Here is a 144,179-nt window from a genome sequence, read left to right as displayed (position 1 = left end):
CTTCAAACAGGTTGTTGTGCTTGTGGGGCTTAATTGATTCCCCCCTGTGTTCTTTTTGTGGAGAAGTTGAGGAAGACTATTTTCATTTATTTTGGGACTGTAGATATGTATTTGTATTTTGGACATCAGTCAATGAATGGTTTTCTTTCATTACAGGTGATACTTTGACGTTAAGTGCAGTCACATGTATTTTGGGGGATGTATACAGTGCTAGACCATTACATAATACTATGTTATTATTGACACGTTATTATATATTTAAATGTAAAATTGTTGGGACAAAACCAGACATTGGTGGTTTTAGATCATATATCAAATTAATTTACCATACAGAGAAGAAAGTCGCAATTATAGAAAACAGACAGGGAAGTCACAATAAAAAATGGGGAGAATTCATTAATTATTTTGAAGCATAAGTCTGTATTTGTGTAGTAACCTGTAATGTATTTGTGTATTGTATCTTTGTTTTGTTAAGCATATCAATAAAAAAAAAAAAAAAAAAAAAACTTCGCTTTTCTCTGCATGCTCTTGAGAACACTTTGTAAGACTTCGGATGTAATTTGATCTGGCACACTGTCTTTGTCGGGTTGAGATTCCCGATCTGCTACAGCAACAGTGCTGGGTAATTGCTGCATAACGGAGATTGGAATCGGTTCGTTTTTCTTCTCCCGCAACAACAAGTACTTGCGTAGAACCTGTTGGTACAGTTTGACTTTTTCATCTTCAGGCAACTCTTCCATTTGCGTTATGTCGTTCATGTCTCTATCCAGCGAAGTCAATGATTTCACCACAGGTCTCGTCATTTGAGCATTCTGGCATCTTCTTCACGGATTCCATCTATTTAAGACCTAGTAGGGGAGGCAGTATGCTCGAAATTAAGGGAGCAATCAAGGCGGCCAGGAAACCTCCTTTCTGAACCAGAATTTTTTCTTTTTCTTGACTGGAGTTTTCTTATTGGACAGTGTTCGGAGATGTTTCACGTACAACGCCAATTTTCTTTTCTGACTAGGTGATAGCTGGACGTTCCCTTTCAACACATTGAGCGAGCATTCGCACAGACACTGTATCAAGTCACTAGAGGCTCCATCAATTATCCCCTTTTGTTGTTTCGAGTTGGCCTTGTGCAATACAGAGAGAAAATCAGCGTTCTTTCGCATGCGGGATGACATGGTGAAATGACTGACGATGAAAGACTGTCTTTTTTTTATACCTTTCTCATGTACACTATCGTACTTGAGATGAAAGTATGTTCGTTCGAATGCGTATTTCCTCAGGGGTGTCTGGCATCAGATCCACAAGGAGGTAACCGTGAGGTTCTTGGGTGGCATCGGTGAATGCCTCCTGAAGAAACTTAGTGTTTCCGGGGTACATTTGCTTTGCCAGAACGTTGACTTGTGATGCGTCCCTTGGATTTTTAAACAGGAAAATGTAGTGCGTGTTGAGACTGATGATTCTCGATTGTCTGCCCTGATGAAAGAGTAATAAAAATGTTGCATGCTGGAATGTTAAAAAGTGTTTCAAAATGTCCGTAAAATGTAGCGATAATAAAGTTCTTGGGAAAACCAAGTCCCGGAACCAAGTGAAGACGGATTTCTCTGAATGATCGTCATAGGCTGTTTTCGTTATCTTTCGTTTCAGTCCTGCACTTGAATCCATTTTACTGAAAAAATCCAGCAGCTTTTGTTTTGCCTTGATATCGGATATCATCGATTTACCAACACCATACTCGGTAGATAGATTGCTTGCGGTTTCGCCACGTTCTAGTCGATTTATAATTGACAACTTTGCGTCCAAATCAAGCACACAGCGTTTGCATTTCACTGGGGGTAGCCACGCCAACGCTAGATAAAAGACGCTGATAAAGTAAACAGGTGAAAGGTCGCTTCGTATTCGCTGTGTATAGATCGGCTAGCGGCTCGATGTTACCAGATTGCTCTGGGATTTTCGAATGGTAAACTGCTACAAGATGTCCCGATTTTATTGGATTCAGCAAAGTTTTTAACACCTAGAACGATTGACATAATAAATTGTTGTAAAAATCCAGGTTGGCTACTGTGATCATCGGACGTAAACACTTCGACGCTGTGAACCATCAAACGGCCCGCCGACTGTGGTCATTGGTTGCCGTTGTCTGCTGATAAACCATCAAAGAGGCACACCAAAGGGTTGTCGTTTCGCCTCTCTTTTTCACTGCACTATTAAACTGGCGTCGCTTCTGTGGCAAGACATCCCAGAAGTTATTTTCTTTCTTTTTTATTCCGAAGTAGATGTGACTTCTCATACTGGACATTAAAATTAAAAATCGGAAAAAACATGGGATTGGCTCATGGCCGCGTTTCTTTGACGGCAGTGGAACCACGTACAATTTTCCCGGGAAACGTATCCGAACTGCGGTGACTTACAACTTGGTAAAGTCATAGAGGGTCTATGGTAAAGTTAAGGATCTGACTGTAAACAGTGGAGAAGACATTTGATGAAGTTTGTGTTTTTAGGACATTTTTTATTTACAGTGGAACACTGGTGTGGCGTAATAGGCTTGTCTGAATTTAGGAAATTATTGGATACTGTAATTCGTTTCATTGTTTGCGCAGACACTGTAAACAATGAACGTACACGTGAAAGACGTCGGATTACATGTTGATAACAGCTTTATTGAAAGTGTTGCACCAGGAAATCACACAAGGCGACTGTAGTATTTATTGTTCACAGTTGACTTTTGTATTATACGGAACACAGCCAGACCTGCATACAAACTTTGGGGGACACACAGTAGGTTCGCATAACCGAACATTTCGGATAATCGACGTTCTGATAATCGACGTTCTACTGTATATATATATATATATAATTATCGAATTCATATTATTTCTTTTTTCTTTTTATCACAGATGAGCGATTCTGATTAGAAAAAAAGTGTGTATTGACTTTTCGATGTTACTCGTTTTTTCTTGTTTTTATTATAATCGAATACTTATCCGCATTTGAAAATGTATACTTTATATACTCAAAATGTCATTTTTTATTCTTATATTACTCAGTTTTTAATCCATTCTTTTTGATTATTTACTCAAACAAAAAAAACAAAAAAACAAAAACAAAACAAAAACAAAATGTATACTTTCTATATACTCAATTTCAATTACTCAGTTTTAATCCATTCTTTTTGATTATTTACTCATTATTAGATTTCCCCTTCTTTGTGTAATAAACTCTGTTAGTTTTCAAAATGACGTGTATTTATTAGAGTGTGTGTGTGTGCGTGTGTGTGTGTGTGTGTGTGTGTGTGTGTGTAAGCGCCCTCTACGACACATTCTGGAAAATCTTTCGTCCACGCCTGTCCAATTAAAAAAAAAATGATGGTAATTTATGCAAATGTATTCACGATGACCTCGACACGACCTCGTATTTACATCTATTTTATGTATGCAAATGTATTCACAATATCCCATTGTGACGTCATCCTCATGTAAATTAACCTCTTTACGGCCATGGACGCTCATTTATGCTAATTTTTGCACGAATTCCCATTGTGACGTCATTATTTATGCTCATCTATGCACGGCCTCCCATTGTGACGTCATCCATCCCCGTATGACGTCATCGCATCCCAATATGAACAGCGCCCTCATGGTCGTACCTATAGTACGACTTTAACTACTTCCTTCTCTCATATTCATTATATAATCGTGACCCTTCTCTTATATTTATTATATAATCGTGGTTCTTCGCCTATATATATATACAATCGTGGTTCATACATAAGAAATTATTTTTGACGAGGAAGGGACAGAGTTGCTGTCTGGGATAGCTCCTGCACTAAAGTGACATATTTCAAATGTTCGGTATTTATTAGTCGACCTTGCCACAGTTCCTCCACACTGTGGGAGACTATTGTAAATTTAATCGTTTTCACAGTTTAATTCACGAGGAAATACATCGAGCAATCACGTTAATTGTATCAGCGGTTTGTAGTCTTCACACCCCTTCGGTCCCTCTGTTTCTCGCGGTTATTTGTTTGAGTAATGTTGTGTGTTCGTACAAGACACATTGATGGTTGTTTATCACGTCACTTACATATAGTATTGATCGTTGCATAATGTTCATTTTTAGGTATATTATATTAGGTATTTTAACGATTGTTTGAGGTGCTACACTAGTTGGTTAGTTGGTTGGAAAGGGGCTTTGAAAAAAAAATCAAATGAAAAATTATATCACCAGCCCCTGCTGAAAAAATGCCCCATCTCGTGGCAGACGATTCAACAAACGCTTCAGAGACAACGTCAAAAGATCGATGTCGGATACAAAACTTATTTGCTTTAGTTTCTTGGGGGAGGGGTGACCTCAAAAAGTGTCCATCCTACAAAAACGATTTTATTTTTTAATGAAGTTAAAACAATCTTGGAGTATATGTTATATACTACCTACCTTTGTAAATTAAATGTACTTAAAAGAAAGGTACAAATAAAGCTTGTTTTTGTTTGTTATTGGTGCATTTGTAAAGTCTTTTTACACCCACCCAACAACCAACTGCTATGCCATACTATTGTCCGATTATAAATTTGTATTTAATGGTGAATGTAGTCTGACGCCATGATCAATATTTATTAATTTAGTTTTAGTGGGGTGGGGGTGGGACTAAAGGAATTAAGTTTTTTTTATCCTACATTGAACTTTTGGTGCAAGTAAGTCGTCCTATATCGATAGCGCCATCAACGGCTTATAACTAATATTTTGTACAGCGTGGCGGCGCTTTACCTCTCTGAGCGCTTATTTCAAAATGGCGGAATAGAAATACTTATCAAGGTATGTCTTCTTCGAACGTGATAACGTTTAGAATGTTCGTACTTTACTCTAATACGTCAGATACACCATGCCATTGTATCAACTATAACCCTTGAATGATACTATTTTAGTCCTGCATACCTGTGGTTGAAGTAGAAACTTAGACTTCTTTTGGTGGTTTCAGTTACACCACGGTTACGAGTTAATTTTTTATGGCCGAAGCGATTCGCATGTGGCGTGTTTATTGTTAGCGACTGTACGGGCCAGGAAAATGATATACGAATGATTACTATCATAGTCTTACGTACTGTAACATAATCATGTCGTACAAAACTCAGAATGCAAAAAGATATAACAATCTGTACTGTGTCGCCCCGGGTGTATTACAACACTAGTCGTATGCGAGGGGATGCGTTTCTCATGGTTTAAAGGAAGTGCGCGAAAGACACAAATATTGCTGCCACCCCTACATAAAATAGTTAGGTCGTGCCAAATGGTTACAAGTATGAGAGTATACACATTTACCCAATATTATGTGTTTTCTACAACTTCGGAAAACATTAACCATTACTTACTGACAATAGAAATAAAATAAATGAAAAACAAATAAGGTAGAAGCCTACTCATAATTTTTGACAACATTGGCCATAAATCGCATGACAATGTTCATTAGTTTGTTATGTATAATCATGAAGCTAATGTCTCATGGTACAATGAAATAGCATTATTTTGTGTGTTACAGTTATGCTTTTAGAGAAACGTGTCCTAATATTTCTTGAAAATTGCTATTTTTAGAACAATTCCATAGAACACAATATTAATTAAAGAAAAATTGCATTTTTTGACACTTTTTAAAACCCAGATTTTTTAAATAATTGAGAACAACAAAAGTACTCCATCATTAACAATATATGATTTTTCCAGCCTGTGTCACCAGGCTAGATTTTGAGATATTGCATAATATCTCTGCCATAAGAACCTATGGTAACAATGTTATAATAGTGTCCAAATGTCAACTTTCCACTAAAATACAACGATCAATTTCTTGAAAAAAAGGCTGGTGTCCCCCAACTTTTTTTAGGTCAATATCCTTACATTGCCTTGGAGTACAATTTATTGCAAAATGAATAAATTCTGGGTTTTTTAATTTATGAGTAGGCTTCTACCTTAAGAATCTACAGAACCTTTAATAAAGATATAGAAATAGAAAACTACCTACCATAAAATCTGTATTAGAAGCCGCTTCCTTAATAGAAGTCGTACCCATTCTTTTTGAATAATTTAGAATAAAAAATTCATCATTTATCATATGTGTACATGCTCTAATAGAAGCCGCATCCCCTCTGTTGCATTGTACCATTTTAATAGAAGCCACGGCTTCTAATACAGATTTTACAGTACTAGAAATTAAAAATAAAGAACTCACTAAAAATTGAAACTGGACGCCACAATGGAGTGCCTTCAGAACAAAGAATATGTAATTACTGTACCATCAATGAAATCAAAGATAAGCAACACTTTGTTATGTCGTGCCCCATTTATAGCCACCTGAGAAACCAACTATTCACAAAAGCTGAACAGCATAAAAACACTTTCAAGAATTTGAATCTGAAAGAAAAGTTCAATTTCTTATGAAGTTGCCAAAAATGGCAATACATGTACCTCTTGCTCAATACCTAAAATTTTCATTTGACTTGAGGCAACACCATCATAACTCTATTACATAATTGGGTCACTATTAATAATGTACAAATGTAATTCATCAAAATATTTTTCTTATCATTTTAGTAAATATGTAAATAAATAAGTATTTTGGTCCAGGAAAGTTAATTAGACCCAGTACATGAAGGGTGTGTGAATAGTCATTTTGTTGATCATTTTGGCTATATGCATGCTATGTGTGAATAATTTTGTTTTTATTCATCCGAGTGGTGGTAGGTTTATTTTGTCTGTCGTTATGCTGATTACGAAATAGTAGTCTACAGTAAGTCATGATACAAGGAAACATTCTCTGAAAAGACATACTAGTATTCTGGTGGTGAATAGAATAGAATAGAATAGAATAGAATAGAATAGAATAGAATAGAATAGAATAGAATAGTAGAATAGAATAGAATAGAATATATTGACAAGTGGGCATTAACAATGTACACTGATGTAATGTTCGTGTATATGTGATGCAGCGTTGAGTACATAGAATAATAAATAAATTAACTGTCATCAGTTTTGTATTCATATCTTAGGTAGCAGAACTTTGTTTATTGTTTTCATTTTGTTGATAAGATTTTTGTTCACTGTACTCAAACAGCCACAGTCACACTCAATAAGCAGAACCATGATATCAGGCCATCAGCTTAAACATAGAAATCTACATTCCAGTTCTCTTTAGGTATTCTCAAAATTCATACTCTTATTATTGTGATTGTTTTCATTATAAACCAACATTGTTATTGGAATCATGATTTTTTTCTCACATTGCTGAACAAAATTCCCCAGAAATGTGCAGTGTATATGAAACAGCATTATTGATAAATCTGTAAACTGAATTGTATACTTGCGCATATCATGCATGAGATAAAAAATAAAAAACATTCTAGCAGCTCTAAATACCATGACGACCAAGACAAATTGAAAGGCGCCTTTAGATCTATCTACCTCATCATGAAATGCCAGGATTGTAATGCCAGAAAAAGTGTAAAGTTGTGCCAAGGCGACCTGATGCTATGCGCAAGTTGTAATGTAAAAGTCAACATCAACCGAAAGTGAAAGTGAAAGTGACAAGATGGCGACATCCAAGTTCATTGGTTTCATTGGCTGACCAACTACATGCCATGCTGCAACCCATCAGTGCACAACTACTGAAGATCGGAAATGACTTAATGGAGGTGAAAAAAAAGCAAGCGGACTTGGTCAGCTCATTTGATTTTTTTCATGAGAAATATGAAGCTCTGTCCGCTCGTCTGGATCAGGTGTTTCAATGTAACAAAGAACTCAAACAAGTAAACAAAGACTTGAGTCAACGAGTGATAGCGCTGGAAAGAGAAGTTACAGATCTTAATCAGTATCAACGGAGAATTAACCTGGAAATTAGTGGCGTGCCTGTGAGTGAAAATGAAGATACAACAGCCATCGTATTGTCAGTATTTAAGAAAGTCAATCCAGGGATACAGGCAAGTGATATCGACATTGCCCATCGTCTTCCCACAAGAGAAAACAACAGTGAAAATGAACACACCAAACCACGACCAATTATCGTTAAGTTTACCACACGAAGTTCTAGAAATTCCATTTATGGAAATAGAAAGAACTTGAAAGACATTACAGCGAGGAATTTTGGATTTAACAGCACCGGGAGAATCTTTATTAATGAAAATTTAGTATTAGCAACACGTCAACTTTTGTTTACGGTAAATATTGCAAGAAAGAGAGCTGGGTATAGATTTTTATGGACAAATAATGGAAAGATTTACATTAAGAAGAATGTTAATTCAAGAGGTATGCTTATCTCAGGTGAACATGATATACCCCGCATTGTTTAATACATCTAAATTGTGGTAGTGAAATAGCAATGTGAATTAATTTCTATTTTCATGACAGTCTTAGACTCATCTTCATTACATAAATTTCAATGTAATAGTTACTCTGTACAAGACTTCAATACACAATATCCAAACTCTCCACCAGGTGCATTGTCCATTTTACACATGAATATTCGATCATTAAACAAAAATATTGACCAACTAAAATTATTATGTGAAAATACACTATAATCTCCAAAATTCCATGTCATCGCTTTATCAGAAACCTGGCAAATCAATGATTCATCTTATTTTAATATCCAAAATTATATTTTTATCAAGAAATGTCGTACTGGTGCACTTGGGGGAGGAGTGGCAGCATATATCCACAATTCAATTGATTACCGTGTATTGAACATTATTCCCCACTCTGAAACCTTGTGGCTAGAATTACACTTGAACTCTGGATATTTTAACATAGGCATTATATATAGGAAACCAGGAACAAATGTGGTTGACTTCAGTACTGGCCTAGAAAACCACCTTATGAATATAAATGTTACTAAATCAAAGTGTATCTTAATTGGTGATTTTAATATTGATTATAATAATCAATCAGCTACAGTAAATCAGAATTACATCAGTTCTATGGCCAGTATCAATTACAAACAACTAATCAATAAACCCACACGTTCAACAAATAGCTCATCGACAATAATTGACCACATATATTCAAACTTCTATGATTATTTTGTGCACTGTGGCACTATTCTGACAGATATAACAGACCATTTTCCCATTTTTGCATTCATTGAAAATCTTGACAAAATGTACCAAAAGCAGAGTGTATATTATACTCAAGACTTTTCCCGGTATAATATTGAAAATTTTCATCTGAAATTAAACAGTGTCAACTGGTCTGATGTCCTAAACAGCTTGGATGTAAATAATGCGAATAATACTTTTTCGTCTATTTTTAGCACTATTTGTGACAAAGTGGCCCCCTTAGTCAAGATGAAAAAAAAGATCAAAACTATCCAAGAAGCCATGGATAACGAGGGGCATTACAAAATCAATCAGACATAAAAATAAACTATACGAGAAAGTGATTAAGAATAATTACAATCCAAATCGCCTGTCTGCTTACAAAACCTACAGAAATATTTTAACAACTATTATTAGAAAATCAAAAAAAAAGTATTACTCCAATTTAATTAATCTAAATAAAAACAACCCGACTAAACTCTGGAAAACGATAAATGATTTAACAGGAAGGGCCAAAGGAAATGGTGGTAGACTGCCTAAACTACTTACCATAGACAACCCGCTTTCTCAAACCATGAATATTCATGACCCAATAAAAATAACTAACTATTTTAATAGATTTTTTGCTAATATTGGGGAGGAACTTGCTATGAATATTAAAACATCTGACGATCCTTTGGACTACTTCACAACTACCAATTTGAATTCCTTCTTTCTCCAACCAGTTACCATCCATGAAATAGAATCTGATCTAAAATTATTAGACCCGCGTAAATCTTGTGGCCATGACTATAATTATTCCCGTCTTCTAAGAGATGCTGCCCCATTCATTAAAATAACTCTTTGTCACATTATAAATCAATCCTTTATGTCTGGTGTGTTCCCTGACCAACTAAAAATAGCCAAAATTACTCCTATTTTTAAAAAAGGTTCACCCTATTTGCCTGGTAATTACAGACCCATCTCAATCTTACCCGTTATCAGTAAAATTATTGAAAAAACTCTGCACAAACAATTATCTTCCTTTCTTAACAAATTTAATATTATCAATAAGCACCAATATGGATTTGGCAGAAAATACAGTACCAAGCTTGCGTTAATAGATCTTTTCTATGAATTAATTAATAAAATTGATGATGGTAATATCGTGATGGGGGTATTCCTGGATTTTACTAAGGCCTTCGACACGATAAATCACAACATTCTTCTTTCCAAATTAAGTTTCTATGGTATTCGTGGAAAACCTTTAAAGTGGCTTGAAAACTATCTATTGAATCAAAAACAGTTTGTTCAAGCTGATGACCATACCTCCTCCACTCTCCCAATTAATTATGGTGTGCCACAAGGTTCCATCCTTGGACCGTTACTTTTTCTAATTTATATAAACGATATTCCTGCATCATCAACTTACTTCCAAATTAAATTATTTGCTGATGACTAAAATCTTTTTCATTCATTTTCCAGTAACAGTATACTTAGCGCTGAAGTTGATTTACATTTAGATATGGTGAACACATGGTGCAACACTAATAAACTTACAATTAATACCAATTAATGTTTTCCACCTCTAAGAAACAGCTGGTAAACAAACAAAACATACATTTAAACAATGCAGTTCTCCAGGAAGTCGATACTACTACTTATCTTCGTGTGGTGATAGATAAACATCTTACATGGAAGCCGCATATTAATAGAGTTTTAGCAAAGATAATTCCTTTAATTGGTATAATTGCTAAGCTCAGACATACACTTCCCAAATACGTCTTTATCCTTCTGTATAATTCTCTACTTCTTCCTCATATCTCCTATGGTTTAGAAGTGTGGGGTAGTACATATCGCACATTTCTAGACTCTATAAATAAACAACAAAAAAAGCTTGTTCGTATCATACTATTTAAAGACTACTGTGCACGGAGTAAACCTCTTTTTCAGTCACTGCGTATTCTCAATATAAATTTTAAAAAAGAAGTGAAAGACTATTTAATCCACTGTAATCATCCATAGTTATATTCCAATATGTATATATAGAGGCATACAAACATGTATCTGTGTGTAAGCAAACCATTGTAAATAAGTTTTTTTTCTGTCTACTTGATTGCCCTTTTTAATAAATAGCTATTTAAAAATACATTTTGATGGGAAACAGACTAGACTAGCTCTGCATGAGCTAATTTCTGTTTCCCAGCCATAGATTAGTATTATTATTATTTATCAATATTTATTAGTTATTAGTTATAGTTGTATTGTTATTCTTTTATGTAATCTATGGCAAATAAACATTATTATTAAATATAGAGAAAATACACAGTACTGAAATAAAAATGCAATTTATTTTCATTTTATGCATTGAAACAAAAAAATGCTCATTATAAACTACATTACAATTTACATTAAAATGAAACTAAAATGAAAGCAACAAAATACCAAAGTGTGATGTTACCAAAAACGGCGACATTTCACTCTAGGGTTAGCACAAAAAACTGTGATAAATTTGAAATATTTGCTTGATGTGTTCAAATAACTTGCAAATAAATTTAGTTAAAATGTGTAAATCTATAGTTAAACATTTTTGTTGAATTATGCAATTTATCAAAAAAACTCCATCAAATATGGTAAATCATGAACTACTAAAACTGGATATTTGCAACAGTAGTGTTCGACTGAGTGTTCAATTCATGGTGCATAACATAGTAGAATAGTTCCATCACTTATTTAAAATAATTTCTACTTGAAACTTGTCTATGTTTTAGGAACTTTGTCTACGAGTATGATTAATATATAATTGCTCTGTATTCCTCACATGTTTGACATCATCTTGCATTCAAGACTGTCTGAACAACTGTATATTCTCCTTGGCTCAAAGTGATACAACCACTATACAGGTAGTCACTCATCTACATTGACGTCACACTTGTTTAGAATCACAGGAGATTACTATACAAGTAATAACAATAATACAAGTGACTGGTTAATTTAGTCATCAGCCTCAAATTAATGAATTGTGAATGTTTTTGATTGATTCCGAGTCTAACCATTGTTTATTTGTTTTCAAGGTTGCAGCATGTCAATAGTAACACTGCAGATAGGTCAGTGTGGCAATCAAATAGGTGGGGAACTCTTCTCTACTATCTTAGAAGACGCCTTCGGGAAAGCCAGCACTGTATCCAAGGCTGACAATGAGGCGTACATTGATGAGGTTCTAGAACGTTTTTTCCATCGACCGGATTCAGGGAAAAGAAATGAGGTCATTCCACGTGCCCGAGCTGTTATGGTTGATATGGAACCTAAAGCAATAGCACAGTCTATGCTGGATGCTAAAAAGAGTGGTAGGTGGGTCTATCCTAAAGGCCAACAGTTCTGTCAAAAACGTGGTTCTGGCAACAACTGGGCCCATGGATACTGCAAACATGGTCCGCAAGCTCAGGAAGCAGTCATGGACATGGTTCAACGTGAAGCTGAGAAATGTGATCGAATGTCTGGATTCTTAGTGTTCATGAGTCTTGCTGGTGGTACAGGTTCTGGTGTTGGAGCATACATCACAGAGTGTCTACGAGATCACTTCCCACACTCATTTATCACAAATCAGGTTGTCGCACCCTACAACACAGGGGAAGTGATTGTACAAAATTACAATGCATTACTGACACTGTCACACTTGTACCAATCCTCTGATGCTCTTCTCATCCTGGAAAATGACCAGGTGCATAAAATATGTATGCAACTTCTAGGAATCAAGAACATCTCTTTCCGAGATATCAACAAAGTCATTGCTCATAAATTGGCCAGTGTGTTGCAGCCAGTAAAGCCTATAGGCTCTAATTTTCCAAGTTATATGCATAGCAACCATATCAGTGACATGTTGACATCAATAGTACCACACCCAGAGTATAAATTATTAACCATGAAGAATATACCACAGATGTCAGAAAGATCGATAGCTTACAGTACGTTTACGTGGTCTGGCTTGTTAAAACATCTTAGACAGATGCTGATTGCGAATGCTGCCATGGAAGAAGGTATTTAATTTAATTTCTGACACACAAAAAAAATTGATTAAAATTGGTATAATGCATACTGTTCTGCCTGAATGCTATTGACATGTAGTGTTGGGATATAAGCTACAGGATTTTAATCAGTATAACACTAATTACCATCATAATACTACTGTAAAAACTAAAAAAAAAAAATTAATGTTGAAATTTTGAACTAGTAAAAAATAAAGATCAGTTATTACATAAACATTAAATGCCCTACGTAGTAAAACACAATTTTTATTCATTTGTGGAAAGCCTTTGATACCATCAACCACTTTATCTTGTTGCAAAAACTATGGTTTTTGAGGTTTAATCCTATTTCCAGTTACGTAAGCATTATGTAAATGGAGTCTGTCAGATAGCCAACATATTTTATGCAGGGTCTCACAGGACTGTAATTTACATTAAGGATATATGTAATTCATGTAATATTCAGACTTATCACCATAGACACTAATTTATATTTTTCATACGTCAAATCTCAACTTAAAGTCACTGATTGGTGTAATACAAATAAGCTGACCATCAACACTGAAAAAACAAATTACATGATTTTTAAAATGACCAAGTCCTGTTAACATTGAAAGGTAACACACAATTAACAATAAACAGATTTAATATGTATCACATTCTATTTATTATAGTTCCCTAATATTGAAAGAGCATATTGGAAAAATTACACACAAAATAGGTTTACAGTTAAGTTACTTATTTCCAAAACATATTTTAAATGCTTTATAATTCCTCAATTTTGTTCCATTTAACTTACCATATTGGAATACGTTTAAATCTCTTATTGGCCCTCTGCTTAAATTACAGAAAGTTCTCCCTAATCGGATTTTAAAAAGCCTGTATCTACACATTTCTCCTTTTCCAGAAACTGTGCATTATAGACATTTATAAACTTTGTAAAATGTGTTTACATTCGATCTTAAAGTGCCTGTGAAATGCCTTCTATTTTCTGGTCCAAAATCATTTATTGGAACATCAATATTATTTTCTATGTTATATATTTCTATGTTATTAAGTACAAAAAAGTGAAAAAAATGGGTTTCAAAATCAATCTATGCCAATTTTATTTTTAATGTATTTTAAAACGAGGCTTCTCATTAGCTTATCATTTGCATACACAAATACCCCTGGTGACGTATGCAGGGAGAACATGCTGGTTAACGTCCATTGCCACTCATGTACCTGTTCCTTGAGGAAGAGTGGACCATAAAAAACATGTATTATCAAGTTTATCGTGTAGGGTTGAGTTAAATACGAAATATATCCCTTCTGGCATAACTGGTCGTCGCAATCACAGTCTCTTGTATTTTGGTCGATGATTCGGTTAAAGTGCCAACACGATCTCTATTCTTAGGTCGATGTTGTCGAAATCGAGTTTGATGTCTGGCCTGTCTTTTAGTTATTTGTCAGGTTACTGAGTATGTTCATACACATCAATTGTTTAAGTAAAAACAAAAGATTCAAAATAAAAATAAAAAGAGATACTGTTTGAACATTCTAAACATTGAACTATAGTGATCAATGAAATAAAAAATTGATATAATGAGTCAATGATTCATAATCACAGTTGTCATGTTGAAATGGATGAACGCATTGGGTCAGGACGAGGAAAAGTGAATGGTGGTGTTTGATTGGATAACAAAAATGATTGAGAGTGAGACACAGCAAAAAATCAGAGTTTGATTCAAGTTATGATTGTCAAAATTAAGACATTACATGAAAAAACACATAATATCAACATATTGACAGCCCACTTATTACGCAAATCAAATTGCAGAACAATTCAGAAACTTTCAGACAGCAAAGTTAAAAACAATAGTCAATGTGTGAGTGCTAAGTAATTTACTTAAACATCATGAACTTGTAATAACAATTATTGTTTTTTTCTATTCAGGTATTGATTGGCAGGTCAAGGTAAAATCTGGCACATCACACAGCTCAGCAATTCAACATAATAAGTCTATAGCCAATTTACTGTTACTACGAGGTAAAGATGTCAACACGGCAAATATAGACAGCTTTCAAGAATCATGTCTCTATGCTCCTTGGGTACCATCAGATGCTGTATGCTCAGTCTGGGCCACCCCAAGGCCCTTCAACCTGTATGAAAAATCTGCAACTCTGCTTAGCAATAGTCAGTCACCAATCGCAGCACTCAACACGGTGGTTGGTAAAGCATGGAACATGTTTGCATCACGGGCATACGTCCACCAGTATATTAGATATGGATTGGCTGAAGAAGATTTTGTTGACAGCTTTGCTGGGTTAGAACAAGTCATCAAGAGTTACTCAGAACTTTGATAATGTTTGATTACAACCACATACATCACTGGTAGCATAGTGGTTATCGCATCAGACTCATGATCGGTAGACCCAAGTTCAAATCCTACTTCAGGCTGAACACCAAAAGCGTCGACCCCTACCTTGGGTGAGTGTGCCACAGACTCAATGGGGAGGCCAATTCCACTGGCCGAGATTCATTCACTAACGAATGTGACTTTGGGGGGAACCTTGGTTAAGTTCCGCAGGTGCTTGTGTTCGACCGAGCCTGGTTGACGCCTGGATAGCGCATTAAATTGCCATTTGATAGAAAGATGGCCACACAGCCCTGTCATTTGTAGTCCCAAAACATGAATATGACTTCTGTGGCAAAAATGCACTATATGTCAGCACTTGCAACTTGCACATACAAAAAAAAGTTAGAAGAGACAACAGTGACATTCAATGTCCAGAACTGTCATCTGGCACAAAAACAAACAAAAAACAATCAATAATTTATTGAATGCTTTAGTGCACAAACAGCATACAAATAAAATTCAGTATACACATCTCACGCCAATAACCTTACATAATATTATTTCTCTTTATAATGCACTGCATTTGTCTATTGACTGATAAAAGCAACCAATGTATTTTGTATTCCCAGTCTCATTAATCAGTAGATCTTACATTGATGTATGAGGTGATCGGAACCAAAACATGTGAGCTGCACTGGCGACTCATGTTTAAATCAATGCTGAGATAGAGTTGAAACATCCATACAACGCCATTCAATCATTGATATTAATCTCAATTTCACAAACTGTATAAAGTTTCAATTTCAAACTACAATTTACTATGTGACATAATAATTATTTAGTTATAATGAAATGAATTAAAACTTGGCACATGCATACTGTGTGCTTGAATCTCGTATCAGTTTTCATCTACATGTTAATTTACGTACATACATATTTGTTTATATTTAATAACTGAAACTAATTCAAACTCGGTTCATTTTACTCATGCAATTTCTTCTCTGATGTTCTCTAGTTTCAATTGATCTGTATTGATTTGTTAGTTATATAAGAAAATAATAATTAACTGTTTTCAAAATGGTTTGTCTGTATATTAAATGTTTGCTCACTCAAATGGGTTGAAACTAAAATATTATAAGTGTATGTATACTGTGCAATATCTGATAAATGTCTTATAAATAGGAGTTCAGTCTAATGGATTATCCCTTGTCTGCCATGTAGTCTGTCTCTGGTTGGAATCGTCACCCAGCCATATACAACCCTGTCGTGTTGTCCTAAACAGTGATGGTTGGAATTGTCACCCAGCCTTACAACCCTGTCATGTAGTCCCAAACAGTGATGGCTGAAGTCAACGCCCAGCCATATACAACCCTGTCATGTAGTCCTAAACAGTGATGGTTGGAGTCGTCACCCAGCCATACAACCCTGTCATGTAGTCCTAAACAGTGATGGTTGGAGTCGTAACCCAGCCATACAACCCTGTCATGTAGTCCTAAACAGTGATGGTTGGAGTCATCACCCAGCCATATACAACCCTGTCATGTAGTCCAAAACAGTGATGGTTGGAGTCGTCACCCAGCCATAAAACCCTGTCATGTAGTCCTAAACAGTGATGGTTGGAGTTGTCACCCAGCCATACAACCCTGTCGTGTAGTCCTAAACAGTGATGGTTGGAGTCGTAACCCAGCCATACAACCCTGTCATGTAGTCCTAAACAGTGATGATTGAAGTCGTCACCCAGCCATATACAATCCTGTCATGTAGTCTAAAACAGTGATGGTTGGAGTCGTCACCCAGCCATATACAATCCTGTCATGTAGTCTAAAACAGTGATGGTTGGAGTCGTCACCCAGCCATATACAACCCTGTCATGTAGTCCAAAATAGTGATGGTTGGAGTCGTCACCCAGCCATAAAACCCTGTCATGTAGTCCCAAACAGTGATGGTTAGAGTGGTCACCCAGCCATACAACCCTGTCATGTAGTCCAAAACAGTGATGGTTGGAGTCGTCACCCAGCCATAAAACCCTGTCATGTAGTCCCAAACAGTGATGGTTAGAGTCATCACCCAGCCATACAACCCTGTCATGTAGTCCTAAACAGTGATGGTTGGAGTCGTCAACCAGCCATATACGACGCTTTCATGTAGTCCTAAACAGTGATGATTGGAGTCGTCACCCAGCCATATACAACGCTTTCATGTAGTCTTAAACAGTGATGATTGGAGTCGTCACCCAGCCATATACGACCCTGTCATGTAGTCGTAAACAGTGATGGTTGGAGTCGTCACCCAGCAATATACAACCCTGTCATGTAGTCCTAAACAGTGATGGTTGGAGTCGTCACCCAGCCATATACAACACTGTCATGTAGTCCTAAACAGTGATGATTGGAGTCGTCACCAAGCCATATACGACCCTGTCATGTAGTCATAAACAGTGATGGTTGGAGTCGTCACCCAGCCATATACAACGCTTTCATGTAGTCCTAAACAGTGATGGTTGGAGTCGTCACCCAGCCATATACAACCCTGTCATGTAGTCCAAAACAGTGATGGTTGGAGTCGTCACCCAGCCATATACAACCCTGTCATGTAGTCCAAAACAGTGATGGTTGGAGTCGTCACCCAGCTGTACAACCCTGTCATGTAGTCCAAAACAGTGATGGTTGGAGTCGTCACCCAGCCATAAAACCCTGTCATGTAGTCCAAAACAGTGATGGTTGGAGTCGTCACCCAGCCATACAACCCTGTCATGTAGTCCTAAACAATGATGATTGGAGTAGTCGCCCAGCCATAAAACCCTGTCATGTAGTCCTAAACAGTGATGGTTGGAGTCGTCACCCAGCCATATACAACCCTGTCATGTAGTCCAAAACAGTGATGGATGGAGTCATCACCCAGCCATATACAATCCTGTCATGTAGTCTAAAACAGTGATGGTTGGAGTCGTCACCCAGCCATATACAACCCTGTCATGTAGTCCAAAACAGTCATGGTTGGAGTCGTCACCCAGCCATATACAACCCTGTCATGTAGTCCCAAACAGTGATGGTTAGAGTCGTCACCCAGCCATACAACCCTGTCATGTAGTCCTAAACAGTGATGGTTGGAGTCGTCAACCAGCCATATATGACACTTTCATGTAGTCCTAAACAGTGATGATTGGAGTCGTCACCCAGCCATATACAACGCTTTCATGTAGTCCTAAACAGTGATGATTGGAGTCGTCACCCAGCCATATACAACACTGTCATGTAGTCCTAAACAGTGATGATTGGAGTCGTCACCCAGCCATATACGACCCTGTCATGTAGTCATAAACAGTGATGGTTGGAGTCGTCACCCAGCCATATACAACGCTTTCATGTAGTCCTAAACAGTGATGGTTGGAGTCGTCACCCAGCCATATACAACCCTGTCATGTAGTCCAAAACAGTGATGGTTGGAGTCGTCACCCAGCTGTACAACCCTGTCATGTAGTCCAAAACAGTGATGGTTGGAGTCGTCACCCAGCCATAAAACCCTGTCATGTAGTCCAAAACAGTGATGGTTGGAGTCGTCACCCAGCCATACAACCCTGTCATGTAGTCCTAAACAATGATGATTGGAGTAGTCGCCCAGCCATAAAACCCTGTCATGTAGTCCTAAACAGTGATGGTTGGAGTCGTCACCCAGCCATATACAACCCTGTCATGTAGTCCAAAACAGTGATGGATGGAGTCATCACCCAGCCATATACAACCCTGTCATGTAGTCCAAAACAGTGATGGTTGGAGTCGTCACCCAGCCATAAAACCCTGTCATGTAGTTCTAAACAGTGATGGTTGGAGTCGTCACTCAGCCATAAAACCCTGTCATGTAGTCCAGAACAGTGTCGCATACGACTTGTTTACCACTTCCGTGTGACTGACAATGTTTTAGAACCGTACTGTGTCTGGGTGGAATTTTTAGAAACTGGTTGAATAGGTAATGGAACATTCTAGAAATCTGTAGTAAGTTCCAGACTCATTATGTATGCTGACGTAATGGTCTATTTATAGACAGTGTGGGTATATATAGGGGAGTTGTTCAGCACTGAGATCAGATCGGAGATCTCGTTGAATTGTGTTGGAGCTTAAGTATCTAGTTATTGGTATTTTGGAGTTTTATCGCGTTATTGTACTTGATGTTCGCAGAGTATAATAATACCAGTACCAGTTGAAACCTCATCTGTTGGCTCCGTGTTCGTATGTTATCATCGCCGCCAGGGAGGTCTTTATGTTACTGTTGTCATTTTGGTATTTGAACCATCACACCTGTGCTATACCAATTACGGTAATATTACGTTGTGTGTGACATCTGGGGGCTCGTCCGGGAACAGTGAAGACATAGAAGACAACATGGCCAGCAGGATAAAAGATATGTCGAAACAAGAGTTGATGGAATGGGCGGATGAACTGGGAATGACTGGAGAAGACAAAAGGAAATTTATTTTGGAGCAACTGAGTTCTCAGTGGCCTGACAGACAAGCGGCGAGGGAAGAGAGAAAGGCAAAAATGGAAGCAGAACAGCGAGAAAAGGAAAGGGAAGCAGAGGTGAGGAAAATGGAGATTGAGGAAAGAAAGGAAAAGTTACGATTGGAAGCGGAAGAAAAGAAAAGACAATTTGAGTTGAGGAAATTAGAGCTGCAAGCAGCTATGTCGGCGTTCCAACAGGCTGATTTTGGCGGTCAATGAAATGTGGTCAGTGATGCACAGTCACCAAAGTTGCCTGCATTTGTTGATGGTAAGGACGAGCTTGATAGTTATTTATTGCGGTTTGAGAGGTTTGCAACGAATGCGAGTTGGCATAGAGATGGATGGGCCACAAAATTGAGTGCGCTGTTGACTGGTAGAGCACTGGAAGTATATTCCAGGATGCCCGACACTGATGCAGTTGACTATGATCGTGTGAAGGTGGCGCTGTTGACAAGATACGATTTCACAGAGGATGGGTACAGGAAGCAATTTCGTGAAATTAAACCTGAAAGTTCCGAGAGTCCTGACCAGTTAATTGTGCGGCTTAGGAATTATTTTGCTAAATGGATTGAGTTGTCAGGCACTGCAGCAACATATGATGGTGTTACCGACTTGATGGTGAAGGAGCAGTTTATTGGTGCCTGTACAAAAGATCTTGCAGTTTATCTTAAAGAAAGAGCACCCAAAGATTAAGATGAGTTGGCAGTGATAGCAAAGCAGTACTTAGTGGCACATGATCGACAGTTATCCACGAAGAACCAGGTGAGGCGTAATGATAATGAGACTGCCATTAGTAATACTGATGTGGGACAGGGCAGTAGTATCCGGTGTTTTGTATGTCAGGGTGTTGGTCATCGAGCAGCACAATGTCCATCCCGCGTTACTGATGTCGACCCTGGAGAAAGCCAAGTTTGCAAATGACCAAGTGATGAGATGGGCGATGACTCTGCAAGGATATAATTATCGTGTTGAGGATATTCCTGGACGGGACAATGTGGTAGCGGACTACCTGAGTAGATTGATGGACTGAGGAACTTTTGAACAGTATAGTAGAATGTTATTCGTTTATGACTGTATTTCATATTTTATTATATTCTACTGTATGTGATTTTCGAATTTATGTACTCAGTTCGATTTGATATATTGTATTGTTGTTTTATTTGAAATTGTTATCGTATTCGTATTATTGACGTCGTTGCTAGTCATGTAATATTATATGTTATAATATTCTTGAGAGGGGAGGCATGTCGCATACGACTTGTTTACCACTTCCGTGTGACTGAGAATGTTCTAGAACCGTACTGTGTCTGGGTGGAATTTTTATAAACTGGTTGAATAGGTAATGGAACATTCTAGAAATTTGTAGTAAGTTCCAGACTCATTATGTATGCTGACGTAATGGTCCATTTATAGACAGTGTGGGTATATATAGGGGAGTTGTTCAGCACTGAGATCAGATCGGAGATCTCGTTGAATTGTGTTGGAGTTTAAGTATCTAGTTATTGGAGGTTTGGAGTTTTCCTGCGTTATTGTACTTGATGTTTGCAGAGTATAATAATACCAGTACCAGTTGAAACCTCATCTGTTGGCTCCGTGTTCGTATGTTATCATCGCCGCCAGGGAAGTCTTTATGTTACTGTTGCCATTTTGGTATTTGAACCATCACACCTGTACTATACCAATTACGGTAATATTACGTTGCGTGTGACAAACAGTGATGGTTGGAGTTGTCACCCAGCCATAAAACCCTGTCATGTAGTCCTAAACAGTGATGGTTGGAGTCGTCATCCAGCCATACAACCCTGTCATGTAGTCCAAAACAGTGATGGTTGGAGTCGTCACCCTGCCATATACTACCCTGTCATGTAGTCCAAAACAGTGATGGTTGGAGTCGTCACTCAGCCATAAAACCCTGTCATGTAGTCCTAAACAGTGATGATTGGAGTCGTCACTCAGCCATAAAACCCTGTCATGTAGTCCTAAACAGTGAAGGTTGGAGTCGTCATCCAGCCATACAACCCTGTCATGTAGTCCAAAACAGTGATGGTTGGAGTCGTCACCCTGCCATATACAACCCTGTCATGTAGTCCAAAACAGTGATGGTTGGAGTCGACACCCAGCCATAAAACCCTGTCATGTAGTCCTAAACAATAATGGTTGGAGTCGTCACCCAGCCATATACGACCCTGTCATGTAGTCCAAAACAGTGATGGTTGGAGTCGTCACTCAGCCATAAAACCCTGTCATGTAGTCCTAAACAGTGATGGATGGAGTCGTCACCCAGCCATACAATCCTGTCATGTAGTCCCAAACAGTGATGGTTGGAGTCGTCACCCAGCCATATACAATCCTGTCATGTAGTCCTAAACAGTGATGTTTGGAGTCGTCACCCAGCCATACAATCCTGTCATGTAGTCCTAAACAGTGATGGTTGGAGTCGTCACCCAGCCATAAAACCCTGTCATGTAGTCCTAAACAGTGATGGTTGGAGTCGTCACCCAGCCATACAACCCTGTCATGTAGTCCAAAACAGTGATGGTTGGAGTCATCACCCAGCCATATACAACCCTGTCATGTAGTCCTAAACAGTGATGGTTGGAGTCGTCACCCAGCCATATACAACCCTGTCATGTAGTCCAAAACAGTGATGGTTGGAGTCGTCACCCAGCCATATACAACCCTGTCATGTAGTCCAAAACAGTGATGGTTGGAGTCGTCACCCAGCCATAAAACCCTGTCATGTAGTCCTAAACAGTGATGGTTGGAGTCGTCACCCAGCCATACAACCCTGTCATGTAGTCCTAAACAGTGATGGTTGGAGTCGTCACCCAGCCATAAAACCCTGTCATGTAGTCCAAAACAGTGATGGTTGGAGTCGTCACCCAGCCTTAAAACACTGTCATGTAGTCCTAAACAGTGATTGTTGGAGTCGTCACCCAGCCATACAACCCTGTCATGCAGTCCTAAACAGTGATGGTTGGAGTCGTCACCCAGTCATATACAACCCTGTCATGTAGTCCAAAACAGTGATGTTTGGAGTCGTCACCCAGCCATAAAACCCTGTCATGTAGTCCAAAACAGTGATGGTTGGAGTCGTCACCCAGCCATAAAACCCTGTCATGTAGTCCTAAACAGTGATTGTTGGAGTTGTCACTCAGCCATAAAACCCTGTCATGTATTCCTAAACAGTGATGGTTGGAGTCGTCACCCAGCCATATACAACCTTGTCATGTAGTCCTAAACAGTGATGGTTGGAGTCGTCACCCAGCCATAAAACCCTGTCATGTAGTCCTAAACAGGAATGGTTGAAGTCGTCACCCAGCCATATACGACCCTGTCATGTAGTCCAAAACAGTGATGGTTGGAGTCGTCACCCAGCCATAAAACCCTGTCATGTAGTCCTAAACAGTGATGGTTGGAGTCGTCACCCAGCCATACAACCCTGTCATGTAGTCCTAAACAGTGATGGTTGGAGTCGTCACCCAGCCATAAAACCCTGTCATGTAGTCCAAAACAGTGATGGTTGGAGTCGTCACCCAGCCTTAAAACCCTGTCATGTAGTCCTAAACAGTGATTGTTGGAGTCGTCACCCAGCCATACAACCCTGTCATGCAGTCCTAAACAGTGACGGTTGGAGTCGTCACCCAGTCATATACAACCCTGTCATGTAGTTCAAAACAGTGATGTTTGGAGTCGTCACCCAGCCATAAAACCCTGTCATGTAGTCCAAAACAGTGATGGTTGGAGTCGTCACCCAGCCATAAAACCCTGTCATGTAGTCCTAAACAGTGATTGTTGGAGTTGTCACTCAGCCATAAAACCCTGTCATGTAGTCCTAAACAGGAATGGTTGAAGTCGTCACCCAGCCATATACGACCCTGTCATGTAGTCCTAAACAGTGATGGTTGGAGTCGTCACCCAGCCATACAATCCTGTCATGTAGTCCAAAACAGTGATGGTTGGAGTCGTCACCCAGCCATAAAACCCTGTCATGTAGTCCTAAACAGTGATGGTTGGAGTCGTCACCCAGCCATACAACCCTGTCATGTAGTCCTAAACAGTGATGGTTGGAGTCGTCACCCAGCCATAAAACCCTGTCATGTAGTCCAAAACAGTGATGGTTGGAGTCGTCACCCAGCCTTAAAACCCTGTCATGTAGTCCTAAACAGTGATTGTTGGAGTCGTCACCCAGCCATACAACCCTGTCATGCAGTCCTAAACAGTGATGGTTGGAGTCGTCACCCAGTCATATACAACCCTGTCATGTAGTCCAAAACAGTGATGTTTGGAGTCGTCACCCAGCCATAAAACCCTGTCATGTAGTCCAAAACAGTGATGGTTGGAGTCGTCACCCAGCCATAAAACCCTGTCATGTAGTCCTAAACAGTGATTGTTGGATTTGTCACTCAGCCATAAAACCCTGTCATGTAGTCCAAAACAGTGATGGTTGGAGTCGTCACCCAGCCATAAAACCCTGTCATGTAGTCCAAAACAGTGATGGTTGGAGTCGTCACCCAGCCATAAAACCCTGTCATGTAGTCCAAAACAGTGATGGTTGGAGTCGTCACCCAGCCATAAAACCCTGTCATGTAGTCCAAAACAGTGATGGTTGGAGTCGTCACCCAGCCATAAAACCCTGTCATGCAGTCCTAAACAGTGATGGTTGGAGTCGTCACCCAGTCATATACAACCCTGTCATGTAGTCCAAAACAGTGATGTTTGGAGTAGTCACCCAGCCATATACGACCCTGTCATGTAGTCCTAAACAGTGATGATTGGAGTCGTCACTCAGCCATAAAACCCTGTCATGTAGTCCTAAACAGTGATGGTTGGAGTCATCATCCAGCCATACAACCCTGTCATGTAGTCCAAAACAGTGATGGTTGGAGTCGTCATCCTGCCATATACAACCCTGTCATGTAGTCCAAAGCAGTGATGGTTGGAGTCGTCACCCAGCCACAAAACCCTGTCATGTAGTCCTAAACAGTGATGGTTGGAGTCGTCACCCAGCCATAAAACCTTGTCATGTATTCACAAACAGTGATGGTTGGAGTCGTCACCCAGCCATATACAATCCTGTCATGTAGTCCTAAACAGTGATGTTTGGAGTCGTCACCCAGCCATACAATCCTGTCATGTAGTCCTAAACTGTGATGGTTGGAGTCGTCACCCAGCCATAAAACCCTGTCATGTAGTCCTAAACAGTGATGGTTGGAGTCGTCACCCAGCCATACAACCCTGTCATGTAGTCCAAAACAGTGATGGTTGGAGTCGTCACCCAGCCATATACAACCCTGTCATGTAGTCCTAAACAGTGATGGTTGGAGTCGTCACCCAGCCATATACAACCCTGTCATGTAGTCTTAAACAGTGATGGTTGGAGTCGTCACTCAGCCATATACAACCCTGTCATGTAGTCCTAAACAGTGATGGTTGGAGTCGTCACCCAGCCATATACAACCCTGTCATGTAGTCCTAAACAGTGATGGTTGGAGTCGTCACCCAGCCATATACAACCTTGTCATGTAGTCCTAAACAGTGATGGTTGGAGTCGTCACCCAGCCATAAAACCCTGTCATGTAGTCCTAAACAGTAATGGTTGGAGTCGTCACCCAGCCATATACGACCCTGTCATGTAGTCCTAAACAGTGATGGTTGGAGTCGTCACCCAGCCATACAATCCTGTCATGTAGTCCAAAACAGTGATGGTTGGAGTCGTCACCCAGCCATAAAACCCTGTCATGTCGTCCTAAACAGTGATGGTTGGAGTCGTCACCCAGCCATACAACCCTGTCATGTAGTCCTAAACAGTGATTGTTGGAGTCGTCACCCAGCCATACAACCCTGTCGTGCAGTCCTAAACAGTGATGGTTGGAGTCGTCACCCAGTCATATACAACCCTGTCATGTAGTCCAAAACAGTGATGTTTGGAGTCGTCACCCAGCCATAAAATCCTGTCATGTAGTCCAAAACAGTGATGGTTGGAGTCGTCACCCAGCCATAAAACCCTGTCATGCAGTCCTAAACAGTGATGGTTGGAGTCGTCACCCAGCCATGTACGACCCTGTCATGTAGTCCAAAACAGTGATGGTTGGAGTCGTCACCCAGCCATAAAACCCTGTCATGTAGTCCAAAACAGTGATGGTTGGAGTCGTCACCCAGCCATACAACCCTGTCATGTAGTCCTAAACAATGATGATTGGAGTAGTCGCCCAGCCATAAAACCCTGTCATGTAGTCCTAAACAGTGATGGTTGGAGTCGTCACCCAGCCATATACGACCCTGTCATGTAGTCCAAAACAGTGATGGTTGGAGTCGTCACCCAGCCATAAAACCCTGTCATGCAGTCCTAAACAGTGATGGTTGGAGTCGTCACCCAGCCATATACAACGCTTTCATGTAGTCCTAAACAGTGATGGTTGGAGTCGTCACCCAGCCATATACAACCCTGTCATGTAGTCCAAAACAGTGATGGTTGGAGTCGTCACCCAGCTGTACAACCCTGTCATGTAGTCCAAAACAGTGATGGTTGGAGTCGTCACCCAGCTATAAAACCCTGTCATGTAGTCCAAAACAGTGATGGTTGGAGTCGTCACCCAGCCATACAACCCTGTCATGTAGTCCTAAACAATGATGATTGGAGTAGTCGCCCAGCCATAAAACCCTGTCATGTAGTCCTAAACAGTGATGGTTGGAGTCGTCACCCAGCCATATACAACCCTGTCATGTAGTCCAAAACAGTGATGGATGGAGTCATCACCCAGCCATATACAACCCTGTCATGTAGTCCAAAACAGTGATGGTTGGAGTCGTCACCCAGCCATAAAACCCTGTCATGTAGTTCTAAACAGTGATGGTTGGAGTCGTCACTCAGCCATAAAACCCTGTCATGTAGTCCAGAACAGTGTCGCATACGACTTGTTTACCACTTCCGTGTGACTGACAATGTTTTAGAACCGTACTGTGTCTGGGTGGAATTTTTAGAAACTGGTTGAATAGGTAATGGAACATTCTAGAAATCTGTAGTAAGTTCCAGACTCATTATGTATGCTGACGTAATGGTCTATTTATAGACAGTGTGGGTATATATAGGGGAGTTGTTCAGCACTGAGATCAGATCGGAGATCTCGTTGAATTGTGTTGGAGCTTAAGTATCTAGTTATTGGTATTTTGGAGTTTTATCGCGTTATTGTACTTGATGTTCGCAGAGTATAATAATACCAGTACCAGTTGAAACCTCATCTGTTGGCTCCGTGTTCGTATGTTATCATCGCCGCCAGGGAGGTCTTTATGTTACTGTTGTCATTTTGGTATTTGAACCATCACACCTGTGCTATACCAATTACGGTAATATTACGTTGTGTGTGACATCTGGGGGCTCGTCCGGGAACAGTGAAGACATAGAAGACAACATGGCCAGCAGGATAAAAGATATGTCGAAACAAGAGTTGATGGAATGGGCGGATGAACTGGGAATGACTGGAGAAGACAAAAGGAAATTTATTTTGGAGCAACTGAGTTCTCAGTGGCCTGACAGACAAGCGGCGAGGGAAGAGAGAAAGGCAAAAATGGAAGCAGAACAGCGAGAAAAGGAAAGGGAAGCAGAGGTGAGGAAAATGGAGATTGAGGAAAGAAAGGAAAAGTTACGATTGGAAGCGGAAGAAAAGAAAAGACAATTTGAGTTGAGGAAATTAGAGCTGCAAGCAGCTATGCCGGCGTTCCAACAGGCTGATTTTGGCGGTCAATGAAATGTGGTCAGTGATGCACAGTCACCAAAGTTGCCTGCATTTGTTGATGGTAAGGACGAGCTTGATAGTTATTTATTGCGGTTTGAGAGGTTTGCAACGAATGCGAGTTGGCATAGAGATGGATGGGCCACAAAATTGAGTGCGCTGTTGACTGGTAGAGCACTGGAAGTATATTCCAGGATGCCCGACACTGATGCAGTTGACTATGATCGTGTGAAGGTGGCGCTGTTGACAAGATACGATTTCACAGAGGATGGGTACAGGAAGCAATTTCGTGAAATTAAACCTGAAAGTTCCGAGAGTCCTGACCAGTTAATTGTGCGGCTTAGGAATTATTTTGCTAAATGGATTGAGTTGTCAGGCACTGCAGCAACATATGATGGTGTTACCGACTTGATGGTGAAGGAGCAGTTTATTGGTGCCTGTACAAAAGATCTTGCAGTTTATCTTAAAGAAAGAGCACCCAAAGATTAAGATGAGTTGGCAGTGATAGCAAAGCAGTACTTAGTGGCACATGATCGACAGTTATCCACGAAGAACCAGGTGAGGCGTAATGATAATGAGACTGCCATTAGTAATACTGATGTGGGACAGGGCAGTAGTATCCGGTGTTTTGTATGTCAGGGTGTTGGTCATCGAGCAGCACAATGTCCATCCCGCATTACTGATGTCGACCCTGGAGAAAGCCAAGTTTGCAAATGACCAAGTGATGAGATGGGCGATGACTCTGCAAGGATATAATTATCGTGTTGAGGATATTCCTGGACGGGACAATGTGGTAGCGGACTACCTGAGTAGATTGATGGACTGAGGAACTTTTGAACAGTATAGTAGAATGTTATTCGTTTATGACTGTATTTCATATTTTATTATATTCTACTGTATGTGATTTTCGAATTTATGTACTCAGTTCGATTTGATATATTGTATTGTTGTTTTATTTGAAATTGTTATCGTATTCGTATTATTGACGTCGTTGCTAGTCATGTAATATTATATGTTATAATATTCTTGAGAGGGGAGGCATGTCGCATACGACTTGTTTACCACTTCCGTGTGACTGAGAATGTTCTAGAACCGTACTGTGTCTGGGTGGAATTTTTATAAACTGGTTGAATAGGTAATGGAACATTCTAGAAATTTGTAGTAAGTTCCAGACTCATTATGTATGCTGACGTAATGGTCCATTTATAGACAGTGTGGGTATATATAGGGGAGTTGTTCAGCACTGAGATCAGATCGGAGATCTCGTTGAATTGTGTTGGAGTTTAAGTATCTAGTTATTGGAGGTTTGGAGTTTTCCTGCGTTATTGTACTTGATGTTTGCAGAGTATAATAATACCAGTACCAGTTGAAACCTCATCTGTTGGCTCCGTGTTCGTATGTTATCATCGCCGCCAGGGAAGTCTTTATGTTACTGTTGCCATTTTGGTATTTGAACCATCACACCTGTACTATACCAATTACGGTAATATTACGTTGCGTGTGACAAACAGTGATGGTTGGAGTTGTCACCCAGCCATAAAACCCTGTCATGTAGTCCTAAACAGTGATGGTTGGAGTCGTCATCCAGCCATACAACCCTGTCATGTAGTCCAAAACAGTGATGGTTGGAGTCGTCACCCTGCCATATACTACCCTGTCATGTAGTCCAAAACAGTGATGGTTGGAGTCGTCACTCAGCCATAAAACCCTGTCATGTAGTCCTAAACAGTGATGATTGGAGTCGTCACTCAGCCATAAAACCCTGTCATGTAGTCCTAAACAGTGAAGGTTGGAGTCGTCATCCAGCCATACAACCCTGTCATGTAGTCCAAAACAGTGATGGTTGGAGTCGTCACCCTGCCATATACAACCCTGTCATGTAGTCCAAAACAGTGATGGTTGGAGTCGACACCCAGCCATAAAACCCTGTCATGTAGTCCTAAACAATAATGGTTGGAGTCGTCACCCAGCCATATACGACCCTGTCATGTAGTCCAAAACAGTGATGGTTGGAGTCGTCACTCAGCCATAAAACCCTGTCATGTAGTCCTAAACAGTGATGGATGGAGTCGTCACCCAGCCATACAATCCTGTCATGTAGTCCCAAACAGTGATGGTTGGAGTCGTCACCCAGCCATATACAATCCTGTCATGTAGTCCTAAACAGTGATGTTTGGAGTCGTCACCCAGCCATACAATCCTGTCATGTAGTCCTAAACAGTGATGGTTGGAGTCGTCACCCAGCCATAAAACCCTGTCATGTAGTCCTAAACAGTGATGGTTGGAGTCGTCACCCAGCCATACAACCCTGTCATGTAGTCCAAAACAGTGATGGTTGGAGTCATCACCCAGCCATATACAACCCTGTCATGTAGTCCTAAACAGTGATGGTTGGAGTCGTCACCCAGCCATATACAACCCTGTCATGTAGTCCAAAACAGTGATGGTTGGAGTCGTCACCCAGCCATATACAACCCTGTCATGTAGTCCAAAACAGTGATGGTTGGAGTCGTCACCCAGCCATAAAACCCTGTCATGTAGTCCTAAACAGTGATGGTTGGAGTCGTCACCCAGCCATACAACCCTGTCATGTAGTCCTAAACAGTGATGGTTGGAGTCGTCACCCAGCCATAAAACCCTGTCATGTAGTCCAAAACAGTGATGGTTGGAGTCGTCACCCAGCCTTAAAACACTGTCATGTAGTCCTAAACAGTGATTGTTGGAGTCGTCACCCAGCCATACAACCCTGTCATGCAGTCCTAAACAGTGATGGTTGGAGTCGTCACCCAGTCATATACAACCCTGTCATGTAGTCCAAAACAGTGATGTTTGGAGTCGTCACCCAGCCATAAAACCCTGTCATGTAGTCCAAAACAGTGATGGTTGGAGTCGTCACCCAGCCATAAAACCCTGTCATGTAGTCCTAAACAGTGATTGTTGGAGTTGTCACTCAGCCATAAAACCCTGTCATGTATTCCTAAACAGTGATGGTTGGAGTCGTCACCCAGCCATATACAACCTTGTCATGTAGTCCTAAACAGTGATGGTTGGAGTCGTCACCCAGCCATAAAACCCTGTCATGTAGTCCTAAACAGGAATGGTTGAAGTCGTCACCCAGCCATATACGACCCTGTCATGTAGTCCAAAACAGTGATGGTTGGAGTCGTCACCCAGCCATAAAACCCTGTCATGTAGTCCTAAACAGTGATGGTTGGAGTCGTCACCCAGCCATACAACCCTGTCATGTAGTCCTAAACAGTGATGGTTGGAGTCGTCACCCAGCCATAAAACCCTGTCATGTAGTCCAAAACAGTGATGGTTGGAGTCGTCACCCAGCCTTAAAACCCTGTCATGTAGTCCTAAACAGTGATTGTTGGAGTCGTCACCCAGCCATACAACCCTGTCATGCAGTCCTAAACAGTGACGGTTGGAGTCGTCACCCAGTCATATACAACCCTGTCATGTAGTTCAAAACAGTGATGTTTGGAGTCGTCACCCAGCCATAAAACCCTGTCATGTAGTCCAAAACAGTGATGGTTGGAGTCGTCACCCAGCCATAAAACCCTGTCATGTAGTCCTAAACAGTGATTGTTGGAGTTGTCACTCAGCCATAAAACCCTGTCATGTAGTCCTAAACAGGAATGGTTGAAGTCGTCACCCAGCCATATACGACCCTGTCATGTAGTCCTAAACAGTGATGGTTGGAGTCGTCACCCAGCCATACAATCCTGTCATGTAGTCCAAAACAGTGATGGTTGGAGTCGTCACCCAGCCATAAAACCCTGTCATGTAGTCCTAAACAGTGATGGTTGGAGTCGTCACCCAGCCATACAACCCTGTCATGTAGTCCTAAACAGTGATGGTTGGAGTCGTCACCCAGCCATAAAACCCTGTCATGTAGTCCAAAACAGTGATGGTTGGAGTCGTCACCCAGCCTTAAAACCCTGTCATGTAGTCCTAAACAGTGATTGTTGGAGTCGTCACCCAGCCATACAACCCTGTCATGCAGTCCTAAACAGTGATGGTTGGAGTCGTCACCCAGTCATATACAACCCTGTCATGTAGTCCAAAACAGTGATGTTTGGAGTCGTCACCCAGCCATAAAACCCTGTCATGTAGTCCAAAACAGTGATGGTTGGAGTCGTCACCCAGCCATAAAACCCTGTCATGTAGTCCTAAACAGTGATTGTTGGATTTGTCACTCAGCCATAAAACCCTGTCATGTAGTCCAAAACAGTGATGGTTGGAGTCGTCACCCAGCCATAAAACCCTGTCATGTAGTCCAAAACAGTGATGGTTGGAGTCGTCACCCAGCCATAAAACCCTGTCATGTAGTCCAAAACAGTGATGGTTGGAGTCGTCACCCAGCCATAAAACCCTGTCATGTAGTCCAAAACAGTGATGGTTGGAGTCGTCACCCAGCCATAAAACCCTGTCATGCAGTCCTAAACAGTGATGGTTGGAGTCGTCACCCAGTCATATACAACCCTGTCATGTAGTCCAAAACAGTGATGTTTGGAGTAGTCACCCAGCCATATACGACCCTGTCATGTAGTCCTAAACAGTGATGATTGGAGTCGTCACTCAGCCATAAAACCCTGTCATGTAGTCCTAAACAGTGATGGTTGGAGTCATCATCCAGCCATACAACCCTGTCATGTAGTCCAAAACAGTGATGGTTGGAGTCGTCATCCTGCCATATACAACCCTGTCATGTAGTCCAAAGCAGTGATGGTTGGAGTCGTCACCCAGCCACAAAACCCTGTCATGTAGTCCTAAACAGTGATGGTTGGAGTCGTCACCCAGCCATAAAACCTTGTCATGTATTCACAAACAGTGATGGTTGGAGTCGTCACCCAGCCATATACAATCCTGTCATGTAGTCCTAAACAGTGATGTTTGGAGTCGTCACCCAGCCATACAATCCTGTCATGTAGTCCTAAACTGTGATGGTTGGAGTCGTCACCCAGCCATAAAACCCTGTCATGTAGTCCTAAACAGTGATGGTTGGAGTCGTCACCCAGCCATACAACCCTGTCATGTAGTCCAAAACAGTGATGGTTGGAGTCGTCACCCAGCCATATACAACCCTGTCATGTAGTCCTAAACAGTGATGGTTGGAGTCGTCACCCAGCCATATGCAACCCTGTCATGTAGTCTTAAACAGTGATGGTTGGAGTCGTCACTCAGCCATATACAACCCTGTCATGTAGTCCTAAACAGTGATGGTTGGAGTCGTCACCCAGCCATATACAACCCTGTCATGTAGTCCTAAACAGTGATGGTTGGAGTCGTCACCCAGCCATATACAACCTTGTCATGTAGTCCTAAACAGTGATGGTTGGAGTCGTCACCCAGCCATAAAACCCTGTCATGTAGTCCTAAACAGTAATGGTTGGAGTCGTCACCCAGCCATATACGACCCTGTCATGTAGTCCTAAACAGTGATGGTTGGAGTCGTCACCCAGCCATACAATCCTGTCATGTAGTCCAAAACAGTGATGGTTGGAGTCGTCACCCAGCCATAAAACCCTGTCATGTCGTCCTAAACAGTGATGGTTGGAGTCGTCACCCAGCCATACAACCCTGTCATGTAGTCCTAAACAGTGATTGTTGGAGTCGTCACCCAGCCATACAACCCTTTCGTGCAGTCCTAAACAGTGATGGTTGGAGTCGTCACCCAGTCATATACAACCCTGTCATGTAGTCCAAAACAGTGATGTTTGGAGTCGTCACCCAGCCATAAAATCCTGTCATGTAGTCCAAAACAGTGATGGTTGGAGTCGTCACCCAGCCATAAAACCCTGTCATGCAGTCCTAAACAGTGATGGTTGGAGTCGTCACCCAGCCATATACGACCCTGTCATGTAGTCCAAAACAGTGATGGTTGGAGTCGTCACCCAGCCATAAAACCCTGTCATGTAGTCCTAAACAGTGATGGTTGGAGTCGTCACCCAGCCATACAACCCTGTCATGTAGTCCTAAACAGTGATGGTTGGAGTCGTCACCCAGCCATAAAACCCTGTCATGTAGTCCAAAACAGTGATGGTTGGAGTCGTCACCCAGCCTTAAAACCCTGTCATGTAGTCCTAAACAGTGATTGTTGGAGTCGTCACCCAGCCATACAACCCTGTCATGCAGTCCTAAACAGTGACGGTTGGAGTCGTCACCCAGTCATATACAACCCTGTCATGTAGTTCAAAACAGTGATGTTTGGAGTCGTCACCCAGCCATAAAACCCTGTCATGTAGTCCAAAACAGTGATGGTTGGAGTCGTCACCCAGCCATAAAACCCTGTCATGTAGTCCTAAACAGTGATTGTTGGAGTTGTCACTCAGCCATAAAACCCTGTCATGTAGTCCTAAACAGGAATGGTTGAAGTCGTCACCCAGCCATATACGACCCTGTCATGTAGTCCTAAACAGTGATGGTTGGAGTCGTCACCCAGCCATACAATCCTGTCATGTAGTCCAAAACAGTGATGGTTGGAGTCGTCACCCAGCCATAAAACCCTGTCATGTAGTCCTAAACAGTGATGGTTGGAGTCGTCACCCAGCCATACAACCCTGTCATGTAGTCCTAAACAGTGATGGTTGGAGTCGTCACCCAGCCATAAAACCCTGTCATGTAGTCCAAAACAGTGATGGTTGGAGTCGTCACCCAGCCTTAAAACCCTGTCATGTAGTCCTAAACAGTGATTGTTGGAGTCGTCACCCAGCCATACAACCCTGTCATGCAGTCCTAAACAGTGATGGTTGGAGTCGTCACCCAGTCATATACAACCCTGTCATGTAGTCCAAAACAGTGATGTTTGGAGTCGTCACCCAGCCATAAAACCCTGTCATGTAGTCCAAAACAGTGATGGTTGGAGTCGTCACCCAGCCATAAAACCCTGTCATGTAGTCCTAAACAGTGATTGTTGGATTTGTCACTCAGCCATAAAACCCTGTCATGTAGTCCAAAACAGTGATGGTTGGAGTCGTCACCCAGCCATAAAACCCTGTCATGTAGTCAAAACAGTGATGGTTGGAGTCGTCACCCAGCCATAAAACCCTGTCATGTAGTCCAAAACAGTGATGGTTGGAGTCGTCACCCAGCCATAAAACCCTGTCATGTAGTCCAAAACAGTGATGGTTGGAGTCGTCACCCAGCCATAAAACCCTGTCATGCAGTCCTAAACAGTGATGGTTGGAGTCGTCACCCAGTCATATACAACCCTGTCATGTAGTCCAAAACAGTGATGTTTGGAGTAGTCACCCAGCCATATACGACCCTGTCATGTAGTCCTAAACAGTGATGATTGGAGTCGTCACTCAGCCATAAAACCCTGTCATGTAGTCCTAAACAGTGATGGTTGGAGTCATCATCCAGCCATACAACCCTGTCATGTAGTCCAAAACAGTGATGGTTGGAGTCGTCATCCTGCCATATACAACCCTGTCATGTAGTCCAAAGCAGTGATGGTTGGAGTCGTCACCCAGCCACAAAACCCTGTCATGTAGTCCTAAACAGTGATGGTTGGAGTCGTCACCCAGCCATAAAACCTTGTCATGTATTCACAAACAGTGATGGTTGGAGTCGTCACCCAGCCATATACAATCCTGTCATGTAGTCCTAAACAGTGATGTTTGGAGTCGTCACCCAGCCATACAATCCTGTCATGTAGTCCTAAACTGTGATGGTTGGAGTCGTCACCCAGCCATAAAACCCTGTCATGTAGTCCTAAACAGTGATGGTTGGAGTCGTCACCCAGCCATACAACCCTGTCATGTAGTCCAAAACAGTGATGGTTGGAGTCGTCACCCAGCCATATACAACCCTGTCATGTAGTCCTAAACAGTGATGGTTGGAGTCGTCACCCAGCCATATACAACCCTGTCATGTAGTCTTAAACAGTGATGGTTGGAGTCGTCACTCAGCCATATACAACCCTGTCATGTAGTCCTAAACAGTGATGGTTGGAGTCGTCACCCAGCCATATACAACCCTGTCATGTAGTCCTAAACAGTGATGGTTGGAGTCGTCACCCAGCCATATACAACCTTGTCATGTAGTCCTAAACAGTGATGGTTGGAGTCGTCACCCAGCCATAAAACCCTGTCATGTAGTCCTAAACAGTAATGGTTGGAGTCGTCACCCAGCCATATACGACCCTGTCATGTAGTCCTAAACAGTGATGGTTGGAGTCGTCACCCAGCCATACAATCCTGTCATGTAGTCCAAAACAGTGATGGTTGGAGTCGTCACCCAGCCATAAAACCCTGTCATGTCGTCCTAAACAGTGATGGTTGGAGTCGTCACCCAGCCATACAACCCTGTCATGTAGTCCTAAACAGTGATTGTTGGAGTCGTCACCCAGCCATACAACCCTGTCGTGCAGTCCTAAACAGTGATGGTTGGAGTCGTCACCCAGTCATATACAACCCTGTCATGTAGTCCAAAACAGTGATGTTTGGAGTCGTCACCCAGCCATAAAATCCTGTCATGTAGTCCAAAACAGTGATGGTTGGAGTCGTCACCCAGCCGTAAAACCCTGTCATGTAGTCCTAAACAGTGATTGTTGGAGTCGTCACTCAGCCATAAAACCCTGTCATGCAGTCCTAAACAGTGATGGTTGGAGTCGTCTCCCAGTCATATACAACCCTGTCATGTAGTCCAAAACAGTGATGTTTGGAGTAGTCACGCAGCCATATACGACCCTGTCATGTAGTCCTAAACAGTGATGGTTGGAGTCGTCACCCAGCCATAAAACCCTGTCATGCAGTCCTAAACAGTGATGGTTGGAGTCGTCACCCAGTCATATACAACCCTGTCATGTAGTCCAAAACAGTGATGGTTGGAGTCGTCACCCAGCCATAAAACCCTGTCATGTAGTCCTAAACAGTGATGGTTGGAGTCGTCACCCAGCCATAAAACCCTGTCATGTAGTCCTAAACAGTGATGGTTGGAGTCGTCACCCAGCCATAAAACCCTGTCATGTAGTCCAAAACAGTGGTGTTTGGAGTCGTCACCCAGCCAAAAAACCCTGTCATGTAGTCCAAAACAGTGATGGTTGGAGTTGTCACCCAGCCATAAAACCCTGCCATGTAGTCCTAAACAGTGATGGTTGGAGTCGTCACCCAGCCATAAAACCCTGTCATGTAGTCCTAAACAGTGATGGTTGGAGTCGTCACCCAGCCATATACGACCCTGTCATGTAGTCCTAAACAGTGATGGTTGGAGTCATCATCCAGCCATACAACCCTGTCATGTAGTCCAAAACAGTGATGGTTGGAGTCGTCATCCTGCCATATACAACCCTGTCATGTAGTCCAAAGCAGTGATGGTTGGAGTCGTCACCCAGCCACAAAACCCTGTCATGTAGTCCTAAACAGTGATGGTTGGAGTCGTCACCCAGCCATAAAACCTTGTCATGTATTCACAAACAGTGATGGTTGGAGTCGTCACCCAGCCATATACAATCCTGTCATGTAGTCCTAAACAGTGATGTTTGGAGTCGTCACCCAGCCATACAATCCTGTCATGTAGTCCTAAACTGTGATGGTTGGAGTCGTCACCCAGCCATAAAACCCTGTCATGTAGTCCTAAACAGTGATGGTTGGAGTCGTCACCCAGCCATACAACCCTGTCATGTAGTCCAAAACAGTGATGGTTGGAGTCGTCACCCAGCCATATACAACCCTGTCATGTAGTCCTAAACAGTGATGGTTGGAGTCGTCACCCAGCCATATACAACCCTGTCATGTAGTCTTAAACAGTGATGGTTGGAGTCGTCACTCAGCCATATACAACCCTGTCATGTAGTCCTAAACAGTGATGGTTGGAGTCGTCACCCAGCCATATACAACCCTGTCATGTATTCCTAAACAGTGATGGTTGGAGTCGTCACCCAGCCATATACAACCTTGTCATGTAGTCCTAAACAGTGATGGTTGGAGTCGTCAGCCAGCCATAAAACCCTGTCATGTAGTCCTAAACAGTAATGGTTGGAGTCGTCACCCAGCCATATACGACCCTGTCATGTAGTCCTAAACAGTGATGGTTGGAGTCGTCACCCAGCCATACAATCCTGTCATGTAGTCCAAAACAGTGATGGTTGGAGTCGTCACCCAGCCATAAAACCCTGTCATGTCGTCCTAAACAGTGATGGTTGGAGTCGTCACCCAGCCATACAACCCTGTCATGTAGTCCTAAACAGTGATTGTTGGAGTCGTCACCCAGCCATACAACCCTGTCGTGCAGTCCTAAACAGTGATGGTTGGAGTCGTCACCCAGTCATATACAACCCTGTCATGTAGTCCTAAACAGTGATGGTTGGAGTCGTCACCCAGTCATATACAACCCTGTCATGTAGTCCAAAACAGTGATGTTTGGAGTCGTCACCCAGCCATAAAATCCTGTCATGTAGTCCAAAACAGTGATGGTTGGAGTCGTCACCCAGCCATACAACCCTGTCATGTAGTCCTAAACAGTGATGGTTGGAGTCGTCACCCAGCCATATACAACCCTGTCATGTAGTCTTAAACAGTGATGGTTGGAGTCGTCACTCAGCCATATACAACCCTGTCATGTAGTCCTAAACAGTGATGGTTGGAGTCGTCACCCAGCCATATACAACCCTGTCATGTATTCCTAAACAGTGATGGTTGGAGTCGTCACCCAGCCATATACAACCTTGTCATGTAGTCCTAAACAGTGATGGTTGGAGTCGTCAGCCAGCCATAAAACCCTGTCATGTAGTCCTAAACAGTAATGGTTGGAGTCGTCACCCAGCCATATACGACCCTGTCATGTAGTCCTAAACAGTGATGGTTGGAGTCGTCACCCAGCCATACAATCCTGTCATGTAGTCCAAAACAGTGATGGTTGGAGTCGTCACCCAGCCATAAAACCCTGTCATGTCGTCCTAAACAGTGATGGTTGGAGTCGTCACCCAGCCATACAACCCTGTCATGTAGTCCTAAACAGTGATTGTTGGAGTCGTCACCCAGCCATACAACCCTGTCGTGCAGTCCTAAACAGTGATGGTTGGAGTCGTCACCCAGTCATATACAACCCTGTCATGTAGTCCAAAACAGTGATGTTTGGAGTCGTCACCCAGCCATAAAATCCTGTCATGTAGTCCAAAACAGTGATGGTTGGAGTCGTCACCCAGCCATAAAACCCTGTCATGTAGTCCTAAACAGTGATTGTTGGAGTCGTCACTCAGCCATAAAACCCTGTCATGCAGTCCTAAACAGTGATGGTTGGAGTCGTCACCCAGTCATATACAACCCTGTCATGTAGTCCAAAACAGTGATGTTTGGAGTAGTCACCCAGCCATATACGACCCTGTCATGTAGTCCTAAACAGTGATGGTTGGAGTCGTCACCCAGCCATAAAACCCTGTCATGCAGTCCTAAACAGTGATGGTTGGAGTCGTCACCCAGTCATATACAACCCTGTCATGTAGTCCAAAACAGTGATGGTTGGAGTCGTCACCCAGCCATAAAACCCTGTCATGTAGTCCTAAACAGTGATGGTTGGAGTCGTCACCCAGCCATAAAACCCTGTCATGTAGTCCTAAACAGTGATGGTTGGAGTCGTCACCCAGCCATAAAACCCTGTCATGTAGTCCAAAACAGTGATGTTTGGAGTCGTCACCCAGCCAAAAAACCCTGTCATGTAGTCCAAAACAGTGATGGTTGGAGTTGTCACCCAGCCATAAAACCCTGCCATGTAGTCCTAAACAGTGATGGTTGGAGTCGTCACCCAGCCATAAAACCCTGTCATGTAGTCCTAAACAGTGATGGTTGGAGTCGTCACCCAGCCATATACGACCCTGTCTTGTAGTCCTAAACAGTGATGGTTGGAGTCGTCACCCAGCCATATAACCCTGTCATGTATTCCAAAACAGTGATGGTTGGAGTCGTCACCCAGCCATACAGTATATGTGGATACAGTAAGGTAAAAATAGTGTAAAATAAAACAAAATAAAAATAACTACAAAAATAGTAAAAAATAGTGTAAAATAAAGCAACTAAAGATAACTACAAATTTAAAAGTTCTAATAACTACAACAAATCAGAAAGTAATAAAAATACAGTAAATAAAGTAAAGGTAAAGGTTCTCCCTACCCAGGGGTTTACACAGGCAGTGCTTTGTATATGGTATTTTTAAGATATAGAGACAATGTTATTTTCCATATTTTTTAAGAATATTATGTCTTTGTTCTTTTCACTTGACGTAATTTTGCAGTTTTTTTTTCAGGAGAATTTTTCTTTCATTTTCAAAATATGAGCAGCTCATAAGAAAATGTTTTTCATCCTCAATAACGCCTTGATCACATTTTTTATAGACTCTTTCTGCTGCTGGTAGTTTTGGTTTTCTCCTTCTCCCCAGTTCAATTTCCAAAATGTGATCACTAAGTCTAAATTTTGATAACATTCTACGTAAGCTAAAGTTATTTATTTCATTTAGATAATTTTCAAGTTCATAGTTTATTTTAAATTGTTTATATGTCCTAAGTTTATTGCCTTCATTTTTGTCTCTACTACTAGTGGACGAGTTTAGCTGCTCCTTCCAAGACTGTTTGTATTGGTCTCTTAATTTCACTTTCATGATGTTAAGTTTGATAACTGGCTAATATTATCTTCATTGTGTTGTTCTTTTGCTTCCTTCAGTTCCTCGTGACCAATAATATTTTCAATATGTTTTATCCACTTTGATTTAATTGCTTTGTTTTCATTTAATGCACATTTCAGAATATTATTGTCAGCAAACATGCTAAGTCTATACTAATATTTAATTTTTGCTAGAGTTATTTTTATTCTAATTAGAAATCTTTCTAACTCTGCTCTTACACCAATAAAGCGGTAAAACTGACTACCCACTTGCTCTAACATATTGTTGTCATTAGATATCTCGTCAGCCCAAATTCCAGCACCATACATTATGATTGGTGTTATTAACTGGTCAAACAGTTTCAAGCATAATGAAGTTGATATCATGTTATGATTCAGTATTGAATGTCAGACACTAAATAAACTCCTTCATTGCTTTATTCTTTATCATTGATTGTGCTAATTTAAACTTCCCATTAGGTGTAATCATTATACCCAAGTAGCAAAATTCTGTTACTGCTGTTATGTTTTTGTCATCTAGCGTGAATTTAAGATTTTTTATCATTCTGTTACCAGTGTTGAAAGCCATTACTTTTGTTTTATTTATGTTTACAACAAGATTCCATTGGTTACAGTAATTTGATAATTTGTTCAAACAATTTTGTAACCCATCTTGAGTTTCTGGCAACAATGGTATATGCCTCCATTTTACGCCACGACTCGAAACAGTCTTTTTTGCTTGACGTGTTCATTTGCCTTCAATAACGTTTCAGTGGCTGTCACTGTCGTATTTTGAATCTTCAAATTGTCGTATTTTGACAGTCGCAGTCACTGATGCTATCGCCGCGGTAAGTAGTCTCTCACCTCTTGGTTATAATTGTCGTTCAAGTAATTCACGTCCCAAATTTTGAATCCCGGCGCCTCTAATAAATAAGCTATATTACCACTGGGCTGAATCAATAATATATCGCCCAAAAAATGGATGATTGGGCGAAAATCGTTTCTTTATTTTTGACCCCGACATTTTTCGCTCGGAAAGCCATTCACGCAAAATGTTGGTTCCCAGGGCGCCTCTAATAAGTAACCTATCTACGGTAAGTGCTGGGCTGAATCATTCATATTGCCAAATAAACATGGGCGAACATTCGTCGTGATATTTATTGCATTACTTGCATTACATTGCGTTTTTATCGTGCCATACATTGCGTTTTTAGAGTCCCTCAATTTTGTTTCAAAGACTGCAGTCGCACAGAGATAACCAGAACGTATAAAATTTCGTCGTGAAATTCACGTGCAGTAAGTTACTTTTTCGGATTCCCTAAAATTTGTTTTGACCTTTGTCACCTAATCCCACAGAGTGAATAACAGCATTCAGTTCGCTGGTATTTTCGCTCGGAAACACAAGGGCCTTGATTTCCAAGAACGCAGGTCGTTTGGATCGAACGATTTCTTTTGTTTCAAGTTCCTTGTATGCCTAGAAACATGGCAACGCTGTTATTTTGTGAATATATAGAACATGCCCTATTCAAATGAAGAATGTTGATATGCCAATCGAACAATTCCGTACTGGAACGTCTCCAGTATAAAAAGTCCTGTACTCTCCGTGTCTTTAATGTAATCACAGTGTTAAAAAAATAGGAATTTCTTTTGTCCAGGTTGTATAATAATGGATTTTATAATTAATATATCATGGGTATTTTTGTAAAGTGTACCTTTATGAATTACCGGTAAAATAAGCACAGCATTAAAATGCTACCGTAGTACACATACAGAGTAAAAAAAATATCGTGAGTGATTTTGGATTACCGGTAGTTAAAATGTTGCCATCATGATGTTACATTCTATTTAATTGGTTATGGGAATTATCAAGCCATTTCATGATGTTACATTCTATTTAATTGGTTGTGGGAATTATCAAGCCATTTTATAAAATAGTGAACAAGTATTTTCGTAACAAACACTAACCGTAAAATACACCCATCTTTGTCACTGATGGAATATTTGATATTGAAATTTCTTAATTTTATTTTGTTGTATTGCAACACATGTGTTCGTAGTAAGTAAGTTTTCTTTATTGAAAACATCACAGCTTCCATGCACACATGGATTCAACTCATTGTTGTGAATTTTTTACAGCTATATCAAAGACATACCGGCCAAGGAGTATGTAAAGTCGCGATTTGACACCCCGTCAACACTTTCAGTCAACCTTTGTTTCTCGGTAATTGACGGACAGTAAGTGTTATGTTGTCTCCTCAGCTCCAGTCCTTTTACGGCCAATTAAATACAAGATGCAACAAAACATTAGTTCTTTTAACGTATATGCATTCATACTACCTTATACTAAAATATGAAGTTATACTTATTCTCATTAAGGTGTATAATTTATGCATATAATTACACGTCCCATATACTTAAATTTCGATTATACACGGTATTCCCAGATTAACACCGGTTGTTAATGGCACATACAACATTAAATTCTCAACTCCGATGAAAAGATAAAAGTTCTGCACTCACCGCGAAAGCCAATCATCGCGAAAGCCAATCATTGCGAAGCTGCTAGTGAATAAATAAAATAATAAATTTATTGATAGAAAAGTGGGTAATACACAAGCATGGGATGGGTACTAGAATGGTCCTTGCACATTTCAGATTGTGTTTGAAGCCCTTGACATATGGTAGAATAACTGACATATACAAAATACAACAGTTAATGGTAATTACAAGATATTTAGGACAAAAAGTACTAGCAAATAGCCGAATATGACAAAGGTTTACCGGAATGAAACGCTTAATTTGTGAATGTCCTTGTTAGAAACACTGTGATCTCGTTACAAGTGGATTGGTGACCATTACCAAGATAGTTCAATAATAATAATATTTATTAGAAACACTGTGATCTCGTTACAAGTGGATTGGTGACCATTACCAAGATAGTTCAATAATGATAATATTTATTAGAAACACTGTGATCTCGTTACAAGTGGATTGGTGACCATTACCAAGATAGTTCAATAATAATAATATTTATTAGAAACACTGTGATCTCGTTACAAGTGGATTGGTGACCATTACCAAGATAGTTCAATAATAATAATATTTATTAGAAACACTGTGATCTCGTTACAAGTGGATTGGTGACCATTACCAAGATAGTTCAATAATAATAATATTTATTAGAAACACTGTGATCTCGTTACAAGTGGATTGGTGACCATTACCAAGATAGTTCAATAATAATAATATTTATTAGAAACACTGTGATCTCGTTACAAGTGGATTGGTGACCATTACCAAGATAGTTCAATAATGATAATATTTATTAGAAACACTGTGATCTCGTTACAAGTGGATTGGTGACCATTACCAAGATAGTTCAAATAATAATAATATTTATTAGAAACACTGTGATCTCGTTACAAGTGGATTGGTGACCATTACCAAGATAGTTCAATAATAATAATATTTATTAGAAACACTGTGATCTCGTTACAAGTGGATTGGTGACCATTACCAAGATAGTTCAATAATAATAATATTTATTAGAAACACTGTGATCTCGTTACAAGTGGATTGGTGACCATTACCAAGATAGTTCAATAATAATAATAATATTTATTAGAAACACTGTGATCTCGTTACAAGTGGATTGGTGACCATTACCAAGATAGTTCAATAATAATAATATTTATTAGAAACACTGTGATCTCGTTACAAGTGGATTGGTGACCATTACCAAGATAGTTCAATAATAATAATATTTATTAGAAACACTGTGATCTCGTTACAAGTGGATTGGTGACCATTACCAAGATAGTTCAATAATAATAATATTTATTAGAAACACTGTGATCTCGTTACAAGTGGATTGGTGACCATTACCAAGATAGTTCAATAATAATAATATTTATTAGAAACACTGTGATCTCGTTACAAGTGGATTGGTGACCATTACCAAGATAGTTCAATAATAATAATATTTATTAGAAACACTGTGATCTCGTTACAAGTGGATTGGTGACCATTACCAAGATAGTTCAATAATAATAATATTTATTAGAAACACTGTGATCTCGTTACAAGTGGATTGGTGACCATTACCAAGATAGTTCAATAATAATAATATTTATTAGAAACACTGTGATCTCGTTACAAGTGGATTGGTGACCATTACCAAGATAGTTCAATAATAATAATATTTATTAGAAACACTGTGATCTCGTTACAAGTGGATTGGTGACCATTACCAAGATAGTTCAAATAATAATAATATTTATTAGAAACACTGTGATCTCGTTACAAGTGGATTGGTGACCATTACCAAGATAGTTCAATAATAATAATATTTATTAGAAACACTGTGATCTCGTTACAAGTGGATTGGTGACCATTACCAAGATAGTTCAAATAATAATAATATTTATTAGAAACACTGTGATCTCGTTACAAGTGGATTGGTGACCATTACCAAGATAGTTCAATAATAATAATATTTATTAGAAACACTGTGATCTCGTTACAAGTGGATTGGTGACCATTACCAAGATAGTTCAATAATAATAATATTTATTAGAAACACTGTGATCTCGTTACAAGTGGATTGGTGACCATTACCAAGATAGTTCAATAATAATAATATTTATTAGACGCATAACATAGAAAAGGATAAAAGGGGTCTTAGAAAAAGAAATTTGAAAACTACATTCTAAAAAGAAAAAAGAAAACAAAAACCTATTCTAAAAATATAAAACAAATCAAAAACAAATATGAATAAACAATAAAGACAATTTGCAACAAATATGCGACAAAACACCGACATGTGCAGGGAATTGGACACTTTTTTATAATATAGGGCGAAACAAAACACGTTTACATGTGTTCATATTTCGTGTAGCAAGTACAAGCACATAGATCTCCAGTAACAAGATATTACGACATTTTAAATTATGTAAGTGCTGCAGTAAAAGATTTCGATGTAACCCTTGGGTTATCGTATAAAAACGCCCCTGCCTTCCCGATACAACCTTGAATTCTCAATGTCACCAGGGGCGGATCTAGGGTTCTGGAATAGGGGGGGCGATAAGTTGGCGCGAAGCCCTTGTGAGGGCTCTGGGGGTACTCCCCCAAAGCAAATTTAAATTCTAGATGCGCTCAGATGCGATTTCCAAGCACTTGGGAGCATAATTTCTTAATATAATCACCCATTTTTTAGGGTAACAATATCCACATCTGAAAAGTTCTGAAAAGGAACCTACATTCATTATAAGAACTCCTCAACCAAATAAAATACTGCCAGGTCAGTGTAGTTAAATTATCATCCCGAAGGTGAACAACTTTTGCTATTGCATAAAGACGGCAAGTTGTCTATAATAAAGTGCCTGGCAATTGGTGGACGACAAGGGCTACTTAGTTAAATGTTTTCTCCCATTATTAATATTGACTCCACACCGTACATGATATTCCAACTTGAATAAGATAATCTATGATAGATGCAATGCAGGGTATTATTAATTCCGATAATAATCAGAAATTAAACATCATTCGTTTTATAATCCCAGTTACATACCACAGTTGTTTTACCATTCGATATACCGGTCATGGTATTCCCGAATCTCAGCGCTGAATTGGTTCGTTCAACAGTGGCACTAGTTGCAGCAGTACTCGATGAGGAAGGAACAGCATCTTCAGTTTGGTCAAATTATGATTCTCCGTCAGAAAGGTCCGACGAAGAGGGTTGGTCGTTATCTTCATCGGGGGGGGGGGTGACTTCGTTATCTTCATCAAGGGGGTTGACTTTGGCTGAAAATAGCGGGCTTGTGAAATCACACCTTTTATTCGGATCGTTTGGTAAACTTTTTCCACGTAATATAATCGCTTGAGACATGACAGGGGAAATTACGAATATATCAAAACTTTATAAATCGATTGGAATAATCACAAAGTGAAAGGCATGCCGCTGGCATTTCAAAATTTAAATGAAGTTTCATTGGTTTCTTTTGTTTCAGCTTCCTGGCATCACTTTCATCTGATTTCAAAATCTTGTTTTGATATTTGAATAGTCTTTAAATAGTGTGTACTCATCATGAAAACATCAAGGAATATTTCAGAGGACGAGGCACTTGCAGAAGAAATACGAAAGTAGCCGTACGTTTACAAAAAACCTGAAGAAGGTTACCAAGAAAATATCTTGTCAGAAATGCATGGAGAGCAGGCGGGCCTATATCAAACAGGATCAAAATTAAAGCTTTCGTTACTGTATGGCTAACGTTTCTGGGCCTACAAGGAGAACAACCCCCTTCTACTGGTTTACGGTACATCTGTTTACTAAGAAGAAAGTGCCGTCTTGAAAACTGTCTACCAGTTGTCAATTTTGCAGCGCAGCAGCTCAAATTTCACTACTTCAAGTTTATGCATAAATTAACACCCAGACTGGTTGTCTGTACGATTGTTGTAACACTGTTCAACCAAAAACAATGCCCCGACGGCGTTTTGAAGATAAACAAAACAAAATTTCAAAACAAAAGGTCAAAGCGTCTAGGAGCTATTTTTGTTTTTAAAATTCTGTGATGTGCACTAAAAAGAAGCTGAGATAATTGCTAATTTGCGTAACAATTCACTCAGTAAGAAGTTTGCTAATGCCCATAAGTAAAATGGATGTAACAGTTCCAAATTTAAATGTATTATCGTTTTGTAAAAAGTTAAATATAGTGCATAACATGGAGATCCCGTCATTTCTTTTTTTCACCATGTATGTATGTACAGCCTTGTTAAATCTTGCTAACCATTCAAAAGAGAGAATGTTTGCACCTGTCATCTATATTTTAAAATCGTCTTTTGAGTATGTTCCACTATTCACAATTCCACAAAATTTTAACAGTCTATAGCCAAGACTGTTTGGATAATAAAAAGCAAAAAACAAAATTCACTCCCACGTGCCCACAAATCTGCATCTCTACCTTAAAATTATAAATTCGAACATGAAAAGTGAAAACAAACCTTTCTTTCGTAGAAAAATATCGAAGAGCGTGAGCTGCTGTGGTTTGCGTTTGTTGGTGAGTCACGTGTTAGGTTGGCATGGCAGCCACGCACGGTCGGGCGTGATGATCGGATTGCGACGCTGCGAATTTCTGGACTTTTTTCTCCCAAGCAAGTTAGTTACGAGCACTTTGTGTAATTGTAACATTACCGCCTTGGAGTTAATTTTGGCGTTTCACTAAATTGAAAATTGCTGATTTTTTTGTTGGTTGTTAAAAATAGGGGGGTCGCGGCCCCCGGCACCCCTCTAAATGAATGAATGAATGAATGAATGAATGAATGAACTTTACTGTTCCCGTGTAAAAAAGAGTAGGTTACATAGGGTGATTGCAACAATAAAGAGTTTTTGTTAACAATACAATATTTTGAAAATAACTAGAATGAATGTACTTAAAATTCACAAATAAATAAATATGTATAACAAATAAATACACAAATAAATTATTAAAGAAATCTAATCTCTAATTTTGGTCGCAGCTAAAATAAAGTTTGATATCTCTTGTTGAACCAATTTATCTTGATGTGAAAGTAAATATGTGAAACAAGTAATGTTATTGTCAGCCGGGACTTTAATTTTATGTAACAGTTGAGATCTCTGCTGTTCATATTTTTGACAATCTAAAAGGAAATGGATCTCATCTTCAATGCAGTTATTACAAAATTGACAAAGTCTGCTATTTATTGGTACTTTAGGGATAGAATGTCTGCCTTTTTCAATAGCTAAACTATGATCGCTAACCCTGAATTTAGTGAACATTTTTCTATTTTCACTATTCAAATTAAGTAAATAAGGCTCCAAATTATACTTTGTTTTAAATTTTGAATATGATCTGAGTTTAGAATTTTCATTTGATACAGCAGTTCTCAACTTGTTCACATACCTGCTTTGTAAATTTGATTGTAAAATTTTACAAATTGTTGCTGTTTGTGTTTTGAGGATTTTTCTTTTCAGAAGAAAATCTAATGATGCTTCCTGTAATATGGTTTTAAGATTAATGAACCAACTATTTGATATAGATGACTTTTTCTGTTCATAGAATGCTTGTTTAGTTCTATGATATGCAGCCAATATTTTATTATTTGTTTTTTGATGTCAATTAAAAGAGGATATTGCCCCAATTATGCTCTTGCTGCTAGATTACATGAGGTCCTGTTAATCTGCAAGATTTACTTACAAAACTTCAAATGAATTTTTCTATCGTGTTTTCTTCCTATTTGTTGATGTTGATGAAACTTCGTCCCCATCTCTGCTATATTGGCTGTTGCCTCATTGAAATTACCATTTGAACTGAAAATAATCCCTAAATAAATATACTGTTTATTACATTTAATGCATTGGTTGCCAATAGTAATAAAGTATCTTTTTTGCAATGGTGATTTATTGAAAATAACAATTTCAGTTTTAGATATGTTTATTTTAAGTTGCCAATTTGAGCAATGTTGTTCAAGTTCATTCAAAGCTTGTTGAAGTCCATCTGATGTAGTGGAAATGAGAGCCATGTCATGTGATGACTACAGTACGTGTACCAGCGCCGCTGCGTCGAGCACGATGTGTGCAAGTATGTATAATATACGTGTGTTCGCAATGAGGAACTCGTAGTAGAAAAATAACCAGCGTCTTCAGACATGGCAAGTATGTTTTCCGCGTGACCCACGAGCCCTTGTCAGGGTCACAGTTTGTTTGCAATAAAACTACAAGGAGGGAACAAGACATGATGTTTACACATATTTACTCTATGCGACTCGCACGACCCAATTACATCTTTAGGTCTCAATCACTTCTGTGCTTAGGACAAAGAGTGTGTAATTTCGAAATATAACTCCAAGAGGGAAATTATATATATAAAACATGTTTTTAACATCGATACAGACATTTATTTATTGACACAAAAATAACTTTAGAAAGTACACTTTAAGGTCATTTTAAACTACAAGACAATAAAAAAATGAACACAAAGAATTAAAAAGTTACATTCGCAAATTACGAGATTCACTAGCAATCTGTGTACTGACAAGTTACTGAAATTATTGGTGAGTTTGGTCATATCTTCAACTAGAGCCTTCCCTTGTTGTTCGTACTTTGGACATGACATTTAGATGGAACACATCTTAATTTTCCCTGTATTACATAGATACATAGGTCACACGATCTCTTTTCAACTGGAATTTTTGGTTTCGTGTGCCGGCCGTGATGAAAGTAGGTTTTGCATATTTATATTGGTATATTGTATGGAAAATCTCGCGAGGACTTGGGCTTAGTTTCAGGCCTAACAGTCTGGGGAATCAGCTCTCAGTTTACAACGTTTTGTGACGCGAGTCAGTGAAAATTTTGAAAATGTTGTTGCAGTGAAAATGTCTCTGTAGTTCTACGACAGAGAGTATCAGCTACTTTCTCGAAATTCTGTCTTCATAAATTCCATAAACTCAAAAGTCGGAAATAATATAATTACAGCGAAAATTTACAACAGGCAATGCTTTCAAATTACCAACTGAGGCCAAGCTTTATCTGGGTAGCTTTATTTGGTGATTGGAAAGTATCGAATGAGTCACCAATGGTATGTCGCTCCCAGGTCAAAACTCGTACACGTGATTTCCATTCGAAGAGCGCATTGAATTATGATAAAATCAATGTTTATCAATACAAATGTCGCACATGCGCGGTGCGACGACCATCGTTCTTTAATGTCAAAGGCGTTGTCCATGCAAGATATACTAGTAACCACAGGATAGAAGGATTGTGATATAACCCACAACCCACACTGGAAATAGGTAGCGCCCTCTGCCGACGGTGCTGTGCTGTAAATGAATGAACAGAAGGCCGTCAATATTGTTTAGTTTGTTCTGTAATTGTCCGTCAATACAAAAAAAAAACAACAATGTTTTAGAGAGATTTACTATTATTATAAAATATGAACAACTACATAAATTGAAACAGTGATCAATTTGAAAAAACAAAACAAAAAAAAACAGTGCGTTTACTAATTTAGGTATTTTCGACGTTTTCAACCTTGAAAATTTGAAACGCTACTTAGTGTTCAATATTTGATAAGAGCTCATGTTTGGAAACTTGAAACGCTAGCCACTAGTAAGTATTCAACTTTTGGACTCAGAAAAACAAATCCAGGTAAGTGTTTCACATTGAAAATTCGAAAACGCTAGGTAAGTGTTCAACACTGAACGTGTGAAACGCTGGAAACGCGCTTAGTAAATGTTCAAAATTTGAAGTGAGCGCATTTTCCCTCACAGAGACAATTTAAATAATCAAATTGTGAAAACTGTGAAAGCAAACAAATAAACGATTTACTCTAGAAATATTCATAAAAAAGATGGTTATATAATGGCCATGTTTGTTTGTTTGTTTGTTATGTAAAAAAAGAATGGTTTTATACATCTGATGGTAATTTTATTTGCGCATTTATGAATTACTGAACATCCTGACAATTTTGCCGTAATAACAATCATCCCACAAACGTCTTTACTCACTACCCTCATCATTATTCAAAAAAAATGAGATTCGGCTTTCGTAATCGAAGAAAATCATACTCTATCATTTTTATCACACATAGAGCGCTCATTTTAAGGTATGCCCCTAATTGCGTGTATCTGTGCTTTGAAATTAGTGTTGTGTAATTAGTGTGTTAAAGGGTCTCATATACCTCAAGAGTAGGAAACGGGGACTCCTACAAAGTGACGTCATCCTAATAAGGAACCCTGATTTCCTTATTTGGAGAATTAATTGTAGTGCACATGCGCGCTGTGTATATAAATAAAAAGTGTCATGGCGGCCAACCTGTATTAGTGCTCTATCTAAGTACGGCTAAAATTCACGAAATGGCTGTGCAAAAGCCGATTGAATGGGTGTCGTCCGTCATTTCACGCTTCGATGAACAGGTACGTAATGCTATACTATGGTTATCATTTCCCCAATGGCCTGCGATTGTCTGCAATTGCTAGTTCTTTCGGGACGATCGCCGACGATTCGTCCCCTATCACGAGCTTTTCGCGCTTCACAGTTCACAGTTGCAAATTTTCACCGATTTTATTGCGTCGATACAGACGCTCCCATGACTTGTCAGTGCTTGATTCGTGACCACAACCCTCTCTAGAAATTTGTAAAAATTTAACATGGTGACTCTACCGAATATTATGTCGCCAAACAGGGTCCGTGTTTACGAGCTCTCAACTTCCGGTTTAGGCTTGGGAGTGCGTTCAATATGGAGGCCTGTGGCGAGGCTATCGCCTATCGGACCATGATTTATTCAATCCAATTGTCAGAAATCGACATAGACTCGTTCGGTATTGTTGATTTCACTACAATGTGTTCTCATCGACATGTCTGGTCTAAATTAACGATAGTTTACTATATTTTTTCTGAACTGTCACTGACTGTCATGTGCAGCTTTACTACTTATTTTGTTTTGTTAATAATATTGAAAATAAATAAAAAAAAATTGAATGAATGAAAGTAGTTTTGACAGAAGGGTGTAAAAGACAACAAATGTGGAATTGTTTCTTCCAATAATTTTTAAAGTAAATGTTTCAGGAAAAATTATTAATATTAGCTTATTAATGAAAAATGTATCACTGAAAAATATAAATAAATAAATCTTAAACAATAGTGATGCATTGATAGAAAGTGACAGTATATTTTTATATGGTAACTATGCTTTATTTGTTTTTACAACGCAATAGAAATGATATAACAAATTATTAAAAATGTATGGACAACTTGTCATTTCTTGTTACCATGACTACCATAAAAATCTAATCATGACTGGATGGTTGTATATATTGTAGAGAAAATTTAGGAAAAATGATATAGTATCAAGATAGCACAAGTGAGTGCATACATGTGTTTATTTCATTCAAATGTTGTGTGAGTTTTTTTGTAGTGTGTCATTGGTTTTAATTGCTCTCACTCTAATTAATAAATGTAATAAATTGACTTTTTGCAAATTTTAATAAGAATCTCAAAATGAATTAGTAAAAATTACATTATGATGTATATGGGGAATCTTTGCTATTTATTTTTTTCTTTCCCAATTATGACATTATGACACTAAAAACTAAAAATGGCTGTGATGTGATGATCTGGTTTAACAGGTCTCATCTATACAGAGAATGGCTGTGTTGTGATGATCTGGTACAACAGGTCTTATCTATACAGAGAATGGCTGTGTTGTGATGATCTGGTACAACAGGTCTTATCTATACAGACAATGGCTGTGTTGTGATGATCTGGTACAACAGATCTTATCTATACAGAGAATGGCTGTGTTGTGATGATCTGGTACAAGAGATCTTATCTATACAGAGAATGGCTGTGTTGTGATGATCTGGTACAACAGGTCTTATCTATACAGAGAATGGATGTGTTGTGATGATCTTGTACAACAGGTCTTATCTATACAGAGAATGGCTGTGTTGTGATGATCTTGTACAACAGGTCTTATCTATACAGAGAATGGCTGTGTTGTGATGATCTGGTACAACAGGTCTTATCTACAGAGAATGGCTGTGTTGTGATGATCTGGTACAAGAGATCTTATCTATACAGAGAATGGCTGTGTTGTGATGATCTGGTACAACAGGTCTCATCTATACAGAGAATGGTTGTGTTGTGATGATCTGGTACAACATGTCTTATCTACAGAGAATGGCTGTGTTGTGATGATCTGGTACAACATGTCTTATCTATACAGAGAATGGCTGTGTTGTGATGATCTGGTACAACATGTCTTATCTACAGAGAATGGCTGTTGTGATGATCTGGTACAACAGGTCTTATCTATACAGAGAATGGCTGTGTTGTGATGATCTGGTACGACAGGTCTTATCTATACAGAGAATGGCTGTGTTGTGATGATCTGGTACAACAGGTCTTATCTGCAGAGAATGGCTGTGTTGTGATGATCTGGTACAACAGGTCTTATCTATACAGAGAATGGCTGTGTTGTGATGATCTGGTACAACAGGTCTTATCTATACAGACAATGGCTGTGTTGTGATGATCTGGTACAACAGATCTTATCTATACAGAGAATGGCTGTGTTGTGATGATCTGGTACAAGAGATCTTATCTATACAGAGAATGGCTGTGTTGTGATGATCTGGTACAACAGGTCTTATCTATACAGAGAATGGATGTGTTGTGATGATCTTGTACAACAGGTCTTATCTATACAGAGAATGGCTGTGTTGTGATGATCTTGTACAACAGGTCTTATCTATACAGAGAATGGCTGTGTTGTGATGATCTGGTACAACAGGTCTTATCTACAGAGAATGGCTGTGTTGTGATGATCTGGTACAAGAGATCTTATCTATACAGAGAATGGCTGTGTTGTGATGATCTGGTACGACAGGTCTTATCTATACAGAGAATGGCTGTGTTGTGATGATCTGGTACAACAGGTCTTATCTGCAGAGAATGGCTGTGTTGTGATGATCTGGTACAACAGGTCTTATCTATACAGAGAATGGCTGTGTTGTGATGATCTGGTACAACATGTCTTATCTATACAGACAATGGCTGTGTTGTGATGATCTTATATGTACAGAGAATATGCCATTTGCTCTGTTACAAATGTAGTAGTATATATGCATACATGAATTGTAGGATTCTCCCCAGAAAAAATGCATAGCGCTGTAACTAATTTGCATATTCATTTGCATAATAATTTGCATATCATTTACATACCTTTCATTCATTCATTAAAAGAACTCATTTACATCACCAAATCAAACCACAGTTTATTTTATTTTTTTTTCAAAATTTTTATCCAAACTTGACACTAAAGGGCCAAATTAACAAAGAAATTATAAAATATAACAAAATGTGCAAAATATTTGGGGGTAGGTTTGAATGTTTTCAAATGTTTTTCAGATTAACAATTCTCACTTGTTTTTCAGCTGCCAATTCGGAGTGGTATCCACTCCACTCATACACAGCTAAATCTGGAGCAGAACAAGGCATGTCTTATCAATGTTAGTAAATCCAAATTTTCATTGGTTATCAATGGACTGACAAACATACTGAAGAACCTTTCAACTATGGTAAGTAAAGCGCCCTCTCTCATCCGTGACTACCGGTATATCCACTTGCGATAGTAACTCGTTTGTGTAAACCAAAAAATTTCGAAGACATCAGTATTGATCAAAGTTTGTCTTCATGTTAACCACTGATATCTCAAGAACCGTATGTTGGTTTTTAATGAAACTTTGTGCATAGATGCTCTGGGCTAATGCACGGAATTGCTTAGGTTTTGGTTGAAATCCGCTCATATTAATTATTTAATTTGAATGATGATTAGCTAATTTTTAGCTGTTCCATGACTTTTCCACTGATATCTAAAGAGCCACTCATTGGATTTTGATGAGACTCGGTACAAATTTGATAAGTTTTAGGGGAAAATATATACATATTAATTACCTAATTTGCATAATGATTTGTCAATTTTTAGCTTTTTTCCTTATATCTCAAGTACTAATCAACACAGTTCAATGAAACTTAGTACATAGATGTCATAGGTCAATGCACAGACCTGATTAATTAATATTCATGCATATTAATTACCTAATTTGTATAATTAATACATTTTTAGGTTTTGATATTTCAAGTACTAATCATTGCTGGTACATAGATACTCTAGGACAATGCACAGACCTGATTAGTTTTGGGTTAAAATCTGTGCATATTAATTACCTAATTTGCATAATAATTCATTGGTTCTAATCACATTTCAATGAAACTTCATACATGCCGGTCACTTGTAGCTTAGTGGTTGTCGCATCAGACTCATGATCCGCAGGTACTTGTGTTTGACCAAGCCTGGTTGATGCCAGGATAGCGTATTCAACTTTGATAGGAAAATGGCCGCACAGCCCTATCATGTAGTCCCAAACATGCAAAAATGCACTATGTGTCAGCACCAGCACTTGCAATTTGCACATACAAAAAAACAAGTCAGGAGAGACAACAGTGACATTCAATGTCCGACACTGTCGCCTGGCACAAAAAAAAAAGAAACTTCATAGATGGTCTGTGACATACACTTGGTATATACAATGTGACTATCTAATTAGTTTTTGGTTTATATAGCTATACATCCATAATAATTACCTAATTACGCCCTCAAACAATATACACACCTCTTTCAGATTTGTTCATTTCATGATGATATCTTCAATTCTCTGATTTTGGTGAATATTTTTGTCATTTTTGAGTTCTTGTTTAAAACTGTAAACCTGATTGCTTTGATATTATATATAGCTACAACTGTACTACTGGTAGACTTCTCTCAGATTTGTTCATTTCATGATGATATCTTCAATTCTCTAATTTTGATGAATATTTTTGTAATTTTGGTAAAAAGTGATATTTTTGTCAATATTTACGACTTCTTGTTAAAAACCACAAGGCCAATTGCTTTAATATTACATATATAGGTACTGCATGTAGACCTCTCTCAGATTTGTTCATTTTGTGATGATTTCTTCAATTCTTTAATTGAAATGTGCATTGCTAACAGCGGTGCTATCTCAGCCGAGAGGCTGCTTGTTTTCATTCAATAAGTCCAACAAGTTTCATTGTTTATAGGAGACATCTATAAACCACCATTCTGAATGTAAAATACTTTATACCAGAAATATGGATGTTATTGTTAATAACCAAGGGTTGAATATTGTATTTAAGGTAGCAAGACTATTATTTGTGTTAAAAATTACGATTTTCACATTTATTTATTGATTGATGAAATGCACTATAAACTTTCATATGATAAAGTCAACATAACATAGAATGTCATGTAAGTTGGTTAAAATGCATATTTTCTGAAGGGAAGCAAGGCAGCCTCAGTAGTGTTTTCCAAAATCAACAACACAGGTTTAATTTGTGTGCCTATAAGTTTCAAAGATTAACTCAAGACAAAGCAATGTTAAGATGTGTTATCAGTAGCTATCTGACACACAATGAGTGTTTCCAAACATTTGAGTGGTTTGTCTCCGCCCCTGTTTATTTCACAGATTAGTCATTTGCATATGAATGTGTCAGACACAAGGTCACACAGCCACTGACAAAAATCATTGATTTTGGTGTTTTCATCTGCCGATTTTATCAAATTATAGCTACCCCATTTCTTTATTTTTTGGTTTCCAATAGCCTTATACATTTGAATGCCCCTACAACATGTTAAAACAGACCTTGATGTAAAAACAAATCGCTTGTGCCGATAAACAAGCTTGAAAATCTTTGCTGTGACTTCATCAACGATTTCTAGGAGTTTATGTTTTTCAAAATACAAGGTCTTTAACAAAAAATAACGTATACTTATTGTCGTCGCATTAACACCAAATTTTCACAGCTCTAAGGTTACAATGAGAGGAACTTGAGTGTGTCCAGACAAACTATTTCATGGATTATTTACCAATGTGTTGTGGTTTGAGTTGGGGGCAATGCGACTAAAACAGAAATTAAAATTCAGGACACTACTTTTCAAAACGCGTTGCTTGAATAAAACTGACCAGACACATTCAATTTACCAGACTATTGAACAACTAGGAAAAGTGAAAACAAAACTTCTTATCACCAGCATAAATGCGTAATTATTTTTTTTACAAAAAAAGTAATTTTTCACTTTTGATTTAGTAGCACAGCGTAGAATGCAGATACGGACATGGCAAACATGCCTTTGTAAAGCTTGAAGTCTGGCGATTCTAAAAATATATACTTTCCTGGGTCTATTTGTAGTCATTTGGTCACAATTAGAAGATGAAAACAAGCATGCAAATAATAGTCCCGCTACCTTAAGAAACATTTTTATATACAATTATTTTAATGACTATTACAAGGCAGATGGTTTCATCATTTATTTCAAATAAAAATAATATTTGTTTTCCTAATGAAGATTTTGTCTAATGAGTGGGTGAAGCATACTCAATTTACCAATATAACTAATTCATACTCCCACACATCAGTAAAAATGTGATTTACTGGGTGTTTATGTTGTCATGGTGATGGCCTCATTTGATAACTCATCTGACCTACTGCATATTGGGGTTTTATCTTAACAGAAAGTTCCTGGCACTGATACAGAAAAGAATTTACGTCATTCACAATTGATTATCTTAGAAACTCTAGAGAAATGTTTGACTGGGGTGAGTAAAATACAATTTTGTATTATATGTGTGCACTTAACTTGTTTTAATGGTCAAACAAATTTTTTTTTTCTTGAGTTGAAATCTAATATTTATTTATTCTGTCAATTTGAATGTACTGAAAACGTAATTTTATTTACAAAGTTGTTATGGTAGTATTATTTTGTATTTTTAGTGTAGCACATCATTACTTACGTGTATGAATATACTCTCAGAATCTGGCTTCTTTAGAAAACGATATTATTTATAGCATTCTAAGATCAGCAAAGCATTTATTTTTATTAGTGGGAATTAGTCTATTGGAGAAAATGATAAAATTTTAAATCATGTGACTAATTTAATTTTAATTTTGTAGCAACCGAAAGATACTTCCAGACTGGATGAGACTATTTTAGTAAAGTTGTTGCTTCCTGAGATCTGTCAGTTCCTCAATTTACCCAATGATTACATGCTGGTGTTGCAATTGAAACCAACCGCATCAAGAGTTCTTTTTTCATTGAGTCAGAACAACTTTAATGCCATTTTCAATCGAATATCAGCCAGGTAAATACAATTTGTATATTAAAACAGTCATTATGGTTATCATATTTGTATTTATGATGCATTGAGTTTCAGTGATAATAATATGATGCAGTGGGTTTGAGTGATAATAATATGATGCAGTGGGTTTCAGTGATATAAATATGATGCAGTGAGTTTCAGTGATATTAATATGATGCAGTGAGTTTCAGTGATATTAATATGATGCAGTGAGTTTCAGTGATATTAATATGATGCAGTGAGTTTCAGTGATATTAATATGATGCAGTGAGTATCAGTGATATTAATATGATGCAGTGAGTTTCAGTGATATTAATATGATGCAGTGAGTTTCAGTGATATTAATATGATGTAGTGAGTTTCAGTGATATTAATATGATGCAGTGAGTATCAGTGATATTAATATGATGCAGTGGGATTCAGTGATATTAATATGATGCAGTGAGTTTCAGTGATATTAATATGATGCAGTGAGTATCAGTGATATTAATATGATGCAGTGAGTTTCAGTGATATTAATATGATGCAGTGAGTATCAGTGATATTAATATGATGCAGCGAGTTTCAGTGATATAAATATGATGCAGTGGGATTCAGTGATATTAATATGATGCAGTGAGTTTCAGTGATATTAATATGATGCAGTGAGTATCAGTGATATTAATATGATGCAGTGAGTTTCAGTGATATTAATATGATGTAGTGAGTTTCAGTGATATTAATATGATGCAGTGAGTATCAGTGATATTAATATGATGCAGTGGGATTCAGTGATATTAATATGATGCAGTGAGTTTCAGTGATATTAATATGATGCAGTGAGTATCAGTGATATTAATATGATGCAGTGAGTTTCAGTGATATTAATATGATGCAGTGAGTATCAGTGATATTAATATGATGCAGCGAGTTTCAGTGATATTAATATGATGCAGTGAGTTTCCATGATATTAATATGATGCAGTGAGTATCAGTGATATTAAATATGATGCAGTGGGATTCAGTGATATCAATATGATGCAGTGAGTTTCCATGATATTAATATGATGCAGTGAGTATCAGTGATATTAATATGATGCAGTGGGATTCAGTGATATTAATATGATGCAGTGAGTTTCAGTGATATCAATATGATGCAGTGAGTTTCCATGATATTAATATGATGCAGTGAGTATCAGTGATATTAATATGATGCAGTGGGATTCAGTGATATTAATATGATGCAGTGAGTTTCAGTGATATTAATATGATGCAGTGAGTATCAGTGATATTAATATGATGCAGTGGGTTTCAGTGATATTAATATGATGCAGTGAGTATCAGTGATATCAATATGATGCAGTGGGATTCAGTGATATCAATATGATGCAGTGAGTTTCCATGATATTAATATGATGCAGTGAGTATCAGTGATATTAATATGATGCAGTGGGATTCAGTGATATTAATATGATGCAGTGAGTTTCAGTGATATCAATATGATGCAGTGAGTTTCAGTGATATCAATATGATGCAGTGAGTATCAGTGATATTAATATGATGCAGTGGGATTCAGTGATATTAATATGATGCAGTGAGTTTCAGTGATATTAATATGATGCAGTGAGTATCAGTGATATTAATATGATGCAGTGAGTATCAGTGATATTAATATGATGCAGTGAGTATCAGTGATATCAATATGATGCAGTGAGTTTCCATGATATTAATATGATGCAGTGAGTATCAGTGATATTAATATGATGCAGTGAGTATCAGTGATATTAATATGATGCAGTGAGTATCAGTGATATTAATATGATGCAGTGAGTATCAGTGATATTAATATGATGCAGTGGGATTCAGTGATAATACCGGGTAGTATGATGCAGTGAGTTTGTGATAATAATATGTGCAATTTCATTTACTAGATTAGATGCTTTAGCCACATATCCAGAAGACTACTATGACGTGAGTGATATAGAATTAATTCAACATATTAATGTGGATTGCATTCGACTTACAAGAATACTTAATGGTAAGAAATAAATCAAGATTTCAAGACAGCATGTTGTTAAAATTATTGTTTATCATCTATAAATTTGTTTTGACTTAGATACTTCAATCCCAACAAGACACAATCATAGTCAGATTTTGAGTGAAAGATTTGCATGAAATAGCCAATCATTGAACTCTACATGTGTTAAACTAATTATTATATGATCACAAGCATACAATTTTATTTTAAATTTGAACACCCATGTCAAATATAGAGGGACTTTTGATATGCAAATGAGTGACTTTAATTTCCAACATTTGAATGCAAAGTTGAGATTGATAGGGAGATAGCAATTCTTTAGATCAGTGTATTTTGGCGCTAGATGTAACTCTTTGAATCCCATTTTCTTTGCAAAACTTATATAGTAGAAACATTTAACATATTCCACACAGATATTTCAATAATGAACCTTTGTCAGCTTTGGAGATTCTTTGGTACTGATAATGTTACTGTTGCAAATTATGTGTAGTTGCCATTCTAACATTAAGGCCATCCACATTTGGTGTATTATTTTGTTCCTCTAGAAACGGTTGTGAAATTGAGAACGTTGAAAGTGCAGAAAACCATGTACACTGCCCTTGCTGAAAGTCTGGAAAAGTCAATCTGGAATTGGATGGGGAATTATCCGGAAGAGTTTACGGAACTGCATGAGAAACCAGTAACAAAACATGAGCTATCTGACTGTGCTGAAAAAATGTTTGATTTAGTGGATATGTTAGCAGAACAACATTCGTCAAAACGGAAGGTTGCCGTGTGGCCATTACAGATAATGTTATTGTTGTTATGTCCTGACCTCCTCAAAGAAATTGCAGCCACATCTGATCCACAAGCACCAGTGTCACCACGAACTCAGCGAATGCAGAAAAAGAAACAGTTTCTGGACAATGTGAAGAAAGCGTTATCACCTCACGGTAGCGGCATGTCTCGACAGTGTGAAAGTGCTGCAATTACGTCTGTACGACTATGTAAGGCAGCTACTTACACCAGTAAACGAGAAAACTCCATGCTGTGTCTACTTGTTAAATCTATTCTGGGTGAGCTTCAGGTAAGTCTGCATGTGAGTGGAGTTTACTTTGTGCCATAATTATCATTCTTATTTTCAGACTACATGTACTGTAAAAGGGTTAATTATTCACTGTGTTTAAATTTTGCTTATTTCGCTGACTGGAAAATGAGCCAAATTAAAACCCAGTGAATATGTAAAATTTAGCATAGAACACATTATCTAAATAATAAAACCGTGAATTTAAAACCCACTGAATATGCCTGAAATGTTAATTTAGTGTAATTTAAACCCAGTAAAAATTAGTAATTTTACAGTATTTGATATAAATTGTTAAAATTGTACTAATCCGACTTAGTGCCCATGCTTGGCTGAAAGCCCACCCCCACTTTATTGAAATTTTTTATTTTCTGGGTCACATTCGGCTAAGCACCCATCCCCTTCAAAATGACACAAATTCTGCTTGATTTTTCCGAATACCAGTAATCTAATTTATATGATATCGACCACCATAAACAGATTGTACTATGACATTGATAGTTTACTTTTGCATAGCGTTACCAGAATGCCCTCGGGAATTCCATGTGATGTGCGTTGGTATAACAGCATTCTGATTGGTTAATAACAGACTTGACCTTTCAGGTCAAAGGATGTTGTTGCAGGTCAAATCGTGCAAGAAAACATCATGGTGGAAAATGCTTTGCATCGAGAGTTTGCATATGATCCAACATATTCAACAATGATGAAGAGTTTGATTATGACTGTGTTCCAACAGATTAATAATAAATTTAACCTTGTAAATTCTGGTAGTACATAGTTAATATTGTATTAAAATGTAAATATTTGTTGTGACCTTTTCTGTTTCTTCATTCTAAAAGTGTTCTTGGTGAGGCAACTAATTTCACAATTATATTTTTCCCCAAAAGACATAATATTCCCTTCATTCTGTCACCTGGTGAACGAAAATTGTCATTTTCAATTTTTTTTCGAGTTGGGTGCTCGGATAAGTGTCCAGCCCCTAAAACATAGCTGAGTACCCTGGGCGCTAAATCGTATGAGTGTGGTATGTATAGCGTTTGATTTTGTGTTAACCAGACCTGCTTTGAAAGAATGCATGTTCATCCCTTGGGGTTTCAAATTAGTTGTATGCTTAGATAAATTGTGCAGTGGAACTCTACTGTGAATTATGCAATGTATATTATAAATTGCATAATAATTTGTACATTCAGATCAAGAGAATGATAACTTAGATCAAATGATAATTCCTAATATCAATTAAAATATTAGTCATTAATCATATCCAATATGTAAATACTATTGTCTCTTTAGTATGTATACAGTAGTTTGGAAATTTGTACCCATTCATGCTAGTCACTATTGTAACCACAAAGTGGTCTAATTATATATACATCAGATGAAACTGGAATGTTCCAAAAATGACACCAAAACTACATGTATATACAGTACATATCTACACTATGGGGCAGTATGTTTTGCATTGCATCATGGGTTTAATAGTCACCAACTGTTCAAAATTATTTTTTATCACTTCAGAAAATGGATATCTTTGTAATGTGAGATCCTCCTTATTGTGCTATGTTTTGTATGAATATATAAACCCTTTTTCATCTAAAATGAAAAAAAAAATAATTTTTAGCTGATTGATTTACAAATATGTGGGCGGTGTACTCAATAAAAGCACCCAGACGTAATGGTGTCAGCTTGCATCATAGTGTCTAAACATGCATTGCAAAGCTGCCCATGTATTGCTATGTCTGTACAAATTATGTCTGCTGTTCTGTTTATTATCTTATCTGTTGATAGGGAGAGGGTATTTAATTTTACATTTTTTTTATCTTTAACCTTTTCACCACCAGACTTTCTCACCCAAATTTTTCTGCACTTTTTTTTATAATTCTTCAATATTTCTTGGAAATGAACCCTAATTTTGGAGCGAACAGACAAAATTTGCGTCAGTTTTAGTTTTTACTCAAAAAATATTTTTGTCTCAATCTTCTGCAGGAAAGTGCAAACTATAAACTGGACCATTTTGTGAATTTGTGATGAAAAGGTTAAAAGATTTCAAACCAAAATTACAAATAAGCTAAATAAATTATAATTATTATTATTATTTATTTTAATCTGCATTTGGTTGTCTTTGAGGAAAATTCTTTGAGTTTGTTCTGTGGTACATACATGTACATGCAAAAATTATTTGTGTGAATCTGTCTGATGGTTCATATAGGAGGTAAATACTGTGGTAGGAATCCATTTCTTGATATGTTTCTGATCTTAGCAATCCCACACACTGTATGGCAAATTGACAAATTGAATATGAATCAAGTCCAAAAGTAGAATCTTCTGTTTACTTGCAGGCTCTTCTTTTTACCCCATCAAGACCATTTTCAAGAGGAAACAACTTAACTGCTGATGTGGATCTCATGACGGACTGTGCAGTAGCTTTATTTCGTTTTAATCCAAACAACACGCTTCATTTTAGTACTTGTTTATCTCTGAATTCACCGGCACAGTTTCATTTGGTGCTTGTCCATGCTTTCCATCAGATTATAACAAAGGTTAGTGGATTCAACTTGACTGTTGAAGCAGCCACAATTAAAGTGCCTGTGCAATGCCCACCCTAACGTTTCCCATTTTAGATCTGTGTCCCACTGAAAAGGGTAGTTATTGATTTTTTTTGCTGAAAATGATTACTCGTATCCAAGTAAATTTGGAATATTTCTCGTGTTGTAGCCACGCCCACCTATCGTGAAACGGTCGACTGTTTCCGGATTTCCGACTCTCGCCGAAAATGCGCCACCAAATGACAAAATGTGAGAGGAAGTCATACCCCTTAGCCATAATAACACTGGTCGTTCAGTATACTTTTAAACGATATACATTTTTCGGTCGGCGTTTTTTCTTTTTGTTTTGCCTATTTTATTTTTTTTTGAGAGAGAGAGTTTTTAGATGTTGTGTTGTGGGCAGTTGCAGTGAAACGTATAGTCGTAGTATAAGTATTCACACGTTTCTAATCGATCCGAAGGTGCGACATCACTTAACCTTAGATTCATTTTTTTGGAAAAAACTGTCCTCGTCCATAAAAATAAAACGACTAGGTTTAAAGAGAAACGCCGACAACGTAAACCTGGCGCAACGTTTTTGAAAGAAATAGATTCCGGACCAGCCCATGATCACCGAGGCGGATTTCAGAAGAGAGAGAGACGTCCGGCAAGTGTTTCAAATCAGTTGACTTTTTTTGCGATCCTGGTTATCGTTTTATAGAGACCATTTAGTCCCTGTTAAGTAAAAGGTAGCAATAATTTTGACAGTGACACGAAAACGAAGCGTCGGACAAACAGGAAATTACACAGCCCTTACACACTGCTAACTGTTTTCATTTTCAAAGGCTAAAAGTTTCTGGTTTGGTGATTGGTGTTGAATGTTGAATTCACACCTCTGTTCTTTTTTACCTCCGTGCTTGCAGCTTGATCTGCGTAATAATTTATGAAATAAGAATCCGGGCTTGGTCAATGTATTTCACCAAATAAAGTTTTAATACGATGTTATAATTATGATAATCACGCCATGGATCACGCTAACTCGAATCCACTCTGAATTTATCTGTATGTGTGTCGATCTCGATTATTTTTGTTATCCAATTAAACGCCACTTTTAACGCAATTGCCCTCGTCATGACCCGAAGCGTTCACCTATTTCAACAAAATTTCAATTTATTTCCACGCGGCTGTCATTTATTTAGTAACTGTGATTTGTTGTTTTTTTAATTATTTTATAGTGATCACTATAGTCTAATGTTTAGAATGTCAAAATATGTTCTCTTTTATTTTAATTTTGAAAGTTTTACTCAGACGATTGATGAAATAAAACAGTGTAGTGACGTGCCTAGTAACCTGCTAAATAACGAGATAATTCCGACGTCAAATTCTATTTTGTCCAGCAACAGTGTACAAACGTGCGCCGGTGTCGGTGACGATCACGGTGACCAGCTACACCAGAACGGACATATTTCGCATCTAACTCAACCTCATGCAACAACAATTGATACTATGTGTTCATTATGGTCCATTCTTCCTCGACGAACAAGTACATAAGTGACAATATAGTCAAAGACGAGAAAACTGCAGAAGAAATTTGCCTTATTTACACGTATCGGCAATGCAAGCTGCCATGCGACTTCCCCTTCTGACGTCACAAGGGGAATTTATGTATGCAAATGAGAAGCTAATGAGGAGCTTCGTTTTAAAATACACAAAAATAAATTTAAAGTTGTCATAGACTGAGTTTAAAACACATTTTTTCACTTAAAAATAATAATTCATGCTTAGAAACATAAAAATTAATAATATTTATGTACCAATTGATAATTTTAGGCGTGAAAATAGCAGCCATTTCACAGGCACTTTAAAGTACATGTATATTATTTATAATTTCATAATTTAATTACTGTTCTGAATCTTCCTAATGAAATCCTCTCTGTTTCTTTTTGCAGTCAACATTACCGTGGTGGCCAAAAATCAACTTAATATACGATAGAATTTCTTCCGACCTTAGGAATTTATTTTCTGACACGATTAATAGAGTGAGCCAATCAAGTAGTCAGATGCCTTTAAGGCAGTCACAGTCATTGAAAGATAAAGTTGGTCTGAAATTTAAAGACAAGACACCGGAAGACACGCCCAGCTACCGTTATCTTCTGTTGTATATTGTCAAGCTTGTACATGCTGATCCGATGCTTATGTTATATGTGAGTTTAAAAGTACATGTTTGACAAAGATGTAATTTGCATCATCAGAATTGTGTCTTGAAGTGTTCAATTTGATTTGGGATAAGGTTTTAAACTGATAAAAAAAACTTGGTGGTAGTGGCAATAGAACAAGACAATAATTTGTAGACTGAATAGTTTTGAAGACATGGGGAAAAAAATCGCAAGACTTTTGGCAAATATGACAGTCATTGTTACCTATTGCTTTAAAATCCACTCGCAAAACTCTCAAATTTCACTTGTTCTGCTGTTTTCTCTATTTCAATATTTTCTAACCACACTGCGAGCTTTTCATGTACAAGGCTGTTTTTGGAAGTACTGTTGGGAATTATTTAAATTTTGTCTTTCTTCTATATATTGATAAGTGATTTTGTTTTCTCTGCAGTCTAATTGACTTCCCTCGCAGCCATCTTTGTTGGATTGTAGAAAAGTTTTGAGTTTGCACAACGAAGGTCACAAACCTAGTTTGCATATTTAGTCATTGATAGTGGTGATTACGTATTATGGCGCTTGTTTTAAGCCTGCCTAACAAGGGGATTAAAATTAAGGCCAGTTCTTCCCAGGTATTACTTAAGTGAGATTGGCTAAATACTTGGGTTCTTGTTTATACACAAAATTTAGTCAAACCCAAAATGTAGGTAAGCCTAACGCCTGCCTTATTTTCTAATGTGGAACCTTCATGTGAACTAATTTATTTTTTGTTGACTGCCATGTACGAAGCACACAATAGGAGTCTTTGCATTCAGTGTGCGTGTCTGTCCCTGTCCGTTCCACTGATATCTCAAGAAGCTTATGTTGGCTTTTGATTAAACTCTGGTTTTCAGTTGATTGAAATCATAGGACATAGGACAATGTCATAGGACAATGCACAGACCTGATAGATTTTAGGTTACTGTGAAATATTTTATTTTAGCTGCAATTCATTTTTGCTGAAAAGACTTTTTGGGTGCTTTTTTATAATCACTGATTTTTGATGAGTTGAATGTGAAATATAAAAAAAAAAGTATATTCGCTGGATTTTATTTTTACTGAACCATCCTTCCAGTGAAAATATATTCCAAGTGAAAATAAAGTAGTCTACAGTAATACAAAATGTATATGTGCATATTAATTACCTAATTTGCATAATTAGCCAATTTTCACACTGATATCTTAAGTACATGTACTTATTATTTCCTTTCATACTTTGTACATAAATGCTCTATGACATTGCGCAGACCTTATTAGTGTTACATAAAAATATGTGAATATAAATTACCTGATTTGCATAATAATCAGTCAGTTTTCAGCTTTTTCGTCAATATCTCAAGTACTTATTTTAATGAATTTTGGTTTGAATTAATTTTAATGTTTCTTCAATACTCTACCCAGGAGTTCTTTCTATGTTTTCCGTTGAGATTTAAATCCTGTGATTATTATTTCCTAATTCAATCTGGCAAATGACCTGTGCCTTTAAAGGTCTAATGTAAGGTATTGCGTATTGTCCAATCACTGCACAGAATTTGAATACTGCGTGTTGTATTAATCCCAGTGGGATTGTTTATTTCCATTGAAATGCAAACCATAAATGAGTCTGTAATGAGGAAATCATCAATCTCTGTTTTTGAACAAATTTATAATTACTCGTATAATATTTCATCATTCTTTTATGTTGTGTTTAGAATCCTGGTCGTGCTGGGCATGAAATTCAAAAGAACACACTGGAGCTAATCACAGGGTTGGTGAATTTAGCGTGTCAGTACAGTATAATGCCGGGTGTGGCACAAGAAGCAATGGTGGCATTGTTATGTCTTCACCAAGCTGATAATGTAGAGTTGTGGAATCCAGAAGCACCCATTGCTACATTCTGGGATGTCAGGTAAACAACAACAAATGGGAGTAGTTTTTTCAATGTAATGCTGGACCTCATTGATGGCTAATAAAGTTGTAGTAAAATACAAATTCATGGATTTGATTCTAGCTATGTGCATATAAACAGCACCTAGACAACTGGTAGTACTCATGTAAACAAAACCTAGACAGAAGTATCTGGCAAATACTTATAATATAAATTTTTGTGCAATTTTATGATTTCAGGGTTTAGCCATCGGGACTAAACTTCATCAAAGTCAATGTGATTTTCTTGAAACCATTTTCACAACTGCACAATTAACGATAGTTACTGCATAATTGAAGCATGGACAATATTTTACATCGTTTGTTCGTTGCAGTTCCCAAGTATTATTCTCCATCTCAGAAAAACTAATACACCATCAGATAGTAAATAGTACAGAAATGCTAAAGTGGTTGAAGGAGATACTCTCGCATCGGAACCGGTTTCTGAAAAAATACAAAGACCATCACACCATAGGCAGTAACATACCTATAGCAAGGCAGGCTCAGAACAAACTGGAAGTAAGTACTGTTGTCTTTGTACCAATCATAAAATCATTAAATCATCTCAGACACATTTTCTCAAAATTCAATTATTGTACTTTACTAGTTATTTTGGAGAATTTCAAGCAGGTGCTTAAATTATTTTTCTAATTTGAGAAAAGATTTTATATATTTTAGTTGAATCCAGTGTTTCTATACAATTGTTTCAGACCCTTTAATTTTGACCCTTTAATTGGAGTGACTGGCGTCAAAGGTAGATACTTTGCCACACCCTGTGTTTCAATACCTCGTGCTATCGTTTCTCATCCTACAGGTGGTGTTTTTTAATTATCTTTGGAGTTATGATATGGAAGCAGTTTTGACCGCTATGTCATGTTTTGGTTTGTTATGCGAGGAAGCGGAGATTCGATGTGGCGTGGACGATTTATCAACTTACCAAGTTGTTCCCAATTATACTATCTATAAAGAGATTGCCGCAGCCAGTAATATGGTGACTACGGGGAGACGAGCACTGCAGAATAAAATCTGGGCATTATTGCGTAGGATAGAACATTCCACTTCTGGCAATGTATTGGTGAGGAATTCATAGTTTATTTGTTTTCTTAGGGAGTTGTGTTTTATGACATCATCATAATAGTAGGGTGTTGTGTTTCATTACATAGTAGTTGATGTCTGTCTGAACCAAATTCTGTCTAAAATGAAAATATGTCTAATCCCTTCGCCATAGAATAAAAAAGACAAACAAACACATCAGTTACCAATGGTTTTCTCAGTTTATTTCTTCTTATTTTCAGTTTATTCAAGTTTCTTGGTACAACCCCATTCCTGTGATTATATTCCTCTCAGATTTGTTATACAATGAAATGATTATAAAAACTTATCTGAATTTGTACTCTGTAACAGAAATAAGTCAATGCATTGGTTTCAGTTATCGCAATGTTTGCATTTAGTTTTGCCATAATATGAATCAGAGTACCAAGCTAATATTGCTTCCACACACTAACTGATGGAATGTAATTACTTTAACCCTTGTGTTTGAGTGAAATATCTTTCTACGCGGCGAGCTAAATTGATGTGTCGACCACACAGCTGTACAATAACACTCCCACGTACAACCACCCCCGCATTTGTCCTCCCAGTGCCCTAAAAGCTGTTCAATTTTTCGTAACTAGGCTAATAATCATGCACACAAACACTGCTTTCACATCAAAGTAGTCAAAACATGTGTTAATATTTTTTCTTTGAGGGCTTTCCAGCTCACTCCTACCTATACCGATATTGAAACTAATGTCAGTTTGTTTCTAAGACTATTTTTAAACATCCTGTACGTCATTGTGAATACCCTGCTATTCATTTATTATCACGAACTGTTTTAACAAACATATTTGCTTTACTTACAAGTGCATGCATATACCAGAAATCTTACTTCAGATGTCTTAAAAACTTAACAACCATACCCCTCTTATCTCTTATAACATAGAATTTTGTTTTAAAAAAAAATTTTTGGTTTATTCATATAATTTAAATATGTTCAACATATGGACACAGTGGTGTCTTCTTAAAGTTTCTTCAAATCAAACTTTACACATCATAAGTTTTACTGAATGTCAAGTCTTGATTCAAGATAACAGGTTGCAGGTTCCAGCATGACTGCAATTACAATGAACGTGTCAATGATTTGATTTTCATTGAAATGAACAACTGGAAATAAAATTACAATCCCTCATACTGTGGTTTTCTTTAATTTAATTTTTCAACTGATTTGTCAAACAGCCAGGGATTTTTTTAAACAAGGGAACAGGGGCGCAGTGCCCTCATGCCATTGCAATGCGCCCCTTACCCTGGGGAGCAGATCCTCTGGCAACCATAAAATTCTGATTGACCAGGGATCACATGTGGCCACAGTCTTCAACTGTGACCTGTCTGATAGTAATTTCGGCCCCAAGGAAGCCATAGAATCCTCCATTTCAACTTAGAATTATCAAAAACTCCACACCCTGGTAGAGAGAAACCATATATACCCTACTTGGCGGCGCTGCTGAATTGCAGTGCTCCCTCTTGCAGTTTTTTTCTAGAAAAACCTCTGAAACAGCATTTCAATCACACAGAAAAAAGTATTTTCAGTGAATTTGATTCTGCTGATAGATAGTGAAAATATCAGAAATAAATTCCAATATTTGTTGTTCGACATTATAAAATGTATTGCCTTAAAATTCACCATTACATGCAGCACTCAGAAATGTTTTAAAACTGCAAAAATATATTTAGGTTAAATTAAACACTTTATCTCCATTATTTTATTTTACTCAGTAGCTAGTTGGTACATGTTACATGTTTAAGTTAGAGTTATATTTTACTTGCATTGAGGATAAAAACAACACATATGATATTTATGTCATCCCTGACTACTTGACACATTGTTCCAACCAGAGACACTGCATGCCTGGCATGCAATCCTGCTGCTGGGTGGACACCAACCAGAGACACTGCATGCCTGGCATGCAATCCTCCTGCTGGGTGGACACCAACCAGAGACACTGCATGCCTGGCATGCAATCCTCCTGCTGGGTGGACACCAACCAGAGACACTGCATGCCTGGCATGCAATCCTCCTGCTGGGTGGACACCAACCAGAGACACTGCATGCCTGGCATGCAATCCTCCTGCTGGGTGGACACCAACCAGAGACACTGCATGCCTGGCATGCAATCCTCCTGCTGGGTGGACACCAACCAGAGACACTGCATGTCTGGCATGCAATCCTCCTGCTGGGTGGACACCAACCAGAGACACTGCATGCCTGGCATGCAATCCTCCTGCTGGGTGGACACCAACCAGAGACACTGCATGCCTGGCATGCAATCCTCCTGCTGGGTGGACACCAACCAGAGACACTGCATGCCTGGCATGCAATCCTCCTGCTGGGTGGACACCAACCAGAGACACTGCATGCCAGGCATGCAATCCTCCTGCTGGGTGGACACCAACCAGAGACACTGCATGCCTGGCATGCAATCCTCCTGCTGGGTGGACACCAACCAGAGACACTGCATGCCTGGCATGCAATCCTCCTGCTGGGTGGACACCAACCAGAGACACTGCATGTCTGGCATGCAATCCTCCTGCTGGGTGGACACCAACCAGAGACACTGCATGCCAGGCATGCAATCCTCCTGCTGGGTGGACACCAACCAGAGACACTGCATGCCTGGCATGCAATCCTCCTGCTGGGTGGACACCAACCAGAGACACTGCATGTCTGGCATGCAATCCTCCTGCTGGGAGGACACCAACCAGAGACACTGCATGCCAGGCATGCAATCCTCCTGCTGGGTGGACACCAACCAGAGACACTGCATGTCTGGCATGCAATCCTCCTGCTGGGAGGACACCAACCAGAGACACTGCATGCCAGGCATGCAATCCTCCTGCTGGGTGGACACCAACCAGAGACACTGCATGCCTGGCATGCAATCCTCCTGCTGGGTGGACACCAACCAGAGACACTGCATGTCTGGCATGCAATCCTCCTGCTGGGTGGACACCAACCAGAGACACTGCATGCCTGGCATGCAATCCTCCTGCTGGGTGGACACCAACCAGAGACACTGCATGTCTGGCATGCAATCCTCCTGCTGGGTGGACACCAACCAGAGACACTGCATGCCTGGCATGCAATCCTCCTGCTGGGTGGACACCAACCAGAGACACTGCATGCCAGGCATGCAATCCTCCTGCTGGGTGGACACCAACCAGAGACACTGCATGCCTGGCATGCAATCCTCCTGCTGGGTGGACACCAACCAGAGACACTGCATGCCTGGCATGCAATCCTCCTGCTGGGTGGACACCAACCAGAGACACTGCATGCCTGGCATGCAATCCTCCTGCTGGGTGGACACCAACCAGAGACACTGCATGCCTGGCATGCAATCCTCCTGCTGGGTGGACACCAACCAGAGACACTGCATGCCTGGCATGCAATCCTCCTGCTGGGTGGACACCAACCAGAGACACTGCATGCCTGGCATGCAATCCTCCTGCTGGGTGGACACCAACCAGAGACACTGCATGCCTGGCATGCAATCCTCCTGCTGGGTGGACACCAACCAGAGACACTGCATGTCTGGCATGCAATCCTGCTGCTGGGAGGACACCAACCAGAGACACTGCATGCCTGGCATGCAATCCTCCTGCTGGGTGGACACCAACCAGAGACACTGCATGCCTGGCATGCAATCCTGCTGCTGGGTGGACACCAACCAGAGACACTGCATGTCTGACATGCAATCCTGCTGCTGGGAGGACACCAACCAGAGACACTGCATGCCTGGCATGCAATCCTCCTGCTGGGTGGACACCAACCAGAGACACTGCATGTCTGGCATGCAATCCTCCTGCTGGGTGGACACCAACCAGAGACACTGCATGCCTGGCATGCAATCCTCCTGCTGGGTGGACACCAACCAGAGACACTGCATGCCTGGCATGCAATCCTCCTGCTGGGAGGACACCAACCAGAGACACTGCATGCCTGGCATGCAATCCTCCTGCTGGGTGGACACCAACCAGAGACACTGCATGCCTGGCATGCAATCCTCCTGCTGGGTGGACACCAACCAGAGACACTGCATGTCTGACATGCAATCCTGCTGCTGGGAGGACACCAACCAGAGACACTGCATGCCTGGCATGCAATCCTCCTGCTGGGTGGACACCAACCAGAGACACTGCATGTCTGGCATGCAATCCTCCTGCTGGGTGGACACCAACCAGAGACACTGCATGTCTGGCATGCAATCCTCCTGCTGGGTGGACACCAACCAGAGACACTGCATGCCTGGCATGCAATCCTCCTGCTGGGTGGACACCAACCAGAGACACTGCATGCCTGGCATGCAATCCTCCTGCTGGGTGGACACCAACCAGAGACACTGCATGCCTGGCATGCAATCCTCCTGCTGGGTGGACAACAACCAGAGACACTGCATGCCTGGCATGCAATCCTCCTGCTGGGTGGACACCAACCAGAGACACTGCATGCCTGGCATGCAATCCTCCTGCTGGGTGGACACCAACCAGAGACACTGCATGCCTGGCATGCAATCCTCCTGCTGGGTGGACACCAACCAGAGACACTGCATGCCTGGCATGCAATCCTCCTGCTGGGTGGACACCAACCAGAGACACTGCATGCCTGGCATGCAATCCTCCTGCTGGGTGGACACCAACCAGAGACACTGCATGCCTGGCATGCAATCCTCCTGCTGGGTGGACACCAACCAGAGACACTGCATGCCAGGCATGCAATCCTGCTGCTGGGTGGACACCAACCAGAGACACTGCATGTCTGGCATGCAATCCTCCTGCTGGGTGGACACCAACCAGAGACACTGCATGTCTGGCATGCAATCCTCCTGCTGGGTGGACACCAACCAGAGACACTGCATGCCTGGCATGCAATCCTCCTGCTGGGAGGACACCAACCAGAGACACTGCATGCCTGGCATGCAATCCTCCTGCTGGGTGGACACCAACCAGAGACACTGCATGCCTGGCATGCAATCCTCCTGCTGGGAGGACACCAACCAGAGACACTGCATGCCTGGCATGCAATCCTGCTGCTGGGTGGACACCAACCAGAGACACTGCATGCCTGGCATGCAATCCTCCTGCTGGGTGGACACCAACCAGAGACACTGCATGCCTGGCATGCAATCCTCCTGCTGGGAGGACACCAACCAGAGACACTGCATGCCTGGCATGCAATCCTCCTGCTGGGTGGACACCAACCAGAGACACTGCATGCCTGGCATGCAATCCTCCTGCTGGGTGGACACCAACCAGAGACACTGCATGCCTGGCATGCAATCCTGCTGCTGGGTGGACACCAACCAGAGACACTGCATGCCTGGCATGCAATCCTCCTGCTGGGTGGACACCAACCAGAGACACTGCATGCCTGGCATGCAATCCTGCTGCTGGGTGGACACCAACCAGAGACACTGCATGTCTGGCATGCAATCCTCCTGCTGGGTGGACACCAACCAGAGACACTGCATGTCTGGCATGCAATCCTCCTGCTGGGTGGACACCAACCAGAGACACTGCATGCCTGGCATGCAATCCTCCTGCTGGGTGGACACCAACCAGAGACACTGCATGCCTGGCATGCAATCCTCCTGCTGGGAGGACACCAACCAGAGACACTGCATGCCTGGCATGCAATCCTCCTGCTGGGTGGACACCAACCAGAGACACTGCATGCCTGGCATGCAATCCTCCTGCTGGGTGGACACCAACCAGAGACACTGCATGCCTGGCATGCAATCCTCCTGCTGGGTGGACACCAACCAGAGACACTGCATGCCAGGCATGCAATCCTCCTGCTGGGTGGACACCAACCAGAGACACTGCATGTCTGGCATGCAATCCTCCTGCTGGGAGGACACCAACCAGAGACACTGCATGCCTGGCATGCAATCCTCCTGCTGGGTGGACACCAACCAGAGACACTGCATGCCTGGCATGCAATCCTCCTGCTGGGTGGACACCAACCAGAGACACTGCATGCCTGGCATGCAATCCTCCTGCTGGGAGGACACCAACCAGAGACACTGCATGCCTGGCATGCAATCCTCCTGCTGGGTGGACACCAACCAGAGACACTGCATGCCTGGCATGCAATCCTCCTGCTGGGTGGACACCAACCAGAGACACTGCATGCCAGGCATGCAATCCTCCTGCTGGGTGGACACCAACCAGAGACACTGCATGCCTGGCATGCAATCCTCCTGCTGGGTGGACACCAACCAGAGACACTGCATGCCTGGCATGCAATCCTCCTGCTGGGAGGACACCAACCAGAGACACTGCATGTCTGGCATGCAATCCTCCTGCTGGGTGGACACCAACCAGAGACACTGCATGCCTGGCATGCAATCCTCCTGCTGGGTGGACACCAACCAGAGACACTGCATGTCTGGCATGCAATCCTGCTGCTGGGTGGACACCAACCAGAGACACTGCATGCCTGGCATGCAATCCTCCTGCTGGGTGGACACCAACCAGAGACACTGCATGTCTGGCATGCAATCCTCCTGCTGGGAGGACACCAACCAGAGACACTGCATGCCTGGCATGCAATCCTCCTGCTGGGTGGACACCAACCAGAGACACTGCATGCCTGGCATGCAATCCTCCTGCTGGGTGGACACCAACCAGAGACACTGCATGCCTGGCATGCAATCCTCCTGCTGGGTGGACACCAACCAGAGACACTGCATGCCTGGCATGCAATCCTCCTGCTGGGAGGACACCAACCAGAGACACTGCATGCCAGGCATGCAATCCTCCTGCTGGGTGGACAAGTTAACTATTAAGCCATTAAAACACAGGTACATAAACCTTAGTAGATGGTTTGTGAGGATGCATTAATAAAAGTATATTTGTTTTTATTGTTGTGATACAGGCATGGGAAGAAACCCACAAACGATGGGAGAATGTAACCAAGCAGTTGACGAATTACCCTAAGTCTGGAAAACTTGAAGAGAGCCCATCATCGGAAAGTCTTAGGACCGTTGTTAGGGGGCGAAGACCATCATCTTTCAGTGTTGGTTTTCAGGATCACGAGTTAGATGTGAGTTATTTTTTATCAACTTTATCTTTACATTGTCACTTTGTTAAAATTTCTGTTTTCATTGTTATCACTATCTATGCTATGTTGATGGTTACATTGTAGCTTGTTTTTATTTCGTCATTGCTTTCACTGTTCACTCTGCCATTCCAGAAATACACAGATTTTGTTCAAAACTTTTATATTCTTTTTGTGTAAAGAATAATGCACTTGTGTTGTGTATTTGCTCACATGATTGACAGGCTTGAAGCCACAGGTCTGAGTGGAGGTTAAATATGTGAATGAATGCTTAACACAAGTGAATTATCAGACTTATCATACAACAACCACACCTAGAATTTTTTCTAGCCAATCATGTTGATCTGATTGTGTGGGTATAAATTTCATACACATGTTTCAGGTTATATTTCCATAGTTCACATACATTTACATTTTATAGATATCACAGATTGAAGACATTACACTGCATAATCACCTTATGAATATTGTAATAAAGCCTCATCTGCCATATGTCTTGAATGATTGTATTCACCTTATGAATATTGTAATAAAGCCTCATCTGCCATATGTCTTGAATGATTGTATTCACCTTATGAATATTGTAATAAAGCCTCATCTGCCATATGTCTTGAATGATTGTATTCACCTTATGAATATTGTAATAAAGCCTCATCTGCCATATGTCTTGAATGATTGTATTCACCTTATGAATATTGTAATAAAGCCTCATCTGCCATATGTCTTGAATGATTGTATTCACCTTATTTTGTAAAAATTTTACACATGAAGTATTTATACATACATACGTTAATCTTACAATGAAAAACAGACAGGGACTGTGTCATCTTATGACTTGTCGTCACACACATTTTATTAAATTGTTTATTTCAGGATCAGATTTGTGAGTGGCATAACATGACTGGTTTCCTCTGTGCACTTGGTGGTGTCTGTCTCCACAAAAAAAACTGTCAAAAGCAGACCTATCCTGTCTACCTCGGGCCAGTCATGGAAAGGAAGGGAAGTTTTATGTCAACAACGATGATGGATGATCCAAAACCTTGCCCAGTCAGTAACTTTATTGGCAGTTTACTCAAGTTGTTTGTTGTCACCAATGAGAAAGTTGGAACAGCGGTAAGTTGACTGGCCTGTATTGTCGTTTCTTGAGCCTAAAGTTTCTCTGAATATGGTTGTACAACTCACTGCAAGAGCTTTTTCCCAGAACAATTGGTAGATTTTGTATCTCTTAATCTCTTTCTGGGCTCAAAATTACAAATCTGATGGGCTACTAGTTTATAAAACTTGAAGTCCCATGGTAATTTTGGGTGATCCATTTGCTTTAATTGGTACTTAGAGACATGGTAAAAATATGAATACAAATAATATATTGTCATATTTTTGTAAGATATTTTTGAGAAACCTTGTTTATTTAGAAAAATGTATGCTTCTAAACAAAAGTGAATATAGTATATATTCCACAAACTAATATTGAAAAAACATGTCACAGGTTGAATGCAGTTTTGTTTTATGGTCAGGTGCTTAGGACAATATGTCATATACATGTAGAAATAGAAAAGTAGTTGTGGATGCTTGATTGGACATGGATACTAAGTCAGTCAAGTATGTTAGCACCAAAGGTTGTGGATGCTCGACAAAGTATCCATTGTAGTTTTAAATAACAGATCATATGTTTAATAATAATAATAATTGTTTGTTCATAACTTTTCAGATGAGATTCAATATAAAGGATCTTCTCGGTACTGAACTTAATCCAGCACTTTATCCGATATTATTTGATCAAATAAAGGAGTACATAGATAACTTTTTTGATAGCACAGGGCAGGTAAGTTTTGACCTTTGATCTGCTAAATCTTGTATATTAATATATTGCTGATTAATATGCTTTGCTGATTTCTGTATATTGCTGATTTCTGTGCATTGCTGATTTCTGTATATTGCTGATTTCTGTGCATTGCTGATTTCTGTGCATTGCTGATTTCTGTATATTGCTGATTTCTGTGCATTGCTGATTTCTGTGCATTGCTGATTTCTGTGCATTGCTGATTTCTGTGCATTGCTGATTTCTGTATATTGCTGATTTCTGTGCATTGCTGATTTCTGTGCATTGCTGATTTCTGTATATTGCTGATTTCTGTATATTGCTGATTTCTGTATACTGCTGATTTCTGTGCATTGCTAACTTATGTACATTGCTGGGGCCAAATATAATAAAACCATGCTCCCACAAAAAACTCATAAACACAAAATATGATTATTTGGTCTGATTTATGTACAATAACAATTAATGAAATGTATTTTGCTTATATAAATGTATATTATACACTGCATTGCTTCCATTCACCAACTTACACATTTGTTATCTTAACTGATTTCTGGTGATTTCCTCAATAGGTGATTGTAACAGAGTCAAATACAATGTTTATTGAAAATGTTATTTTGATGTTGAAAAAAGTTTCAGAAAATAAAACTGAAGAAGCAGCTGAACATTTTGGTATGGTCAGCATAGAAGCTTTGATGTTAGCTTTGGTCAGGTGAGAATACAAATTTCTGATATTATTATTAGCATATTAAGGGTATTTGTTACCTACAAACAGATACTCAGATTTCCATGATTTTTAATCTCCAAATGGACATTGTCCAAAAAACAGGGACTTATAATTACATCCCCTGTGTGTCAATGCATCCGTGTGAGTGTATGATTTTATTCAAACTTCACTACACATCATATCATACATATGTACATGTATTGGTGTTATGATCTAATTCAAGATGGCTGAATGGCGACAATTTCCGGGACAGGATCTTAGTCATGCATAGATATATTTCATTCAAACTTGGTATGTCTATTGAATGTAATGTCCTTCATGTCGACTTTGTCAAGCGGAGCTTATCATATGAGTGATTGTCCGTCGCCCGTGTCAATGTTTTACTTTTTCAACTTCTTCTTGAAAACTACAAGCCTGAATGCTTTGATACTTGGTGTATATGTACATGTACCTTGGCCTCTCTAAGATTTGTTCATTTCGTGATGATTTCTTCAATTCTCTAATTTTGAAGAATATTTTTGTCATTTTAGGTAAAAAGTTAATGATATTTTTGACTTGTTGTTAAAAACCGCAAGTCTGATTGATTTGATATTATAAATAAAGGTACTACAGGTGAACCTCTCAGATTTGATCATTTCATGATGATATCTTCAATTCTTCAATTGAAATTTGCATTACTTACAGCAGAGCTATCTCAGCCAAGCAGCTGCTTGTTCAGATCTAAATGGAAATAGCTGACTGGCAGCCATTTTATTTTAATGCTGTCTCCGTGCCATATCTCTGACATGCCTTAAAACTTTACACATACATCACACATAAGCGCATTGTATCTGTTTCATGCTGAAATTCAAGATGGTCGAATGGCAGCCATTTTAGTTCTAAAAATTCATCAAAATTAAGCATTTCTACTGTTCCCGAACTAGAACATATTTCATTTATATTTGGTACATACATGATACATGATGAACTTTTGAGACTTACTATTTTTTCATCAGATCAGATTCAACTGTTCCAGAGCAGTATCTCTGATACTGTATGTCTTCACTGATCTCATTCAATACAAGTACACAAACATTTGCAAAAATATACTATATATATAGTTTGTCACATGAGTGTCAGCATAATAGATTATAAAAACATAAATGTCTTGACAATTGACGCTTTTTCAGGGACTTGAACAAATATTGCTGACTGGTAACATTTTTTTTTTTATTGGTTCCATGACATTTGTGTTGTGATTGATTCAACTGACTGATTTTATGTAAAAACATTGAATCATCATTTTTGGACATGTCCAGAGTGGTTTCTTGGAGATTACCGGGCCAATTTATGTGTATTAACTTGATATACCCAGTACTTTAAATACAGTAAACATTTACATAGACATGCACATCAAGTTGCTTTACTTTCACTTGTGATCTGTTTTTCTTTGCTATGTCTTATGTTGAGCACATAAAGACAATGTTGAAAACATTTGATGAGGATTTTGTCATTTTCAATGAAATGTCACACTATGGTTTTATTTTGTTTTTCACAAAAACTCGCATAAAAACACATGGTTACAAAACTACTTTTCACATAAAAATATAGCTATTATATTAGATTTAACGCAATCATAACTGTGACCTTATCTTTATATTTCTTTCTTCAGAAATGTACGGCATTTGGATTCCAGTGTCAGTAGTTTACACGCTATACAGATTAAAAAGAACTTGTGTCAGCTGGTTAAAACTGTAAGTGTGTCTGCAAATATTAAAATATTCATTTCAAACTTGCAAAGTATTTATTTTTAGTCCCTGTTCTGACATAGTCCAAAAACAAGGACTACTGATTGACCTCTGTGATGTTTGCATACATAGACATGCCTGGACCGATTAAATTCAGACTTCACACATATTACATACATAATATTATACATATGCACATCATTCAATTTGTGCTGAAAAATCATCAAAATCAAGCATTCCGGAACCGGGTCTCGGCCGTTTACCAATGAATTTTGTTCAAACTTGGTACATACATTGGACATCATAGGCCCTTGATGCACGTCATTTTGTTTTTTAGATCGGTTTCAAAATAGCTGACTGGTGGCCATTTTGTTTTAATGAATGCAGTTCCAGGGCCATATCTCTAACATGCTTTGACTAATTATGTTCAAATTTTATATATTCATTGTATATTATGTTATAGATATATAGATGTATTCAAAATAGTCGATTTTGTTTTAATTAATGCTGTTAGTACTCGTTTGACGATCAGATACAAGATGTCAATCATTTTATTGTAAACAAATCATCGTCATATTCCTGACATATATTACTATATTACTATAAACAAAACTATATATCTCAAATTTGATAACTAACGGGGACTGTGCCATGCATGGCTTGTTAATCTGATTCTTCATTTTTTTCCCTTTTTTATCCCAGATGATGGGTCGAAGAGATGATTTGTGTTTTCGCCAAGAGATGAAATTCCGAAACAAACTAGTTGAGTATTTGACTGACTGGATCCTGGGAACGTCCAATCAGATGTCCGCAGATGATGTAAGGTCAATGACAAGGTACACAATGCCCAATAAGAAATCAGTTGAAATTGAAACATTGAACATTACTATCACATGTTTTCATCCAGAAAACAAAAAAAGTAAAATCACCACCTAACCAAATTAAAACAAAAATTACCACAAATAATTTTTGGGGACTTGGCCTAGCTACTATCAATCAATTTAATTTGTATAATATTCAAAAGAATGAATAATATAACATAGTAATTGGACAATGAATTTGTCTGTAATATGTTGGCAGATAACATATGGTTTATGCTTACATTAGGGAACTAGATCTTGCCAGTATGGAGGCTGTTGTATCGTTGTTAGAAGGGCTACCATTACAACCAGAAGAAGGAGATGGAGGAGATATCATGGAGGAAAAGTCTCAACTTTTTCTCAAGTAAGTTCACCACTTTATTTACTGAAAACTCTGTAGGTTAACCTTCAAAACTGGAACCCCCTAGGTTAACCTTCAAAACTAAAAGCCTTCAGGTTAACCTTCAAAACTGAAACCCTTCAGGTTAACCTTCAAAACAAAAAACCTCCTAGGTTAACCTTCAAAACTGAACCTTCAAAACTGAAACCCCCTAGGTTAACCTTCAAAACTAAAAGCCTTCAGGTTAACCTTCAAAACTGAAACCCCCTAGGTTAACCTTCAAAACTAAAAACCTCCTAGGTTAACCTTCAAAACTGAAACCCCCTAGGTTAACCTTCAAAACTAAAAGCCTTCAGGTTAACCTTCAAAACTGAAACCCCCTAGGTTAACCTTCAAAACAAAACAAAAATATATTAGGTCAAATTCTGCAGGGTTTTCAGACACCATGCTTCTTAGACATTCTAGATCAGCCGTCCTCCCAGTGTTCTTACTAATCAAGGTGACATTGTCCACTTACAATTTTGAAGTGTTTTCTTGTGGTGCTAAATAGTGTAAACATTTTGTTTTTAATTATTGTTTTTCACTTACATGTACAACTCAGCTGGATTCGTAAAAGTAATGCTGCAGAAACTGAAAAAAAATTAGGAAAGTAGCGGAATTGTTGCACTTCCTAATGAAAGCATGTAACTGCAATGCTGCACATGTTCCGATTCAAGTTTCATCAAATGTATTGTTTTCTTATTTCCTGCCTTGCTAATAAAATCCTGCTAAGCCCAGGGGTTTCACAAATGCATTTAATAGCGGGCCATCATCCTGTAACAACAGGCCAAAAAAAAATAAAAAGGCTCTCTGCAGTGCGAAGTGTTGCAGCGAGACCAGCATAGGTGGTCGGAGGGGGGAGAGATCAGAAAAAAGACGGCCGATGATGGCTTGTAGCTGACCATTTGGCTGTTGGCCGGCTATTAATGAAACCTCTGTAAACCCAAGTAACGTACACTGATACTAGTTGAGAAAGGACGCTCATTTCAGACATGAACATAGCGATGAAGGCGACTCAATTTGCAGTAATTTGAATAATAAATAGATATACTATCATATTATTTACGTATTTATCATTATTGACAGGTATTTTACATTGTTTATGAATTTGCTGAATGACTGCAGTGAATGTGAAGATGATAAACAAGGAGAAGGTAGAAAGCGAAGTAATACAAACAGTCTTACATCATTACGAAATTGTACGGTGCAGGCAATGTCTAATCTACTCAGTGCTAATATCGATAGTGGACTAATGCATTCCATTGGTATGTTATGTACAATTCTTGTGTTTTTCTTAGGTCTGGTAAATGTTACCATAGTTTCTCAAACTTGTTACCTGAATTCCAACATTTAATGTATTGTGCTATGTACACTAATTATTACTATACTATCCCAATTGTGTTATGCACGTGTGCATTAGCAAGAACCGGTCATTCGACCCACTGATGGTAGTTTGCTGCTGTTGTATTTAAATATATGATATGTTTTCCTGTTTAAAATTGTGAGCAACATTGTGACAAAACCTCATGAGCTAGTGTTGATCACTGAGCAACATCAGTAGCAGACAGTCATACTGTATGATGTCACAGTGCGATGGCCTATAAAGTGAATATCTGGATCCCGTTGGTGTTCAGTTTAGCCAGATTTCACTGTTAAAGGCATTGTGTTTTGTCAGGTTTGGGATACCACAAAGATCTGCAGACGAGAGCAACGTTCATGGAGGTGCTGACAAAGATTCTTCAACAGGGTACAGAGTTTGATACTTTAGCCGAGACAGTTCTTAATGATAGATTTGAGAGATTGGTTGAATTGGTGACCATGATGGGAGATAGGGGAGAGTTGCCTATAGCTATGGCGCTAGCGAGTGTGGTGCCGTCGTCACAAATGGTGAGTTGACGTGTTAATGAATAAGCATGTATTATCACCATAGTTATATATTTCACATGCTTATCACTATCACAATGTAATATGGTAATAAAGTAATTGAAATTGTGACTATTTAAGACATATTTTCTGTAATAGGCCCTATGCCTAACCCCTAACACCCTGGTACTTTCTGTCATAAAGGTCACACATCCTGGTACTTTCTGTCATAAAGGTCACACATCCTGGTACTTCCTTGAGGTATTGTTTTTGTGTAACAGGAATAATTAATGACAACTGCTCGCATTTTGAGGAAAATAATTAAGATTTTGATGGACATGTTAGTCTGAAACACAGACAACCCTAAAAAATATGTACAATAAGAAACATTCTTTTTAAATTTAAATTCACTGGTTTGTGAAAGAAACTAAACATTATACATAATTTTACTGTTAAATTTGTATATTCAGTGGGTTATAATTTATAGTTTTAAACAATAACAAAAATAAAAGCCAACTAATAATGAAGTCCAATACAGCACCATCTTAGAGTGAATCTTCATCCCATTCATCACTCTGCTTTCTGAATGGGTCCCATGCAACAAGTACAATGAGTCACAAAATACAATACTTAAATACTGCGTAATGACAGGAGATTTAATATTAGCCATGACAGTTTCTATCTGAATTCAGACTAATCAAATCTGATGTTGTTTTCTTCTATTTTAGGATGAACTAGCCAGGGTATTTGTAACATTGTTTGATGCTAAACATCTACTCTATCAACTACTTTGGAACATGTTTTCAAAAGAGGTATGTATATTACATAACTAGCATGTACTGTAAAAACCCTCAAATAAGAGCCACTTTGTAACACTTTCATTTCTGGGTGGTGCTTATTTGAGGTAACATGTTGACAACTTTGTAGCCAGTGGCTCTTAAACCAGGGTCATCAAACTTTTTCATTGTGAAATAGGGAAGGGGATAGGCAAACACACACACAACCAAAACAGACAAGTAATTATTAATGATGTATCATTGCAATTAATTTATTCTGTAAAAATACTGTTATGGGAATAACAAATGTCAAATAAATACGACGATTCGAAGTTTCATCGATAATGTGTAGCGATGCCTGAAGTCACGTTTTACTGACAATGCGTAGCAATGCCTGAAGTCGGATTTGGTAGCACTTTCAGTGTCTGACCCTACACTCGAATCACTTGTACTTCCGTTGTACAATTGTTTACCAAGTTTGGTACGGCAAACTTTTTTCTTGAAAACTGGGAATAACTTGGGTGGCTGTGGCTGGTGTGGTGGTTGATTTGGTGACGATATAAAATAGTTTCTGATACAATTGATCTGACCAGCAGCGACAGGAGAAGACATACTTGCAAAGCAAGCATGGAACGAATGAAGAAAATGATGCCCAATCACTTGTATTTATGACAAAAACAATAAATAAAAACACGTTTTTCTATAGATTTTTACAGCTTGGGTACTTGGGCATTGTTTTAATTGCGCTAGACGTCTGACAGTACAGCTTTGGTTTATATTTCCTGTTTCATAATCAAGCCAGCTTATAATGATATGTTAATGATATTCACGTACTTCACAGTCCACGCAAACAGGGTCAAACTATAGCCCCACCCCTATATAACCAAATACGAAACGATACCGAGAAAGTAACAATTACATGTATTAAAAATAAATTTCCTGTGACCAATCGGAGAGACGAAATCATTCACGAAAGCCCAGGCCTGTTACAAGGCATTTTCTGATTGGTACAAGTTCAGATTATTTTCAATTCTCACAAATAGCTAATTTAAATATTTGGGTCAGGCGGGTTACGTAGACTTCACTTTGCTGTAAGACAAGTTGATCACGCAAGTTTGTGGAACTAATCCATTCGACTTCAATTTTGATTATTTTCAGCAAGAGAGTCCTCTCCAAACTAATGCCAGTTATTTTGTTACTTCCCTGAAGAGTTTGTCTCGAATCACCCCAAAACGAACGTCTCAAATGAAATGCATAAAATAACCCAAAATCACGATCAGCGAGAGTGGGCTGCGTAATCATTACATTCTCACAGTCGGAGCTACGTCACGATCCCTCAAACGTTGCCAGGACCGGATTAACACCTCTGTTTTCCCCCACGCTAAGGAAAAAATCATTTGTTTTCTGCTGACTTCCTGTTCCGGTCCGTCTGTGAGAATGTATTTTCGATACCTCCGATTTTCCGATTAAGGCGTTCTAAAATCGTGACGTGACAATGAATATCTCAACGTGTCCTTCAGTGTTTCGGCGAAAAACATACTAGTAGTTACTACTGAATAGTTTGTGAATTGGTTGATTGTGTGTCAGAAATATAAAATGGACAAGTTGACAGTCACATTCACGCTCTCAGTGCATTTCTTTCGTCTATCATTCTTCCGTTCTCAATTACACCATAGACCTTAGAAAACAGGTCTATGATTACACAGGACATCAGGCAAGTTTTGGGGATAATCTTTATTTGTCTCACACCTTCTGTTCTGGGGCAATAAACAATGCAGGGTGGAAGTGAGGCACGACAAGCTCGGTGTCCGCCTGATTGTAAACAACCGGGCGACTGGCGCTTATTTCAGGGTTCTTATTGACAAAACCACTCAACTCTTGGTGGCTCTTAATGGAGGGTCAAATGTAACAAATTTTCACTGAGTGGCTCTTAATTGAGAGTGGCGCTTATTTGCGGGTTTTTACGGTAGTCAGCTTGAGCATGAACCATATTTAGACTGATTGTTGGATGTCGTCACATAGTCAGGTGACTGGAAAAACTAGCATGTGATCAGAAAAATAGCATGTGATCAGAAAAAATAGCATGTGATCAGAAAAATTAGCATGTGATCAGAAAAACTAGCATGTGATCAGAAAAAATAGCATGTGATCAGAATAATTAGCATGTGTACAGAAAAATTAGCATGTGATCAGCTTGAACATGTACCATAATTAGACTGATTGTTGGATGTCACACATAGTCAGTTGGCTGGAAAAACTAGCATGTGATCAGAAAAACTAGCATGTGATCAGAAAAACTAGCATGTGATCAGAAAAACTAGCATGTGATCAGCTTTAACATTACCATATTTAGACTGGTTGTTTGATGTTGTCACATAGGTTATATAAAACTCATGTATTAATGCATCTATCTTTAGTGTGTTGTGAAATAAATGATGAAGAGATTTCAAGGCATTGATATATTTGTGAAATGCTATTGTTATCTGAAGATTTTTCATAAAAACAAAATTATAAATACATGTGCCTATTGAGGGCACTGGTCATATATTTAAATACAAAGATGTAGAATCTATGTTTAAAAGTGCTCTTTAATATATGATATGAAATTATCAGCTGTCCTGATCATTAAAGTTTGGCTATACATTATGCATTCTATTTCTTGTTTGTTTATTTATTTATTTATTTATTTATTTATTTATTTATTTATTTATTTATTTATTTATTTATTTATTTATTTATTTATTTATTTATTTATTTATTTATTTATTTATTTATTTATTTATTTATTTATTTATTTATTTATTTATTTATTTATTTATTTATTTATTTATTTATTTATTTATTTATTTATTTATTTATTTATTTATTTATTTATTTATCTGTTTTGTAGAATCTGTGTACAACAGTTTTCTTTTGTACTTGTTATTCTCATCGTCTTACAATATACAATGTATGTTTGTTAAAGGTGGAAGTTGCAGACTGCATGCAGACGTTGTTTCGGGGTAACAGTTTAGCCAGTAAAATCATGGCATTCTGTTTTAAAGTTTATGGTTCCAGTTATTTACACACACTGTTGGAACCTTTGGTTAAAGAAATGCTGACTCCTGAACGACAAAATATCAGCTATGAAGTGGACCCCACTCGGTAAGTTTTGTCAAGATAATCTTATATTGGGTTTGCAATTTTGCAGATTTGGAGTTTTAAAAATGTCATTTTACATTGCTGGTAGTTGTTCATGAGATGCGTCACATGAAATGTCAACCCCTTACCCTGGGTGAGTGTACCATAGACTCAATGCGAAGGCTAACAACACTGACTGAGATTCATTAGCTGAATGACTTTAGGGAATCTTTGTTAATATCTGCTGGTGTTTTTGACAAGGATAGCATATTGTCAAAATGATGAGAAGATGACTGTCGCATAGCTCTGTAACTTATAGTAATCTTTGAATATTGGTATCAGCAACAAATCTGCTCATAAAAAAAGTTAGCAGAGACAACAGTGACATTTGATGTCAGGAACTGTTGCTTTTCTTTGTTTTCAATTAAGTCACCCTATGTTACTAGATATTGCAGGTGATTAGTGATATTTCTTTTACAAACTTATGTTGTAATTTACTTTTAAATGCCAACATTTCACTTATTTTTAAGAGTCTTTTGACTCCCGTGTGCGAAGCACAAAAGGGAGTCTTTGCAGTTACCCTGTCTGTATGTCTGTATTTATTTATTTATTTATTTATTTATTTATTTATTTATTTATTTATTTATTTATTTATTTATTTATTTATTTATTTATTTATTTATTTATTTATGTATGTATGTCACTTTTTTTGTTCCACCGTTATCTCAAAAACCACTAATCAAATTTTGGTGAAACTTGGTACATAGATACTCTGGGATAATGCGCAGAGTTGATTAGGTTTTGGTAAAAATCTATGAATATTAATTACCTAATTTGCATGATAATTAGCTGATTTTTAGCTGTTCCAAGACTGTTCCACTGATATCTGAAGAACCACTCATTGGATTTTGATGAAATTTGGCACATGGATGCTCTGAACTAGTGCGCAGATTTGATTAGTTTTGGGTAAAAATCTATGAATATTAATTACCTAATTTGCATGATAATTAACTGATTTTAAGCTGTTCTATGACTGTTCCACTGATTTTTGAAGAACCACTCATTGGATTTCAATGACACTTGGCACATGGATGCTCTGAACTAATGCGCAGATTTGATTAGTTTTAGGTAAAAATCTGTTAATATTATTAATTACCTAATTTACATAATGATTAATCAATTTTCGGCTTTTCCACTGATATCTCAAGTACTAATCATAACATTTCAATAAAACTTGGGACACTGCACATACCTGATAGTTTTTAGGGTAATATCAGTACATATTAATTACCTAATTTGCATAATTAATTAATTTTTAGCTTTTGATATTTCGAGTAGTAATGATCACGTTTCAATGAAACTTGGTACATAGTTACTTGAGGACTGTGCAGAGACCTAATTAGTTTTTGGGTAAATATTTGTGCATATTAATCACCTTATTAGCATAATTAGTTAATTTTCAGCTTTTCACCTGATATCTCAAGTACTAATCATCACATTTCAATGAGACTTGCGACATAGATATTCTAGGACTATGCAGAGACCTGATTAATTTTGGGATAAATAATTGTGCCTATTAATTACCTAATTTGCATAACTAGTTAATTTTTTGCTGTTCTATGATGTCTAAAAACCACTCATTGGATTTCAATGAAACTTTTAAAGAGTACCCATCACATTTCAATGAACCTAAGACTATGCACCATATTAGTTTTTGGTAAATATTTATGCTTCTTAATCACCTAATTAACATAATTAATTAATACTGATATCTCAAATATTGATCATCACATTTGAATAAAGCTTGGTACATAAATGCTCTATTACAATAGACAGTCTGATTAATTTTGGGTTAAAATCTGTTCATATTAATTCTCTAATTAGTATAATAATTAATATTTTTTTGGTTCTAATCACATTTCAATGAAACTTGGTACATTGTGCAGACCTTATTAGTTTTACACTTAAATCTGTTCATATTAGTTACCTTATTTGCATAATTAGTTTTCAGCTATTCCATCAATATCTCAAGTATAAGTAATTTTGAATTAATTTTTAATGTGTCTCCAAAACTCTCAGCACACAGGAGTTCTTTCTAAGCGTTCTTTGATCTATCATTTCTTTGTTAATTGTTGTCCACATGAACCTGCCCTAAATTTTGTTTACAGGTTTATGAAAGGTGACAAAGTTTGCGGAATTAATGTCATAAACAAAATCATCAATCATGTGACATTGAATTTGAATATAAATTAGCTTGAATTATTTTATATCTGTTTTCTAGATTGGAACCCGGTGAAGTAATAGAAGAAAATAGAAGCAATCTGATGACCTTGACAAAAAGATTCTTCACCGCTATAATATCTTCCGCTGATGAGTAAGTTTGAATTTTTAACGCGAATGCTGAACTTTATTCTCTGTAAGAATAGTGTAGACCTGAAGAAAAAACAAACAATCACACTTCCCACAATTGCACTTTAATAATAATTTTTCTAATGTTTCTCATTATTTGATTATTTGCATAAATTGTTTTTTTTTTTAGTTTCACTAACTTCTATTGTAAGATCATTAGCACTAAAAATAATGTAATAATGATAATAAAGGAAAAAAGAAAAGGAATTTCAAAATTGGCAACTTGCATGACCCCCCAATTTAAGTGCATGAATTTTTTGTATTTTTCATTCAAAATAGGAATATTCTTCTCCAGTTGAACAAACGAAGTACTCTATTGGAGAATTATAATAGGTAACAAAAATACATTTTTACCTTGCCTTAGATTGGGAGAAAGGTTTATGAGGTAAAAATGTCTGTAGTCAATTCAATTGTAAGCTGTCATCCTCTGTAACTCAAAGCAATGATGAATCTTATTAAATTTTGAGATGTTGTCAACTGCTTTGAAGTCATTGACATTAGCTTGTTAAGGTATGGGTGACAAAATCATTGGTTAACAAATTATAAAAATACAGGGTTTTTTTTACCCCTTTTAATTTTTTGAGAGTCAAAAGTAATATTTTTGACTTGTTCTCCAATTTTGCCATTTGTGTGTCATTAGAAGTTTTTTTTTTTTTTTGGCCCAAACTGTTCCAAACAATTATCATCTATTGTGCCATCTTATTCATTTATCGGTACACTTTCTATATCTATAAAAGAAGGCAAAGTTAGAATTGTTCCACTATGTTTAAAATTTAAAACAAAGCCAGGTAGTCAAAGATTTTAGAAGGTCTTGCTTATATGTTTTGTTTCATTTTAGATTCCCACCTCAGTTACGAAGTGTATGCCATTGTCTGTACCAGGTAGTAAGTCAGAGATTTCCCCAGCATAGCATCGGTGCTGTTGGTAGTGCTGTCTTTTTACGATTCATCAATCCAGCTTTAGGTGAGTGTATTTTTTCCTACCATCTTACCTAGTCTATAAACCCCTAGTTAAAAGAGATGTACAGATGTATTCAAAATGGCCGACCATGCTGTTTCAATATCTCAATATCATACAATATTGTACTTGTTTAATTATCAGATACAAGATGACTGAAAGTCAACTATTTTAATAATCAATCATAATCAAGACTCGCTTCTGGATACATATCACTGTTTATGTTGCAACTATATTACTATAAACAAAACTATACATCCATAATTTCATAACCAACGGGGACAGTGCCGTGCACGGCCTGTTAATTAATAACTTAATCCATCTGGATAGCAATCTAAAGGTAACTCTTACCAAAACCTGTAAGGAGACCCCTTAACCTAGGAAAAAATGTATCAAATGTTACATTTGGGGACCACCTAGGTGAGACAAAACTTCTGCATGCTCTGGTCTTAAGTTACTCGTATCAATACGCACACACCGTAAATATTCTAATTAAGAACATTTCAGTCTTTCCTGGTGACTAAATTACAGTCTAATTTAGGTTTAGTTGACACCTATTCAAGAATACAATGTTTTATTTTGACTAGCATAAATGGAAGAACTGGGTATCATAAATTAGCTGTTACATGTACATTGTATTACCTCTTTAATCCTCAGTTTATCTAGTAATAATTAAATATTTCCTGTTCACGTCAATGCAAACAGATTGCATTCAATGTTGATAAATCAATTGCATGTTGCGTAGTATTTGGTAACATCCAGAAATTCCTGAATGTATCCATCTGACACAATCCAGCATTCTGATTGGTTAAAATCTGAATTACCTATCAGGTCAAAGGAGATAGTTTTATGTGAACTTGGCAAACTTACTATGCCCGACTCAGCCCAATTTGGCTCTGTATTGTGCAAATTTACCATGTTCTGACTGAACCCAATATAACCCTATATTGTGCAAATTTACCATGTTCCGACTGAACCCAATATACCCCTACATTGTGCAAACTTACCACGTTCTGACTGAACCCAATATAATCCTATATTGTGCGAACTTACCACGTTCTGACTGAACCCAATATAACTCTATATTGTGCAAACTTACCACGTTCTGACTGAACCCAATATAACCCTATATTGTGCAAACTTACCACGTTCTGACTGAACCCAATATAACCCTGTATTGTGCAAATTTACCACGTTCTGACTGAACCCAATATAATCCTATATTGTGCAAATTTACCACGTTCTGACTGAACCCAATATAATCCTATATTGTGCAAACTTACCACGTTCTGACTGAACCCAATATGATCCTATATTGTGCAAATTTACCACGTTCTGACTGAACCCAATATAATCCTATATTGTGCAAACTTACCACGTTCTGACTGAACCCAATATAATCCTATATTGTGCAAACTTACCACGTTCTGACTGAACCCAATATAACCCTATATTGTGCAAATTTACCACGTTCTGACTGAACCCAATATAATCCTATATTGTGCAAACTTACCACGTTCTGACTGAACCCAATATAACCCTATATTGTGCAAACTTACCACGTTCTGACTGAACCCAATATAATCCTATATTGTGCAAACTTACCACGTTCTGACTGAACCCAATATAACCCTATATTGTGCAAACTTCCATATCCCCAATTGACCTTTTCAGCTCATTTTCAAAATGGGAACATTGTACGACACATTACATATGTATAGTTTGTAATAAGACTTTACTGATATTTTCAACTTACTTTTCTCTTTAGTTTCACCAGTAGAGTATGGCATATTGGAACAACAACCACCAAATAGAGTGAAACGTGGACTCATGCTAATGTCTAAGATTATGCAGAGTATAGCCAACCACGTACCATTCACTAAACAGCAACATATGTTAATTTTTAATGATTTCTTGAAGAATAATTTTGATTCAGGAAGAAAGTAAGTGTTTTTAGTTTTGTATATTTTCTGACCAGTTTTTTAGATATCAGCATCATCCTTTCATTTCATTTGTCCACAGATATATTTCAATACATTCGTCCGTACTTACTTCACTTCTACCATTATTTGGTCATGATTCCAGAATGCTTAAGAGTTTTGGCTTCACTTTGTAAAATGTCAAACTATCACCTCAGTGAATTTATTAATTTGACATCTTTGAAAACTACTAAATGTGATTGCTTTTATATTTCATATGTAGTTGCTGTGGATTGACCTTTCTCAGATTTGTTCATACTATAACAATATTTTTGTGAATTTGACAAAGACAAATTGACATGACATTGATTAAAAATCAAATCTAGTGAAGATCATTGTCATTGTCTCCAGAAAAAAGTGTTTTTCTTCCTTCCTACACATCAACAATTTGCTTATTATTATTTTTTTATAGATTTTTTCAGGAAATTGCCTCAGACTGCCAAACAATTGACAGTAATAACCACAGTCTTTCAATCCACTGTGATGCTAATGTTCTTGCGTTGCATCGTCTACTTTGGAACAATCAAGAGAAAATAGGAGGTTATCTCTCAAGTAGTAGGTGAGTGATTGGTCAGTTTTGATCATGTGATCAAATAGTAAGTGATTGGGCAGTTTTACTCGTGTGATTCAATGTTTCTGCTGTGATTGGCTGCAACAAAATTGATTACTGATTGAAGAAATTAATATTTTTCTAAAAGAAAATTAGATCCTCTTGATATCTTTTGAGTTATGTTCCAAATTACTTCTCATTTTGATCAGTTCTGATTTAACATTAAAATGGATATTCTGTTCAAGATATGCATAAAGTATTGGTTTCATTGATTCAGAATTGATTTAAAATTTAGGTACAGTAACATGCTCGCTGTCTTTTTCAGAGATCATAGAGCAGTAGGTCGACGACCTTTTGACAAGATGGCTACCTTATTAGCGTATTTAGGCCCACCAGAACATTCCAGAATTAATGCAGATACTCAGTAAGTATTTTCTCTTGCTCAAAATAAAATCCTAGTTTGTGTTTTTGATTATTTACAATATATGTTGTATTTTCACTTAGATAAAAAACATTGGTTATAGTTAAAAATAACTCATATTTTAATGATCCAGCATACAGTAAACACAATGTTTGGTTTATGTAGGATTCCATTGAAGATGAGCTAATACGGTATAATTTTAATTAATTGTTTTATTGATGGAAATTTTTTTAGGTTTTAATAATCGTGTTAGAGGTAAATAAATAACGCAAACAAATGTATGTAATAACCCCCCCCCCCCCAAAAAAAAACAAAAAAACATATGAATACAAATTGAGAAACGATAAAATTAAACATTAAAAGAAATACACACTGCACAATACATCAGATTTTAACAAGATTGCGATATCACAAGCTTGAGAAAATAAAACAAAGTGACATCTATTTACCAGTTAGTGCTTGTGATATGTTGTATATGCCGTGATATATACCGGTAGTATAGCGCCCTCAGTGTTTTGATTATGTCATTTATTGGTAACATTTTGTACCAATATTTTGACTGAAATAATGTCGCTTGTAAGAAAGCTTAAATTGAAACTCATTTACCTTACAAAGTAGGTGGACAACAGATATGTCAACCTGAATATAAACATTTCTCTTTTTCACCTCTAGATGGAGCAGTATGAACATGACCAGTACAAAATTTGAGGAGTTCATGACAAAACACAATGCACACGAAAAGGAAGAATTTAAACAAATTCAACAACTTAATATTTTCTACCAAGCCCATACTTCAAAATCGTCCAATCCTGTCTTTTATTACATTGCTCGGAGATACAAGTGAGTATTTTATGTTCATCCTCTTGTCCTGCCAACTCTTGTTCGATATGGGAATCATAGTGACGTGTACAACGTGTGTAAATGACATGAAATTTGAAGACATGCTGCGAGGCAACCACCACTCTTTTAAGTTTACCATATGCTCTTCATTTATAACATCTGTTGAATTGGCAGTCAATTAATACCAAATTCAACTGTTGTTTTCTTTTGCAAAATAATCTTACAAATTTTTTTCTCTCAAAATTTATTATCAAAACATCTGTCCAATGGGAAATTATGTCCATTTTGGCCCAAATTATCAACCAATTTACTGAAAAATATTGAAAAATGTTTCACCTACAATTTTGGAAATAATGGCATTAAAGTTTAAGGCGTTTCTTGCAGCATACATGCAAGCTATTAACTCATAATTTGATTTGTTTTCTCGAATGAATTTGCAAAGTGCCAAACACTGGTTTATCGATGAATATGTTTTGTTTTGCAGATGTGGTCAAATAAACGGTGATCTGTTGATGTATCATGTTTTATTAACTTTAAAACCCTATTACACAAAACCCTTTGAACTGGTCTTGGATTTCACACATGTTGGTGTTGATAATCGATTCAAGGTAAATAAATTTGATGTTCTTGACTTTATATCTTACAAATTTTTATATTCGTTTAAATACACTTCATATATTTTTAACGGCTGGCTTTCCTAAAATTGACAAAAATAATTTCAGAATTTAGAAAGAGGTTATACTCTAGCTGTTTGAGAACAGATCATAGCATTCAGTATCGAACATTAAATCACTTTATGACATTCACCCATACAATTTAATGGAATATGTTGTAATTTACCATCAAACTTCTATTTTACAGACTGACTTCCTGTCTAAGTGGTTCATGGTGTTTCCCACCTTTGCCTTTCATAATGTTTTTGCTGCATATATTTACAATTGTAATACTTGGTTAAGGGAGTATACAAAGTACCATGAAATAATCTTACTCTGCTTAAAGGTAAGCCTTGTAATCATCATAGAGATTAGTTTTTACATTGCTTCAGATTCAGAAAAAGGTACATGAACATTAGAGTTTTAATAACACAGACTATTGTCTTCCAACTGTTAATATTGTCAACCTGTTGTAAATTTCAATGAAGATAAAGATATGTGGAAAATATTTTTTTTTTTTTTGGGGTTACAATAACCCAAAACAATTTTATTTGACCATCTTTAAACTTAAGATGTCTTAGCATTCCAAATACTTTTACAATCAGTGTTTTTATGAGCAAGCTATATGGCTGAGATACTGACACTTATGTAGTAATTCATCCTAGTATCAAGTTTCTAAATAAACGCTGCTCGGACTGATAAATATGATATATAGTAGATAATATTTGGAAATCGTAGTCCTAAGGAACTATTAAAAATAGCTAGACGTTTTGAGCAATGGCTCTTTATTGATAGCACAGTAATTATCTTCTATCTATACGTTTAAACATTTACTTTTTAATAGTTACTTAGGACTACAATTATCAAGTTTATTACTTCATAATTGAATCAATGTACTTGTGTCACCAAAGGTAAAATTATTCTAAAAACAATTACCATTTTATGAAATGTTTGAGAATCCTCCATATTTTTTTTTTTATTTCAGGGTAATCGTAAATTAGTCTTTATAGATCAACCTAATAAACTGAATGAATATATAGATGTTGATTCTCAGGCACTTCCTGGTGCCACACTTTCTATTGATGAAGATATAAAGAGTTTTAATAATGCACTTAAACTGTCTCATAGAGATACTAAAGTGGCTATTAAGGTAGGTGAAAATAGTAGTTGGAAAGTCCACAAAATATTGTACCAAACATCATTGCTTGTTACTTTTTGTAGTTACCAGTCCTATCAAAATTTAGTGTTCTACATTCGGAGATTATTAGTCCCTGTTCGAACAAAGTCCGAAAAGGGGGACTTATACTTCGGTCTATGTCCGTCCGTGCGTCTGTGCGACCGTGAGTCCATCTGGAGTCATATCTCAGAACCCCCTTGAACCGATTCCGTTCATTCTTTGCATGTGCCTAGTACTTTATGTGGGACATATGCACATGCAGTGGTTTAGCGATTCGATTCAAAATGGCCGACTGGCAGCCATCTTGTTTTTTGAAAATGTTGTATTTTGGACATGCTTTTTCAGTTTTCATTCAAACTTGGTACATAGATTATACATGTTAGGATACATGTTCATGACGATTTATTTCGCAATTGGATTAAAGATGGTCGACTGGCAGGCATCTTGTTTGGTTTTTTTATGCGGTATCTTGGATGTGCTCTGTCAGTTTTCATTCAAATTTGGCACATACATGTACTTTATACATGTTAGGATGCATGTCCATGACAATTTGTTTCAAAATCTGGTCAAAGCTGGCCGATTGACAGCCATCTGACTTTTTGGCCTTACTACTATATTTCCACAATTTATGTACCATTTTCATTCGTATTTGGCACATACATCATACATATCAGTGTGTTTCATAATCAGATCAAAGATGGCTGAATTACAGCTGTTTTAATTTTTGGCCATATTACTACTACACAGAACACGTGTTTTGATGAAAATAAACAATCTGTTGTATACGCTACTTGGAACTCAAGTTTCAAGAACACGCTCGCGACAACCCCTCCGCTTTAATATGATGAGCACAAAGAGAACTTTCAAACATTTAACGGGGACTGTGTCATTTTCAATGACTTGTTTTTTTTCCATTTTTTTGCCAGTATCTATGTCAAGTAATACTGAAAATAGATAAGCAGCAAATAATTGTAAAATGAGAACCGATCATAAATCATATCAGATGTTCTATTGTAGATCAAACAAGTTTGCAATTTGTTTTTCAATCACACTTGGTATGATTTTTCACTTCATTTTTATCAGACCATGCACTAAAGATTGCTTATTTGTTGTCATTATTGTTGAGTCTAGAAAACCGTTAGAATTATTCATAATTCATCCTTATAAACAGCATTTTCACACCAGTCATGGGAAAGTGTGCACCTCTCATTTAGGTATTTGATATTTGTTAGGAAATGTGCATGTTATAATTTGTAATTGAAATATTAAGGACAGTTAAATTTGAATATTATCCCAGTCTGTATGAGAAATAACCTGTCTAATATAATGCCAGTCTGTGTGAGAAATAACCTGTCTAATATAATGCCAGTCTGTGTGAGAAATAACCTGTCTAATATAATGCCAGTCTGTGTGAGAAGTAGTATTTCTAATATTATGCCAGTCTGTGTGAGAAGTAGTATTTCTAATATTATTTTTTATTTTCCAGCTTGGTACAAGTGCATTACAAATAACTGCCACAGAGAAAAGTAAAGTACTAGGCCAATCTGTTTTATTAAATGATGTTTATTACGCATCAGAAATTGAAGAGGTAATTTAGTTTATTGCACCCCATTTAAATGAAACGTATATGCTGAGTCAGTTCATTTTGGAATATTAAAGGTCTAATGCAAATACTGATACACAGAATCTGATGTTACTAATATTCAGATTACTTTATAGTTATCATTGGTTAATACTAGTTATGTTTGGTTACTATAGGTTTGCTTGGTAGATGATAATCAGTTTACATTAACCATTGCCAATGCGCCAATGCCATTGTCTTTCATTCATAACGACTGTGATGCCATTGTACAGCAGATTGTTCATATACGAGCACGCTGGGAACTTTCACAACCGGTAAGTGTTCACTTCTATCGTTCATTTAACGACAATGCGTCAGTAACCTGTAAATATCATACCTGGTACATGTATATGTATACATAGTAAACTACATGTTGCAGTCCATCACAAATTACCTGCTTAGTTTATTCTGTATAGTGACCACCCATCATCAATCACACAGTTCATTGACCTGAAAAAATGGTTGTTACTGCTCACAAAAATGTACCATTTGTAAGTAGTGAGGATAACATTGTACTCTCCACTTGGAGAAAAACTAGTTCTGAAGATAATTCGCTTACTAGTAAACAGGCATTGATTGCGGTAAAGAAACTAGTAAACAGGGACTGTTCATAACAAATAAAGAGTACTACCTACTAAATACTGACAAACTATGCTGGAAGAAATATGCTTAGAGCAACATTCATGAGGCAATGAGTGATAGCTGCAATTAATTTTTGCTGTAAAGTCTTGCTTTTTTTGTATGGAATTTATTTTCACTGATTTTCGACAAGTTGAATGTAAAATATAGGGGAAAGGTATATTCGCTGGATTTTGTTTTCACTGAATCATTCCTTCAGTTTAAATAACCAAAATAAAGTATTGTACAGTATTACAACAAATCAGATTTTATTGTTGTTTCTCTCACTGAAGCATTCTAAATTTGTCAGAAGCTGGTGACAGTAACTAGTAAATAGGTGAAATTACTGATTATCGATAATCCCTGTCGAAACATAATTATACAGTCTAAAATGAGGACTTGTGTTTTGTGTTCTGTCTGTCTGTGTTACATCATTTCTCATACATGTCGGCCTGAATTTTCGTCAAAAAACAAAATAACTAAAATTTTGGAATGTCATTAACCATTCCTCAGGCATACCCCGTTGATTGTATTCAAACATTATATAAACATTACACATGATGTACGTCAGTTTGTTTTGTGATTTGATTCAAAATATCCGACTGGTGGCTTTTAATAGCCTGTAGCCATTTCTTGGACATACTTTGAGAGATTTTATTGTTACAAGAAATATTTTGTGTAACCCAAATTAAGCATGGATAATGTCATTGACAAATGAAAATTAAGATGTTTTTGTTACTATATTGACGAACACACTGTAACATCAAATTTTCTAACCAGTACTTGGTTGACATTAACTGACACTGATAATGTTGCCAATTTTATGAGAATACCGCAAAATATGCGTGAAGGCACTACTGTGGACTGATGCATGGCAGAGGTCATTATGACCTTGTATTCTTGTGATAAACTTATTATTATACATTTTTTTTCGGATTGTAGTATTAGTAAAATAAGAAATTATAGCCCAAAATGGCAAGTGAAAATGTTCAGTGACTGTATTTTATTCCCATCATGCACTGTATCATTTCTGCATCCAATGTAAACAAAGAAAAGTGTTCAACTGTGTGCTGGAGTGTGTGATGATGCGGCCATTTCTATTTTTTTCGATTCCATGATCTAATAACAGCTGTAGCGAACAGTGCCATTTTTTTATATTCAGTTTGAAATGACGGTTCATTGTAATATATCTTCATATTCTGTCTCACAATGGTCTTTTATTACTCTTACAGGATTCAGTTCAAGTTCATCCCAAAATCAGACCTAAAGATGTTCCTGGTACATTACTAAATATGGTATGATTTAATACATTGTATCACTATGCATAGTGGACATGAGAAATGTGGTATTACTATGCATAGTGGACATGAGAAATGTGGTATTACTATGCATAGTGGACATGAGAAATGTGGTATTACTATGCATAGTGGACATGAGAAATGTGGTATTACTATGCATAGTGGACATGAGAAATGTGGTATCACTATGCATAGTGGACATGAGAAATGTGGTATTACTATGCATAGTGGACATGAGAAATGTGGTATTACTATGCATAGTGGACATGAGAAATGTGGTATTACTATGCGTAGTGGACATGAGAAATGTGGTATTACTATGCATAGTGGACATGAGAAATGTGGTATTACTATGCATAGTGGACATGAGAAATGTGGTATTACTATGCGTAGTGGACATGAGAAATGTGGTATTACTATGCATAGTGGACATGAGAAATGTGGTATTACTATGCGTAGTGGACATGAGAAATGTGGTATTACTATGCATAGTGGACATGAGAAATATGGTATTACTATGCATAGTGGACATGAGAAATGTGGTATCACTATGCATAGTGGACATGAGAAATGTGGTATTACTATGCATAGTGGACATGAGAAATGTGGTATTACTATGCATAGTGGACATGAGAAATGTGGTATTACTATGCGTAGTGGACATGAGAAATGTGGTATCACTATGCATAGTGGACATGAGAAATGTGGTATTACTATGCATAGTGGACATGAGAAATATGGTATTACTATGCATAGTGGACATGAGAAATGTGGTATTACTATGCATAGTGGACATGAGAAATGTGGTATCACTATGCATAGTGGACATGAGAAATGTGGTATTACTATGCATAGTGGACATGAGAAATGTGGTATTACTATGCATAGTGGACATGAGAAATGTGGTATCACTATGCGTAGTGGACATGAGAAATGTGGTATCACTATGCGTAGTGGACATGAGAAATGTGGTATCACTATGCGTAGTGGACATGAGAAATGTGGTATCACTATGCATAGTGGACATGAGAAATGTGGTATTACTATGCATAGTGGACATGAGAAATGTGGTATTACTATGCATAGTGGACATGAGAAATGTGGTATCATTATGCATAGTGGACATGAGAAATGTGGTATTACTATGCATAGTGGACATGAGAAATGTGGTATTACTATGCATAGTGGACATGAGAAATGTGGTATCACTATGCATAGTAGACACATTACTGACCTGAGGTGACACAATACTGACCTGAGGTGACATATTACTGACCTGAGGTGACACAATACTGACCTGAGGTGACATATTACTGACCTGAGGTGACACTACTGACTTGAGGTGACATATTACTGGCTTGAGGTGACACATTACTAGCCGGAGGTGACACATTACTGACCTTAGGTGACACATTACTGACCTTAGGTGACACATTACTGACCCAGGGTGACACATTACTGATCTGAGGTGACACATTACTGACTTGAGGTGACATTACTGTCTTGAGGTGACATATTACTGACCTGAGGTGACACAATACTGACCTCAGGTGACATATTACTGACTTGAGGTGACACATTACTGACCTGAGGTGACACATTACTGATCTGAGGTGACACATTACTGGCCTGAGGTGACACATTACTGACCTGGGGTGACACATTACTGACCTGGGGTGACACATTACTGACCTGAGGTGACACATTACTGACTTGAGGTGACATATTACTGACTTGAGGTGACATATTACTGACCTGAGGTGACACAATACTGACCTCAGGTGACATATTACTGTCTTGAGGTGACATATTACTGTCTTGAGGTGACCTATTACTGACCTGAGGTGACACATTACTGACCTCAGGTGACATATTACTGACTTGAGGTGACACATTACTGACCTGAGGTGACACATTACTGATCTGAGGTGACACATTACTGGCCTGAGGTGACACATTACTGACCTGAGATGACACATTACTGACCTGAGGTGACACAATACTGACCTCAGGTGACATATTACTGTCTTGAGGTGACATATTACTGTCTTGAGGTGACCTATTACTGACCTGAGGTGACACATTACTGGCCTGAGGTGACACATTACTGACCTGAGATGACACATTACTGACCTGGGGTGACACATTACTGACTTGAGGTGACACATTACTGACTTGAGGTGACACATTACTGACCTGGGGTGACACATTACTGATCTGAGGTGACACATTACTGACTTGAGGTGACACATTACTGACTTGAGGTGACACATTACTGACCCGAGGTGATACATTACTGGCCTGAGGTGACACATTACTGACCTGAGGTGACACATTACTGACCTGGGGTGACACATTACTGATCTGAGGTGACACATTACTGACTTGAGGTGACACATTACTGACTTGAGGTGACACATTACTGACCTGGGGTGACACATTACTGATCTGAGGTGACACATTACTGACTTGAGGTGACACATTACTGACCTGGGGTGACACATTACTGATCTGAGGTGACACATTACTGGCCTGAGGTGACACATTACTGACCTGAGGTGACACATTACTGACCTGGGGTGACACATTACTGATCTGAGGTGACACATTACTGACTTGAGGTGACACATTACTGACTTGAGGTGACACATTACTGACCTGAGGTGACACAATACTGACTTGAGGCGACACATTACTGACTTGAGGTGACACATTACTGACCTGAGGTGACACAATACTGACCTGGGATGGCACATTACTGACTTGAGGTGACACATTACTGACTTGAGGTGACACATTACTGACCTGAGGTGATACAATACTGACTTGAGGTGACACAATACTGACTTGAGGTGACACATTACTGACTTGAGGTGACACATTATTGACCTGAGGTGACACATTACTGACCCGGGGTGACACATTACTGACCTGAGGTGACACAATACTGATTTGAGACATATTATTGACCTGAGGTTAATTTCTGAGATTTAAATGACAGTATTTTATTTTTTTACTTGTAGGCTTTGTTAAACCTTGGAAGTTCTGATCCAAGTCTAAGGTCTGCTGCCTACAATCTGTTGTGTGCACTAACATCAACGTTTAATCTAAAGATTGAGGGTCAGTTGTTAGAAACCTCTGGACTTTGTATTCCTGCCAATAATACGATCTTCATTGTATCAATTAGTAAAACATTAGCTGCTAATGAGCCTCATCTAACTCTTGAGGTAAGATTTAAATAACCTGTCATTTTTGGATAGAAATCTGAAATGACTTGGAGTTCTTCTTTTACACTCAATTGGACGGTTAAAAATAGCTTACTTGTACATATTGGTTTGTTTTTATTAGTTGAAAATATTGTTGACTAAATATTTGTCATTTTGGGGTCTATTATACTTCACATGTAATATAAAACTACTTCCTGTTTAACTGTATACAGCCATTTGCGGTATATTAAGTCATATTTCAGATATGCTGAATTGTTCGAGTTACGGACATCGAGTAACGAACATTGAGTTCTTAAAACAACATTGAGTTAAAGAAATGACCACGCCCATATTTTTTAAACCACGCCCAAATTGTAACTCAATGTTCAACAGAACTTTGAGTTACGGGCAACATACTTATTGTTTTTTGTTGAACGTTCACATTCCGTAACTAGAACTTTAGATAACATTTAACTAAATTTCGAGTTACGGGCAACATATATTTTTTGTTTTGTTTAACTTTAAAATTTTGTAACTCAAACTTTAATTAACTTTAATTATTCAAACTTCAGTTAACTGAAGTTACATCAATGTAGATTTTTATTATTGTTCAAACATCCACATACCATCATTCATTTTTAACCATGCATTAAGCTTGCTTGTTTCAACTTTAGGGCTTACTTCTTTGAAGTAACTGTTAACTGTTAATTGAACATCGAGTTGCAATTCGGGTGTGGTTTCACAAAAGTAGGCGTGGTTTCAAAAATATGGGCATGCACATTTCTGTAACTCAATGTTTTCGTAACTCAAATGTTTGTAACTTAATGTATGTAACTCGAACAATTCAGCATCTCTATGTTTCATGAGACGAGCAGTTTGTAATATAAAAATCTTCTTCAACTTCTTCAAATATTTTGTTTTGGGTTGGCTTAACACCAGAAATGTGAAGATTTTGACCACACAATAAACTGTGTTTGATCTATGTATGACAAACCACAGATTTGGTTGGTCAGGGAAATCAGTTGCTCACACCATAAAAGGAAATTAATTCTTTTGTCCTTACTTTTGTTTTTCTGTGTCGATTGATAAGGAACCTTCAAGATTATGACGATTATGTTAAATGAAGAGATAAATTTTGACAAGGAAAAAGTGTTTATTTCAACTTAATTTATTAGCATGACATATTTCATGTACATTTTTAGTCCCCGTTCAGTCGTAGCCTGAAAGACGACTATTATTTCTTATTTCTGGTTTCCTTCCGTCCATCCCCTTTATGTCTCCAACATATTCTCAGAAATTCTGCAGCAGATATCAATGAAACTTGGCAGGTTGATGAACAAGTCTCTGTTGAATATGCACATAATTTTTTTTTCCAGATTTGAAAACCCTATGTGGGTCTTTTTCAAGATTTTCATCCAAAATTACCTCTCCCGACTGCACTGAGAACAACTGAGCATGCTCAGAATAAATAATTAGCTTAGATTGCATACCTTGATCTGAATCAGTGACAGATGGGTCGTAACATTACATTCTCAGTAGAATATGTAGAGGGGTGTCAGGGCTACATTTTGATGGGAAATAATAGTGGTGATAATGAAACAAACCCAGGTCCTGGTAATATACAAAGACCAGAATTAACAAAGAAGTCAAGTTGTTATTAAGGTATAGATGCATGTTCGTGGGCATTCGGAGTGATTTTTTTTTTTTTTTGCCTTTCTTACCCAGACAGTCTTGGCTAGATTGTGTTCAAATTTCGGAGCATTGTCAATGCTGGAACCTGCCCAAAAATGGATTTTAAAATATAGGGAATCGAGGCACGCGTATGTGATTAAAAGTCCCGAAAGTTTGTTTACGTTGCTCTTTGACTGACAAGTCACTGTTGATGTTATATGCAAATGAGTTGCTGGCCTCAGTTACGGTGCGGCAATGTGTAACTTCCTGTCCGCGACCCTGTTTAACTTACCTCAAGCGCTACCAACTAGTCTTGCAAACTACAAAAAAAAAGACAAGACGTAGACGCTTCCAGCATGCAAGCGGAATACAAAAAACATACAGTTGTAAATGATAAGTAAACTTTTTCACCCTTATCTCGCAACATGTCGACAACTTCTAGCCTGGCAGCTTCCAGTGGAGTACTGTTAAATATTTTTTTTTTCAAGCATTTTTTTTTCTCCGAATGCATTATAAAACTGACTAATTTTACATGTGTCGTTTCGCTGTAACGATCACCTTGCTGATAGCATTGCGATGTAGTAGTGGATAAACACCATTCAGACCATTGCTGTGCTGTCATCGATAACTAACGTTTCAGTGGCAAAATACACAAACGTGAAATGCTCGGTTACTTAAAAATAAAAAATAACCCGAAAATTACAGAAACATCGGCAACGAGATGCTGTTTTTAAACACTGCGGAAAAATCACGCACTCTGCGATGCTATCTTGGTTACCTTAATCGGAAACCCCCTTGTCACCTAGCATGCATCTGTAGCGATGTCGCAAAGTACGTTGTATGGCCGTGCTCGGCGACCTCTGGTACTATGGCACTCTATGAATGAGGTATTTTCAAAGGTCAGGGTTCGTTTTATTTTTTATCGACCCGTCGCGTCTGCTCGTAGTTGAATGAAACCTGTTTCGGTGTACAATAGTTGTCTTCCATTTTGACTTTTTCTCACCGGTGTTTGAGTGATTGAGTACAAAAACTGTGAATAGCCACTAGCCGTTGTGTAGCAAAATACTACGGCCCATTTCAACCTGGCCGTCTAACTTCGCACGATCCATTTCACCGGAGATCGTGAAAAACTGTGCCATACAGAGTATTTGTTAAAGGTTTGAGGAAAGGTAAATTTAGACTCAACCCACCCAATGGGGATCGCTTTGTTTGTATAACTGTATGAATATCTCATCGGCTTTATGTAATCCATTGTGCCCCTCTCTAAGTGGAAAAGATAACACGACGCCATGACAGTTTTCACGCAAGGTTTTGACTCCGCGGACGATTTTACGTCCGTTTCCCTAGTATTCTAAATATTTTTATTTTATTTTTTTATCTGACGATTGAACATCAGCAAGCGTCGGTGTATGATGGATTTTGGCACGTCGTCGTGATGCAATAGCCATTTTTGTGGACAATTAACGTCACTTTCATAAAACGGCCATTATCTTCGTTCGTGTTTTCTGGTTGGTCAGAGAGATTGAAAATTAATTAGCTCCCACAGTTTTTGTCAGTTTGTCTTGACATTTTCACACTATTTTGACAACGTCTCTACGAACAAAAGGACGTCAGGGCTTATTTTTAAAGCTTTGCATTCTCGGACAATGACATTCGAAGTGTGAAATACTGACCGGGATTGACTATACGGCACACATCCTGCTTGACAACTTTGTAATATGAAAACAAAACATACTAAATATACGCCTGGACGCCCATTTGTTAATAAACAACTGATAAACGTTGTGTGAAAGTTTCACTCAAAATAAACAAGAATTGTGCGAGCTATTTAGATTTGAACTTCCATGGTAAACTGAAAAACTCAAGTGGAGATAATGGCTAATTTGCATAACCATTCACTTAGTAAGAAGTTTGCTAATGCTCATAATTAAAATGACTGTAACAGTTCCAAATTTAAACCTATTATCGTTTTGTAAAAAGTTAAATATAGTGCATAATATGGAGATCCCGTCATTACTTTTTTTTCACCATGTTTCTTTTTGATTATTCATGTACAGCCTTGCTAAATCTTGCTAAGCATTCAAAAGAGAGAATGTTTGTACCATTTTTCTATATTTTAAAATCGTCTTTTGAGTATGTTCCACTATTCACAATGCTGTGAAATTTTAACAGTCTATAGCCAAGACTGTTTGGATAATAAAAAGCAAAAAAAAAGAAAATCCACTCTCAAGTGCTAACGAACCTGCATCTATACCTTAAAGGTACATCAAGGTTTACTCAGATTTATGAATGCAGTTTCTTGAGCATGTATACATAGTTTAATGTATGAGACATAGTTTGGTTGCACTTGTGTACTCTGAGATTTTAGAAATCACTTTATGATGAGTTGTACCATAGACCCTCTATTAGAGGGTCTATGGTTGTACCCACATAGAGTACATATTAATTCAATTGTTTGCAGAAGTTCCATGTATTATTTTAACATGAGTGTTTTATAATTAAATAAAGGGGACTATGACATTCATGTCTTGTTAACTGTTCCTCTTGGATCTTGGATGTTGTGAATAAATAAAAAATGGGTACTTTCACTTAAGTGATGTTTTTTTTTGGTAGAGATTCACTGTGATATTCTTATTACTGCTTAATAGCGAGACTGTAAATGTAACGTTTTTTTTTCTTTTCTTTTTTTGCAGTTTTTAGAAGAGTGTATATCAGGTTTTAGAAAGTCCAGTATAGAGTTGAAACATTTATGTTTAGAGTACATGACACCTTGGCTGCCTAACTTGACAAGGTATGTTTGATCTTGGTTGCCTAACTTGGCAAGGTATGTTAGATCTTGGTTGCCTAACTTGACAAGGTATGTTACATGTTGGTTGCCTAACTTGGCAAGGTATGTTACATCTTGGGTGCCCAACTTGACAAGGTATGTTAGATCTTGGCTGCCCAGCTTGGCAAGGTATGTCAGATCTTGGTTGCCTAACTTAACAAGGTATGTTACATCTTGACTGCCTAACTTGGCAAGGTATGTTAGATCCTGGTTGCCCATCTTGGCTGCCTAACTTGGCAAGGTATGTTAGATCCTGGTTGCCCATCTTGGCTGCCTAACTTAACAAGGTATGTTACATCTTGACTGCCTAACTTAGCAAGGTATGTTACATCTTGGCTGCCTAACTTGGCAAGGTATGTTAGATCCTGGTTGCCCATCTTGGCTGCCTAACTTGGCAAGGTATGTTTGATCCTGGTTGCCCATCTTGGCTGCCTAACTTAACAAGGTATGTTACATCTTGGTTGCCTAACTTGGCAAGGTATGTTCGATCTTGGTTGCCTAACTTGGCAAGGTATGTTCGATCTTGGTTGCCTAACTTGGCAAGGTATGTTAGATCCTGGTTGTCCATCTTGGTTGCCTAACTTGGCAAGGTATGTTAGATCCTGGTTGTCCATCTTGGCAGCCTAACTTGGCAAGGTATGTTAGATCCTGGTTGCCCATCTTGGCAGCCTAACTTGGCAAGGTATGTTAGATCCTGGTTGCCCATCTTGGCTGCCTAACTTGTCACAGGTAAATGACACTGGCGTTTAAACTTGACAAATGAATGGTAAGGTGAAATATCAATGTGTAGCTTTTAGGTAACCACACCTTGAAACCATCTGACTAATTTCAAAAGTTTGTTTATTTTGTGACACCTTAGTTGCCTAACTTTGTGAGGTAGTTCATTCTGGGTCACCTTGTTTGCCTAACTTCACAAAATTGTTGATAATGGAACAACTTGATTGTCTAACTTGAAAGTGTAAGTTTGATATTGGTGCAACTTGGTTGCCTAACTTAACGAGTGAAATGTTAGACTAACATTTCATACATACATATGCTTGTACAGGTTTTGTAAGCACCCAGATGAAGCAAAAAGGTCCAAAGTAGCAGTAATTTTAGATAAATTAATAATGATGACAATAGAAGAGAAAGAGATGTATCCGTCCATCCAAGCGAAGATTTGGGGTAATATTGGACAAGTAGGAGACCTGGTAGATGCAGTACTTGATAGTTATATTAAGGTAAGTGAATGGTGAATAAACCACAGATTATCTCGTTTTGTTTTAATTGATTAATCTAAAAATAAAAATGCATTTTTATTGCCTAAATACATTGAATATTAATAATGAACAGATACCAAACAGTTGAAGTGACTTTTCTCACCAGTGCATGATGGGAAATGTAATTTGTTTATTATGTATAAATGGAAGGAATTTGGAATTTGAAGGAATTTGACAAGATTAGCTTCCTAAAGCTATTTCAAATTCCTTTTACCTGTAAATAAATTTATATTTTCCCTATTTCAAAATTGTATTTTTCACGAATAATATGGGTAATAAACCATCATATCAAATCTTACAAACACCATTGTTTACAATAAAAGGATATATTGTCATCGGTCTGTTGACACTGTTATACACAACTCATAGTGGCTATGTGTGGAGTGTGTGTTAAAACTTTGATTTGAATAATCCTCTGATTGACAGTCATGTTGAACATTTTTTAAAAAAACTGCTTTCGCATCAACTTTGACAACTCAACAACAATTGTGTTTAATTCTTGCTCAACTAGTAAAGTAACATTGTATTCTATAAATATAGATTATGTATCGGGTATGATGGAAGTACTCAATGCATTCTGCATTCAAAACAAAGCCATTTTGCAAAGCACTCCCACCAGATGCATCATAATGGAGTGTGATTTGCAGACTTAAATCAGGTTGCCATCTTTCCTTTATACACCCAGAGCTGCAGTTTACTTGTAATAAAACTGTTTTATTTGTTGTATAGACAAGTGCTACAGGTGGGCTTGGTTCACAGAAAGCAGAAGTAATGGCAGACACTTCAGTAGCGTTAGCATCGGCCAATGTTCAATTGGTATCACAAAAAGTCATTGAGAGAATGTCAAAGGTGAGAGCGCCCTCTACATTTGATGTTGATGTTAACATAGCAGCATTAAAGCGAGGGAGTCGTCACCTGCGCATACGTCAGATGGCCATGTGTCATTGTTTACAGACAAGTTTCTACCCATTAGCCTTTGCATTTTTAGCCCTTGTTGTTATCGTCGCTTGGTGCGCTGGTGATGACCCTCTCGCTTTAATATTGCTGAAAATCTATGTTAAAAAAAAGCAGTATTTGAAGTGACCTACCCAGATGTTGTTCTCTTGAGTAGCAGCAGATAAGAGCTGAACTCTCAAAATATAGTGAGTATTGGTCACAATGTCCGATACTCATTCATTGTTTTCAGTGGTGAATGAATGTGTAATTGTTTTAAAATCAAAATCTGGATACATTGGAAGATTATGTCCATTTGGTTCAAAATAAAAAAAAAAGAAATACATGAACAATTGCAAAATGATGTACAAACAGTTTGGTTGGAAAATGATGGTGTTTTACGATATATTGGGTTTAAATAGATTCATTTAATGTCTCATGTTTTGTATTCTCTCAGCTGATAGACAAGACATGTATGTCTCCAACATCAACGTTAGAACAGCACCTTATGTGGGATGATATTGCTATACTCGCTAGATATCTACTTATGCTTTCATTCAACAACTGTTTAGATGGTAAGTTCTCACAACTGTTAAATGACTTCACTGTCACACAAATATGATACATGGTTTAGAATATGAATCTGCACAGTATTTGTGGACCAGTGAACTGTGTATTCATTTTTGCCTCTTTTTTAAAAAATCATCAAATATCAAGCATTTCTGGCATTTATGAATGGATTTCATTCAAACTTGATACATACATTAGACATTACGGGTTCCTGATGCACATCATTTTATTTTTCAGATTGGATTCAAAATGGCTGACTGGCGGCCATTTTGTTTTAATGATTGGGCTTCTAGAGCCATATCTCTTAAATGCTTTGACTGATTATATTCAAATTTTATATATTCGTTATACATCTTGTTATATATATACATGTATTCAAAATGGTTGATTTTGAATGCTGTTCCAGAGCAATATCTCTCAATATGGACAAGTACTTGTTTGACGATCAGATAAAAATGTCAATTATTTTAATGTTAAAAAATCATATTCCTGACATGGTTATATTCTAGCTATATTACTATAAAAAAAATATATATCTTAAATTTGATAACTAACAGGGACTGTGCCATGCATGGCTTGTTTCTACCATATGTAAATACATAAAACTTAATCTTTACCATGTATGTATGTCTCTGTTCCACTGATATCTCAAGGAGCACAAATGTTAATAAACAATCATTATGTATTTTACATGTGTTGTCTACGTCGCTATCAGTCCCATATCGAACAGGACACAGCATGAAGACCACTGCCCTTTAAGTTTCCATCCAAACTCACAAATATATTTCTCTTACTAACTTACTGCAATGTTCATGTTTATTCATGTTTAATATTAATTATTTTCTTTTCCAGTTGCCAATAACCTTCCATCCCTGTTTCATATTGTAATATTAATGGTGTCCACCGGTCCCCTATCACTGCGTGCCTCAATTCATGGTCTTGTTATCAATATTATACACTCTTTATGTACATGTTCTCAATTGAATTTCAGTGGTAAGTAAATTTCTTTCTTTCTTCCTGACATTGTCTCTGTGCAGTGTGTCAAGAGAGTATTAAATTTGGCAATCTTCATTGAAATAATGCATTGCATTTAAATTGAAACATACATTATATTTATACATTTATAAACCACACAAAATCAGCCAATCAAATCATCACCTGGTTGTTGCAAGATTCAACTCAAGCTGATTGTTTAGTATTATGTGAAATATTTAATGACAAGCAAGGTCATTTGCTCACACAAGGAATACACCAAAAAATCACTGTTTATATAATGGTGCTATGTGTAAATTTCAAATTCTCTCAACAATATTTTTTTAATTATATTACTATTGTAAGGGATGTATTTTTTTAGAAACACCTAATAGAGATATGATTCTGAAAACATAATGCCATGATTTTTATTATATTGCGTTGGTGATTTTCACATAGAATTTGGTTTTACTTGTGTTAAACTGGTATAATTCTAATTCATTTTAAAGGGTTAGAATTTACTTGCTGTGTATTGCACGTTTTGTATTAAGATTTCAGGGCTAAAACACACTCCATATAGCATATGCATAGTTAGACGAGATGCATGACAAAATCAACAATTCTAGTATATTTCAATGAACTATAGAGTAATAACAACCATACTCTAAAAACAAAGCAAAAAAATAAAACAAAATACCATGTTTATATTTGTGAAAGAGATGACAGCTCTGGCAAATGACAGGAATGCTTTGAATAGCATCACAAGTTTGATTTGAACGCAATGCTGTATTGAATGTGTACGTTCCTCACAAGAACGATTTTTTTTTTGAAAAATATTTCCATTTTTGGAAATAAGTTATATTCAATTTACTACTTGTACCAATTTTCTCTGTTTTGATCAGTTTATCATACACCTTCAATCACTATGAACAGTACCCGCAACTTGCAATCAGTTAGATATTTTGTAATTTTTGCTTTAGTTTGATGTAATTTTTAGTACCGTAGTCAATGATACCTTTGGCTAGGTATTTCAAACTGACTTTAAATAAACGAATTGAATTGAATTGAAATTGAATAAGCCAGTTTATTCACTTTTTGGGTTGAATGACAGGTATTCTATGTGATAAAACTATCAATAAATGTTTCATTTGCAGAAGAAACCAAGAATGTTTTGAGGCTAAGTCTGACTGAATTTTCACTTCCTAAGTTCTATTTGTTGTTTGGTATTAGTAAAGTGAAATCAGCTGCTGTGACGGCATTTAGGAGTAGTTATCGTGATCGATCTGTCAGTCATTCTCCACAACAATGTGAACGGATGCCACTGAGTTCATTGGAGGTCATTGTGGATGCACTTCTAGAAATTATGGAGGTATGAATGATATTAATACGAGTTTATTGTGAGGATACTAGTAAGTATTCATCAGGACAGTGGAGAGAGACTGTACTGTCTGAGTGCATAATTTATGGTATCCTTGTAATAACATTATTGTTTAAAAGTACTCTGCCATTCCAGAGCCAGGTCTCAGCCGTCTATGGATGAATTTTGTTCAAACAAACATCAAACATTATGGAACCTTGATGTACCTTGATGTACAACATTTTGTTTCTCAGATCAAATTAAAAATGGCCCGACAGGTGGCCATTTTGTTTTAACAAAAGCTGTTTCAGCGCTATATCTCAGACATTCCAAAACCAAACATTTTTAAGCTTTAGATCTACATATGCACATGTATTCCTTCAAGATGGCAGAATGGCGGCCATTTTATTGTCAAAAAATCATCAAAATCAAGCAATTCTGCCAATCCAGTACCGGATTTTGATCATGTACAAACATTGGACATTGGTTAGTTTTTCTGATTGGATTCAAGATGGCCGAAGGGTAACCATTATGTTTTAATGAATGCAGTTCTAGCGCTAAATCTCCAACATGTCCTGACTGATCGTGGTGAAACTTAACATATACATCATGTTGCATTCATTTGATTATCTGATTCAGATTGCTGAATGCCGTTGTTTTAATGTTAAAAATTCATCAAACATTTCTGCATCCTCGGGTCTGGATCTCTCTCATGCATAGACAGATTTTGTTCAAACTTGTCCATTGAACTATATGGGATCTTAATGCATGTTTCTTTTTTTGTCGGATCGAACTCAAAATGGCCGACTGGTGGTCATTTTGTTTTAGTGAATGCTGTTTTGGAGATATATCTCTGACATTCATGTTTAAATCTTATATATTTCTTAAACTTGAGAACTCACTGAGACTGTAATGCAAAAACCTGTTTACTATGCCTATATCCAGCATTCATCCGGCATAGTTATTGTAAAACAAAAAAACATCTGCTGATAATTATAATGTTGGGGACCCTTTCTAAAATCAGCTGATCAGCAATCTACAGGGAATATTATGGGATGTATTGTATTTCATTGCAGGCATGTATGGAAGACATTCCTGATTGTGTTTGGCTGGAGAAGTGGACAGAACAGGGAAAAAGGTGACACCAGGAATATATTTTGAAGTCATATTAAGTGTTATTGATAGACACAAATTGTATATTTTTATTTACAATTATAAATGAATGACTTGTTATCTCAGAAAGCAGTTTTATCCATTTGAATCAAACTTGTTGACGCGTGAAATAATTTCTGTTTTGATATCATTTGTAGGTTTGCATTTCAATACAATCCAGCTCTGCAACCCCGTGCTATGGTAGCATTGGGATGTATTAGTAAATCCACAAGCAATTCACAGATCAAACAGTTACTTAGGATACTATCCAAGGTAAGTTGTGCAACACCACCTTCATATCATTTGTTATAGCGCCCTCATAGTTCTAATATTAATTTTATTCCCATCTTGCCATATGACCAATTAATGCCTGTACAGTACAGTACAATATTCGAAAATAGGAACTTATGGATTGACCGCTGTGTATGTGTTCATGCATCCATGTATGCGTTCGGACCTATGTCTTGGACATGCCCGGACCGATTACATTCAAACTTCAAACATACATCATACATAATATTATACATATGCACATCAATTTGTTTCATGATCTGATTCAAGATGGTAAAATGGCGGCCATTTTTGTATTAAAAAGTCATCAAAATCAAGCATTTCTTGGCTTGTATACAGATGAATTTTTTTCAACCTTGGTACATACATTGGACATTATGGTACCTTAATGCACGTCATTTTGTTTTTCAGATCAGATTCAAAATGGCCGACTGACATGCTTTGAATAATTGTGTTTAAATTTTGAATATTTATTTCACATCATCACATTGGTATCAGATTTATTGGTTTGACAATCCAATTCAAAATGGCCGACTGGTTTTGTTTTAATGATGTTGCAGCATTGATATGCAGATTGCCGCAAACCAACTTATCTGACACATACCGCACGTGGAACCTATGGGAAAAGTGCTCGAAACTATTTCCACATTGTGTCAACACAGGTGGCGCTATTCGGTTAGTTTGCGCCATTCTGTGTGTCAATGCAATATTGAGAAAAATTAGACCTTTGACCTCACAATTTACATGCATTTTATTAATAATAAAATGAAACATTCTGATGAGTGTTGCGTGTTATTGTAATTGATCAACTCATTAAAGAATAAATCTTGCTAAAAATCGGGAGAGAATGTGTTCAAAATAAGAAAAATACTTGTATATAGTTCTGCTGGAGAAACGCTGAGTAAAATGGTGGCGGATGGATATTTAGCCTTCAGAGGCTAGTTATGTGTCGTATGACACAGGTCTGTGCTGAATAGTGCCACCTGTTTGACACAATGGATGCTCCAGAGCAATATCTCTCAATGGGCCATTTCAGTTTATATCTGCACCCCCCTGTTGATGAGGTCAGATTTCCAGCACTGTATGATGGGGAAAATACCTCGGAATTCCAACTGTATATGGAGAAACAGAATCTGGAAATCCAGACCAGTATGGAAAAAAAATTCTGGAAATCCAGGCAGTTATGGCTACTAAATATAATATGGCCTAGTTTATCTCACCACATACCAGTTGATTAGGTTGGATTTCCAACACTGTATGACTAAAAAAATTTGGAATTCTGACTGTATTGGGCCAGTATGTAATAGTTATTACTGAAATTAGATAATGATAGTGGGACGAATGAGCTCATCAACACCGTGAATCAGGACTAGTTTGGATTTCCATTATCAAATATAAAATTTTTAACTTGGTAAATTAGCATATGATGAGAGTTATATTTGGAAATCCTACTCTGTATGGTGTCACAAAGGAACTCATCAACACCATAAGTAGTAACTATAGTTTTGGATTTCCATTACTGTATGGTGAATGGTGATTTGGAAATAAAACTTTGTATGACTTATACACCCATGGAAATTATACCCTGTATGAACACACAAACTCATCAACAGGGGGGGGGTGCAAATATAAACTGGAATGGCCCAATATGGACAAGTACTTGTACTATATTACTATAAACAAAACTATTAATATAACTTAGATTTGATAACTAACGGGGACTATGCCATGCATGACTTGTTATACATGGTTCAGTATCCCTAAGTTACTGCATGCCATAATTGTTGGTATCAAGCAGGGTTTCTGCATCCCACCTTACTAAGAAATTTAACGTTCAAATCACATAACAATACCCTCTAATTACTATATATTAAATATATCTCTGTTAGTAAAGTATCAATGCATCATAGTCACACCACGTTTGATTTGATTCCCATGGTACTAAATACATTGTTTGTAATTTAAAATTGATGACTACTATCACAGTGATTCTTTAATTAACTGATACTTTGCTCTCACCATTGTTTTTAGGCTCTGGATACTTTCAGTGATATTGTGTTAATTGATTCCATTGTCATGTGTCTTACAAGGTTACAGCCTCTTCTCCAGCAAGTAAGAATGCATTTATGTCACAACTTATCTGTTGCTATAGTTACAGCTTTGGTGTTCTGAAATATGTGATGCAACCATGATAGTGAGACGATAAATGAGCAAAGGCAAACTCAATCTGTGTGCAAAATAAACGCTAGTAATTTGTGAATTTGTGTCCGGTTTGGTGAAAGCTATACAGGAGCTTTGTGGCTTTGATATATTCCTATTTTCATTAAAGTCAGTTCGTTTTTCAAGGCTTTGTTGAGTGTGTTTCTATCGTATAATATCATTAAGTGTTTATAACATATTTGGATGTTGATAATTAATTTTGTACATTTTCCTAGGATTCACCATTACATAAGGCATTGTTTTGGGTAGCAATTGCGGTGCTGCAGTTGGACGATGTCAGTCTGTATGCGTCAGGGTTGGCCTTGTTAGAACAGAATATATTGACTTTGGACGAACAAGGTGTATTTGAAGACACGGTATGTATTTCAAAATTCATGACTATCAATGGTTGTAGCGTAAAAAGAGTGACAAACGATCTGTTGTATCATAATGCTTTGATTAATTAATAAAAATGTAGTATGATAGGTATGACAGATTAGTCTGTACCACCATCGACCCTAGAGGTACAAGTGGTTAACATTGTTTGTATAATTCACAGAGTCCAGAGGAAGTATTGATGGAGATAAGGGAACCTTTAGAATGGCATTTTAAACAAATGGATCATGCAGTAGGACTCAGTTTTGTCTCAGATTTTAACTTTGCGTTAGTTGGTCATCTCATCAAAGGATATAGGCATCCGAATCATGACACAGTAGCCAGGACGATCAGAATTCTCAACAAGTTACTAGCCATTGTGGCAAACTATAAAAAATGGTGAGTCTTCAACTCTCATTTCTGGAATAACTCTATTAAAAGTTTATTTTTTTCTTCTAAGTTTGGAATGAAAGTTTAGGAAATATATTTTTATAGTTAGCCCTTCAAACTTTGTTTCTTTGAACTTCTTGTCACTTTTCACAAAATAAACCAGCATAATTTGTGTCATATTTTGTTCAACAATTTTAGAAATTATAGAAAAATGCACAAAATTTTTGAAATATTGATTTTACAATTAAGTAGGAGAATCAAAGGTTATAACAGAAACATAAGTAGTTTCAGGTTTAGCCAAGCCTTCTCACTTTTCTTATTTTCCCTGACAGCGATAAGTTTGATGTAACTACAGAAAGTGTTGCATTCTTGGCTGCTTTACTCCCAGTCTCTGAAGAAGTGCGGAGTCGATGTCGAATGAAACATACACAGCCGCCAGGAACACCAGAATCAACACCTAGTGGAGAACCATTCGGATCCGATTCACTTCATTCAAGTCCATTTACAACTGCAATGCCATTACCCCCTCTTCCACCTAAAATGACAAAGAAACAAAAACAATTACAGGAACTTTCACCGCCGAGCGTCAAACAGCAGAGGAGCTTGGACTCTGCACTTGAACAACAACGCGTGCAACAAACAGAAGCTGAAAGAACAAATTTCAAACAGCCAAGGAGTCTTGATCTTGCACACGTGGGACCTAAAACGCAATCCAGCATAGATCTGAGTCACCATCGAGTCGGTATTAGTCCTGGAAACGAATCAATAGTAGCAGAGGGTATTGGAATACAAATCACAGAAAGTCACAAAAATGGGGAAGCAGCGAAGAAGAGGAAAGTTTCGACAATTGCAGAGAATAGTGTGCTGCTTGATGAGGAGGTGTTAACTGATAAACAAACGCAGGCATTACTATTAACTGTACTGGTAAGCATATCTATTAAATGAAAATTATTATCATCATGTACTTTATGGAATAGCGACATCAATTACAATAAATTTGTAAATATCACATACAGTTTTTAGGGAAATTCTAATGCCAATATATATTCATATATATTCTGACATACAGTTTACTCAAAAATCTAATCTAACTAAACAAATATCTATCAGTAACTAAAATCTAATAATATATTAAATCCACTTTTCGTATTAGTAACATATATTTACATTCATTCACATCAAGACCTGATTAAAGATTGTGTCATTGTGTTCATTATAATATCTTAGACATGTCAGTTACATTTAAATTTTACACATACTCTAAACAAATCATTTTTAATTTTGATATTATCGCTGATGATAAAATTCACTAAATGAAACTCACAGGAATATGTGAAATAACAATAGATCTTGTTGTTTCCTTGTCGAGTTTGAATCTGGACAATTATCTTATGTTTCACCTTAATAGGATTGTATTGTGTATGCAGTCAGTCACTGTGATTGCTTCTCTTTTGACAGGCCACACTTGTGAGGCATACCCCGGATGAAACAGAATGCAGAGTGTTGTATGAATATCTGGCTGAAGCTTCTGTTGTGTTTCCAAAAGTTTTTCCCATTGTGTAAGTATCCAGTTTCAGTTTCCAAGAACGATCACTAACAGATTAAAATTTGTGTGTTTGAGTGTGACTCGTCCATTTATCCTCCATGTTTTTCACTTTGACATGTCTACACCAATTAGTGTTCTAACTTGACCTACACGCATGTCATACATCTTAGGATACATACATGTATGCACGCTGAATTCACTACGTTCAATTACCCACCATAGACTCCGGTCAGTTCAAAAATTTTGAACTGTAGGCATTAATCAGCGATTCTGCCGGTGATGGAGAGATAGAATCCAGGTCAGGGGAAGCCCCATGACCTCAAGATTCTTTTACCCCTTACGTCACTAACCCACGTGACCGAGACCACCTGGCAGCACCACAGGTAGCCATCCATCACTCTGAATTTCTCTCCGCCTCGAGTGGATATGAAATCTAGCTAGCTCTGCTGGATCGCCTGCTTTTTAGCTCCGCTGTCGATTTTGTGGAGCGGAGCTTATCATATGAGTGATTGCCCGTCATCGTTTGTGTCAATGTTTTACTTATTCAACTTCTTCTTGAAAACTACAAGCCTGAATGCTTTGATACTTGGTGTATATGTACCTTGGGTAGACCTCTCTCAGATTTGTTCATTTCATGATCATATCTTCAATTCTCTAATTTTGGTGAATAATTTTGTCATTTTTGGTAAAAAGTGATATTTTTGACTTCTTGTTAAAAACCGCAAGTCCAATTGCTTTGATATTACATATATAGGTACTACATGTGGACCATTCTCAAATTTGTTCATTTCATGATGATATCTTTAATTGTCTAGTTTTGGTGAATATTTTTGTCATTTTTGGTAAAAAGTGATATTTTCTTCTTGTTAAAAACCACAATCATTTATGGTGAAAAATGATATTTTTGAATTCTTGTTGAAAACAGCAAGTCCCATTGCATTGATACTATGCATATTGTTCATTTTCTAAGGATATTGTCTGTTCTTTAATTGAAATGTGCATTACTAACAGCGGAGCTATCTCAGCGGAGAGGCTGCTTTTTTCCGGTCCAGATATATAGCTTGGGTTGTTGCCGCTGCATGGCATCCGACATTGTAGCTGTTAGGATAAGTTTTCCTTGTCATTTTTACCCTTGTGTCGTTTTCCCCTTTGTGTGTAGTATTTTTCACAACAAAGAAATTAAAATCCGGCGCCACTACGTAACCAGTTGCTTTTCATGGCGACACCTTTTACAACTGTAATTCGTTTCCCTCTTGCATGTCGTCTTTTATTTTCAATGTATTTAGCAATATATAGATGTAATGACAGCACCAGGGCTCGCTGCCGTTTTCTTTCCGGTCTCCTCGTGTTTCGAGTCGACCGTGCAGTGGTTATATTCAGAATTTACCAGCATAGAACCCGCATCCGAGATACTTTGTCATAGCTACGTGCGGGTTTTGGGGTTTTTGCCTGAAAGCGTGTTTTCTTCACTGGAGTTCTGAGGCCTGAGATTTTCTTTCAGAGCCATCAAAATCGCTGAGACTGACCGCATCACAGCAAGGTCGCGCGTCCAGTAAACAAATTGGTTAAAGTGAGTTGCGTGTTTTGCATGAGTGGAAAGTCCTCACGCTCGGCTACCGGTACTTCATGTACCGGGACGTCGAGTAAGAGGCCCGATGGTGGAGGTATCGATATTTTTCTCAGTCTCCCCCGCTGATCGGAGGGCATCCTCACGTTCTGTTTTTTCAGGCGGTGTTTTACCAGATTTTACCGGCTGCAGCGAGGCTGTGCCCCTGGAGGCTTTCCTCCTATGGGGCCCGTTGCGGGTCTCTTTGTGGACCCTTCTTCGCATGGCGCCAGGTTTGCCTCCGAGTTGAGGGCTTTGTTCGAAGGACTGTCGGGGCAATTGCGTCCCTGGCAGGCCGGGTAGATCAGACACAGTCGGAGCGAGCTGTCTCCAATGTGTCTCCTCGGTGGGCAAGCAGGAAGAGACACGAAAGCATGTTTGCATTCAAACACGTCTCTTCCGGGGAACCCCCGTTCCCAGTCACGGCTCTCCCACTATTTTGGGGGGTGGCTGAGGCTCAGGCTAATTGCACCGGTCCTTCTCTGGATCCTCGGGCACTGAATGCCAACAGGGTGCTGGCAGCCAAGTCTCCGATCTCGGGGCAGGGCTTTCAGGGCAGGGCACACGTTGACCCCCCCACTTTCAGCCAGCTAGGGTTCGTCACGCAACGGTAACAGATTTATCCTTGTGTCTGGTCCCCGCTGTGGGTTTTGACTCCTTTCTTACCGACCCACGGGCGTCCCCAGAGGGAACCGACTCTGTCATGAAACGCACAGTTGAACACGCTCTCTCTCACATATTTAAAGTGAAAGGAGACGCAGTTCGCTCGCATCGGATACAGCCGGTACTCCGGGCGGTCCCTCAGAGTCTTCTTCTGTATGACTCGGTGAGCCACGCTTTTGGGGTGAGGCGGAGTATCATCAATCCCAGTGATACGATGTATATACCCTCACCCTTGATCCTAAAGCGACCACCTAAGGTTGCCTCAACGCTTATGGGATCATGGGCGTCGGGATCCAAAGCAACCTCGTCGGCACGTCTCTCCCTGTCCGCCTGAGTGCGCAAATGGTGTTGATGGGCGGCGTTGGTCAGCCACGGAGGATGTAATGCCTAAGGCCCCCAAGTGGGGATAACATTAGGCAACACTACCCACTGGACCAAACGCTACCCGGTCGGTGTGGTTTCAGGATCAGACCCCATAGCGTGGGGTGAGACCAAAACGCCCCCAACCGGATTCCAAGGCTCCTTCCCCAGACCCCGGTACCACGAATTTGGCAAACCAGGAGCCTGGGCCAGGGTCGCTTTGCTAGCCCCGTGGACCCACTTAGTTGTGTACGCCTTTCCTCCCTTCACGCTAGTTCACCGAGCACCGGAGAAAACTTCGACAGGTGCACACCCGCATATTATCATGGGTTGCACCCAATTGGCCAAGCAAGGCCTAGTTTCCACTTCTGTTGGAAATGCTAGTCGAAGCGCCAGCACTGCTTCCGGACTTACCGGACCTGCCGTCCCAACCAGACGGCGCACTACAACGAGCCCAGCAGGTATCACTTACACGCATAGAGGCTCTCAGTAGACCCGCACATATGAAAGCCTTATCTGAGCGGGCTGCCAACGTCCTGGCCAGGGCGAACAGGGATTCCACCTATGCGGCCTACATTTCTAGGCTGCAAGAATACACTGATTGGTGTAGCGGAAGGGAGATTAATCCATACCTTCCTTCTATTGGCCAGGGAGGAGGCTCCTTCGTCCACCTATTTGACGAAGTGGGTTTGTCCTACGCAGCAAGCGTTGGCTACAGGTCAGTCTTGTCCCCCACCACTCAGAAAGTACGGGAACAAGACTAGCCGGTTGTCCTATTATTAGGAGACTATTTACTGCTTTCCAGACTCTAAGACCCCATACAAGGGAGCCACCCAACTGGGACTTATCGGCTGTGTTGTCTGCTCTAAGCAGACCTCACTTTGAGCCTCTCCAAACAGCACCACTCAAATTTTTGACGTGGAAAATAGTCTTCCTACTGGCCCTCGCCTCAGATAGGCGCCGGTCAGAGCTAGGCGTGCACTGTCCTTCGTGGACGGTTGTGTCGCTTTTAAGGACGATCAAGTTGTACTAAAGACACGAATCGGGTTTCTCACCAAGAACCAAATCCCAGGACACGATCCTCAACCGATCGTCGTCCCCCGGCTGGCAAATATTGTCGGCCCGGAGGATCAGAAGGAATTACTTCCCTGGCCGTACCAGGTTTTTCAGACGAGGAACCAAACACATGTTTTTGTGTTACGGCCCTGGCAAACTGGAAAAGCCGGCTTCCCCGACTTCCATCTTCAGGTGGATTACTGCGACTGTACTGGAGGTCTATAATACACTCTCCTCGTCAACACAGACCTTGCAGAGACACCAAGTACGAGAACATGAGGTCCGTGCGATTGCTAACTCACTAGCGCTAGCGTCAGGTGCCCTCCTCAAACACTTTCTGAGGGCAGGCTTTTGGAGAACGCAAAACGTCTTCATCAACTACTACCTAAGAGACACCCAATCTATTGAGCAGGGTCTCTTCAGGTTAGGCCCCCTCGTAGCGGGTCAGGCCTTGTTTGCTGATCCAGCCCGAACGACCGCAGGGGCCTCTGTGCATAGGCGATAAGTCAGTCTCGGCATTTTTGCGGGCAGATTGTCTGTTCCACTAGCACTTCCTGGAAGCTCCCAGGTTTCGTTTCTGTCGACCTACGCCCTCATGCGAACTGTTTCGGTCCTACTTCAAGCTTATCACCCCCGAATTCGGCTTGGGTCTAGCTTTCTCGGGCACACAGAACCCTGTCACCACGGCAGCATTGGCTTCTTGCTTCGATGACAGCACAGGCAAGGTAAGACACTACCCTTCTTGGGTCTTAACTTAGGTTTTTTGGGTTTGTTTTCATCCCGGACTGGGGAAAAGTCTTTCATCATTCTCCTTTTTTTCTCTGTTTGCTCAGAAAAACCCGCCACCTATCGGTGTCTGACTCTGCCTACAGTTCAAAATATTCATTTTGACTGACTGGAGTCTATGTGGGTAATTGAACGTAGTGAATTTAGGCGAGGGTTCAACCTCCCCACTCTTTCCGTCGCATTGGTCTAAGTCCTCGAGGCGGAGAGAAAGGAACCAGAGTGATGGATGGCTACCTGTGGTGCTGCCAGGTGGCCTCGGTCACATGGGTTCGTGACGTAAGGGGTAAAAGAATCTTGAGGTCATGGGGCTTCCTCTGACCCTGGATTCTATCTCTCCGTCACCGGCAGAATCGCTGATTAATGCCTACAGTTCAAAATAGTCATTTTGACTGACCAGAGTCTATAGTAGGTATGAACTATGTGAATAGGCGGGTTCGGAGAACCCTCGCCTAATTTTGACTCCTGTGTGCGAAGCACAAAAGAGAGTCTTTGCAACTACCCTGTCTGTATGTCTGTATGTATGTACACGTATGTCTGTATGTCACTTTTTTTGTTTCACCGTTATCTCAAGAACCACTAATCAAATTTCGATGAAACTTGGTACATAGATGCTCTGGGATATTGCGCAGAGTTGATTAGGTTTTGTTAAATATCCATAAATATTAATTACCTAATTTGCATAATAATTAGCTGATTTTTAGCTGTTCCATGACCGTTCCACTGATATTTGAAGAACCACTCATTGGATTTTGATGAAACTTGGCACATAGATGCTCTGAACTAATGTGCAGATTTGATTAGTTTTGGGTAAAATTCTGTTCATATTAATTACCTAATTTGCATAATGATTAATCAATTTTTAGCTCCGCTGTCGACTTTGTCGAGCGGAGCTTATCATATGAGTGATTGTCCGTCGTTGTCCGTGTCAATGTTTTACTTTTCTTCTTGAAAACTACAAGCCTGAATGCTTTGATACTTGGTGTATATGTACCTTGGGTAGACCTCTCTTAGGTTTGTTCATTTCATGTTGATATCTTCAATTCTCTAATTTTGGTGAATATTTTTGTCATTTTTGGTAAAAAGTGATATTTTCGACTTTTTGTTAAATACCGCAAGTGCAATTGCTTTGATATTACATATATAGGTACTACATGTGGACCTCTCTCAGATTTGTTCATTTTGTAATGATATCTTTAATTCTCTAATTTTGGTGAATATTTTTGTCATTTTTGGTAAAAAGTGATATTTTCGACTTCTTGTTAAAAACCGCAAGTGCAATTGCTTTGATATTACATATATAGGTACTACATGTGGACCTCTCTCAGAATTGTTCATTTTGTAATGATATCTTTAATTCTCTAATTTTCGTGAATATTTTTATCATTTTTGGTAAAAAGTGATATTTTCGACTTCTTGTTAAAAACCGCAAGTCCAATTGCTTTGATACTACATATATAGGTACTACATGTGGACCTCTCTCAGATTTGTTCATTTTGTGATGATATCTTCAATTCTCTAATTTTGGTGAATATTTTTGTAATTTTTGGTAAAAAGTGATATTTTCGACTTCTTGTTAAAAACCACAAGTCCGATTGCTTTGATATTACATATATAGGTGCTACATGTGGACCTCTCTCAGATTTGTTCATTTTATGATGATGTCTTCAATTCTCTAATTTTCGTGAATATTTTTGTAATTTTTGGTAAAAAGTGATATTTTCGACTTCTTGTTAAAAACCAATAGTTCAATTGCTTTGATATTACATATTTAGATACTACATGTAGACCTTTCTCAGATTTGTTCATTTCGTGATGATATCTTCAATTCTCTAATTTTGGTGAATATTTTGGTCATTTTTGGTAGAAAGTGATATTTTCGACTTCTTGTTAAAAACTGTAAGTCCGATTGCTTTGATACTATACATATTGTTCATTTTCTGATGATGTCTTCAGTTCTTTAATTGAAATGTGCATTTCTAACAGCGGAGCTATCTCAGCCGATAGGCTGCTTGTTGGCTTTTCCACTGATATCTAAAGTATTAATCATAACATTTCAATAAAACTTAGTACATAGATGTCATATGACACTTCACAGACCTGATGGTTTTTAGGGTAATATCAGTACATGTTAATTACCTATTATTTGCATAATTAATTAATTTTCAGCTTTTGATATTTTAAGTAGTAATGATCACATTTCAATGAAACCTGGTACATGGTTACTTGAGGACTGTGCAAAGACCTAATTAGTTTTTGGGTAAATATTTATGCATATTAATCACCTTATTAGCATAATTAGTTAATTTTCAGCTTTTCGCCTGATAACTCAAATACTGATCATCATATTTCAATGAGACTTGCTACATAGATCCTCTATAACTATGCAGAGACCTGATTAATTTTGGGGTAAATAATTGTGCATATTAATTACCTAATTTGCATAATTAGTATAAAAAAAATGCTGTTCCATGGCTGTTGTACTGATGTCTAAAAAATCACTCATTGGATTTTAATGACACTTTTAGAGTACTCATAATCACATTTCATTGAACCTAGGACTATACGCCATATTAGTTTTTGGTAAATATTTATGCTTCTTAATCACCTAATTAACATAATTAATTGATACTGGTATCTCATGTACTGATCATCACATTTCAATAAAATTTGGTACATAAATGCTCTAGGACAATAGACAGCCTGATTAATTTTGGGTTAAAATCTGTTCATATTATTTCTCTAATTAGCATAATAATTACTAACTTTTTGGTTCTAATCACATTTCATGTACAGTGTTAAATTCTATGGTTCATCTATTTCCAAAACGTTTTTAAGATGACAAAAATATATCACATGATTTTGGATGCCGATCATGTTATCTGGCCTTCTTGTCATAATGTTCCTTTCACTCTACTGCCCTCTATAGCTTTACTGTATGATGCTTTTCTAACATGCAGACATAGTTTATTGGACACAAAGATCAATTCAGTGTTATCTATGAGTCAAGATCAAGCCACCCTCTGTGCAGTACAGAATATCATTCAGAATGTGATATCATGTGATGATGCAGCTACGCAGCAACAGATTTCCAATCTGCAGAGTGAGTAAAAACTTTGTTGTTGAATATATCACGTAAGTCAAAAAACAATTCTGTCATAATCAGAACAGTTTGAAATAGTCTGGATTCTTGGTATCTATCCATGCATCCAACTTGGTATTGAAATCACCAATGGTGTGTTACTGATACATGTTATTGTGTTTTGGGATTCAGAATGGCCAACTAGCAGCCATTTATTTTTTACATGTTTCCTTCCTGTATTTAGATACACTAATTTAAAATGAACCCAAATTTGCCACTTTTAATTAAACTTAGTACAAAGGGAAGACAGTTTGATATTTGTTTCCAGTAACATTTTGGGATATCCTTTTCCCTTCTGTGTTCTCAATGTCTATTCTGTCAAATACATATGGTGACTATGGTGACTTAAATTATCAAGGATGAAAGTATGACATTTTGATCACAATCTGATTTTGAGCTTTGAAAATATTAGCTAGCTTTATTCTACCTTAATTCTAACTTAAATTGTCATTAAAATCACTATTATATCTACTGTAAAATGCGTTATTTTAGCTGGAATTAATTTTTGCTGTAAAGACTTTTTGGGTGTTTTGTATGGAATTTATTTTCACTGATTTTTGATGAGTTGAATGTAAAATATTGGAAAAAAAAGTATATTCACTGGATTTTATTTTCACTGAATAATTTCTTCAGCGAAAAATAGCGGAAATTAATGTAATGTACATTCAGATGATGCATGGATCCCTCTGGTAGACATGTTCATGTGACTTGTAATGTACATTCAGATGACACATGGATCCCTCTGGTAGACAAGTACATGTGACTTGTAATGTACATTCAGATGATACATGGATCCCTCTGGTAGACATGTACATGTGACTTGTAATGTACATTCAGATGATACATGGATCCCTCTGGTAGACAAGTACATGTGACTTGTAATGTACATTCAGATGATACATGGATCCCTCTGGTAGACATGTACATGTGACTTGTAATGTACATTCAGATGATACATGGATCCCTCTGGTAGACAAGTACATGTGACTTGTAATGTACATTCAGATGATACATGGATCCCTCTGGTAGACATGTACATGTGACTTGTAATGTACATTCAGATGATACATGGATCCCTCTGGTAGACATGTACATGTGACTTGTAATGTACATTCAGATGATACATGGATCCCTCTGGTAGACATGTACATGTGACTTGTAATGTACATTCAGATGATATATTACTGGGGACTGGGGCTTAAACAACGAAATATGTTATCATTGTTGTCTATGGACCCTCTGCTAAATTGCCATTTTATGCAGATTATTGACAGTGTTTCCGCAAAAACTCAGATTGACAGTGAATTAAAAAAAAAATTACAAACTGAATAATAATAATTTAAAAACAATTAAATATAGATATAATAGACAGATTTTTAAATATTGTCTTTGCTATGTGCGTTAAAATATTTGGCATTCTATCTTAAACCTTTAAGCACCAAATTAATTAATAAAACGACGTCATTTTTTTTTATATATTTTTTCCAAAATTTTGTCAAACCTGTAGCCAGTAGGAAATTCTGTTCATTTGGTCCAAAATTATCAGGCAAAATCCCGCATCAAAATTTTAGTGAGAAAACATCCATGCATCCATGTGTCCGAACCTGTATCTTAGACATGCCTGGACCAATTACATTCAAACTTACACATACATCATATGTAATAATATACATACATTTGTATGCACATCAATTTGTTTAACGATCTGATTCAAGATGGCCAAAGGGCGGCCATTTTTACTGAAAAATCTTCAAAATCAAGCATGTCTGTTTACAGACTTGGTATATACATCAGACATGGGTTCCTGATGCACGTCATTTTGTTTTTCAGATCAGATTCAAAATTCTGTTTTAATGAATGCGGTTCTAGTGCTAGATCTCTGATATGCTTTGACTGATGTTAACATTTTATATTTATTCTTTATACATCATGTCATAAATATACAGATGTATTGGTTTGACAATGGCCATTTTGTTTTAATTAATGCTGTTACAGAGCAATATTTCTCAATATGAACAAGTACTTGTACATGTACTACTGTAAAATACTTTATTTTCGCTATTTTCGCTGAAGTAATGATTCAGTAAAATTTAATCCACTGATATACCTTTTTTCCTATGTTTTACATTCAACGCAGTGAAAATACATACAAAACCCCAAAAAGTCTTTTCAGCAAAAATTAATTCCAGCTAAAATAAAGTATTCTACAGTATATTACTATAAACAAAACTATACAACTTAGATTTGATAACTAACAGGGACTGTACCATTCATGGCTTGTTTGTTTTACATCAAATTCAAAAATGTCCTGAACAGTGACTTTAATGTTTTAATACCGTAGTTAATATAAAAATGGCAAATAATAATAAGAGTATTTATATTGTGCTTATGCACTATAATCGCTATGTGTAAAACAAAAAATGGAAAATCGATGGAATTGAGTCTATTTGCTGTATTGTTAGAGAGTTTTCAATAATGATTAAGTTGAAATGTCTTGTTGACTGTTAATTTTTTTTATATATAGGTTTTGGTTTTGGTGGTCTGTGGAGGTTTGCGGGTCCATTTACCAAGGTAAAGCAATCGTTGTAGTGGAGAGTCTGCATGCATTAATAACGTGCTGAATTTTCAAAACACCACCTGAGTAATTGGCCATACTTCCTCTCAATATCTCCCCTCAATGAATGCTTCAACCTCATTTTAATTGACGCTGCTTGTAAAAAAACACTTCTTTTACATCCTTTTCTTCCAGTTACACCCAAAACCTTCGCCCCAGATTAATTACAGGGCCATGTTTTTTATCCCTGATACTTGCTGATGTCAATGGCAGCCATTGTTGTCCTCTGTTTCGATTGAAAGGTAAGCAAATAAAATGGAAACAAAAATGCAATGGGCTGCCGTCCTAATTTCAGAACTAACAAGTTACTTACTTTCATATATACATTTTTTTTAAATGAATCAGGAATCTAATAGTTCATCTTGATCTGTCGTTCACGATAATAATTCTCTTTATTCACGATTGCATGTTGCATTCTGCTTGCTATCACATAATAATACACATTATTGACTACATGACTACTTTCTTGATTCCTGGTATGACCATGTCCCTCTTGAGTACCTGATATGACCATATCTCTCTTGAATACCTGATATGACCATGTCTCTCTTGAGTACCTTATATGACCATATCTCTCTTGAATACCTGATATGACCATATCTCTCTTGAATACCTGATATGACCATGTCTCTCTTGAATACCTGATGAGACCATATCTCTCTTAAATGCCTGATATGACCATATCTCTCTTGAATATCTGATATGACCATGTCTCTCTTGAATACCTGATATGACCATGTCCCTCTTGATCCCTCGTATGACCATGTTCCTCTTGAGTACCTGATATGACCATATCTCTCTTAAATGCCTGATATGACCATGTCTCTCTTGAATACCTGATATGACCATGTCTCTCTTGAATACCTGATATGACCATGTCCCTCTTGATCCCTCGTATGACCATGTCCCTCTTGAGTACCTGATATGACCATATCTCTCTTAAATGCCTGATAGGACCATGTCTCTCTTGAATACCTGATATGCCCATGTCTCTCTTGAATACCTGATATGCCCATGTCTCTCTTGAATACCAGATATGTGCATGTCTCTCTTGAATACCTGATATGCCCATGTCTCTCTTGAATACCTGATATGCCCATGTCTCTCTTGAATGCCTGAAATGCCCATGTCCCTCTTGAATACCTGATTTGACCATGTGTCTCTTGAATACCTGATATGACCATGTCCCTCTTGACTACCTGATATGACTATGTCTCTCTTGAATACCTGATTTGACCATGTGTCTCTTGAATACCTGATATGACTATGTCCCTCTTGAATACTTGATATGACCATGTCTCTCTTGAATACCAGATATGACCATGTCTCTCTTGAATACCTGATATGCCCATGTCTCTCTTGAATGCCTGAAATGCCCATGTCCCTCTTGAATACCTGATATGACTATGTCCCTCTTGAATACTTGATATGACCATGTCTCTCTTGAATACTTGATATGACCATGTCTCTCTTGAATACCTGATATGCCCATGTCTCTCTTGAATGCCTGAAATGCCCATGTCCCTCTTGAATACCTGATTTGACCATGTGTCTCTTGAATACCTGATATGACTATGTCTCTCTTGAATACCTGATTTGACCATGTGTCTCTTGAATACCTGATATGACTATGTCCCTCTTGAATACTTGATATGACCATGTCCCTCTTGAATACCTGATATGACTATGTCCCTCTTGACTACCTGATATGACTATGTCTCTCTTGAATACCTGATATGCCCATGTTCCTCTTGACTACCTGATATGACTATGTCTCTCTTGAATACCTGATATGACCATGTCTCTCTTGACTACCTGATATGACTATGTCTCTCTTGAATACCTGATATGCCCATGTCTCTTCAATGATTGAAGTTGGTTGGATGTTTGCTGCACGGAAATAGCTCCCATTTATTAGGATATGATACAAAGCTTGCATAAAACAAATGTTGAATAATGTGATGCAACTGTGTTCAGATGTCAAAGTCATGACAATGTGATCTTTTTATGCTTCAGCAATATGTGCAAGTAACAACACTGTTTGTTTCTGTTTCTCTGATATTTACTGCTTGGTTCTTTTCTAACATAAGCACCTTGTCAATTATCTGTTTACCAACTAACATTTAATTTTTTAATTAAACACTGTTGATGTTAAATGTGTGACTGTTGGGTCAAATGAACATAGATGTGTGACTGTTGGGTCAAATGAACATAGATGTGTGACTGTTGGGTCAAATGAACATAGATGTGTGACTGTTGGGTCAAATGAACATAGATGTGTGACTGTTGGGTCAAATGAACATAGATGTGTGACTGTTGGGTCAAATGTACATAGATGTGTGACTGTTGGGTCAAATGAACATAGATTTGTGACTGTTGGGTCAAATGAACATAGATGTGTGACTGTTGGGTCAAATGAACATAGATGTGTGACTGTTGGGTCAAATGAACATAGATGTGTGACTGTTGGGTCAAATGAACATAGATGTGTGACTGTTGGGTCAAATGAACATAGATGTGTGACTGTTGGGTCAAATGAACATAGATGTGTGACTGTTGTGTCAAATGTACATATATGTGTGACTGTTGGGTCAAATGAACATAGATGTGTGACTGTTGGGTCAAATGAACATATATGTGTGACTGTTGGGTCAAATGTACATAGATGTGTGACTGTTGGGTCAAATGAACATAGATGTGTGACTGTTGGGTCAAATGAACATAGATGTGTGACTGTTGGGTCAAATGAACATAGATGTGTGACTGTTGGGTCAAATGAACATAGATGTGTGACTGTTGGGTCAAATGAACATAGATGTGTGACTGTTGTGTCAAATGTACATATATGTGTGACTGTTGGGTCAAATGAACATAGATGTGTGACTGTTGGGTCAAATGAACATATATGTGTGACTGTTGGGTCAAATGTACATAGATGTGTGACTGTTGGGTCAAATGAACATAGATGTGTGACTGTTGGGTCAAATAAACATAGATGTGTGACTGTTGGGTCAAATGAACATAGATGTGTGACTGTTGGGTCAAATGAACATAGATGTGTGACTGTTGGGTCAAATGAACAGAGATGTGTGACTGTTGGGTCAAATGAACATATATATGTGACTGTTGGGTCAAATGAACAAAGATGTGTGACTGTTGTGTCAAATGAACATATATGTGTGATTGTTGGGTCAAATGAACATAGATGTGTGACAGTTGGATCAAATGAACATAGATGTGTGACTGTTGGGTCAAATGAACATAGATGTGTGACTGTTGGATCAAATGAACATAGATGTGTGACTGTTGGGTCAAATGAACATAGATGTGTGACTGTTGGGTCAAATGAACATAGATGTATGACGGTTGGGTCAATTGAACATAGATGTGTGACTGTTGGGTCAAATGAACATAGATGTGTGACTGTTGGGTCAAATGAACATAGATGTGTGACTGTTGGGTCAAATGAACATAGATGTGTGACTGTTGGGTCAAATGTACATAGATGTGTGACTGTTGGGTCAAATGAACATAGATGTGTCACTGTTTGGTCAAATGAACATAGATGTGTGACTGTTGGGTCAAATGAACATATATGTGTGACTGTTGGGTCAAATGAACATAGATGTGTGACTGTTGGGTCAAATGAACATAGATGTGTGACTGTTGGGTCAAATGAACATATATATGTGACTGTTGGGTCAAATGAACATAAATGTGTGACTGTTGGGTCAAATGAACATAGATGTGTGACTGTTGTGTCAAATGAACATATATGCGTAACTGTTGGGTCAAATGAACATAGATGTGTGACTGTTGGGTCAAATGAACATAGCTGTGTGACTGTTGGGTCAAATGAACATAGATGTGTGACTGTTGGGTCAAATGAACATAGATGTGTAACTGTTGGGTCAAATGAACATAGATGTGTGACTGTTGGGTCAAATGAACATAGATGTGTGACTGTTGGGTCAAATGAACATAGATTTGTGACTGTTGGGTCAAATGAACATAGATGTGTGACTGTTGGGTCAAATGAACATATATATGTGACTGTTGGGTCAAATGAACATATATATGTGACTGTTGGGTCAAATGAACATAGATGTGTGACTGTTGGGTCAAATGAACATAGATGTGTGACTGTTGGGTCAAATGAACATAGATATGTGACTGTTGGGTCAATTGAACATAGATGTGTGACTGTTGGGTCAAATGAACATAGATGTGTGACTGTTGGGTCAAATGAACATAGATGTGTGACTGTTGGGTCAAATGTACATAGATGTGTGACTGTTGGGTCAAATGAACATAGATGTGTCACTGTTTGGTCAAATGAACAAAGATGTGTGACTGTTGGGTCAAATGAACATATATGTGTGACTGTTGGGTCAAATGAACATAGATGTGTGACTGTTGGGTCAAATGAACATAGATGTGTGACTGTTGGGTCAAATGAACATATATATGTGACTGTTGGGTCAAATGAACATAAATGTGTGACTGTTGGGTCAAATGAACATAGATGTGTGACTGTTGTGTCAAATGAACATATATGCGTAACTGTTGGGTCAAATGAACATAGATGTGTGACTGTTGGGTCAAATGAACATAGCTGTGTGACTGTTGGGTCAAATGAACATAGATGTGTGACTGTTGGGTCAAATGAACATAGATGTGTAACTGTTGGGTCAAATGAACATAGATGTGTGACTGTTGGGTCAAATGAACATAGATGTGTGACTGTTGGGTCAAATGAACATAGATTTGTGACTGTTGGGTCAAATGAACATAGATGTGTGACTGTTGGGTCAAATGAACATATATATGTGACTGTTGGGTCAAATGAACATAGATGTGTGACTGTTGGGTCAAATGAACATAGATGTGTGACTGTTGGGTCAAATGAACATAGATGTGTGACTGTTGGGTCAAATGAACATAGATGTGTGACTGTTGGGTCAAATGAACATAGATGTGTGACTGTTGGGTCAAATGAACATAGATGTGTGACTGTTGGGTCAAATGAACATATATGTGTGATTATTGGGTCAAATGAACATAGATGTGTGACAGTTGGATCAAATGAACATAGATGTGTGACTGTTGGGTCAAATGAACATAGATGTGTGACTGTTGGATCAAATGAACATAGATGTGTGACTGTTGGGTCAAATGAACATAGATGTGTGACTGTTGGGTCAAATGAACATAGATGTATGACGGTTGGGTCAATTGAACATAGATGTGTGACTGTTGGGTCAAATGAACATAGATGTGTGACTGTTGGGTCAAATGAACATAGATGTGTGACTGTTGGGTCAAATGAACATAGATTTGTGACTGTTGGGTCAAATGAACATAGATGTGTGACTGTTGGGTCAAATGAACATATATATGTGACTGTTGGGTCAAATGAACATATATATGTGACTGTTGGGTCAAATGAACATAGATGTGTGACTGTTGGGTCAAATGAACATAGATGTGTGACTGTTGGGTCAAATGAACATAGATGTGTGACTGTTGGGTCAAATGAACATAGATGTGTGACTGTTGGGTCAAATGTACATAGATGTGTGACTGTTGGGTCAAATGAACATAGATGTGTCACTGTTTGGTCAAATGAACAAAGATGTGTGACTGTTGGGTCAAATGAACATATATGTGTGACTGTTGGGTCAAATGAACATAGATGTGTGACTGTTGGGTCAAATGAACATAGATGTGTGACTGTTGGGTCAAATGAACATATATATGTGACTGTTGGGTCAAATGAACATAAATGTGTGACTGTTGGGTCAAATGAACATAGATGTGTGACTGTTGTGTCAAATGAACATATATGCGTAACTGTTGGGTCAAATGAACATAGATGTGTGACTGTTGGGTCAAATGAACATAGCTGTGTGACTGTTGGGTCAAATGAACATAGATGTGTGACTGTTGGGTCAAATGAACATAGATGTGTAACTGTTGGGTCAAATGAACATAGATGTGTGACTGTTGGGTCAAATGAACATAGATGTGTGACTGTTGGGTCAAATGAACATAGATGTGTGACTGTTGGGTCAAATGAACATAGATGTGTGACTGTTGGGTCAAATGAACATAGATGTGTGACTGTTGGGTCAAATGAATATAGATGTGTGACTGTTGGGTCAAATGAACATAGATGTGTGACTGTTGGGTCAAATGAACATATATGTGTGACTGTTGGGTCAAATGAGCAATGACAATTCATATTGGGATAAAGGTTATTCATGATTGTTTCAGTTTCAGTATGTTACTTGCTTATAACAACTCTTGTCAATAATATTATTTCTAGATCTTATATGTCATTATCTTTGTCTTGCAGAATCCCAATTGTGCCCCACATTCAGACAGTGCTGAGTTATTTGTCAAGTTTTTGGAAGCACTCTTAGAAACCATTCTACCAGGAGATGAGTATGATAGCTCTTCACCGATGCCAAGTCTGATTGGAATGGCTGCTACCAACCTGAACCTGTCCAGTTCCATGTCATCTCTCTCAATCTCATCCCTCCATTCACCTACAGAACAAGAACAAGCAGAGATGGCGGCCTCCGTCGGTGGACGTGTACGGCATGGTTCGGCAAGTCAGGTGCCAAAGCAGCGAAGTTTAGGTGGTAGCATAAAACGCAAGAGCTCCAAGCAGAAAAGCGGACGTCAGAATCTTACGTGAATTAACCAGTTGGTGGTTTTGTGTAAAACCTGTACTATCACCTTGTTTGGTATATTTCAGAATGGGAGCAGATGTGCAGCAGAAATGTATAAATTTGAATCATGTACAGAAGTCTCTGAGTGTAATTATTAAAGAATTGGTGACGCAGTCTTCTTGTAGCCTGTACAGTTGGATTACTAAATGATTGTTATTTGCGCCAGTGTTATCCGCTGAGTAGACTCATTAATGCAAAAATATCATCACTTCACTATATTGTATGTAAATTACTTTAAATAAAGTGCTGGAAGGCAGAGTTGTAAAGCGCCCTTTAGTGTTACAGGCTGGTTTTAGTGGAGTCGTGGAAATTTGCATTCACTACCATCGAGGTGTTGTGTATATTATATGCTGATTATTTCATGCACCATTCTTGTAAATAAGATTATCCATCATGTCGGATCACTGAGTAGCATTGTCTTTTAGGGCCAGATTGGCATGGCATAGCTTAAGTTACATCTAATGCATACTGAGTGTTGTCATGACTACAACAAGCTGATTCTGATCACATTTTTGTGATGTATGCATTTAGAGTGTGTTGGAAGTTTGATGAAGAAAAAGAACAAGCATGCAAACTATTGGCAAAATACTTTAAACATAATCATAAATTAAATGATGAAATATAGTTACTGTGGGAATGGAACATTGTAAATAGTATGAGGGGAGGGGTGAAGACTTCTCCTCCAAATTTGAATAATGGTTTGATCATGATGTCTTTAAATATGTTGTATGGCATATTCCATTTACAGATTGGAGAGGAATATGCTGGTGGAGATGATTGAATGAATGTTAAAATACCAAAATGTTAGTATTTAGGGCTACTGTGAAGATACCTATACTTTCAGTAGTTGATTGGTGGACAAAAATGTGTGTTGTGGGCATGTTTTATTTTTGCAGTCAACCTCTTGGGCAACAACAGAAAAAAAAGCCCTTTTTTAGAAAAAAAATTATTAAATACTTTTTAAGTTATCTGTACAGCCTGCTTTTTGTGAAACCTAGCGATGATTTGAGAAATGCTTTGTAAATTATGTTCTTTGTATGTTTTAAAGAAAGATTTGACAGTCACCATATATGGACATCTCATTAGCATATTCATTGGTATGAGTTAGGAAATTGTTTCATCAACATAAGTGTCACAATGTATTAAAAATGTTTTTTTTCAGAAAACAAAATAAATGCATCACTGATCCAACTTGATTCAGATATTGTTATGAACATCCATATTAATGAGTACACATAAATGAGATTGAATGTTAAAAGGCGGTGGTCGTCAAGTCAAGCAGTTTTTGTTTGAATTAAATGTTAATGTAATGTATGTTGTATACATCACTATGGGTCCCATATCACATGTGGCGCAAGGACCACCAGCCTTTCATGAAATTTATATATGACATCATATGCTAATGACCTTCCATATATGACATAATATGCAAATAAACTTGCATATGTGTCATAATATGCTAATGAACTTCCATGTATGTCATAATATGCTAATGAACTTCCATGTATGTTTACAATATGCTAATGAACTTCCATATATGTCATAATGTGCTAATGAACTTCCATATTTGCCATGCAAGGATTCATCAACTGTATATTTTGTAATTGTATTTAATTCCGTAAGCATTGGAAATTGTTTCTCTTTGTATGGGGGGGGGGTCATTATTTTAATATGGTTATCTGCACCCTAAAATCTGTGAATAATTTGGCATAAAGTTACATTCAGATGATATGTTTGAATACCAAATCTAAAAAAAAAAAGAAAAATCAACAAACCTCGTATATTGGTTTTGAAACAAATTCAATTTCATAGTGTCATGTGTCTTTCAAAAACAGGCTAAGTATTGAGGCAATACCAAAATGTAGAAAACTCAATGATTTTCATTTAAAACTCAAAGTAAATAGAACTTTTATATATTTGTGTGAACTTTCATATTTTGTATTGACCTTGTTTATAAATGAAATATACACTTTCCGGCCCCTGGTTACTATGGTTGCTATGTGATGAAGTAAATTATAATGTCAATTATTGCTGCATTCTTTAGGGTTGTTGCTTTCAGAAGTGTCCCGATAAAAAAATATGTGGTGTACAGATTTTTGACATCTCTATTGTCATCTTATATTGATCAAAACACCCTCTGAAGGTTATACATCTTGGCAGTTTATGGATGTATGTCTTTAGAACCATGTAGAAAATATACCAGGATGTGTGACCTTTAGAGGTAATGCAAACTACCATGATGTGTAACCTTTACATGCAAACTACCAGGATGTGTGACCTTTAGAGGTCATGCAAACTATCATGATGTGTAACCTTTACATGCAAACTACCAGGATGTGTGACCTTTAGAGGTCATGCAAACTACCATGATGTGTAACCTTTACATGCAAACTACCAGGATGTGTGACCTTTAGAGGTCATGCAAACTACCATGATGTGTAACCTTTACATGCAAACTACCAGGATGTGTGACCTTTAGAGGTCATGCAAACTACCATGATGTGTAACCTTTACATGCAAACTACCAGGATGTGTGACCTTTAGAGGTCATGCAAACTACCATGATGTGTAACCTTTACATGCAAACTACCAGGATGTGTGACCTTTAGAGGTCATGCAAACTATCATGATGTGTAACCTTTACATGCAAACTACCAGGATGTGTGACCTTTAGAGGTCATGTAAACTACCAGGATGTGTGACATTTAGAGGGTCCTTTATGAAGTCAAATCACTAACCAAATGTGTTGCTGATACATTTTGATTCATGTTATTCACATGTTGAAAGTTATTCACAGTGACTGGCTATTTGAAAGTCCATCGAACAAAAAATAGTTTTAAAATTGTGAATCTCAATTTGTATGTATTTTGATAAATTTCATATGGCCACCAGTTGGCCCTATGCTGCTCATTGTTTACATGACAACAAGTTTGAGTACCCCTAATTTTTAATTATTTTCAGCTGTTTGATAACTTAGCTCAGGAAAATATCAAAAGTCTGTGGAATTGTTGCTTGGTAACAATGGTTGCTCAGATACTTGTACTATCAATATTAATAGTTGTTTTCATATGGTGGAAATATTCATAATTTATTGGTTGCTGTTGAGCTTCACCCTATTGGCTTCAGTTGGGGTGATTAGTTTTTGTTTTTTACCATGAATAAGTAAAAAAACCTCTTTTTAAAAAATGCTGACTTCATTGCAACATGGTTGTGTAGCTGACTGGTACAATCTGCAGTAGAACCATAGCTATTAAATATTCATAAGATGTATATTATAATGAGGTGGAAGTGTTGGTTGACGTCACATGTTTAAAAGTCAAAATGGCATCATTCTGAATTACCTACCACCATTTTTTTAACCTAGATTTAGTCTAGTAGTAGGGAGTACTCAAAGTGGTCAAGTTCATATGAAGTGTACTTTCTGCCAGTCCCCCTACCCACTCAAGATAACACTACTGTGGCAATATGATAGAAGTGTACTACCCAGCTAATATAAGAGTATGTCACCATGAGTACTTCCAGTACCATATCCACCCAGAGGGCACTACCCTGGCAATATGATAGGAGTATGCCACCAGTACCATATCCACACAGAGGGCACTACCCTGGCAATATGATAGGAGTATGCCACCAGTACTTCCAGTACCATATCCACCCAGAGGGCACTACCCTGGCAATATGATAGGAGTATGCCACCAGTACTTCCAGTACCATATCCACCCAGAGGGCACTACCCTGGCAATATGATAGGAGTATGCCACCAGTACTTCCAGTACCATATCCACCCAGAGGGCACTACCCTGGCAATATGATAGGAGTATGCCACCAGTACTTCCAGTACCATATCCACCCAGAGGGCACTACCCTGGCAATATGATAGGAGTATGCCACCAGTACTTCCAGTACCATATCCACCCAGAGGGCACTACCCTGGCAATATGATAGGAGTATGCCACCAGTACCATATCCACACAGAGGGCACTACCCTGGCAATATGATAGGAGTATGCCACCAGTACTTCCAGTACCATATCCACCCAGAGGGCACTACCCTGGCAATATGATAGGAGTATGCCACCAGTACTTCCAGTACCATATCCACCCAGAGGGCACTACCCTGGCAATATGATAGGAGTATGCCACCAGTACTTCCAGTACCATATCCACCCAGAGGGCACTACCCTGGCAATATGATAGGAGTATGCCACCAGTACTTCCAGTACCATATCCACCCAGAGGGCACTACCCTGGCAATATGATAGGAGTATGCCACCAGTACTTCCAGTACCATATCCACTCAGAGGGCACTACCCTGGCAACATGATAGGAGTATGCCTCCAGTACCATATCCACCCAGAGGGCACTACCCTGGCAATATGATAGAAGTATGCCACCAGTACTTCCAGTACCATATCCACCCAGAGGGCACTACCCTGGCAATATGATAGGAGTATGCCACCAGTACTTCCAGTACCATATCCACCCAGAGGGCACTACCCTGGCAACATGATAGGAGTATGCCTCCAGTACCATATCCACCCAGAGGGCACTACCCTGGCAATATGATAGAAGTATGCCACCAGTACTTCCAGTACCATATCCACCCAGAAGGCACTACCCTGACAATATGATAGGAGTATGCCACCAGTACTTCCAGTACCATATCCACCCAGAGGGCACTACCCTGGCAATATGATAGGAGTATGCCACCAGTACCATATCCACCCAGAGGGCACTACCCTGGCAATATGATAGGAGTATGCCACCAGTACTTCCAGTACCATATCCACCCAGAGGGCACTACCCTGGCAATATGATAGGAGTATGCCACCAGTACTTCCAGTACCATATCCACCCAGAGGGCACTACCCTGGCAATATGATAGGAGTATGCCACCAGTACCATATCCACACAGAGGGCACTACCCTGGCAATATGATAGGAGTATGCCACCAGTACTTCCAGTACCATATCCACCCAGAGGGCACTACCCTGGCAATATGATAGGAGTATGCCACCAGTACTTCCAGTACCATATCCACCCAGAGGGCACTACCCTGGCAATATGATAGGAGTATGCCACCAGTACTTCCAGTACCATATCCACCCAGAGGGCACTACCCTGGCAATATGATAGGAGTATGCCACCAGTACTTCCAGTACCATATCCACCCAGAGGGCACTACCCTGGCAATATGATAGGAGTATGCCACCAGTACCATATCCACACAGAGGGCACTACCCTGGCAATATGATAGGAGTATGCCACCAGTACTTCCAGTACCATATCCACCCAGAGGGCACTACCCTGGCAATATGATAGGAGTATGCCACCAGTACTTCCAGTACCATATCCACCCAGAGGGCACTACCCTGGCAATATGATAGGAGTATGCCACCAGTACTTCCAGTACCATATCCACCCAGAGGGCACTACCCTGGCAATATAATAGGAGTATGCCACCAGTACTTCCAGTACCATATCCACCCAGAGGGCACTACCCTGGCAATATGATAGGAGTATGCCACCAGTACTTCCAGTACCATATCCACCCAGAGGGCACTACCCTGGCAACATGATAGGAGTATGCCTCCAGTACCATATCCACCCAGAGGGCACTACCCTGGCAATATGATAGAAGTATGCCACCAGTACTTCCAGTACCATATCCACCCAGAGGGCACTACCCTGGCAATATGATAGGAGTATGCCACCAGTACTTCCAGTACCATATCCACCCAGAGGGCACTACCCTGGCAACATGATAGGAGTATGCCTCCAGTATCATATCCACCCAGAGGGCACTACCCTGGCAATAGGATAGGAGTATGCCGCCAGTACCATATCCACCCAGAGGGCACTACCCTGGCAATAGGATAGGAGTATGCCGCCAGTACCATATCCACCCAGAGGGCACTACCCTGGCAATAGGATAGGAGTATGCCGCCAGTACCATATCCACCCAGAGGGCACTACCCTGGCAATAAGATAGGAGTATGCCGCCAGTACCATATCCACCCAGAGGGCACTACCCTGGCAATAAGATAGGAGTATGCCGCCAGTACCATATCCACCCAGAGGGCACTACCCTGGCAATAGGATAGGATTATGCCTCCAGTACCATATCCACCCAGAGGGCACTACCCTGGCAATAGGATAGGAGTATGCCACCAGTACTTCCAGTACCATATCCACCCAGAGGGCACTACCCTGGCAATAGGATAGGAGTATGCCGCCAGTACTTCCAGTACCATATCCACCCAGAGGGCACTACCCTGGCAATAGGATAGGAGTATGCCGCCAGTACCATATCCACCCAGAGGGCACTACCCTGGCAATAGGATAGAAGTATGCCGCCAGTACCATGTTCACCCAGAGGGCACTACCCTGGCAATATGATAGGAGTATGCCTCCAGTACCATATCCACCCAGAGGGCACTACCCTGGCAATAGGATAGGAGTATGCCTCCAGTACCATATCCACCCAGAGGGCACTACCCTGGCAATAGGATAGGAGTATGCCACCAGTACTTCCAGTACCATATCCACCCAGCGGGCACTACCCTGGCAATATGATAGGAGTATGCCGCCAGTACTTCCAGTACCATATCCACCCAGAGGGCACTACCCTGACAATATGATAGGAGTATGCCACCAGTACTTCCAGTACCATATCCACCCAGAGGGCACTACCCTGGCAATATGATAGGAGTATGCCACCAGTACTTCCAGTACCATATCCACCCAGAGGGCACTACCCTGGCAATATGATAGGAGTATGCCACCAGTACTTCCAGTACCATATCCACCCAGAGGGCACTACCCTGGCAATATGATAGGAGTATGCCACCAGTACTTCCAGTACCATATCCACCCAGAGGGCACTACCCTGGCAATATGATAGGAGTATGCCACCAGTACTTCCAGTACCATATCCACCCAGAGGGCACTACCCTGGCAATATGATAGGAGTATGCCACCAGTACTTCCAGTACCATATCCACCCAGAGGGCACTACCCTGGCAATATGATAGGAGTATGCCACCAGTACTTCCAGTACCATATCCACCCAGAGGGCACTACCCTGGCAACATGATAGGAGTATGCCTCCAGTACCATATCCACCCAGAGGGCACTACCCTGGCAATATGATAGGAGTATGCCACCAGTACTTCCAGTACCATATCCACCCAGAGGGCACTACCCTGGCAATATGATAGGAGTATGCCACCAGTACTTCCAGTACCATATCCACCCAGAGGGCACTACCCTGGCAACATGATAGGAGTATGCCTCCAGTACCATATCCACCCAGAGGGCACTACCCTGGCAATAGGATAGGAGTATGCCGCCAGTACCATATCCACCCAGAGGGCACTACCCTGGCAATAGGATAGGAGTATGCCGCCAGTACCATATCCACCCAGAGGGCACTACCCTGGCAATAAGATAGGAGTATGCCTCCAGTACCATATCCACCCAGAGGGCACTACCCTGGCAATAGGATAGGAGTATGCCGCCAGTACCATATCCACCCAGAGCACTACCCTGGTAATATGATAGGAGTATGCCGCCAGTACCATGTCCACCCAGAGGGCACTACCCTGGCAATATGATAGGAGTATGCCTCCAGTACCATATCCACCCAGAGGGCACTACCCTGGCAATAGGATAGGAGTATGCCTCCAGTACCATATCCACCTAGAGGGCACTACGCTGGCAATAGGATAGGAGTATGCCGCCAGTACTTCCAGTACCATATCCACCCAGAAGGCACTACCCTGACAATATGATAGGAGTATGCCACCAGTACTTCCAGTACCATATCCACCCAGAGGGCACTACCCTGGCAATAGGATAGGAGTATGCCTCCAGTACCATATCCACCCAGAGGGCACTACCCTGGCAATAGGATAGGAGTATGCCGCCAGTACCATATCCACCCAGAGGGCACTACCCTGGCAATAGGATAGGAGTATGCCGCCAGTACCATATCCACCCAGAGGGCACTACCCTGGCAATAAGATAGGAGTATGCCTCCAGTACCATATCCACCCAGAGGGCACTACCCTGGCAATAGGATAGGAGTATGCCGCCAGTACCATATCCACCCAGAGGACTACCCTGGCAATATGATAGGAGTATGCCGCCAGTACCATGTCCACCCAGAGGGCACTACCCTGGCAATATGATAGGAGTATGCCTCCAGTACCATATCCACCCAGAGGGCACTACCCTGGCAATAGGATAGGAGTATGCCTCCAGTACCATATCCACCTAGAGGGCACTACGCTGGCAATAGGATAGGAGTATGCCGCCAGTACTTCCAGTACCATATCCACCCAGAAGGCACTACCCTGACAATATGATAGGAGTATGCCACCAGTACTTCCAGTACCATATCCACCCAGAGGGCACTACCCTGGCAATAGGATAGGAGTATGCCGCCAGTACCATGTCCACCCAGAGGGCACTACCCTGGCAATATGATAGGAGTATGCCTCCAGTACCATATCCACCCAGAGGGCACTACCCTGGCAATATGATAGGAGTATGCCTCCAGTACCATATCCACCTAGAGGGCACTACCCTGGCAATAGGATAGGAGTATGCCGCCAGTACTTCCAGTACCATATCCACCCAGAGGGCACTACCCTGACAATATGATAGGAGTATGCCACCAGTACTTCCAGTACCATATCCACCCAGAGGGCACTACCCTGGCAATATGATAGGAGTATGCCACCAGTACTTCCAGTACCATATCCACCCAGAGGGCACTACCCTGGCAATATGATAGGAGTATGCCACCAGTACTTCCAGTACCATATCCACCCAGAGGGCACTACCC

General features: G+C 38.4%; 3 protein-coding genes across 5 annotated transcripts; all 3 read left to right on the top strand.

Moving 5' to 3' along the window:
- The first annotated feature begins 4,732 nt into the window (after window positions 1–4,732).
- LOC100378272 (tubulin delta chain-like) lies at window positions 4,733–16,486 on the top strand. The gene is made up of 3 exons (XM_002735589.4): window positions 4,733–4,803; window positions 12,119–13,081; window positions 15,006–16,486. Exons 2-3 carry the CDS (start codon window positions 12,127–12,129, stop codon window positions 15,410–15,412), a joined length of 1,362 nt encoding a protein of 453 aa, XP_002735635.2. The 5' UTR covers window positions 4,733–4,803; window positions 12,119–12,126; the 3' UTR covers window positions 15,413–16,486.
- On the top strand, window positions 7,614–8,321 carry LOC146733836 (uncharacterized). The gene has a single exon (XM_085490998.1). The coding sequence runs from the start codon at window positions 7,614–7,616 to the stop codon at window positions 8,319–8,321; it is 708 nt and encodes a 235-aa protein (XP_085347124.1).
- Window positions 16,487–51,051: 34,565 nt separating the features above from the next.
- Window positions 51,052–138,515, top strand: LOC100372317 (neurofibromin-like). 3 transcript variants are annotated; one of them, XM_085491395.1, is made up of 51 exons: window positions 51,052–51,168; window positions 54,190–54,333; window positions 57,349–57,432; window positions 57,788–57,975; window positions 59,883–59,989; window positions 60,535–61,055; window positions 63,389–63,589; window positions 65,524–65,778; window positions 67,458–67,654; window positions 68,007–68,190; window positions 68,486–68,746; window positions 75,644–75,811; window positions 76,700–76,939; window positions 77,535–77,648; window positions 78,218–78,357; window positions 80,024–80,105; window positions 80,802–80,935; window positions 81,207–81,323; window positions 82,425–82,603; window positions 83,014–83,225; window positions 83,930–84,013; window positions 86,943–87,121; window positions 89,379–89,471; window positions 90,345–90,469; window positions 92,232–92,406; window positions 92,855–93,001; window positions 93,318–93,416; window positions 94,086–94,253; window positions 94,738–94,861; window positions 95,115–95,252; window positions 95,892–96,056; window positions 97,570–97,671; window positions 97,842–97,979; window positions 99,555–99,617; window positions 102,644–102,847; window positions 107,191–107,288; window positions 108,370–108,544; window positions 109,313–109,432; window positions 109,974–110,091; window positions 110,939–111,079; window positions 112,213–112,427; window positions 113,492–113,553; window positions 113,726–113,840; window positions 115,890–115,970; window positions 116,294–116,434; window positions 116,617–116,831; window positions 117,155–117,746; window positions 118,281–118,381; window positions 125,797–125,939; window positions 128,503–128,549; window positions 134,951–138,515. In XM_085491395.1, the coding sequence occupies exons 1-51, from the start codon at window positions 51,109–51,111 to the stop codon at window positions 135,293–135,295; spliced, it is 8,301 nt and encodes a 2,766-aa protein (XP_085347521.1). In that variant the 5' UTR covers window positions 51,052–51,108; the 3' UTR covers window positions 135,296–138,515. The 3 variants fall into 3 exon arrangements, with proteins under 3 accessions (XP_085347521.1, XP_085347520.1, XP_085347519.1); XM_085491394.1 differs by lacking the exons at window positions 51,052–51,168; window positions 54,190–54,333; window positions 57,349–57,432; ... (2 more) ...; window positions 60,535–61,055; window positions 63,389–63,589 and adding exons at window positions 89,786–89,839; window positions 128,728–128,834 and having other exon boundaries at window positions 65,546–65,778; window positions 134,951–135,084; XM_085491393.1 differs by lacking the exons at window positions 51,052–51,168; window positions 54,190–54,333; window positions 57,349–57,432; ... (2 more) ...; window positions 60,535–61,055; window positions 63,389–63,589 and adding an exon at window positions 89,786–89,839 and having other exon boundaries at window positions 65,546–65,778.
- Window positions 138,516–144,179: the final 5,664 nt, after the last annotated feature.

The sequence above is a fragment of the Saccoglossus kowalevskii genome, chromosome 16 (assembly GCF_978046115.1).
Source record: "Saccoglossus kowalevskii chromosome 16, keSacKowa6.1, whole genome shotgun sequence".
In the NCBI taxonomy this organism is placed as follows: Eukaryota; Metazoa; Hemichordata; class Enteropneusta; family Harrimaniidae; genus Saccoglossus; species Saccoglossus kowalevskii.
Note: the sequence above shows the minus strand (reverse complement) of the source record. Positions and strands in the feature narration are given on the sequence as shown.

Coding starts and splice junctions, on each gene's coding strand:
- LOC146733836 (XM_085490998.1), top strand. CDS start 7,614: ATGCTGCAACCCATCAGTGCACAACTACTGAAGATCGGAAATGACTTA.
- LOC100378272 (XM_002735589.4), top strand. CDS start 12,127: ATGTCAATAGTAACACTGCAGATAGGTCAGTGTGGCAATCAAATAGGT. Junction 13,082..15,005: donor GAATGCTGCCATGGAAGAAG/GTATTTAATTTA, acceptor TTTTCTATTCAG/GTATTGATTGGCAGGTCAAG.
- LOC100372317 (XM_085491395.1), top strand. CDS start 51,109: ATGGCTGTGCAAAAGCCGATTGAATGGGTGTCGTCCGTCATTTCACGC. Junction 61,056..63,388: donor CTATTCTGGGTGAGCTTCAG/GTAAGTCTGCAT, acceptor GTTTACTTGCAG/GCTCTTCTTTTTACCCCATC. Junction 116,435..116,616: donor AAGGTGTATTTGAAGACACG/GTATGTATTTCA, acceptor TATAATTCACAG/AGTCCAGAGGAAGTATTGAT.